Below are 144179 nucleotides of genomic sequence, written 5' to 3' on the forward strand. Positions count from 1 at the left end.
CGGTTTTCATATCATACTCGGTTGGCAATTGCCTATATCCCGGCGATATTAGTAATGGTAGTAATGCATTAAGTATTATTTCTTTCTCCTATTCAAGCCATACCATAAGGCGGTAGTTTCATTAACAGGGATCGTTAATTTTCCAGCAATTTTGGTGCAGCATTGTTGGTTAAAAGCATCTGTATGCCCTACTCTAGGTGGAATAGATAATTAGGGTTAATAACAGTAATATTAGGGTGGATTTCAGCACAAAAAAATTCACCATACAAAAAAATATTTTTTTTTAAATGTTTAATTTAACACGATTCTAGCTGGGTAAAGTAATGGGGGGCTGTATATTGAGGATATGTATGGTATTTATACAATCATTTGTGGCTTATATTTGAAGTTATCGCTTTCGGAAAATAAAAACGCCTGATGGTGATGACAACCATGGTATGGTAATGACTCTTTTATAGACGGTAATGACACTGCATGTACGGTAATGACGATTTGGGAACTAATTTACATATGTATTAAAAATGTATTAAAAAAACAAAAATATTTTAATTGTAAGTATTTAGAACTTTAATAAACATTACAAATAATTTGTTTTTGAACATAACACTACATAAATTATTTTTAGAAAATTATAAAAAATACATTTTATTCATATAAATAAATATATAACAAGTATTTTAATTGTATAATTTTAAATAATTTATGTTCCGAAATAGGCAATTTATGTATTCATTTATTTTTTTGGGTTTTTTCAATGTTAAATCATATTAACAATATTGTACTCTTATTATCAGTTTAAACCCGCATCTTCTTTTATCTACTGCATAACTTATTGGTATTTATGTCATATTATAAAATTACTGGCTTACCAATGAGCTTCATTTTTATGATATATTACTTTTTTTTGATAGTTTGATTCATTGCACAAGTTTGTATTTTTGTTGTTTTATTAATTAACTTTAAAAATAGCTATAATGATTTAAATCCATATATATGTTGTTTAATAGCTAAACATTAATATGTAATCAGTGTTTTATAAGTTGCAAGACCCCTACTTGTAATGCATGTCATAAGTTACAAAATGTTAGGTATTGGGTCCGGTGACTACCCAATGGTATAATTATTAATTGCTGTAATTATATACTTACATCAATTAATATAATATTATCAAAAAACATAAAGCCATCACGATAGTGAGCCAGTAACCGTAGCCTATGGTCGCTTAAAACTTAATATATGTTGCTTGTTTAAATACTTTGTTTAAGCACGACTAACATGCAATTACAGACTCTAAGTTGCACGATTTACATTATTAGATTATAAAAAAAAAACATTTGTATGTTCTTATAAGTTCTAAATGACCTAAATTTTGCCTACTTCAGTCAAAATGTTAATTAAAAACTAAGCATCCTCTAGTGTGAAAGAAATAGTTATATCTTCTTCTACATTTATAAGGTAGACATTATATAGTGTTAGAAGACATAGAGAACGTTTTTCAAACATACAGCTTAATTTCATAATGAATTATAGCAAAATAACTAGAAAAGTTTCTGAGAACCGTCATCACCATACACATGAAATCATCTCCGGTCGTCATTTTTTCCCGGTGATGATGGGTATGGTGTTGACGATTTGAGAGTTTCTTGTTTTTATTTCTAGAATACGAATAATAGTAGTTAATGTCTATGCTACACAATAAACTTCATGTAGTTTGCCATTCATTTCAGTAATTATTTCTAATATATCATTTGTAACTTTTTTAAACCAAAGCATAACGGTGATGATGCTCTGTTGTGACAAACTATGTTTTACAAATTTGTTCGTAATATTTCTCACGATTCAGTGATGTGACTTTATAGTGAAATCATTTTTGGCATTCTATACTAAAGTGAAAAATAGGGCAAGGACCTTTAGCGGTATTTCGTTGTTCATACACCGAGATAAGCTCACATTGACATTACCATGACGGTGTTGACGAATATTCGTGACAAAATTTTAAATATTTTTAAATGTACTTTCTCGGTGAAGGAATTATTGCATATTTTTTCATGTGTTAAACAATAACATGGAAAAGATATAAGTAAAAGAAAAATCGCAATCGTACGATAGGGATGATATAATTTTCACTGCAAACAAAAAGGTTCAGATTTTTCCGGTCGACGGTGATGATTTTAGACACATAAAACATTTTATATAAAAAAAACAATTAAGTTATTGGAGATGGTAATTGAAGGAACATGAAGATAATAGTTCTTAAAAACATATAAAAAAGTTGCAACTCGCACAACCTACTAGTTTTTTTTATAAAGACCGAACCATAAGTTTTCGCTGGATTTTGAAATCCACCCATTAACCTTAACCAATCCTCTCCCTAGAAATAAATGGAAGAAAACCCTTTATTTTTACTATTCTGCACCAAAATTGCTGGAAAATTAACGATCACTGTTCAATAAATACCCACCCGCAAATGTCAGTTTATCGTTTCTAGTTTTGTCTATCACTAAACCGTCCCAGTTCCACACCATTGTGACGTGTCTTGTGTCCAGCAGTACATTATTTACAAGTATCTACTCCGCCTTAGGAATTTTATTGGACGCATTCGGAGTTGATTGGAAAATGATGCTAGAGAACTTGTCAATTTACTCGTAACCTTTCGAATGGGAAGTGTTTTTACAAGTTATAGTGGTAAGCTAAATCAACGAACCAGCAGTATAGTGTATTTACAATGTTCGAGGTTTCGCAGGTTCACTACAGGACGTTACAAATGCGCCTAAACTATTGCATAGAATTCAGATTAAGGGATACAAGAGACTTGAGGAGACTAATAAAACTAAATATTCTAAGTACGAACTTTATTTACAACATATCAGATTGGAAGGGATACATTTTATTTGGATGAAAAATCTGAAAATGATGATTAAGTTCAAAGTTTACATCTATCACGAAAACAAATTCTACTAGTTCAAAGTATTATTTTTGTTGACTCGTAGATAAAGTATTGTATACAATAGTGATATACTTAATGAACATGAACGACGGCACGAGACCTAGTTTGAAAGCTATAGTTTTAAAGCTTATAATTAGTTTTGTAATTATCTTATTATAAAAGCCATATTTATAGCGTAAGTTAATACTACTACAACACTTTAACAATTCTTTATTGTCAATATATATCTATTGTCTAAGGCTAATACTACAGAATACTTCAAAGTTAATTTACTTACATCAAAACTATCTTTGAATCCTAAGTACAGCAAATACTTTGCATCTAAGTATTTAAGGTGTTGCTACGTCTTTTACCCTAATACTCGTATTAATATAGTCTACACCTACAGGGCTACCATATCCTATATTATAGGTACCTACAGTAAAGTATAAAATAGCTACTTCCTACTCATCATACGATTTGTTTAAGTATTAAGAAATTTACTTTAAAAGGAAAAGGTACTTACTTAGGGGCTGTCCATAAATTACGTCATCGGTTTTTGACGATTTTTGACCCCCCCCCCCCCTATAATCATCCAAAAATCATGCTTCAAATGACCCCATTTCCTCCTACTTCATGCTACCGTCATCCGATGTCCAGACCCCCCCCCCCTAATTTGAAATGACGTAATTTATGAATAGCCCCTTAATACGATGTAGGTATAACAAACATACTGAAACATGACTAGCTAACATTTAAAATAAAAATATCGAATTATGTAACTGGGAATTCTTTGGTTTTCAATGCAAACTATTTCACATAAATATATTCAAATTAATAATATCTATTAGTATGATTATTTGCCTGAAGCAACGTTTGACATAGGTAGGTTAGTTAAGTAACGTGAAAATTAACTCGTAGGTATCCTTCTCTAGGTATAGGTTAGGTCAGTGGTGGGCAAACTTTCTTCATGGGGGGCCAGAAAGTTTAGGAAATTTAAGTGGAGGGCCAGAATTGTGGTCAAAATTTATTTTTCACCTCAGCAGCTCGAACAAGGGTACTTTGCTTCTTAAAAACAGTGAGCAAAATGCGATTTTGCTCACTGATTCATTTTGTCTCACTCAGTGAGCAAAATCGCATTTTGCTCACTCTAATCTGAGTGAGACAAAATGACATTCAAGTGACCTTTATAGTCAAATGTCATTTCAACATGCGGGGTCTAATACAAGTTCGATATACTTGGGTTCTATTATCTCTGTCCCTCTAGGTACGTTCTCACTGCTTAGGGTGAAAAATTTTGTGTACTACACGAGATCAAAGTTATTTACATCTCGTGCGCTTTTGAATCCCTTACTACGCTCAAGATTCTAAATTAGATTCACTCGCTACGCTCGTGAATCTATTATAGAATCTTTCGCTTGCACGGGACTCAAAATAAGCACTCGAAGAAATATCAAACTTTGATCTCTTGTTGTACAAATAACTATTGATTTGTGATAATCGTGGGCCAATGCCATACACTAATTATTTCATAGGACCGGCGGCGAGTCGGTTAAAATCCATTTGCGGGCCGGAGATAGCCCGCGGGCCGTACTTTGCCCACCACTAGGTTAGGTTATGTCACGGGTGCGGTGCTGCTGAAGACACGGCACAACATACGTTAGCTGTATGCCCAGCTTGGACAGAACAGCGGGCCACACTGGTGGCTGTAGTGGGGCGCGACCTCTCCCTGCCTGCCGTGGTGAAGACTATGGCAGACAGCGAGAGATCATGGAAAGCGGTGGTCTCTTTCTGCGAAGACGTAATGGCAAGATGAGAGACCGCGGAAAGGGAAGAAAATCCGGTCTCCCAACCGCTGCGCCGCAAGCGCTTAGGGCGGGGCGTTTGGCGTGCGACCGTCGACTTCCCCCTTCACCCGTGGGCGGCAGGCTCGGGGACCTCTGTTGCCTACGCAAGGGTCCCTGGGATGGCCAGTAGGTACGCCAAATAATGGCGCACTCTTAAGTTCTATCCCACGATACCCCACACTATTGAGACAAAGCAAAAAAAAGTTCAAGAAAAAACGTTTTGTATGTGAGGTACCCTAAAAAAAATTTGTTATACTTTTTATTTTACCGTTCTGTCGCAATGCATGATTTTATGTATCCAGCTTTTCCATTGCAGCTTTCTAGCACTAACGATCACGGAGCAAAGCCTCGGACAGACAGACAAACAGACATGGCAAAACTATAAGGGTTTTTAGGTGACTACGAAACCCTAAAAAGGTTAGGTTACGTTTTTTTTTAATCTATAAGCACTATAATCACACTAATCACACTATGTCTAGTAAATATATGCATGCAAGTTTTTATAGTGTGGAGCTGTAGTGTGTAATTGCCGATGCAACTAGATTTAGCTCGAGATTTAGACAAGGACAAATAAATTTAATAAGACTGCTTATGCTACGTCTGCTAAGGGAATGATATTGGGTCTTTAATTGCAATAGTGATCCTCCGAGGTGATGCGGCAGAGCTGGCAGTCGACGCGGCAGCACCAGTGGTACCGGCAGTGGCAGCGCTCGAGTCGGGTGGACCGCACGGCCCGTCGCCCGCGCCCGCAGCACAACCGCCCGCAGCCACCTGCGGCGTTCCCTGCACTGGCGTTGCACCGCCTGTCATGGATTTACAAACTGATTCAGGGCACTCTAAGAACAAATTAAATTATGTACTTTATATGAAAATATGTTTAAGATTCGTGATTTCGTCATTCAGGGCACTCGAGTAGCCATAGTACCTAGTACCTATGTACCTACATATATGCTTAGACAACAGATCGTACAGTTGGTTAAAAGTAGTAATTACTTTGCCGGAACGGAGACAGAAAACGTTGCATCGGAATAATAGAAAATCGGATATACTAGAAAAACTTAGCGTACCTTCCGTGTGTGCCAAGTGAGCCGGCCGCAGGATCGGGCTCGCAGTAGTCCGGGCTGGGTGTGACGTAGCGGAGCCGCGGCTTGGCGCGGCGCGCACGGCGGCGCGGGCGCAGCGGGCCGGCGCGCGCCGCCTCGCCCGCGAGCGCGGCCGCTACGCGCGCCAATGGAGGCAGCGCGCGCCAGCACGTGCGCACCGAGCACGACCCTGACACGCCATGGCACGTGCACTTGGTGCGCATCGCTAATGATACTGCCTGCGTGTACAAGCCATTTGTTACAAAAAATAGTCGACAGTTGGTACCCAGAAGTTAAGAAGTGCACTCTAAGTATTAGTTAGGTACTCATGTACAGTACAACTTGTAAATGGGTGTGGCCCGTTTTAGTAGGTACCTTTCTGCCAAAACGGACGTTGATGAGGTTGGCGGAGGCGATGAACGGGCGCAGGCGCTGCAGTCTCGTGCGCAAGTCCACCTGCGGGTCGAAGCGGGGGTCGTCGGCGGCCATGCGATACTCCAAGTTGCGGTATCTGGAACTCCCATCCTCAAAATCGTATCTGAGAATGACATTAAACATTTGTAAAGTGGTTGATGGCCCATTGGCCCGTTAACTTGTTTGAAAGCTTTCAGTGTTAAAACTACTACATACTACGAGTCGAGTATGCTACGAGTGCTACGCCGTAGCGCCGAGCTTACTATATTTATACATACGAGTATATGTAGCAAAATTTTACAGAGCATAATTATTATTGCTGTGTGTTTTACGCGAAAAAAGTGGGTAGGTAATAAAACTACATATTTGGCTCGTAACAATCAGACGTACTAAAGCGTGCGGTTGTTATATATGCGATAAACGCAGCTATGAAAAATGACAACGTGCTTACCGCTGCGTTTACCCTAATTTTCGCTTTGTCCCAATAGTGTGGGGTATCGTTGGATAGGTCTTTCAAAACGAATAAGGTCTCAAAAAACCGTTTTTTGATATAGTTAATATTTTCGGAAATATGCGCTCCGAAAGAATAATAATATGTGCCGCCCCCCTCTAACTTATGAACCATGGCTCCAAAAAATATGAAAATAATCGTGAAATAAAAGCTTAATAAATACTTTCAATGAAAACTATAGCGAATATGATCGGTCTAGTCGTTTTTGAGTTATTCCAGAAAATCTTCTTTTCTTAGTAAAATGACCTACCTAAGTACAAAGCGCTGCAAAGGTACTCCCTCATGATACTTTACTATAGCTCCCGTTTGGCCTATTTTGACAGAATGGTAACAACGAAACCCTACACTTAGCATGGCCCGACATGCTGTTGGCCGATTATTTTCCTACATTCCGTTGATCGCATGCGTTCAACGCTGTGTTTATCGCATAAATCAACCGCGCGCTTTATAGAAACTGCTTCTAAGCGCAAATAGGAAATGTATGAACTCGCAATTAACACTAATCAAAGTGTAAACAGGCCGTTACTGATAATCGTTAAAACTTGATACACACCTTGGTCTGAACCGTTTCCTCGTGGGCCTGCCTCGACGAGGCGAGCGCGGCAGCCGTTTGCGCCCACGGCGTCCCTTCTTTCGCGGGCGTGCCGTCACGCTGGCGTTGTCGGGCGCCGGCGCCGGCTGGTCGTCCACGAGGATCACCACGGGCGCCGGCGTGGTCGGGTCTAACGTGGTCGGTAGTTCGGTGGTAGTCGTCTCCACTTCGATCAACTCCTCCAATTTACCATCCCGAACGTCAATCTCATGCATGTCTATGAATTGCTTGGCAAATCTATAAAATCAAGATGAATGAAGCTTACCATATATGCCGGAACGCGAATAGACGTTAGTAGATATTGATTTCTATTAGAATTCAAAATCTTCTGCCTGGATCCACGTTACACGAGAGGTTAAATAATGTAAAAAAGTGTGCTTAAAATCGTTAGGTACTTAATAGCGTAAAAATTAAAACTGTCGAACTAAAAGTTTCAAGTTTTTAAATAATTTTAAAACGTGATCTTTATATTTTCCTTGACATACTACAGTGTTTAACACAACAATTTGCTAATATTCTAAGGAAACTACCTCTCAGCCCACTGAAAATTGTCCCCGCAGCCGCCCCACTTGAACCTCGCGTGCGGCTCAGCGGGCGTGACGTGCGCCTGGCGCGGCGGGCGGGGCGGCGCACGCGGCGGCGCGGCGCACGAGCACGCCGGCAGCGCGCCCGCCGCGCAGGCGCGCGCCACAGACCACGCCAACGCCGCTGCGGACATCGCGTACACGTACGCTTGCTCGCGGGTACCTGCACAATCGTCAAATAAATAATAATGCATTTGTATTTGGAAATATATACTTAATACATAAAATGTCTTATTACTTATTATCTATCTACACTATACTAGACCAGCAGATCTATCCTTCCATTCACTTAAATGTTAACTCTACTTTTTTGAGTTTACAGACCGCCAGAGCATCTCTCCAGCAACGCAACCCCTACTAAATTCTAACATAAGCTCCAACTTTTCCAGCAATTAAGAAATTCAAATGTAGTAGGTACCTAGTGCACAAACAAAATATAATAATAAAAGTCTAGTCGTGACGACCGGTCTGGCCTAGTGGGTAGTGACCCTGCCTATGAAGCCGATGGTCCTGGGTTCGAGTCCTGGTAAGGGCATTTATTTGTATGATGAATTGATGATACAGATATTTGTTCCTGAGTCATGGTTGTTTTCTATGTATTTAAGTATTTATATATTATTTATATCATTGTCAGAGTACCCACAACACAAGCTTTCTTGAGCTTACCGTGGGGCTTAGTCAATTTGCGTAAAAATGTCTTATAATATTTATTTATTTATTTTATTTATTATTTATTTTATAAAAGTCTCGTTTGCCGTTTCATTTATGCACATACATAGGTAGGTATTTGAGATAAAATTATAAACTCATGTCAAGCTGTAATCTAGTTGGGCATAGAAAATGGTCATCAACTATTATAAAATCCTTTATTCTTAATTACAAGCAATCTAATCTTGATAGAGCCCGCACGCGCGTCGCCAGGCAGGCTAAACAATGGCAGCCGCCAGGCTTTATCACATGGCACATCAGCAGGATCGCGCGCGACTGCACCGCTCGGCTGGCTTATCGCGACCCGCCCCCCGCCCGCGCCCTTGCGCTTGATTCATGCGTGTAATTAAATCTTTTGTCCGACTCGCTGTACCCCCACCCTCGCCGCTGATCGCTTTGTAAGGCGAACCTTATATCGATAGCCTTCTTAATTCAACAGGCCAAAGATAACTTACAATATCGTTTTCAGCGGATAACTCAATCACTATTGTCCATCAGGCTTTACGGACGGACTGATTGATTTGTCGTACTTTACTGCCCTTGTGTTTCTTTTAAAAGCCACATGTAAGAGAAGCGGCGTTACTTATATGTACATATATTAAATTGAAAATATTTATTGTTATACATAAATAGTTGAATTGGGCATGTGGCATTAGTTTCGTACCCACATATGCAATATCACGCGCCGTTAAAGACAATGTGGCATTTTTTTGACCGCTGGTGAGTTGACGGATTTTTAAATAGGTACAAACAGCTACACTCCTAACTGTATATCGGTGGACCTTATGGAGGTGGATGTACAGTTAACAGTGTGAGCGATGGTACCTACTAATACCTAGGTAAATTGCTTTTTGTATTTGACATTAAACGGACGTTTTCTCCAATATGCTCGGAAATGAACATTTTCGGTGAACGGGTTCTTCTTTATAGTCAATTTCAAATTAAAAAATTCAAACCATTATTATCCTGTTTAGTGGACGGGAAGTTATTATAATATTACTGGCCGCGTAGCCAACATGCCAATCGCTTACGCTCCGTAGCGATCGAAACGTAACTGTCACTGTCGCACTAATATGGAAGAGTGATAGAGAGACACAAAACGTTTCGTTGTCGAAGCGATAGCGATTGTAACCTGGGCTAGGCCGGCAGTAGTTATTGCATTTTACTTTTTTTATATGTATCCACTAAGAAAAATGCAAAGAGCCAAATTATAGCCGTAGGCCGCGTCTACACGACTCGGTCAGCTATCATTTCAATCTATAAGATAGAGTCAGATAGAAAAAAATTCTAGTAAGATAAACGACCTTACAATATCTCGTTCTTACAAGACCGTCGTGCGAATACTGCTTAATAAAATCAAAGACTTATATTATTTCATAAACGGTAGTTTTATTATTTTATTACAGTTTATTATCGCAAATAATGAATCTCAAGCAGTTTTATCTCTTACGATATCGACGTTCTTGAGGGGTGAGTCGTCGTACTAAATGTATGGGAGGGTTTGAAGTTAATGTTTGGGATATTTCTGCATTTATTTAAAAAAAGTTAATAATGTATTTTACTCATTGGCTAAAGCACTTTCGATATCAATTTGAAGTTTTCTGATATCTGCGGGGCTACCGCGAAAACCGCCGAGATCTTTCTCTGTTACTCCAATGAAGGTGTAATTAGAGTGACAGAGAAAAATGCCCGCAATTAGCGAACTTCGATTTTCGCGGTTATAGCACTGTTATATTTACGGAATTATCAGCTGGCTACACTTAACGATTACACCCTGTATTTCACGTATAAATGTTTTTTTAATTACATATGGAATATTTCTGGAATAATATAATTTCATTCATTAATTCAAATGTTTCCTATTCCTAAATTTCCTAAATGTTCTTAAATTTAGTAGTCCATATCAATTAATTTCCTTAAGTGGGCCTGGCCTGGGGAACGGAAGTGGCGACCAAAAACAATGGTCCCTAGCTATTTCGCAGTCGCATCCGGCTATGTCTGCCAACTGCACAATGTCGGCGACCGTGCTCAAACTAGAAAAACTTCGCCATTGTTCGCCTTCTTTCTTTCTATCCCTAAGTTTTAGTTCTCGTTCAGATTGAAACTGATTGATAGTGGCTCGATTCAGAACTAAAGTAAATTATTTGTGTCTATAGGGACTAGGGACGGGAGACTGAGATGAGTTAAAACAGAAATAGGTTGAAACGGATATGTATAGGTAGCAAAATTTCTAATTTCTAATTTCCTAAGTACGAAATACCTAAAGACAAAACATCGAAAAACAAAATGTCTCATCATGATCATCATCATCATCATCCTCGCTCCATCCCATTATTTGGGGTCGGCTCTCCTGATACATTTCCGCCATTCTGGACGTCGTTGTGTTAATTCGGGTGACAGTCCCATCGTCTTTAGGTCGTTTTCAACGGTCTTCATCCAGGTCATAGGTGGGCGTCCGCGCCCTCTTTTTCCTTCGCTGATATTTATGACCTTTCGCGTCATGTGGTCCGGTTCGCGACGCATTATGTGTCCGTACCAGCGCAGACGGTTTTCTTGCACTTTACTTGGGATATCGACAACTTTGAAGGTGCCTCTTATATGCTCGTTCCTCACTTTATCGAAAAACAAAATGTCTAATGTACGAAAATCCTAAAGATGCATGTCCTAATACACTTTTAATTGAACGATCTCATTTTCTAAAATCAATATTCCTTTGTACAAAATGCCTAATGACAATACTTTGAAAGTCAATATGTCTAGTGCTCAAAATAGCTACGTATAAAAATGTGTCGGAAGCCGGTGTTGCTCGAAGAAAAAGCCTAATTGAAACTCAATATTTCCCGGAACATTTCTTTCTTACCCTGAGTTGACAGAACCCCGCTACGCGGGGCTCCTATTTCAGCCGGCCTAGCCAAGGTTACAATCGCTATCGCTTCGACAACGAAAAGCATTATGTCTCTCTATCACTCTTCCATATTAGTGTGACAGTGACAGTTGCGTTTCGATCGTTACGGAGCGTAAGCGATTGGCATCTTGGCTACGCGGCCTGGGCGGATAGCCCTTCGGGCATCTGAAGCTACCTAACGAACCTAACCTACCTACCTACCTACGCTTTTTTCCCCAAAGTCGTGCAATGTAATGTAATGCGAATGTCCCCGATTGTACCTACAGTTTAAAAAAAATGTAAGTACAGTCGACGTCAAAGATTTATTTACATTTTTCGCCTTATTATAAAGGAGAACGATGCAAAAGTGTAAACATGTGTTTGACGTCGATCGTGCATGTTATTTGTACAGTGTAGGGTACATAGTCGACTTTGACGGCAGGGGCTAGTTCCTAAATAATAAATACCTATCATCCTATCAACGTCTACAGTGTACACTGCTAATTGTCAAAATATTCGTATAACTTAGTGTGGTTTGTTGTCATTAGTCATTACTAAAGTCATTAGCATTACTAATCGAGGAAAAACAATTGCTACTTACGAATGCACATTTACTATTCATAAGTACCTAGTAAATAGGTAAGCACAGACACACCACAACATAAGTTACCGTTCAAGAAATTGCTAGTTTCTTCCTTGTATACCTAATACCTATATGTGCCTTGGTACAGTTGGTACATACAGACTTTCTTTAGCGCGTAGCCGATTAATATTAGATTAACATTAACTCTTACTACAGTGTTGATAAATAATTAGTTTAGAACCTTACCTATCCCTACTACTAAGGGCCACTTGCACCATCCCACTAACACGGGGTTAACCGGTTAAACCTGGAGTTACCATGGTTACCTGTACAATTTGACACTGGGTTAACGGTTTAACGGGTTAACCCCGGATTAATGTGATGGTGCAAGTGGCACTAAGTGTAAGGGTAAAGGTTAAGGGGTGTGGAAAAGGTGGGGGGGGGGGGGGGGATGTAGAATTTATTATGGAAGTACCAATGCTACGCAGACGAAGTGGTGGGTAGTACGTATCTTTATACCTACCTAACTTAAAATCACTAAATTCTTATCTAGCTACATATTTGCAAAAAATTAAGACATACAATCATATACCGAGGGCTATTGCTTGACAATGGCGACGGGAAGGTATTTATAGGAATACTGGTACTATTAAAGTACGCCGAGGCGTTTCGTGCCTGTGTGGAGTAAGGAAGCGATCGCGTGACGGGTTCATTTATTCAATAAGGTTCTTCTTTCAGTCCGCAATAACGACGCGGCAACCTCAGCTCTCTCGCAAAAAGGTCGACAGGTAATTTTTACGTTGTTTTGTAATTATTTTACTGGAACACAACAAACTATACGAATCCTTTACCTACTGTATTACGGTATAGCGAGAGAGATGGTTTTAGTGTAGGTACCTATGATATCTATTTCACTTTATAATTTTTATACAGTAGTGGGACTACTTAACGAAAAAACAAAAAAAAATCATAAAAAAATAAGTAGGTAGGTACATTATTAAGAATTCTTGTCTATTCGACTTGAAATCGAAAATCGCTAATAATCAATAAATGTTGCATTGTTTGAAATAGGTATACAAATTACTTCAAAGTTGTTATAGTCATCTCAAAAAAAAAAACCACCTCATCTTAAAAGATTTCCATTTTTATGTTACATTATACGCGTATGTAGTAACATATAATTTTGCTAAGAACATTCTCGAGAATATTATTGGGAGCAAATATAATTTTGCTCTATTAAGTTTAAATTATTGTTTCGAGACCAAGTCGCTAAACTATCAAGAAAACACACATACGAAATTTATTTGAGAAACCAAATATCATTAAGTATCTAAATACATAATATGTTTCCTCCAATAAACGGAAAAAATCTCTATGGATTTCGGGAATGTTCTTGGCGAGATTTATCTCTTCTTTCTTGGCACCTTCTTTTTCTTGAGAGTGAAGAGTATTTTGTCCTTAGAATACCAAGTTTATTCGTTTTCAAATCAAAAATCTGATTTTGTGCACATATTTCGCACTTACTCGGAAATTCCCGTTTCGGAGAACGATAACGAGAATATTCTAGCTAATATGTTCTCTCTTTCGCGAACGTTCCCCAGAACGGCACATCTCTACCTAGTAGTTAATTTTTCCTATCGCTGTTAACATTCTTGGAAAGCATTTCTTAGGTACATCTACAGTGTGTGTCTGACCATGGGGCTTTAAATCCAGGGCTCGATTCTACTCGCTAAACTGAGCAACTTTTATTATAGCACCAACTTCGAAATCCCGATTTTTTTTTAATTTTTCATACTTTTTGGCTGATCAGATGTCGACGTTTTCTATGGAAAAGCCAAAAAAATTTCCCCGATTTGAGGGTTGCTCCCATCGTAAAAGTAGCTTAGTTTAACGAGTAAAATCAAGCCCTGGATTTAAAGCCCCATGGTCAGACACACCATGTATAAAGCGTAAAGCAACTAAACATACTGGAATCAGATGGATACCTAATAAATTAATCCGTTCAACATTTAAACGTCGAGTAAGAGGCGGTTGTCATTATCGAAAGTCATTATTTCATGAATACTTACTGGATTTACTGAGCCGCAACGCACACTTTTGTTAGATTTAAATAAAGAGCATCCGTATTCACGGCATGATAACAAAGAACTTATGATAATTTTAAAACGAAATAAAATACCCGGAGAGTAATTAATAATCATGGTTGTGACACGTAAATAATAAGCGACGCGCGCGGAACGAACGAGCGCTCGCTGAAAGAAACGGGCGCTGCCGTTCCGTTGGCCGCTCCCGTACAATACCGCCACTCATATAAACAACGAGACCAAGTTCCTTTCCCTTATCATTCACATTATTCTTGGGATTTAAAAAGTCTTCAAAATAATCTAAACTACTATCAATGTAGTTACCCTACTTAATCATGGTCGTGTCTGAGTGTTTGTCAAGCAAACGTCTCAGTTTATAAAGAAGATATAAAAAAAACACCTAAGTTTTATTTTTGTCAAAAATGCATTTTTAATAGGTACTGGTACAAGCTTTTATCGTTGACTGTAATTTTTATTTCAACAGGTAACTAATACTCATCGAGACAATTAAGTATAACAAACCCAAATACAATTAAGTTGCGTTGTATTATCAGTATCACAAAGTTCCTATGGCCGTGAGTATGACCACCTCCTTAAAAAATCCTAAAACTCCACAGTACTTCGGGGCTATTCATTTATTACGTATACTGATTTAGGGGGTGAGGGGGGTCGATAAGGTCCTATTTTTTCTTACAAGGTGGTGGTAAGGATTCTTAATAGTTCTTACGTAAAACCACAAAAAATGCGCAGAGCTAAGTACACTTTGAAAAAGCGCGCTATGGTTAACGTTTTCCAAAAATAAAACCAAAGTAATTCCCAAAAAAATATTAATAAAGTACCTTTGTAGCAGGTACAAATAAATGTTCGTAAAGTTTGTTACTTTGAAAAATATCAATTAATGGAAACTAAACGTGTATTCAGTTTTTCCTTTAGATTGATTACGTAATAAATATTTAACAAGGGGAATGGGTCGATATATTTTTATATTTTCTTACATAGGGGGGAGGGGACCAAATCTGGCAAAAAGAGTCTTACGTAATAAATTAATGGCCCCTTCTTAAAAGGTATATAATATATATTTTGGTATTTTTAACCGACTTCCAAATTTCATAAAGAGAAGTTTCTCAATTCAGTCAAAAGGTAGAGTTTCTCAATTCAGTTGTATGTTTTTTTTAATGTGTCTTATTTGAGAACTCCGACATGCACAGCCGATTTTTTAAGTTATTTTTTGATTGTATATTATATATTCACAGATTACCCAATTTTGTCGAAATCTAGTTCATGATGCGATTTATGACGAATTGAGAGATCGAGGGCTAAATATGCTATTTAAACGGAGCTAATTAATGAAACAGAAGTGCTCATGAAGACCAGTATGGAACTACTTCCAACCCTAGTACCTATTTTATGTCGAGGGGCTCATTGTTAATAAGATGTGATTGTAAATAATTTGAATGGCATTTCAAACTGTTTTGTGAAGTCGGCACTAAACTACGGAAAGTAACCCGGCGGGTTTTTTAAAGCTACGACGCGCTACAACAACGCTACGACAGTGCTACGGCACGGCTATGGGATGGGCACAAAGTGGCATCAATGTAGGCCCGAGTTTATTTATGGACATTTTCCATACTCTGTGTGTAAAGCCCCCTCCAGACTATGCGCGTGAATCGCGGGCGAAGCCGCGAACGCGAGTGTGGAGTCGATTTCGCTGTCTGCGAAAATCGACTCCACACTTGCGTTCGCGGCTTCGCCGCGATTCACGCGCATAGTCTGGAGGGGGCTTAATACTTATCGTATAATATTAGACCCGTTATACATAAAATATGTAGGCGCCTACTTACAGGCGAGCGGAAAGTTCTTTAAGCTAGGTACTTACGACTTGCATTGCTACTACTGGCTACTGAAAAATAGGAATGACCTGCGAGTGAGTACGTCATGTTGGGTTCATTCGCTTTCTTCACCACCGGAAATCCGCTAAAGGCAAATTTACAATATTTGAAAATTCGGTGCTAACTTGTAAATCTATTTGCAGCAAGTCTGCAGCGTCTTGACATCGGTTACCTATAGTTTGGCAAGCCATTTCTATCAGTAGAAAAAGGCGGTAAATTTAAAATAAATTAGGCGCTCATGGTTGTCCCCCCCCCCCCCCCCCCCCCCCCCATAGAAAATTGGAATTCGCAGTACAGTGGCTCGTGCTGTATAATTATATGGGGCATTATCTATGAAAAGGGAAACCTAGAAAACCTTATTGTCGAAGGCGCTTACGCCGCACAGCGTCGCGCGGCATTGTGTTTATATCGGAGCATCGTTAATAATGGCGTAAGCGCCATCGACAATAAGGTCCCTTTTCATAGATAACGTCTCATATGAGGAGTTATTAGACACTTACCGGTGAGTAGGTCCGGCGAGTAGTTGGGCGAGCGCTCGATAGAGGAGCAGTTCCAGCGGTCGCCGGCGTGCGCGGCGAGGCAGGCGGCGCGCGTCAGCCGCGCGGCCGCCGCCACGTGCGCCATCGCCCCCGGCTGCCGTCGGCACGCGCGAGCCTAAAACGACATTTTCACCACACCAGCTCGGTAAGGCTTACTTTGCACTTCAAAAACTGATAGCAGGGTCAAAAAGAAAAATGTACAGTTCGCGCGAACACACTAGTTTTCTCTCCTGTGGGCAATAGTTAACAGCTTGTGGGCATGTAAGTAATGATTTTATCATAGTTCTGTAAATAAAAGGAGGACCTTTTCACGTGGATTAGGGTTTAAATAAGAAAATTAACCTTTATAGCCCTTAACTCTTGTGTATGTCTACAGGAAAGACATAACACAGTGATCTTTTTGACCCAGCAAAGTTGCATTTTATTCACATGTGAGGCAAAGTAATCAAATGCCAATTTTGAGTTGTTTTCTTACGTTTGCTAGTAGAATGTAGAATTGACTTTTAAATGATGATTTTTGGATGATATATCTTTAATAACATTCATTTGAATTTGATTTGGTTTGATTTTGTTGATATTTTACATTTAATATTTGCTTCGGGTTGGTATGGTGAAAAATTTTGTGTTTCACTCGGGGGTAAATTTTGTTTAACCCTCGTGCTTTGAACCCTCGCAACGCTCAAGATTCCATTTTTCGAAGAACTCGCTACGCTCGTGCAGTGGCGTAGCTAGGGGGGGGCGGCGGGGGCGGCCCGCCCCGGGTGTCACCCATTTGGGGGGTGACACCCGACCGTGAACATCAGTAGTGCCATCTATAAAAATTCGTAAAACTGTGGCAGATTGCACAACCGCCATTAAGGAAATAATATACAACATGCCCACGAGGAACCCGAGAGATTTTGACAGAATATTCCTGATCATATTTAAAGACTAAAATGTCCTATAAACTGTTTTGGAATTCGCCTAGTTTCATAGTCCAGTAGCACCAGCATAGCAATGTACAAATTGCAGAACATTCCCAAAAAGCGGAAACGTTCTCGAGAATGTTCTCAGAACATGGAAATTATTGTTCCGCCATGTTGGATTTATTCCAAAAAAACTTTTTTTTGACATAGGAATCTAGAGGCCTCTATCTCCCGCCATGCCAAATCTCAGCGCGCTCGCACCAACTTGAAAAAAATTAAAAAAAAAGTCGGCCATTTTTTTTTAATGCAGTTTGTTTTGTCTCGGGGCCCTCTATGACATTTGGTCGAGCCCCCCCCACCTATCACGCACCGTTTAAAAGTTGCCATACAAAATAAAAGTGGCCAGTTTTCCCGCAATTGTAGCATTTTTCCAAAAAAAACAAACTTGAAAAAATTAAAAAAAAAAGTCGGCCATATTGAAAAAAAACATGGCGGCGTCAATATGACATTTGGTCGAGCACCCCCCACCTAGGTCTGACCGTTTGGCCGGGCTGTCATACATTTTTCTGACCGGAAGCGGTAGACCAAAAGTCGGAATTTTCTGGGGGTAAGGATACTACACCTAAATTATCGTGAATATTCATGGTATAAACTACGATAAATAAATAAATTCTCGTTCTCGAGAACATTCTCAGAAGTTACCGAGAAATTCTCATGTGGAAAGTTTCGCAACTTTGGAAAGTTTTTTTTTAATTATGTGATTATTTCTGTAATTGACAAAAAAAAGTTAAAATTATTTTTGGGTGACAGTTTTACAAATTATAGCATTTACATTTTATGTACAAAAAATCGAAAAACGAGAAATTCTCATGTGGAAAGTTTAGCAAATTTGGAAAGTTTTTTTTTAATTGTGATTATTTCTGTAATTGACAAAAAAAAGTAAAAATTATTTTTGGGTGTCAGTTTTACAAATTATAGCATTTACATTTTATGTACAAAAAATCGAAAAACAATTTTATTTTGGCGAAATTGACGTAAACTCTTAGTATTTTTTCCTTATTTTGGCCTCAGAAATGCATGGTTAAAATCTCTCGGGGTTCCTGGTATGTAACAATAATATGTTGGTGCCTCGTAGGTTTTTTTATTCAGAAAGTTTTTTTTAATTATGTGATTATTTCTGTAATCTGGACTATTTGAAATTCATTGTAAAATGGGATTTTACAGAATCTCTTTGAAATCGCGCACTTGGCAAAAAAAGTTTTTAATTTTTTTTTAACGTAAATTATTTGTATATCTTTCACGGGACAATGATGACTCGGACCTTTGGGAGGCGTGCGCGGAGCCCAGGCCAACATGTAGACCCTTATGACACTTATGAAATGTGGGTTACACCGAGCGGATGCTGTCCTTGCCCGTGTCATAGAACGCGCGCAGAGGCAACAACCATGAAAGCGATGGAGTAAATTGTGAGCTATGGAATATTAAACGTAATTTTATAATTGTAAAATAATAAACATATTTTACAATTTTGATTGAATTTTGGGGTGACACCCACAATTTCCGCCCCGGGTGCCACCCATGCTAGCTACGCCACTGCGCTCGTGGTTCAATTTTGGAATCTTTCGCTTGCTCGGGTATCAATATTAGCACGAGCGGTTAAACAATAACTTTGCCCCCTTGTAAAACAAATAACTATTATCTATTTATTTGTTACTACAATTTTACACACTACTTTTTTAAGTATACCTTCACCTGAGGAGACAGGTATTCCTTAATACGCAAAAAATTGCTACGAATTATAATTATGTATCTACACATTTTTGATCAGCATTTATAAAATATTGACTGAGGGTCATACAAGATTATATTTTAACCTCGTGAGACCCAGAAGCAGCTGTTTTGTTTTTAATCGACTTCAAAACCCCACCTCAGAACCCCGTCATTTCTGAACCGATTTGTAAAATTATTATTTGTGTTTGAAAGTAAATTGGTCCCATTTTTGTCAAAATTCAATTCAGGTCTGATGATGGGATCCATGAGGCATTAAGGGAACGATTCAAATCTTATATAAGCATACATATAACGTTTTTGTATTTTCATCAACAAACAATTTGCATTAAAAAAATGTATATGATGAAGTGGAACTGGTGGTGAAGACCACAACGGAACTTTTCAACGACGCATATGTCAAGTATTGGGATTTATTTTGTCTTCTTCGTTAATTCGTTTGTTAACCAAGTATCTAAGATTCGCAAGGTTCAGTTCTGATGATGGGGTACCATTGGGGAATTGAGGGATCTCCTCAAATTTTGATGGATTCAGGTCCACCGTAAAATTAGGGTACCCGAAACGCGACACTCTTTAATGACATGACTGTTTGACCAGACAGGAACTATATTGCAGAATGAAACTAAAAATTGAGAAATAAATCCTTCTTTCTGTAAGAAAACCTTTTTTTAGATAAAATAAAACAACCTTTTGGCAACCTTGACCCCCGCTCCGGGTTTTTCCTGATGCAAAGGTTGTCCATCGCAATCCAACGCGGCAACGCAGCGAGCGTGATGGGCACCTTTGCGTCGTGGGCAGCCCGGGGCGGGCTTCAGTAGGTAATTTATTTTATACTTACTTATTTAGTTTATATTTATATTTAATTAGTTTTATGTTTAGTTTGTGTTACTTACTTTAATTATGAAATAAATTTATTTTTGGTTTTTTAGTAACTAATATATTTGAAGGAGCTGCCAAGCCAACTTATTAGTTGGTTTGGGGGTATTCCCCCAAACAAGTAATGGACATGCAGCTTTCTTTCTTTTTTATCGAACCGCTCCAGGGTTGGGATTTGGTTCGGCAGTGTGTTGACGCTTTTAAGATTTGTTTGTGTCTGTTTTCTTTTTTAGATAAGTTTTCATTTGTTGAATCCTTCGAGCAACACGGAAGGGAGGCGACATTCGCACTATTTCCCCTCTGCCGAGGTACAAGATTAGCGCGTCAATCTAATCTAGCGCGGGTAATAAAACTAGTTGCACTTGGATTTTTCACTAGACCGAGTCCAGACGCGCGCGTGAACACTGCTGCACAAAAATGCCTGTTTGCTCGGTTTTTTGTTATAAAAAGAGGTTGGGGACATCAAATTTACAAAAAGAAAGTGTTACATTTCACATGTAATATTTTTTTTACATATCATACGTTTAATTACATTGAAACACAATTATTATATTTTAGTCTCATGTAATTGTTGGATTTATCGATTTTGCTCGCTCAGTACAAATTGCGGATCGGTCGAGCGACAAATCCGACTTCTCATCTCTCAGAATACAATAACATACTTCAACGAAAATATGTTAGTGTGCGTGTTGTGACACTTGTCACTCGTCCGTACACAAAAGGAGATCGAGGTTTGCAAGATTTGTCTTTGACGTGTGTCATTTTCTATGTATTTGTGTCGTTATTACAGATTGGATTTTGTATGTAAGTGTGTGAGAAGTGCGACTGTGTGCACCTTTCCCCCCGCGAAAAATGGCAGAAAGATTTGTACGGTGAGATATCGCTTGGGCCCCTCCCTTCCGATGTGTCGGAAGCCGGTGTTGCTCGAAGGTTGAATCGGTAATATTAAGTTACTCAAAAAAGTTTATAGGTACGTGGGGTGCAAAGAGTATGGTACTTAAGTAGGTATATGTGAGGACTCAAGAGGATAAACTAGGTAAGTACAAAATGCATAACACCGAAACTTGAGTCTTTCAATTCAACGTGTATTTGAGAAATGTTGACTGCCGTTTACAGTTTAAGTTAAAAGCGAAATGCTTAAATATTTAACTTCGTAATTCGCTGGGTTAAATTACCTGGCCGGCCCACAGCGCTCCATCGCGCCTCGCCGTCGTGCAGTCAACCTCCGTCCAGTTGCCTTCGCTCTCGTGCAGCGCCCTGTGTCAACCAAACAACGTTTTGTTATAATAAGTTATAACGCCCTAGCAACGGCAAGGCACGCTTAAGCAGGAGGGAGACCTATAGGTAGTAGTAGTAGGTGGACTTAGGTAATTAGCGGTAACTATGTACTATCTAATTGATGATGCATCCGAATATCGCGATGCAGTAGAAGTACATAGTAGGTATACAATTCAACATAGGCAGCTCGTGTATCCACGTGAGCCTATGATAGGTAGGTAGGTATATTTGGTATGGGTTTAGTATAAACAGTAGGTACTTTGCAAATGCTTCACACATTTATTACTTGTGTCAATTCAAAACGGAAGGGTGCCAATGCTACCTTGAAAGGAGCATATTAAACTGTACTTAGTTCCAATGCAAGTTTTAATAGTAGATACCTGTTAATTAACTTAGAGGTTTCATCGCACAATCAGGCAGACTTTATTTATAGAAACGATTAAGTTTATGGCAAAATGTTCACTTTTGGTACAAGCTTTTATCGCTGACTGTACTTGTCTTTCCACAGGCAACTAAAATACTCATCGAGACAATTCTAACAACCCTAACACAATTCGTGTGCGTTAAATTGTTTTATCACAGAGTTCCCATGGCCATTGGCCATCTCCTGTCTCCGTCATCAGACCAGTTCTATATCATGATAATATTGCATTGTTATAAGAAGTGAGTGAAATTCAGCTTCCAAGATTTAAACCACACTAACAAAATAAGTAGGTATAACAAACAGGGCAAGATAATAGTTACCTATTAACGAAGGACAAAATAAGCAACGAGAGGTGAAGCACGACCGAAGGGAGTGTTTTAAATCGACACGAGTTGCGAATTACCTATTCGCACGTGTATCGTACAACGTTTTACAATACATATATGATCCTTTAAATTTTTGACGTATTTAGTTACGTATTACAGCACATGGTGTCGTAACGTAGCACCAGATGCTGTACTGTAAAAGCTTGTAAAAATGATTGTTAATACGTAAACTTCGTAATAGGTATTAATTGTAATATAGGTACTCGTAGTAATTAGAATTTTAATAATGGATGAGTAATAACACAATACGTTTTATAATCAATTCTATTTATTGAGCATCATTAATTTCGTTATCTTTAAGTTAAACATAAGCACTATGTGCGTGCTATTAAATAAGTGCACAAATGGATTAGAAGCGATTGTTCGTGACGATAAGTACCGTGGTAAGTAGATACAATGTAAAAAAATGCAGCGTTTTTCTAGGAATGTTTTTCTGTCGAGCTTGTCGCAAGCCCGGCGTCGTGGCGACGCGCCGACTCCGGTCTCTGGCCGCGTTGGAATGCCTCGCACATTTCGTACAAGTAATTCGGAAGGAAGTCTGACGCTTGGCCCTCTCTGCGTCTCAGCATCCTGTAAGCTTCACGTAGCGTCGGCTTCGGGGACAGCCGCAACTCCAGCTCAACGGCTGATGGAAAGTGAGCTGCCAATGAGTACACGATCTCCAGATCGGAGGGCGGTGGATTTAGGTGTCTATAACTAGAAACTTTCTGCAAAAAATATTCCGACATAGGCATATGTTGATTAGTCTCGTCATACTTTCCCAACTTCATATCATACAGGGCAGCCTTTTGTCTGTCAGCCCCCCAAAATTCTTCTTCAAACGCTTTGAAGAAGTTGTCTATGTCTTTGAATTCACTTTTGAAACAGCGAGCCCACATAAGAGGCACACCATCGAAGCATGATATAATAAAAGCAAGTTGTTTTTCTTCAGGCATGTTCAGCTCAGATATGTAATACTTTACATACTCTACAAAGTCCATAGGATGCGTGTCTCCATTATCATCAAAATGTGGTCTCTTATATGTAGAGGTCATAATCCAATCGCTAATATTATCAGACAAGGATTGTATGGTGGCTTTAGCGGAATTTTCGATGTATTTATCATCTAATTCCAGTATTTTAGAGCCACTCTCATGAGCCATGTTAGTTTTATCGAAAACTCCACTTCCTTTACCCAAATTTGGAAGTGACATATGACTACGTAGGCGCGATGAAGGCATATTTTTATAAACATCCTCTTGACTCTGAGAAAAACGAACCCCGAATCCCAACGTAGGCTTGTAGGTCGGGCGTTCGTCGAAGAGCACGGAATCATCGTGAAGTGAGCGAGCGTCCTTGTGTTTTTCCTTGCCGACCGACGTAGATATTTTATCCACCATCTCCGAGAGATTAGATACGGATGTTTGGATTTGGCGCAAATCAACAAACAAGCTCATGATGAGTTCATAGATGTGAATTTGTTATTGTTAGTAGCCTTTTTTCATGATCTGTAACAAAATAAATTGGAAGTTACGAAATGTCACGGCTTAATCCATACTATTACATATACATTATAGTTATTTACGATACAAGGATCGTATAACATTTTACAGTACAGTCAAGTGTGTAAACATGGGTACACTCATCATACTCAAAAATATGTCCCATATGATTGATTAGCTCTTATGTCAGCGAAATGGGACATATTTTTGAGTAAATTGAATGCACCTATATTTTTACACTTGACTGTACATGGTCCTTTAAATTTTCGACGTAGTTACATAATGTGCTTAAGATACTTATATAGCACATGGTGTCGTAATGGAGCACCAGATGTACTGTAAAACTATTAATATCATACATAAATGCGAAAGTAACTCTGTCTGGATGTACGTACTTATACATCAAACGCATAAGCATTCGCGTAACATAAACTTAGGCTAATACCTATACATACTACGCGTTAGTGGTATTTTTACAGAACGAACCAATGATTATACAAATTCTTGGGTATTTATTTTATTAGTTTTAATTTATTATTTAAGTGTATACCTACTTAATTAACTATAAAATTATCTTTCGGAATATTCGATAGCATTTATGCTTAATGCCTAATAACAGTAATAACTAATAACTCAATTAATAACGGTAGATTAATAAATCTACTTTGAGAACCCATAAAAGTTATAATCCTTAATTGATAGGGAAACCGGTTACACAATTATCAAATAAAAAAAAAAAATCTGATTATGTATTTCAATGTGAAAAAAAATTATGGACAAAATAAAACAGTGCAAAAGAGCTGAGTGCGTGCGTAGAAAGTTTTGAAGTAAATCAGGCTTACGTGCGACGATACCGACAGGACCCGCCGTACTACCCGCTACCACCGGGGAGGCCGTACTTGCCGCTTTCTTTACGCTCAACTTACGGTATCTGGGTTATCGTTGCCGGAGTAATAAATTCCATTGATATTTCGTCGAGCTTGCCAAGGACATGCGTTACCGATCCCCATTTCCTATATTCCATACAACGGGAATTTATTTCCAAATTTTCATCACATAGGCAGGTATATTTAAAAACCTAACTGACACATGTGCGTTTGATTACAACGTTGGCCATGTAACTGTAGGAAGGGGTAGATTTTCAAAGTGCGATATTTCGGTGTAACATGCGTGTTATTACATACTTAATTAATTGGTAACAGGTAACAAGCATACTTCGCACAGTTTTTTTATTCATGTAGGTAACACGTAAATACAGCGAGTGTTTAAAACAACACTATGATTATTACCAGATCCTAGAAAAAAAATATTCAAAGTTACTGACGTGAGACGTGTCACCTACCTACATAATCGATGGTTGTGATTAGTCGCCCAAAATCTTCGAGCAACACCGGCTTCCGACACATCGGAAGGGAGGGGCCCAAGCGATATCTCACCGTACAAATCTTTCTGCCATTTTTCGCGGGGGGAAAGGTGCACACAGTCGCACTTCTCACACACTTACATACAAAATCCAATCTGTAATAACGACACAAATACATAGAAAATGACACACGTCAAAGACAAATCTTGCAAACCTCGATCTCCTTTTGTGTACGGACGAGTGACAAGTGTCACAACACGCACACTAACATATTTTCGTTGAAGTATGTTATTGTATTCTGAGAGATGAGAAGTCGGATTTGTCGCTCGACCGATCCGCAATTTGTACTGAGCGAGCAAAATCGATAAATCCAACAATTACATGAGACTAAAATATAATAATTGTGTTTCAATGTAATTAAACGTATGATATGTAAAAAAAATATTACATGTGAAATGTAACACTTTCTTTTTGTAAATTTGATGTCCCCAACCTCTTTTTATAACAAAAAACCGAGCAAACAGGCATTTTTGTGCAGCAGTGTTCACGCGCGCGTCTGGACTCGGTCTAGTGAAAAATCCAAGTGCAACTAGTTTTATTACCCGCGCTAGATTAGATTGACGCGCTAATCTTGTACCTCGGCAGAGGGGAAATAGTGCGAATGCCGCCTCCCTTCCGTGTTGCTCGAAGCCCAAAATGCTTTGTAAGCATGCCTTTGCCTTATGTATAGGGTTGTTGACACATGTTGAATTTTACTTAAGTATATAACTAAATCTAGTTAAATACCTATACTGGGTGTGGCCTGATAGTGTGATAGAAAATGAGCAATTTATCACAATACCTAAATTGGAAACTTAAAAAATATATGGGAATAAGAATAATAATAAAAATACAAGACCGCAAAGATCCTAAAGTTAAGTATTTTTAAAGGGAAAAATGGTGGTACTATTCGATTCCTTACATTTTATCAAAAAAATATTGTATAATAATAAAATATTGTGTTAAGTATTTATACTGCCTAAACTAAAATAAATAAAAACAACAACTATAGAAAACAACAATTGTGATTGTTTTTGGTGTTATTGAAAATGGAATTTACATATATCGGGTATTTACACAAACGGGAAATTGTTTAGGCTATAGGTAGGTACTTACTTTATTTTTCACTTATTAATCAAGTTTCTGAGACACATTTTGTTGAACAGTAGTGCAAAAATCTGTATGTTTCAACCCTAGGAAGTAGCTCCTATAAATGACATGACATGTGTCAATTTAAGGCGCGGTGTGTAGTAAAATGCACTTTTTTGTCACCATATTTACAGACTTTTACAAGGATTTCACGCATTATTTTCTAGTATGTATAACTTCAGTCCTTGAACTACGTTATTGCTTGTCAGAAACACGACGGCTCATTATTTTCTCGATAGAATCTTAAGTTGAAAACATGCCTAACACTGTCTTTATTTCCTTATGTTAGAAGTACTAGGACGAAAATGTATATGAAACTTACTTCAGTCGATAGCTTTTAAGTAAATCTTCATTATTGCTTGTCCTTTTATCGATACGTTAATTTTTTCATTCATCATTTGATGAATTCAACATTTTGCCTACTAAATTACACCCTACGCGGCAATACCTTGCGCCTATTCCTCACGCCAGTACGCCCGTGACCACTGTCAGCGTCGGACCTGTGCTAGTTTAGCGGACGTTACATAAAATGGGTAATCACCGTATAAATATGCAAATATGTTATACACACAATGTTTTTCAACATACTTACGAAGAAAAGCAAAATAATTCTTAAATACGGTGACATTTCAGACATTCGTCCGTCATATTGTCATTTTATATCAAGTTGGGCAGCAAAGGCACACACCCATCTAACCAATCCGGAATTCAGTCACGATTGATAAATTGTGTAAACATATTTTAAAAGGCTATAAAATTAATCAAATTGAATAATTTAGACTGGTCACATTTTTGTAAAAATCGATTTCTACCGGCAAAAAATATTACTTTTTGGCAACCGGGTTTTTTAACCTAATTAGACCCCGCTGAATCCGAATTTGCCGGATGCTTGATCGAATTCTTGACTGGAAGTGAGATATGTGATATTAAAGGTCCCTTTTTTTAGTTTTTCGTAAATAACTCGTAAACGGTGGCCAATATAAAAAAAATGAACTAATAATCTACACAAAATTTTCAATAAAAAAGATTCAGTACATTTTTAGCAGGGATCAATATTTAAAAAGATAATAAAGAGGGAAAGTTAATTATAATAAATTCTAAGGTTCCCTGGTTTTATTTTTTCGTTAATAATTTTAAAAGTATGACATATAGCAAAAACAAATCTTACACATAAATAATAAACATAAAATTTCCTACAAGAAACATGTAGAACACTTTTCGCTAGGATCAATATTTAAAAAGACAAAGCAGCCGGTAAGTTAATTACAATCAATTTTAAAGTCCCTTTTTAGTTTTTTGTAAATAACTCGTAAATGGTGTCCCATAGCAAAATAGGTTTTTATGAATAAATAATCTACATAAAATTTTCTGCATAAAATATCTGAACACTTTTCTCTAGGATCAATATTTAAAACGATATTAAAGGAAGAAAGTTCATTATAATCAATTCACATGTCACTTTTTTTAGTTTTTAGGGTCCCGTACCTCAAAAGGAAAAAACGGAACCCTTATAGGATCACTCGTGCGACTGTCTGTCTGTCTGTCCGTCTGTCACAGCCCATTTTCTTCAAAAGTACTGGACCAATTAAGTTGAAATTTGGTACACACATGTAAATTCGTGACCCAAAGACGGACATCTTACGTAAACAAATGAATTATAAACATGGAGGCCACTTTTTAGCCAAGGGGGGTTAATTAACATTAAGAACCTATTTTGCTATGGGTCACCGTTTACGAGTCATATACGAAAAACTTAAAATAGGGACCTGGAAATTGATTATAATTAACTTACCCCCTTTAATACCTCATTAAATATTGATCGTAGCGAAAAAGTGTACAAAACCTTTTTTGTGGACAATTTTATGTTCAATATTTATGTATAATATTTTTTTGCAACGGGGGCACCGTTTACGAGTTATTTACGAAAAAAAAGCGACCTGTGAACTGATTGTGATTAACTTTCTTCCTTTAATATCGTTTTAAATATTGATCCTAGAGAAAAGTGTTCAGATGTTTTATGAAGATTATTTATTCATAAAAACCTATTTTGCTATGAGACACCGTTTACGAGTTATTTACAAAAAACTAAAAAGGGACTTTAAAATTGATTATAATTGACTTACCGGATGCTTTGTCTTTTTAAATATTGATCCTAGCGAAAAGTGTTCTACATGTTTCTTGTAGGAAATTTTATGTTTATTATTTGTGTGAAATTTGTTTTTGCTATGAGTCATACTTTTCAAATTATTAACGAAAAAATAAAAACAAGGAACCTTAGAATTTATTATAATTAACTTTCCCTCTTTATTGTCTTTTTAAATATTGATCCCTGCTAAAAATGTACTAAATCTTTTTTTATTGAAAATGTTGTGTCGATTATTAACGTTTAACATTTTTTTTTTATATTGGCCACCGTTTACGAGTTATTTACGAAAAACAATAAAAAGAGACCTTCGAAAAGTGATTATAATTAACTTTCCCGCCTTAATATCTCTTTGAATATTGATCCTAGCGAAAAATTGTACGGAATCTTTCTTGTAGGCAATTTTATGCAGATTACTTATGTTTAAGAAAAATTTTGCTATGCGCCACCGTTTAAGAGTTATTTACGAAAAACTAAAACAAGGGACCTTTAATATCAACTATCTCACTTCCAGTCAAGAATTCGATCAAGCAACCGGCAATTTCGGATTCCAAAAAATAATATGTTTTGCCAGTCGAAATCGATTTTTACAACAACATGACCAGTCAAGTATACACTCATATTGTATATAATTAATAATTATTTAGGTACACTCACCGACCTCACCGTCTTACCTACCATTTTTAGGGTTCCCTACCCAAAGGGTAAAACGGAACCCTATTAGTAAGACTCGCGCTTGTCCGGTTTTTAATTTCATTAAGTACTCATCAAAATTCGAATTTACTAATAAATCTTATTCAATATTAATTGCCGAACTAAAAATCCCGGAACTGACAATTCAGAATACCGATGTCGTTAGAATAAGGACGTAGACGTGCTGCGCGGGAATGGTGCGGTGCGCCGCGCGGGGCGCCCGCCTGCCCGATCTACCACGCGTCTGCTTCACCCCCTTGAAAACGTAAAACTCGAGTATAAGAGCGCCTTAAAATGTAAATAACTTTGTAGGGTTGTCACTGATATTTTTAATATTTCATTTTAATGGTTATATTTTAATTTTTTAATCCAGCTTTACGATTATAATATTCGATTACAGATCAATTAGAAAATTAGATAACACTATCCTTCTCTAGAAATACTCCACCCTGATGTATACTTAAAATAAACTTAATAACTAAAGTTTATAAATAAATTTAAATTAACTTTAACTAGTGGCTCTTTGAGCTGTAGACTGTAGACCACTGGTAATCTTAAAAATACTAAATATAAAAGTGCTTCTTTGAATCATTATCACAGCCGACTCAAAATAATCTTTAGTGACAATTTCCATAATTTTGAACATTTTTCAAAGAAATGTAACTTGGAAAGCATTTCTGCCAAAGCTGAAACGGAGACCCTCGTTTTCGCTCGGTCAATAAAAATCCTATGAGGAGATTTAAACTGTTTTGTTTCTGCGCTACATAACTGTAGTGTATGCGACCTCCGGCCGCAGAGCTATTTGGAATGGTTACGTCGTTTTGAATGATATCCCAAGTAACATTTTAGTCCTATAATTTTAGTTTTTATCGCTAAAAGCTTGTATAGACGTCGTATTAAGGTTTCAGAGATGACCACCTGTCGTATAAAAGCGCTTGGCAACACCTTTTTGCTCTATAGGCTTATACAGCTAATATATTCTATAAGCAATTGATGTAAAGGTTTACATCATCATTTTATAGAGCCGTTACAGGCGTGTACTATAACAGGTTCAAATATAATCACTATAGAGCAATATTACTGTATAATAGTATTTGGAATCACTTTTATGCAACTAATTTGCGCTATTAAGGTTCCCTGCCAAGCCGCTATAGTTTTGTGTTTTAATAGTGACAAAAACCCAACTATACAACGATTTTAGGATATAGTGGCTTTAGAGATGACTGCTATAGTACATAATACTTTAGTAGTTTGCGCTATTAAGGTTCCCTGCAAGCCGCTATAGTTTTGTGTTTTAACAGTGAGAAAAACCCAACTATACAACGATTTTAGGATATAGTGGCTTTAGAGATCACTGCTATAGTACATAATACTTTAGTAGTTTGCGCTATTAAGGTTCCCTGCAAGCCGCTATAGTTTTGTGTTTAAACAGTGACAAAAACCCAACTATACAACGATTATAGGATATAGTGGCTTTAGAGATCACTGCTATAGTACATAATACTTTAGTAGTCATATGAACACTATTATAGAACTGTTTTGCTCTATAGTAGCGTTTTTGGGACATATTTATAGCGTTAAAAAGCGCTTTAGTAGTTTTTAAATCCCTATTATATCTCATCGCTGTAAACGTCACAATGACTCTTTTATATCACAAAACTGTTGTATAGTGGTTTTGTTTTTTCTTTTAAAAGACAACAGCGTTATAGCTGAGTTGTTATGTCGTTTATAAACCGAGTTAGATACATAAAGGTAGAAAACGACTACTTGTAAATGATCAATTTGATCTGTAATGGCTACTTATATCTTGCTTATATAAGTTCAGGCCTAAGCCACATAATGTGGTTCCGTACAAAATATTTTTATATTTTAATGAATTGATAAAAAAGACCCCAGTGATATTAGTGATTGTAGGTGAGATTTATCATCAATGATTTAATACAAGCATAAAATCGTGACGGTTTAGATATTTATCGACATCCATTATTAGCACATTTTTTTTACCAATCTCATTGAAAAAGGAAACAACAGTAATGACTACATCTAAATTTAAAAAAATCCTATATCTTTCTAAAGAGTTTGTAGGTGCAACTGGGTCACAGCAAAATTCTTTTGGAACCCTAATTTTAATCATGATGGCGGTGAATATTTCGTCCTAAGTTCTATAGTTAGCCTATAAAAGCGTCGGATTTACTTCTTGGCTGTATAGTAGTAACTATGGTGAATATCATAATATTTTATTAAATTATTTTATTAAAAACATAAATAAATCGAGGGGGCATTTAAAATTCCTCATTAACCTAATACTATTCTAACGGTAAAACTTCCGTCCCATATACTTTTTGCACTAAAGACCGAATTATTCGACATCTAAATGGCGCATATTAATATAACGTCTTTATTTATCACCATTTTACTTAGTACCGTTTTTGTGAAGTAAACACACAACAAGTAGTAAAGGAACTATGAATTCTACAATAGTATAAAAAAGCACTATAATAGAATTTCAAATACTACTATAGTATAAAACAAGCACTATAATGGAATCTCAAATGCTACTATAGTATAAATTAACACTATAATGGCGTTTCTGACAACAAATTAGCACAAGAGTCATGCATTACATCACTTTTATAGACCTAAAACGTCACGGCTGACACTACTACAGGTCTACTATATCACTGAATGGCACTAAAGATGCGCCATTTCGGCTTTATACAACCTTCTTAGGTCTTTTATAGGACCTTAGGTGGTATTTAGGAAACGTTCTATTGACCACTATAGTACCACAAATTGTTACTTGGATCATGTCAGTCAATAAATGGTGAATATCCTGAATGCATCTCGTCTACATTATATCCTTGCTATATCCTATATACCACAGTGGCGACGAGGATGGGATATAATGTAGACGAGATGCATTCAGGATATTCACCATTTATTGACTGACATGACATATCATTCAAAACGACGTAACTACGCAAGGAGGTCGAGTGGATTTGGGATGCCGATTGTGAGCGTTCATTTTCAGAAGTCAAAACGGCTCTGACTAGCACAGATGTTCTAGCTTACTACGACCCTAAAAAGGTTCTGATTGTGACCTGTGATGCTAGCGCTCGCGGCGTGGGCGGCGTGCTAGCGCAGCCTGGGCCGGTCGGGGAGCGCCCCGTGGCATTTGCGTCACGCTCGCTCACATCTGCTGAAAAAAATTACTCGCAAATCCATCGGGAAGCTTTATCGATTATCTACTGCATGAAAAAATTCCATCAGTACCTATATGGCAGGAAATTTGTCTTACGCACTGACCACAAGCCGCTTGTTTCCATTTTTGGGCCTAACGCCGGGATCCCGACAATGACAGCAAGCAGGATGCAGCGCTGGGCAGTAATTTTGTCAGCCTATGACTATGAGATTGAGTACATCAAAACGAACGAAAACTGTGCTGACGGGCTGTCAAGGTTACCACCCGGTGCAGACGCTCAAGCTATAGCGCGGCTGAAGTAGTTCCAGAACAAACTTATCTACATTTTGTGCAAGATGCGCTTTTATTAGACTACAGTCAGCTAAAGCGGCTTACAGCAGAAGACAACATGTTGCAGAGGTTGCTGTCTTTTATCCGCGATGGTTGGCCAGAGACGTGTGAGGTCCTCGCGATGAGGCCATACTTTAACCGGCAATCTGAATTATATGAGGAGTTAGGTTGTGTAATGTGGGGCCATAGATTGGTCGTGCCGGAAGCCTGTCGTAAACAAATTTTAGATCTTATTCACGAGCCACACATGGGTGTAGTAAAGTCGAAAGCTCTAGCGCGGAGTTACGTATGGTGGCCTGGAATCGATGAAGCTTTAGAACGTAAGTGCCTCGCTTGCTCAGTGTGCGCTGTGCACGCGGACGACCCTCCCCGCGCTACACCACGCCCCTGGGGGTGCCCTGCGCAAGCTTGATCTAGGCTTCATTTAGATTTCATGGGCCCTATAGCCGGGAAAACGTATTTAGTAGCCGTAGATGCGACGTCCAAGTGGCTAGAGATCTTTCCGGTCCCCAGTACGGCAGCCAAGTTCACTGTTAATAAACTTAGCGAGCTTTTCAGTAGGTTTGGGAATCCTAGACAAGTCGTAACTGATAACGGCCCTCCGTTTACGAGCACCGAGTTTGATAGATTTATCAAAAACGAGCGTGTTGAGCACATTTTTACACCACCTTACCATCCTGCGTCTAATAGGGCCGCGGAAAATGCAGTAAAGACCTTAAAAAGGGTAATTAAAAAGGCTTTGACGGAATCCAAGGATGTTGATATGGCTTTACATACCTTCCTAAAACACTATAGGAATACTAACCATGCTAGTACTGGTGAAACTCCTGCCGCGGTTTTGCAGAAAAGACACCTTCGTACGAAGTTGGATGCTCTTAAGCCCGACTTAAACTTGGGAGTCCTAAACAATTCGCCTAATAGTGAGAGGTCAGGAGGTAGGACCTTTTCGGTAGGTCAAGATATTTGGTTCCGCCAATACCTTAAGGGGGAGAAGTGGCTACCGGGTAAGGTAAGTAGCTCTACTGGACCAAGCGACTATACGGTATCCGATATTACAACCGGCAAGCACATTCATAGGCACGTCGATCAGCTGAGGAGGCGTGTAGGGACTCAACCCGTAACCCGCCCAGATACCGAGTGTCTCGCGTCGACGAGTAGGTAGCTAGCTATGCCCTTGCCTGACAGTACTCGCACGGGGTCGGATCAGTCCGAGATTCTGACTGATGAAACGGTCCCGCTTAGCCCGGCACCAGCCGCGTACGCCACACCGACGGCAATCACACCATCGCCAGCTGTGCCGTCGCCGTCAACTTCATCCGGTGTCGCCACATCGGCCAACGAGCCACAGACGTATTCCGTATCTGACACCCCCGTACCGCCCGAACCTCGCCCAGTTCGTAAATGTCGACTTGATAAGGTAGTTCGTTATAAGGAGTACTTAGTTTAGTTGTTGTTATCCATTTTGTTGTAGTATCCGTTAGCTTGGCTTTATGGATATGTCCATGTTATGTCTATGATCTATGTTGGAGGAACTGTAGTGTATGCGACCTCCGGCCGCAGAGCTATTTGGAATGGTTACGTCGTTTTGAATGATATGTCATGTCAGTCAATAAATGGTGAATATCCTGAATGCATCTCGTCTACATTATATCCCTGCTATATCCTATATACCACAATAATCATGGGCTATTACTATCGAATATTACATTATTTACATTATTAAGTAGGTAGGTACATAATTTGTTTTGTATTGAATTAAACCATTATTAGGTAGATAGCGTACATAAAATACACAATTGTAATCTTAGTTCATGGGTAACTAATAATTTGTTAATAAACATGATGTTATAAGTACAGCGTGTTGCATTTCAGATGAATAAAGTAGCGTAGTTACAGCGAGTATAGGAATTAGGACGGCAGGGACTTCACGTAATGGACGTAATTGTAACAGGATATTGCTGCAGCTCTATTAATAATTGCTGTGTTTCGCTTCGTAAACCGATATTCGTGTAATGCGAAGGGGTGTAGAGCGGCGGCAGCGCGCACGCGACGTCATGTCATGACGCAAATGACGACCGAAAGAGCTTCCAGTTCGCAGGCTAATTTGGAAACGCGAGCTTTATTTGCCACGGTTGCGTAAGTAGGTACTGTGTGGCACCGGTGCACCCGAGACCCCCGGCGGTACAAATTCGCATTCTATGGGCCACCCGTCATAAAGCACATTTGTTTAGGACGCACCTATCAACCCTTAAAAATGTTTATAGTCGTGAAAGGACGCAATAGCGGTCGGCTCGGGACTTCGAGTCACGGTCTACGAGCACAAAGCTTCCGTAGCCGCGTCCATTATGGATAATTCATGCGGAATGTAATTGTTCCGTTGTCCGATTCGGCACCGGGAACATTATCGCGTTCGTCACGGCGCGCACGTGTACGAGCGATCTAATAAAATAATTCCCGTATCTAATTGTACGCGCCTATCTCGATCTAGGAGACAAAGAGTTTGCCGAGGGGCGAAGCGATACGCTCTGTCATAGCTGTTCGTACAATGCACGCTACACCGATCTTTTCAACATCTGTACCTACTTTACTTTGTGCCTTTGTGTCTGACGAGGTATAACAGTGATTTAAATTTTCAAATGCCAATTTCACTCATCATTAACATTGAATTATACAAACATACATGTCATAAATAGTACCCACACTTTTGTTAGCTACGGCCACCAACTAAGGACGAAGGAATAAAACTCTATAGGTATGTCGTTAAAAAACTCGCTTAAATCTAAATGAAAGTAAAAACAAAGTAAATGGATTTAGAATAGAAGCATTAGCGCTGACGCGGCTGCAGCGGCTGGGCGGCGGTGCTGATTCCTGTTTAATGATGATTAAATGGTGTATGATTGTGTCGGCGACGTGCGTGCCCGTGCCCGTGCCCGCTGCAGCGCGCGCCGCCGCGCCGCCGCGCCGCCCCGCGCCGTCCACTGCCGCCCAGCACACAATTAGTTGTGCCTGGGCGACTGCAGTTTAAAACACTACAGGATTTTCCTTATTCAAAGAAACAATAGTCAGCCTCAATTAGTAGCAGCGAAAGTATCATAGTATTTTTTAAAACTCGTTGGGTATGCTGACAGATATATCATCTCAGTACATTTTTGCGATATGGCGTTTTTAGTTTATAAATTATATGAAGATCACCCTACCCATCGCGTTTGAATAATACTATACACTCACTTTGAAACTATGAATTAAGTATTTCTTGGTAGATATGTGCTGGATGTAAGGAAAGCAAAAGACAGACGGAAGAATATACGAAATCACACCATAAGTAATTTACCTCTTGACCGTCTTATATATGCAACTTTAAAAGCGATAGTTTACCTAAAAGTTGCAAAATACACAGGGCACTAAACTGTTTATTCAATGATGTTGAAAATAAATGCAACGTCACACCGAAGCCCACATCCTCTGGAAGCAGATCACAAGAAGTTAACTAGGTATAATCACATAGAAATTTCAATTTGTTACAATCAGAAGCAACGGACAGGGGGTTTAGTCCCGACGTTAGTGTCGCAGTAAACTACCACGCGTCATTACACACCGAAGAATGATACTGTAATTATGAACCATTCGACACACGCTGCCGGAGTAATGAGTGTAATGACTGTTAAAATCAAGATTCGAGGCTGCAATTTATTAAATCACCGAGGGTTAAGGGAGCTAAGTATTTAAGAATATCTAAACTCAAGTCCTCTAAACTAATCTATATAATCTATATATATATACGTGTATATATATATATACATACATATATATATATATACATACATATATATACACGTATATATATAGATTATATAGATTAGTTTAGAGGACTTGAGTTTAGATATTCTTAAATACTTAGCTCCCTTAACCCTCGGTGATTTAATAAATATATATATACTTACCTACAAGGGTATATCCTCGGTAGCTAACTGTGGTATAAATTTGTGGTGGTATAGAAGGGGCCTAAAGCAGGAAGTTCAAAAAAAAAACAAAAGATAAGGAGCTCCGCCCCAAAATTGAGACGGCGCTATATAATATACTGGATAACGATCGCCTGCTACTTACTACGACTAATAATATTAACCAAGAGATGAAAGGCACTCATTTCTGCCAAGGTAGTTAGGCGCTCGAACGCAGTGAGAGCGCCAATAGTCCGAGGCTGAAATGATGCCTTTCACCCGAGTTAAACACTCGTACTTTTCATTTCGAATACGAGGAAAGTAAAATTCATGTGTTTTTTTAAAAACATGTCTAATAATTTTTATTAAATAGATAGTAATCTTGAGGTTACTTTCAAATAACAATTTAGGCAAAAGTATCGTTATTTATGGAAAGGGGAGTTAAATACTTATCACAATGGAAATTATATAACAAATCCATTTAAACCCAAATTTCAATTGCTTATCGTAAAAATTAAAAAATAATCGTACTTGGAACGTAAAATGCTCTAGTGCATAAACTTATCACTTTATGCACACCTTTTGGAACAACAATGACCCTCTTTCAGAGCATGAGAAATGAAATAGTACATTACGATACAAGTGCGAAATGTAGGAAATTCGCAACGAGTGGCGATAAATTGAAACGAGACCGAATTATGCTTATTATTAATGCCGTAAACTTGTGTTGTGTATATACACAGTGTAACACGGCATTAAGACGCCATTTAATAGGTCATACGCAAAAGACACTCAAAGTCATACTCATACGCACAATATCTATTCTACACATTAAGCTTAATAATGAAGACCATTGTAGCGCACGTACCTAACTACTACCGTGGGGCGGCTCATAAAATATAAACCCTCCAAAATTAAACCAAGCGTGAGTATTGCTCTAATTTGGCACAGCATCATACAAAATGGACGATTGTATATTCTGAACACGCATACACATTAATTTATATAACGGCACGGCAAATCCCGTTCCCAATTTAAATGTAAATAGCTATCAAGTAGGAAGCCCGAATAATTGAAACAAATGCAGGGATTACTTAACAAATTGTTCAATAGACGCCCGATTTATCTATGTCTCCTCTCAACGTGCTCTCAACATATAAAAAAATATTTTATTGCATAAGTTGACCGTGCGGCCAATACCAGTACCATTTATAGGACTACAAACATTATGACATATATGACACGAGATACGAGCTGTTTTTAGTAACTGCTACCAAGCGTTGTAACTGTCGAAAAGCGATGAAACGTAATATGTAAATATAAGAGCCTCGATTTTTTTACCATTTGGCGCTGAAACTCTAGATCCATGGGGTCCCAGCGCGCACAAGTTTTTTTGCAGAAATCGCGAAGCGTCTGGTTGACGCTGGTGACCGAAGAGCTGGCGGCTACCTCGCACAACGTATTCAGCATTGCGATACAACGAGGAAATACCGCCAGCATCCTTGGTAGAATGCCTCAATGGCCTAAGTATTTTAGAGTTAAGCTAGTTATTAATTTAGTTTAGTATTTGTACAGTTATTGTTATACCAGAGGCCCGTTTCTCAAAAGCTTGTAACTTGTAATACAAGGGAGTCCCTTTCTAACAAAAGCTCTCAAAAAGTGACATCCGCTTGTATTACAAGTTACAAGCTTTTGAGAAACGGGTCCCAGGTATCTCTTAGGTATGTATTACGTAAATAAATGAGCTTAACTAAGTAACGTCAAGTAATCGAGTAGGTGGTGTAATTGTAACGGAGAGTGTTGACACTTCGCTGTTACATTTTCAAGATAGATGAAATTCGACTTAATGTCATTATGAGAAAGTTCAAATTTCAGTTCGATAAAAGTGAAACATGGACCCTGTAATATTGGGTCAGTGACTTTTTTGTTCTGATATCTCATCTCTTATCTATCATATTTTTAGACCATGCTAGTATTTTGCCAGGGTGTAGTTACTATCTTAGTAAGGTTGACTGCTTCATATACATATCTAACTTAACCTGACGCGGCATTTTTGGCTATTACAGAGCGTTTATTACTTTCGGTCCACCATCACTTAGGTCCACGCACTCCCTTAATAAAATGTATTTTATGAAACATAGCCCTATGAGACTTAATCGAACGAGCGAGCGAAGCGAACGAAGTTCTTACTTTCAGCTTTGAACACACGGCTGGCTAGCGGCACGTCCCGGCATTTCGATGTTTTTAAGCTGAACTGTCAGAAGATAGGTTGATACTCAATAACTAAAGTAAATTTGTTCTAATTGAAATGAAATTGGGTAAACATGTAGTCGAGGGCATTATATTTTAGTCATTAAATTATGAGCAGGCTCGATCAAGAGGTTATTGAGCTAGAAAAACTTAGAAGGCCAAAAAGCTGTTTGTGAGGGGGCTTGCTATTCTGGTCATTTTATTTGCAAGAAAGTATGGTTGAGTTTGGTATCAAATGAAAGTGCTCGGCTTACACTATTACTAGTAGTTCGCCCCGAACTGAGAACTCGCGCTTTGCGAAAAAATATATAGAGCGATTGACTTTGTTGCACCTACTTACTCGTATAGTGCGACATAAAATAGTAGAAAAAAATGTTCAAGAATAAAAACCGACTTCTATGGGGGCCGGTGAAAGATTATTGTACATAGATGGTGCACTATGTAGAAAAGTAGGTAAAACCACCCACTTTTCTAGTAGGTAGCATTTCGTTTCTGTAAGGGTCGCAGTTTTAGCCTCACGAACCCACTTCTTTGATAGCAGTTCGGTTCTGTGAGGATTGCAGTTCGAACCCAACCAATACCACTTTTCTAGTAGCATTTCGTTTCTGTAAGGCTCGCAGTTCTAACCTAATCTAACCCACTTTTTTTCGGTTCTGTGAGGATCGCAGTTAGGGTTTCTGGTTTCTCGACCTTTTTTATTTCTCGAGGCACGGGAATTCTCGACCACAATTTCTCGAGTTTCTCGAGTATCTCGAGAAATTTTGAAAGTTGCAAAAACACTGTTTTTTGTTTTTTATTTTTGCTTCATTGCCAGTTAGACTCATAGGAGTCGTAAGTTAGATCAAAAATCAAACAAATGGTAATTTTATTGTTACTACAAATGATCAAAAATTCAACAACAAACAAGAAAAACTATAGGTCCAGGCGTGCGCGCCGCGCCGCCGAAATAATTTTATTTAACAAAATGTATACAAACCACAATATAGTATTTTATTAAGCAATTAATTTAACTCGATGTGACAAACTTACAGAAGTTTTACTACGTAATATTAATACTTACTCAACGTAACAATGAAGCTGGCAAAATTGTGCTATTTTGCTAATACGATAATACCTGGTCTATATCGAGATGATTAGATTTATCTAAAGTAATCTAGTTTCGTAATATTTGTTATTAAATGGCCCCATAATTCGTTTTTTTAGCATTATAAAGAAGATAAGCGATCTTGACGTCTCTTTTTATTGAAAAACTTATGAAAAATAAGTCACGGCAAATTATAAAAACAATGATAAATCATATACATTAAGACGAAACAGGAGCTGAGTTTTAAGCGTTTTAGGTAAATATACCCGTCTCGTTAACGGAAGCGGCACCTAAAAGTAGTGCGATAAGGACAAGGCGAAAAAACCTGCGTAAAAATCTCAAAAATCGAGGTTTCGTACTCCTCTGTTTCCTCCTCCAACACTTAACCAATCGTAACCAAATTTGGAAATCTAAATGATTATGAAATTATCTGTGTCGGACCGTTTTGCTTTTTTGGCTAATTGATATCAGTTTTGAATGCCACGCCTCTCATTGCGGCATAGTCAATTAGGCCATTTTGGCCATTTTTGAAGGGCTCTAGCGCTTTAAAAAACAAAAATATAAAAAAAAGCAAAACGGTCCGACACAGATATTGACAATATTAATCTGTGTTGAAAAAAACAATGCTCTAGCTTCAAAAACCACGGAGGAAAACGAGGAGTACGTTTGTATGGAGAAATGACCACTCACGTTGGCTCTTAAGATTTTTTTAATAGCGTTAATAGCGTTTTTCAATAAAAAGCACTTTAAGATTGTTTACCTACCTTTTTTCTAATGTTAAAAAAACGAAGTATAGGTATGAACCTAAAACGAGATGAATTATTTACACATAATAGTAGTTCAAAAGTTTCAAAACATGAAAATCAGCTGAAGCCAGAACGATAGGCGACGGATCAAGCCAGTTTTTTATTTAGTTGGTTAACTAATAAATGTTTGAAGTACCGGAAAATGTAAAAAAAAAACATTGTTTACATTTATTTAACTACCCAAAGAAATACACTATATACACATCAAGTGTTATACGCGTGTTTTCTTTTTACTTATGACAGGAGATTTATTTCTCGAGTTCTCGAGGCATTGAGTCTTTTTTCCCGCCTCGCCGAAAGACGAATTTCTCGAGATTTCTCGCCTCGAGAATTCTCGAGCAGAAACCCTAGTTAGAACTGCGAGCCTTACAGAAACGAAATGCTACTAGAAAAGTGGGTTTGGTTAGGTTTGAACTGCAATCCTCACAGAACCGAACTGCTATCACAGAAGTGGGTTCGTTAGGCTAAAACTGCGACCCTTACAGAAACGAAATGCTACCTACTAGAAAAGTGGGTGGTGTTACCTCCTTAGAAGTCGGTTTGTTTTTCTTAAAAAATATTTTCTACTATTTTACGTCGCACTATACGAGTAAGTAGGTGCAACAAAATCGCTCTATATAATTTTTGCCAAACCGCGAGTTCTCAGTTCGGGGCGAACTACTACCGTAAACCGGGGTTACTTTGATCAATTTTAGAGTTTGGCACCATTTTTTGACGATCCTAATATACGTAAAAATATGAAATAAAAATATAATAATCGGTTTTTTCTCTTCTTTCCGCCTGCCAAATAAAAAAGAATGAGGACTTATATTTTTTTCATAAATAAATAAAAACAACGCGATCAAAGTTATATTGAGAATGGGGTTACTTTGAAACCACTAATTTTTTTGCTGACAATCTAAAGTAGACCCGCTAAAAAGCCCGTAAAAAATAAAAAAATAAAAATCGGTTAAGTATTTTTTAAGTTATTTATATTTTTAAGGTGTGGGGTTACTTTGATAACATACCAAATGATACAAATTAATAACTTGAAGCGCTTATTACATTATCTACTATAAATAACGTAGGATTTTAACTTATTATCTCACTTAGCAACTGATTTTTGAATTGCAAGCTTTAAGGTTTCAGTAAATTTGGTATGTGCACTCGGGTTTTTGATATGTTGCCTTCATACTTATTGTATGTTCTATAAAAAAAATTGTATGCTTTCGACGCGGCACGAATAGATCTTGTGCCCGCCACTAGGTGTGGCGTGCTCATTGAGTTGTTCTTCTTGGTATTTTTTGTAGTCTCGTTACCCGATATTTTTTTGTAATCTCTGGCATTGTTTCTATAAAAAAAAACAATGCATATTTATTAATAGTAGAATTAATTAATACCCTGGTGGGCTGGTGGCCTTACGCACGTATAATAAAACACCTAAAGCAAAGACGCAGTATTAAATATAGCCAATTTCCACCCAGAAAGTTAATACCATACAATAGAAATGGGTAAAAGAATGTTTAAAATCAGATGAGCAGTTCCGGAGATCAACATTTACATACAAATTTATAATTCTACAACCTCTACCTCTTCCACTGACTCAGACGATACATATTTATTATTGAAAAAGATACATAAAAAAATCGTAGGTTGCCAAAACAATTCATGGTGTTACTTTAATATTTTGATCAATTTCACCACGTATAAGTGATCAAAGACACCCCGACTCATGGATTCCCCGGCTATGTGCACATGTGTAGGTTGTCGAATTCAGGTATTTTTTTATAAACTCACGAATAAACACTGATTAACCTAAGACACTATAAAATTACATGTATTTAATTATTGACACAAATACAGTTAAAGTTTTTCAACCAATAAAACCAGAAAGAAATGCGTATCCGCCATTAATATTTTTTTTCAAGACGAAATAATAATATTACACTCACATCCGGTTACTGGGCGATGAAGCAACTATCAGTGTTGCCAATAAAGAAAAAAATACTGCGAAGTTATTTTCCAACTCGTCAAAACAAGCACTTTAGTAGCGGAGGGAAGTCGTTATCAAAGTCGACCCTCAAATCAAAGTAACCCCGGTTTACGGTAGTTAAATAAATTATAAATGTGTAGTTACTACGTTTATCTACGAATATATATCATATAATATAACTAAATAAGGCGCCTGGAACCGACATTGTGCATTCTGTTTATTATGCATACTTATATATGCACTCGTTGATACATAGAACAGATAGTTGACACTTCCGAATGCACTTGCTTGGATTATTCTGAGCTCAATCGACTACAAGTACCTACTTATCATGATTTATTCGAGGATCTATTGTGGTTCGAGCAAACGTTTTGTTTATTCGTAGACCGTTGTCTGCGAGCACTAATGCACCAATAAATCACGTCCGTTAATTCGCGTTACTAACACGCTGACATTTATTTTAGTTGTACCTACAGCTATGGTTTTGAGTACTTTTTTCTTTCCCTGAAGGGCAAGTAGCGAAGGAGGGTCGGGCGAGGGCTTTGGGCGTGCCCTATCTTTTATGCTGGAGTATTTCTTAAGTAGCCGCAATGCAGGTACCTACTTACCTATAGAGATAGTTAATAGAAGTGGATTTCCTAACGAGGCGAGGTGATATTATTATGACAATAATATAAACGCGACAGAAGCAACAATTTATTTAAGGACTACCTACTTTAAACTATTACCTACTCGACACGAACATCCGATAAGAAGGAAAAACGGCGCGAATTGTTTAAAAATATTGCCGATTAGCAGAGGTCAGTCATTTAATCGTTCTAAATCATTAAACCATGAAACCGTTACACTTTACCCCTGACGCTAAATAAATATTTCCACCCATAAATGAAAAGTGAGATTGGAATTGGAGCAAATTTGCAAATAAACATAAATATGTATATTTATATATGTAGGTACCTACATATTATAACATAAATATGTAGGTACATATTATATACATATAGTTGTTTCAATAGATAAGTAAAGTTAAGTTGATAATCACAATAACGAAGAGGAAAATATAAAAAGCACAGGGATCATTTATAAATAGGTTGTAATTAAATAGCTTAGTTGAAACCTTGAGCGAAGGGCGGGCGGGTGGAAAATCCGGGCGTGAGTCAGCCGCCGCGACGCGCCTGCATTCTCGTCGTCTTAATCTAATCTAATCCAAATTTGTTTCAGATTAAAAATTTATTTGAGCATCAGTTGGTCATACTTGCACTTTTTTGGTTTAGATTTAGTTGAAGGGAACATGCACGAGTTCTGTATAAATACGTACACGTTTGCATTTGAAAATCGGCAGCGGCCAGCAGCCGGCGCGCGATGGCCAGACTGCGCGACGCATGGTTTAACCTCGAGTGTTGTTAAGTGTTAACAACACTCGACAACCAACCAATTCTATCCACTTACCATGCGCATTTAATCGTAATACTTACATGGATATGAATGACATGATGAGATTAATATCGATTATAAATTTGAATTAGGTAAAGTTGACGAAATATGAATTGAAACGATCTTGTTCGAGAGATCGGCTCACTTTATTTAAGCTACTAGACTAGGCCAAGTTTGGTATGGTTTTCATATAAATCGGGGATGTCGAATTCATTTATGGTATCATAATTCATATTGACATCAATCCGAAGTAAAAGCATAAAATTAGAAAAAAAAAACTTTTTTTAAATCCCTTTTAACACTTAAACTGCTGAAATTCTTATTTAAATTAAATTTTGGAATAGAGATATGTAGATTCGGGCCCAAAATTTATCCCTTCCAAGTGAAAAGGGAGGTGGAAGTTTGTTTGGGGAATTATATCTAAAAGATGTCACAATGTAATTTCGAATTGGCCTCGAAGTCAATATACAATCGTGTTTCAAAATGTTGTGGCCTACTACCATCATATTTCTGTACCTACTACAAATATACTTAATATACGAGTATGTACCTATAATACTTAGTCGGTGTGAACTTACAGAGCAGATTGAAGCGAGCGGCGATCAGTCAGTCTGTGCTGTTATTAACCGACTTCCAAATCTAAAAGGAGGAGGTTATCAATTCGGTTGTATGTTTTTTTTTTATGTTTGTTACTCCATATCTCCGTCATTACTGGACCGATTTTGAAAATTCTTTTTTTGATTGTATGTATGTATATGCATACAGATTGGTCCCGTTTTTGCCAATACCCAGTTCTGATGATGGGATCCATGAGGAATCGAGGAAACTCCTCAAATCTTAAAGGCATACATATAGTGATTTTTTAGGTTTTTATCAACAAATCAAGCATATACATTCAAAATAGTGACATTTGATGAAGTGGAACTGCTGATGATGATCAGAACGGAACTCTTCAACGACGCATAGTTCACGTTTGGCGATTTGTCCTCTTCGTTATGTTTGTTAAGCAAGTTTTTAAGCCACATTTTTGTCAAGCTCGAGTTCCGATGATGGGATCCATGGGGAATCGAGGGAACTCCTCAAATCTTAAAGGCATGCGTATAGAGATTTTTGTATTTTCGTCAGCAAATCAAGCATTTTCATTAAAAACTGTCGCATTTGATGTAGTGGAACTGCTGATGATGATCAGAACAGAACTCTTCAACGACGCATAGTTCACGTTTGACGATTTATCCTCTTCGTTATGTTTGTTAAGTAAGTTAAGTTTTTAAGCCACATTTTTGTCAAGCTCGAGTTCTGATGATGGGTCCATAAGGAATCGAGGGAACTCCTCAAATCTTAAAGGCATACATATAGTGATTTTTGTGTTTTTATCAACAAATCAAGCATATACATTCAAAAAAGTTACATTTGAGGAAGTGAAACTGCTGATGATGACCAGAACGGAACTCTTTAACGACGCATAGCTCGCGTTTGGCGATTTTTCCTGTTCGTTATGTTTGTTAAGCAAGTTAGGTTTTTAAGCCACATTTCTTCTTCTTCTTTTCTTCTTCTTTTTTTTAGGGGCTATATAAGGCTCCAAAGCCTATGTATCACTGCGACCATTCCTGATCTATTGTGATCGCCACCTACTACAACTCTCGATCCAAACCTGCAACTTCAAACAGCTGCAGGATCCTTTTGGTCTCGAGAGACTTTACCTCCTCCGGGCGCAAAATGTGTCCGCCCAGGATTAGGTCACGAGTATATACTCATTAGGCAAGGGCACTCTGTGAGGATGTGCAAGGGCGTCTCCTCTGCCTCCATACAGAGTCTGCACCGCCCTATGTCACGTTTCCCCATAGTGTGCATGTGCTTATTTAGGCCGCAATGCCCAGTAAGCACCCTTACCAAGTTGCGCAGTTGGTTCCTAGACAGCGCTAAGGCGTTCGACGACGCCTTTTTGCTGAAGGCCTTGATAAGCGTTTGCCACAATTATGTCAAGCTCAAGTTCTGAACATGGGATCCTGGGATCCACGAGGAATCGAGGGAACTCCTCAAATCTTAAAGGCATACGTATAGATTTTTTTGTATTATCATCATAAAATCAAGCATTTACATTAAAAATTGTCGTATTATGAAGTGGAACTGCTGATAATGATCAGAACAGATCTCTTCAACGACGCATAGTACACGTTTGGTGATTTCGAATTTCAATTTTGATTTGAACTGGGACCCGGACTCGGACCCAGACCCGGACTCATACCCGGATCCGGTTCGGACCCGGACCCGGACCTGGACTCGGACCCGGACTCGGACCCGGACTCGTACTCAGACCCGGACCTTGACCCGGAAAACCTACTGTTTAGTTTTTAATACCATTCATCACCTCATTTCATTCTCACCTTTTTTGTTGTCGTTTGGTGAAAAAAAAAGTTAAAAAACAACAGAAGAAGAATGGCTGTCAATGTTTTGGGATTCGGCCGAATATTGTCCCGTGAAAACGGAATTGTTATTTAACATAGAATTAGAAGGATATTGCGGAGGACCTACACCACGGTACTGGGGGTGAGTGTAGGGACCATATTTATTTATTTTATATTTTTGTTTTACCACTCTTCACAAGAAACGGGTGTGATTTATCCGAGGGGCTGACGCTCTTGAACCAGCGCAATCGAATAGGCCCAGTTCTAGCCACGGCGGCGGAAGGTCTATTTAACATCTACCATAAAATGTAGGTATACAGTATGATGATGCCAATCTTACTAGCCCCTCCCGCTCAAATCCCCGTACACCGCACCGTTAAGTGGGTTAGGTTAGGTTTGAACCGCGATCCTCACAGAACCGAACAAAAGTGGGTTAGGTTAGATTAGAACTGCGAGCCTTACAGAAACGAAATGCTAACTAGAAAATTAGGTTGGAACTGCGATCCTCACAGAACCGAACTGCTATTAGAGAAGTGGGTTAAGTTAGGCTAGAACTACGACCCTTACAGAAACGGAATGCTACTAGAAAAGTGGGTGGTTTTACCTCCTTTTCTACATAGTGTACCATCTACCATAATCTTTCACCGGGACCGTGTCCCATAGAAGTCGGTGTTTTTTTCTTAAAAAATATTTTAATACGAGTACTTATTAATATTGATATTGCTTATTGGAGCGCTGGTGGCCTAGCGGTAAGAGCGTGCGACTTTCAATCCGGAGGTCGCGGGTTCAAACCCCGGCTCGTACCAATGAGTTTTTCGGAACTTATGTACGAAATATTATTTGATATTTGCCAGTCGCTTTTCGGTGAAGGAAAACATCGTGAGGAAACCGGACTAATCCCAATAATGCCTAGTTTCCCCTCTGGGTTGGAAGGTCAGATGGCAGTCGATTCCGTAAAAACTAGTGCCTACGTCAAATCATGGGATTAGTTGTCAAGCGGACCCCAGGCTCTCATGAGCCGTGGCAAAATGCCGGGATAACGCGAGGAAGAAGAAGACTTATTAATATTGATCTCACCATATTTTAGAAAATATATATTTATTTTATACGGATTTAGTATAGGTCTATTATGTAAAATTAAGTCTGTCTGAAGATTTGATGGCCATTAAAAGGAGCCATCGATACGGATGAGCAAGTCATCAGCGGCTACAATAAAAAATAAACAGACGTCAGTTCGCGGTGAGGATGTGGGTAATTTATTGAATTTGTCAGGACAAAGTGAATGCAGCCGTAGTGTAAATAAAGAGCCCGCGGTGCGGATAAATTCGTGTCAGATCAAATGAATCGTGCGCCGCTTGTTGCGCTTATTGTGCAAGATGCTCTTTCCCCGAATAAAACATTAAACGCGACCAACTTGTATATGACATATACATTATACGTCTACACTACACCTACGCTACTGCCCTTACCCCACAGAAGAGATATGTAGTTAAGATGGTTCATACCAGAACCGTACCGGTTGCTAGATTTGAATAAAAAAAATTCACCACACCAGCTGGTAAAGCCTTGATATTTCAAAAACTGATGAGAATGTTGCATTTTAGCGGATGGTGCTGGGCCTAAAATACGGCGTTGCGTGAACAAGAGATTTCCTTTGGCAGGAATGGTCCTTAGGACCCAAGGATGGATTTAAGAAGTGGAGCCACCGAGATTTTTGATGTAAAATTTTAGGGGGGGGGGGGGCTCTCAACTTGATCTTGATATCTATATCATTTAAGCTACTAGGCCAAGTTTGGTATCGTTTCCGTATAAATCGGGGATGCCGAATTCATTTCTGATATCATAATGACACCATTCCGAAGTAAAAACACATAAAATATGAAAAAAATACTATTTTTTTAATTCCTCTTCACGCTTAAACCGCTAAACCAATTTAGTTAAAATTTGGTACAGAGATAGTTTGAGTTCCAGTGAATAACATAGCCTACTTTAAATCTCAAAAATCATCCTTTAAGGGTGTGAAAAGAAAGGTGGAAATTTGTATGGGGATTTAATAACCGCTGAACCGATTTAGATAAAATTTGGTATAGAGATATTTTGAGTCCCGGGGAAGAACATAGGATATTTTTTATTCAAAAAAAATCTCAATCTCTTAATAGTGAAAAGGAAGGTGTAAGATTGTATGGGGAATCAATAATGGCTGAACCGATTTAGATGAAATCTATGTCTACATCTTTGATTTACTTGAAAATGATACTAAACTTGACATAGAACCTAAACTTAAACAATTATTAACATCAGATGTCGCCGACGCTTAAAATCCCCCCACCCCCCACCTGCATCAAAAATCTGGGTGGCTCCACTTCTTAAATCCATCCTCGGGTCCTAAGGACCAATCCTGCCAAAGGAAATCTCTTGTTCATGCAACGCCGTGGTTGACCTTTTTATGCTCTGAGCACACTCAACTATTTTATCCACATGTGAGGCAAAGTAATCAAATACAAATTTTGAGTTGTTTCCTTGTTGGCTGGTAGAATTGACTTATAAATAATTTTATTTTTATTTTATTTTATTATATTCATTTTAGGGATAACAAACAGCTATACAATACAATGTTACATTTAGTAGTAGAATTAAAATTAACTTAATGCATAACCAACGACATTATCCACGGATTACAACAAAATTATGCAATGGTTGGCACAAAAAAGGGAACAGTTAATTATTTGATGTAGATTGTAGGTACTTATTTAAACAGGGAAAAATTATATGCTAAGTTACGTCATGCCTTATAAATATAACAAATAGGTAATGAAAATGTTTGCTTAGATCAGATGCAGATAATGATTTTGAATGATAAATATTTAATAACATTCATTTTAAATTAATTTGCTTTGATTTTGTTTCATATTTTACAATTAATATTTTCCTTGTGTTGGTGTGGTGGAAAATTTTGTATCATTCGGTGGCAAAATTGTGCCTAATACCCTAGCAACGCTCAAGATTCAATTTTCAATTTTGGAATCTTTCGCTTGCTCGGGTATCAATATTAGCACGAGAGGTTAAACAACAACTTTGCCCACTTGTAAAATAAATAATTCGCTAATAATTCGTTGATTTCTAGTAACTAAGGGTTAATAAACTTGTCTTGTATATTGACCAATCAGTGTGTAGTATACATTTGTCGCTAATAAGTCAGTCTTACCTGATAGAGTCTGTCCGGAAAGAGAAGAGTCGTAGAATATAAATATGTACATATTGGGCCCCATACATTCCACGACTCTTCTCTTTCCGCGCAGACTCTACAGAAGAGAGAGGATAGAAAACAATTTTGGAATGTCTGTATGTGTCTGTACAGATTAGTACACATATATAGGTATGGTGATTCTGGTGAACTATTAAGTATCACGAGAGATCCGTGATTTATTTATTATATTGAATAGGTGATTTATTGTTACAAACTTATTACAAACATATTAAAAATTATAAATTGGACAGTTGTCAAATGAATGAAGATTTTAAGAAAGAAATAAGATGAGGTGGGGTAAGACAAACATAGTTTATTTTGCTCGGGGCAAGACAAACAGTATGAGGATTCCATACAAGTGTTTGTCATGCCCCGGTGATAGTCTTATCCCACCTTACCTGATTAAAGTAAAAATAGAAAAGTCTAAAGATACCCAACCTATGTAATAATATTTAACCATATGGGTACCTAATATACCTACTTTCTCGTAAGCATAGATGGTCTAACAGTTATTTCTAGAGTAGGTAGAGACATATTTATATTATAAAAATAATTAGAGAAGCATTATAATAAAAAATATAATAAAACATAATCTTTAATATAATATTGTTACCAATAGTAACACAAGTTTTTTACTTACTATGAAATGTCATACCTACCACCGCACTTAAACGTCAGAGAAATCTGTGCCCAAACAACGCCATAAAATAAATCCAGTAAAGTGGCTCGTATTTCACCTTCGCTCGCAGGCATACCGCGAGCACGTAACCCGGATGAAAGAATTCAATAAAAATCACAATCGTAAAACTAAGACGGCATCCATATAAAAATACCTAAGAAAGCATTAAGAGCAGTCCCCTAATAATAGGTCCCGCCAGATGCACGGGACGGTCGCTGGAAAAGTCACGATGGGAACTCGAGCGAGGGAAATCATTTTTTTCGGTCTACCACACACGGCCCTTGCTAACTCGGCGAAACTGAGCCCGCCCGTCTCACGGGAATCACTTACACAAAGGATATTATATTTTATGCTTACTTCGCCAAAAATATTACCTACGCCGGTCCGGCATTTATGGAATCTATACCTAGCACTAAGCCTAAACGAATACGGTTGTACAGTCAGACCATCAGATATATCAGACCGGCCGAGGCATGATTAGATATTTGTGAGCACCTTGGCTGCTCCGATACATCTAATGCTGATGGCGACTGCACCCGACGTTTGATAAAAAGCACATTTACGCGTCTAAGTGAGTAGGTACCCTACAATCTACTAAGCTAATCAATAAATTGTATGGACACATATCAGTCATATCACACCAGTTAGGTAAGTACAAAATATAATTAAAAAAGTGAAATGACCGTTTTTGTTAGCGTTAAGTTAACAAGTACCTTTCCCTCCAAACAGGTAAAAAAATGGCTGATAAAAAATAAATGTGGGCAGTAGGTGAACCGAAATACTCCTATATAAGGTATATGTATAGGTATACATATTACCGAACACAATATAAAAACTAAAAATGAAAAGTAAGATAACTAAGTGCTCGATTTATGTGTTTTATGTACAGTGAGCTGCGAAATTGCATGGAAAAATTATGAATGAATTCATTGATAAATTCGTCATGCACTTTTACGGCTGAAGGTACCTATATACTGAAAACATACTGAAAAGAGTGGAAATCTATAGGTACCTGTAAATCGTTTGTGTTGTTTAGAGCAGTAGGTACCTAATGCCATTGACTGCATATAGTAGCGGCATAGACAGTATAGACACGCTACACTGAACACGTATTATAGTAGAGTAGGTGGTGGAGAAAACTAACGACTCTAAGTTTTGGTACCTGGTTTGGGAACTCATCAAATTAGGTTTATACGATTAAATAACGAGCTACTAGTTTAGACAATAAACGCATGATTTTTATTACAATTTAGTCACTTTCATTACATTAGGTACATTTGTTCTAATCTGAAATAGATCCGCTCGGGGAGCATTATTGATGAATTCCTGGAGTGGGACGGGCTCACATTTCCCGCCGCGTTTCAGGGTGTAATCTCGGGCGAATGATTGCGGGTTGCAACGGAACAACGCCGCTCATTAGTGCAATGTACAATTAGGACGAGCGAGCGGACACGCGGGCGCCCGCCGCGCCGTCGGGGCTCGTGTTACGGCTTATAGACTCACCTCTCTCGTCCGGTAACGACAATTGAGCTTGCGAAATGCGAGAATTACATTGTTACACATACCATTTTGCGGGAACCGAGCGTAAACACAATTGTAACGTGGCACTCTGGGAGTCACCTGCCACTGTAATGTGATTAAAACTGCAGCTTATGTAGGATGAAACTTAAAAATGCTTTGTTTTTTAGCGCTTTTGCAATCAAATTTTGCCTATAAGTAGTAAGTAATAACAACCAACCAACAAACAAATGCGGCGTGCCACAGGGCAGCATAGTATTCTAACGATTTACCTAGAGCCACACATAATGATACGATACTCATTGCAGACGACACAACTATCATAATTAAAGAGATGAATGTACCTAAAAATATGTTACAAAACGGTTAGATGATAATAATCTCAATGTAAACATAAAAAAACACAAATAATCCTATTTCAAACTTACAACAGTAAATCCTTTGAGGTAACTTTCGGCTTTCATCATGGACTTCATAGGCAGTCACTAGTACCCACGAGGCCAGGCAGGGTCGTCAAAAATATTACCGGCTGTATTTTAAATATTTGAAAGGTAATTCAAAATTAAACGCACTATTGTTCTGTGTTATTTTTCAGTAAGAGACTTGAAACCTTGTAAGTAGACAATTTACCAGAGTGCGAAAACTGGTATCGGTCATATACCTCATCATCATCATCATCATCATCTCAGCCATAAGACGTCCACTGCTGAACATAGGCCTCCCCCTTGGACCTCCATACGTGCCGGTTGGAAGCGACCCGCATCCAGCGCCTTCCGGCGACCTTAACAAATTCGTCTGTCCATCTTGTGGGTGGACGTCCTACGCTGCGCTTGCTAGTCCGTGGTCTCCACTCGAGCACTTTTCCACCCCATCGGCCATCTTCTCTGCGTGCAATGTGGCCTGCCCATTGCCACTTCAGCTTGCTAATCCGGTGGGCTATGTCGGTGACTTTAGTTCGTCTACGGATCTCCTCATTTCTGATTCGATCACGTGGAGAAACTCCGAGCATAGCCCTCTCTATAGCTCGTTGAGCGACTTTGAGTTTTGAGATGAGGCCGATAGTGAAAGACCACGTTTCGGAGCCGTAAGTCATCACTGGTAACACACATTGATTAAAGACTTTCGTCTTGAGGCACTGAGGTATGTCGGACGAAAAGACATTACGTAGTTTCCCGAACGCTGCCCAACCGAGTTGGATTCGGCGGTTGACCTCTTTCTCGAAGTTGGACCTACCTAATTGGACTACTTGTCCTAGGTAGATGTACGAGTCAACAACTTCGAGTACCGAGTTCCCAACAGAGACTGGGATGGGCACAACATTGGCATTTGACATAACTCAGTAGTGTACGGACAAGTGGTGGCATTTTGAACAGAGCGGGAAATGGAGTCGTTATTATCTACTAACTTTTTATGATTGAATGAATAAATTCAAATTTTATATGATATTTACTTTACTTATAAAATCTATTTCTCTTGCTCTCTCACATTCAATCAATATACTTTTTAACCATATACAACAACCTTAATTAATTACTGGCCAAAAACTTTATAAGCTGTAGATACGACAAAATAATTTGATGTTGTCGAGTTAGACAACTGTTTGCTATATTTGTTGTTGTAATACGCTAGGCTAATAATTGAAAACAGCACGACAGCAGAAATGTGAATGAAACAATATGAATGACCCACCAGAATCGTCAATTTTGAAGTGGATTGAACCATACGATAATCTTGTATATAACGATAACAATAGCGTGTACTGTATATCATGTGAAATAATTGTTTTAGCACAATTAGGTAAACATCGCAGCAGATACTTGAATAAATAAATAAATACACTTTGGCACTACTTGAATAAGAATTAAAAAGTGTAATAAATATGTTTTCGAAAAATCATTTAATTGTTCATTTTTCTTGTAACTCCTTGTTGTTTTATAGCCTCCTTTGTCATGTATATATTTATTTGTTATTTATATAATGTTTATATAGTAATAAATGTAGTATATTTTTATTTCTTATATTTGTAGTATATGTATTTTATTTTTATTATTTGTTTTATTTTCGCACCACCCGTTAACCTGAATTTGTTTCGCCTTCTCACTATCTGAAGGTTGTCTGGAAGAGATCGCTGTTTAGCGATAAGTCCGCCTGTTGTTACCTACATATTTGTACCTGTTCATACTTTTGTACCATTTCCTTTGTAGTGTGCAATAAAGCATTTTATTATTATTATCTTTATTCAATTAGGGTCTTAGGTTAGGATTTTACAATGTGAGTATAAAAGTAAAATATAAAAACACTTACAAAACATAACAAAAATATATAAACACATTATAAAAAACCTAACCTAGGGTGCCGCCGGCAGCGGGGCTTGGCCCAAGCTGCCGGTGGTCAGGGCCGCAGAGTGAGGAACCGACGTACTATACGCGCCGTGTCCAAAATTACCGCCTTCTGCATCTGACCCTTGATCCAACCACCCAGCGAGAGTCTCTCTAGGTGTTGGTCGAGACTCTTCGCTATGAGACCGTTCGCTGACACAACTATCGGAACAATGATCGTCGAGTCAACATCCCACATGGCGGTAATCTCGTGAGCTAAGTCTAGGTACTTGCTGGACTTGTCCTTCTCGGCCTTCACGAGATTCTCATCATGGGGGATGGTGACGTCGGCGAGCACGGCCCGGCGCTGCGATCGGTCTATCAGCACGATGTCAGGCTTATTGGCGACAATAGTCCTGTCAGTGATGATAGATCGATCCCAATAGAGCGTGGCACGACCATTCTCGAGAACAGGCGCAGGTAAGTACTTGTAGTACGGTACTTCGCGGTCCACAAGGCCGTATAGAAGAGCAAGTTGTTGGTGAATAATCCTGGCTACGAGATTATGTCTGTGCAAGTACTCACCGTTAGCAAGATGAGAACAACCGGAAATTATATGCCTGAGTGACTCTCCGGGACGGCGGCATGCCCGACAGATGTCGACCGTACCGTCCTTCAGGATATATTTCCGATAGTTGTTCGTCATCATCACTTCGTCCGCAATTGCACAGGCAAAACCCTCGGTTTCTCCGAAGAGGTCCCCGAATCGTAACCAATTCACCGACGCGAGCAGGTCCACATCGGGTCCCGTGAGGGCCTTGTAGAACCGCCCGTGTAGCACCTTACTCTCCCATGCCGCCTTGCGATCCGCAGTACTTAGTACCACCTTATTATTATTATTATTATCTCCGTTACAAACTCTCGGGTTTTTAAGCCCGGTCATTTATAAGGCGTGCGTGGGGATATAGATCCAACACGTAGAGGCCGTTTGGAGAGCTTTGATGTCATGTAGAACGCCTGCTGGAACCCATTCACGGGTACATAAATAGATACCCGTAAACCGGTTTCAGCAGGCATTGGGAGCTATTATAGAAAAACCGGGCAAGTGCGAGTCGGACTCGCGCACGAAGGGTTCCGTACCATAATGCAAAAAAAAAACGAAAAAAAAGCAAAAAAAAACGGTCACCCATCCAAGTACTGACCACTCCCGACGTTGCTTAACTTTGGTCAAAAATCACGTTTGTTGTATGGGAGCCCCATTTAAATCTTTATTTTATTCTGTTTTTAGTATTTGTTGTTATAGCGGCAACAGAAATACATCATCTGTGAAAATTTCAACTGTCTAGCTATCACGGTTCGTGAGATACAGCCTGGTGACAGACGGACGGACGGACGGACGGACGGACGGACAGCGAAGTCTTAGTAATAGGGTCCCGTTTTACCCTTTGGGTACGGAACCCTAAAAATGGAAAGAGTCCTGGTCTATGGTTTAAATTTGGGTGGAAAATAAATCTGGGCTATTGCTAAGAGTTCCGGACACCTGCCATAACATTGTGTTATACAGTGTTATCGAGGCAGGCGGTGACTCGCCACTCGTTAGATGGGCACCTGATGCGCCATCGTGAAGACGGCCAGGCGCAACACCGGCATGAGCGGCTCAGGGGTGTAGAGAGGTGGTGCTGCGCTTTCTCCGAAGTTACTCGCGGCGTTATGCCCTTTAACACTTCCACCCCTGGAGCATATGGCTCTAGCGACTCCTCCTTATTATTATTATTATTTGTATCTCCTTGGATATCACGGGCCTATAATCCCGTCTTTTTGATAGGCTTGCGTGGGGACACAGATCCAACACGTAGAGGCCCCTTGGAGAGCTTTTATGTCATGTAGAACGCCTGCTGGAACCCGTTCACAGGTGCTACAATAGACACCCATGAACCGGTCTCAGCAGGCATTGGGACTATTGTAGATATTATTATTATCGTTATTCATCAATCATAAAATGCACCTAGGCGACTCCATTTCCCGCTCTGTTCAAAATGCCACCACTTGTCCGTACACTAGACATAAGTTTCGTCTTGTCCATGTTCATTTTCAAGCCCACCCGTTGTGAAACTCGTTTGAGGTTATCGAGCATCATGCTGAGTTCCTCCATCGACTTTGCCATGACTACGATATCGTCGGCAAACCGAAGGTGAGTGATGTATTCGCCGTTGATGTTGATGCCAAGTCCTTCCCATTCCAGGAGCTTGAAGGCGTCTTCCATTACGGCAGTAAAATTAAAATTTAAGTAAGATTAAATTAAAATAATACAAGTCACTCACTTTGACCGACGCAGACTGATGTGTCTGCGCCGGTCAGCCAACAACGCGTGTGGCTCTAGATGAAGCTCCTCGTTTTGGAGTGAAACATTTCGAGCAATTTTCGACTAAAAAACGTGACCCGTAAAGGGTCTATTCTTCAATGTGCATACTTATTTATAACTCATTATTGCATTATCAGACCATTCCAGTCTCAGGACATTGAGATATAAGTAAGCTTACAACTTAGGGTAGGTACAGAGTGCTCACTCCATATTTTCGTTTTACTTTAATTTCACCTGGGCTGTGTGAAAAGGTCACGGGACCCAGGTATACATTTATTTTTAAACATCCATCTCCTAATACCTACCTACTCGCCGGAGATTATTACCAGATGCTAAAAGGCATCTGAGACCGGTCATCAATAATCACCAAAGGATGCTACAACACGGCTACAATTGGCGCCCGGCTACTCGTCCCAGCAGATCGTTTCGAACGTAGTACAAAATAATAGTATAATATTAGCCTAAATATGAAATAAATAACAAAACCTAGACTGTAGACTACAATTACCGCTTAGAATATTGTGTAAGTATAGGTTTGTTATTATAATTACATATCACAACAGGGAGTTGAATACGAAAACAGGTGCAACCGGAAAACAATCGTTATAAAAAATAGTCGCAAAGGCGATTTAAAATCCCGAGAATTTTCGCTTGGCAGGCAGCATATGGAGTGTGATTTACTGTCGCCCTCAGATATACCGGAGCGGCAGAGGTGTTCAAAAATATCTGAACACGCACTCTAACGCCTTGACAATAAAGGCGAGTTGAGATATCTGTGAACACCTTGGCCGCTCCGATATATCTGATGGCGAGTGTACAGTAAGCTGCAGAGATAGATAACTGACCTCCCCTTGCAGACTAATTTCTATGGGGGTCAGTCTGCAGCTTACTGTACATAAACAAATAGACAGATCAAGCAAAATAAAAAATCGGTACAATAGTGTAGGGAAATAAAACAATTCCTACATGACTTTGTAAAAATATACTTAAGTATCTGAGGAGACGAGCATTAATCGATTTAACTAAACCCGAAAACAGTATTCAAATGTACTAAGTACGTCTTACATGTTTAGGTCGTGTCGTGAGCTACGTGAGCTACCTGTACCTATTAGTTTACTTAAATAATTTATTTAAATGTAACGATTTCTAATCATACGTTATGCTAGTTATAATATAAGTACCTACATAAAAAAACCAGTCAGCAAAATACTTTGGTAAAGCTGGCAAAAAAATAAATCAAGGGAAATCAAAAACTACGGTCAATAAATACGAATAATTAAGTACTTTAGAATAGTTGGTACTTACCTAGTGTCGCTTATTTTATTAAACGTTGACACTATTAAGAATAATGTCCACCAAGTTTCTAACAGTAAGAACACTGACACTAACAATAATTGGTAAGTAATTAACTGTCAGGCTGTCTCTTCGTCTAAGCAGTTTTATAGGTGAGCGTGGCTGTTATTAATTATTATTCTAGGTAAATAGGTATATTGATTCACTTCTTAACCGTTTTTTTGCATTTATATTTAATTCATAAGTGAATACAAAATAACTTGATAAGTATGTAGTTATAATTATAAATTAAGTTATATATTTCAACTACCTATATACTACCCACCTACCTATGTAATAGCTTAGTATATAATATTAGCGATTTAGCGTTAGTACTTACAGCCATCGAATCGCCTCCGTCGACTTCGGTAAAAACATAAACAAAAGAATCAAAAACACATTAAAACAACGCATTACAAAACAAAATAGCGCACTTATGCCATGAAACGCGAAGACGTATTACACGTATATTAAAATATTTGGCGGGAATACGTCGTAAAGTAGCGATAGGACCGAGGCGACAGCAGTCGTGGCCGAGTGTGCCCTAGCTGCGTCCGCGACAGAATGCACTGGGTCGCGAGACCGCGGGAGCACGGGAGCGCAGCCGTCCGGCGGTCAGCCGCGCGCCGCCGCGCCGCCCGCTGTCGCCCGCGACTCGCGCCGCGCGGCCACTGGTCGCCGGATCACCCGTTGTCGCGCTCTACGCCGTGCCGCTTGTTCGCCGGCGAACGGCGACACGACTCTCACAGACTAATGCACCTATACGATACTCTAATAATCGAATCACATGTTGCATCGTAGGTATGCGCATTGAAGTGATTTATTATTTATAACTGATTACCGATTGCAGTTGCATTGCTTGACTTACAAATGCGAAACGGCGGACGGCATTCTCAGCAGTAGAATGATGTCAGTTTTGGATAATTATGATAACAGAAATTTGCCATATTTAACATATAATCGAGCAGTAGGTATCTATGTGATATACAGTATACAGACATCGTAAATTTTACATAGCATTTTCGGCGGTATAAACAATTTCAACCCTAATGATTAATTAGCGTTAATTACGTTAATATTAACCTTAATTTACCGTTTCAATTGGAATTATGTATACCAATTCCGTTAACACCACTCCGCGCTGCACCAAAAATGCTATAAAATTTACGATGTCTGGACTGATATAAATTCAAAGCCCGGACGACGGGAGCAAAAACGCACTTTTCACTAGTGCTTAATTAAAAATCGACTATTCTATCGTCATCCATACGAACAATTTTTGAATCAGAAATTTATTGATTAAACTTATTATCTTACATGTCAGGTTGTTACACAATATTACATCTAAACTTATTATACAGGGTGGCCCATTTAGATCGGTCAGTATGGGAAAATCTGAAACTATAAGACTTACGACGATCTCTTCTTAGGAACCATGTCATCGATTTTAGTAACAAGAGAAACTTCATTTTTTTTTAAATATATGTAGTAGCTGTAATACCTAAATAACCTGACATGTAAGATAATAAGTTTGATCAATAAATTTCTGATTCAAATATTGATCGTAAGGATGTCGATAGAATAGTCGATATTTAATTAAGCACTAGTGAAAAGTGCATTTTTGCTCCCGTCGTCCGGGCTTGATATTACACAAATAAGATTGTCTACATAAGTTAAATAAAAAATATTTTGACTATAAGACTGTTTTATAAAATGGTTATAGTTTAGGTACAACCTGCATGGGCAAGTCGTCCGGACTCTCCTTTACCTAAATATAAAAAAATACCGTAAAATGTACCTACTATGCTCCAAATTAAGGAAATTTATTAATATTCCCTCAATATTTGTTAATTAATTTTTTTCACCACACCAGCTGGTAAAAGGAAAATGGGGAATAGGTTTGTATGGAAAACCGGTTACGAAGCGGTCGCCCCTTTCGTCTTATATCGAATCTGAATATTTAATAATAAATAGTTTTATAGTAGTTAATTTGTTTTATAAGGGGGCAAAGTTGTTGTTTAACCACTCGTGCTAATATTGATACCGAGCAAGCGAAAGATTCCATTTCGAAAAGTGGAATCTAGTGCGCTGCGAGGGTTTCAAGGTACAAGGTATTAAACAAATTTTGCCACCGAGTGAAACACAACATTTTTCAGCACACCAACGTGAGGAAACCTACTGTAAAATAAATTTTTGGCAAAAATTTCGTTTTTGGTACAAGCTTTTATCGGTGACTGTACTTTTCTTACGACAGACAACTAATACGCATTGAGACAATTCTAAAAACCCCTAACACAATTAGGTTGCGTTGTTTCATCACAGAGTTCCTATGGCCACCTCCTGTCTCCATCATCAGATCAGTTCGACAGTACCATATTATTGTATTGTCATCAGAACTATATACCTACAGCTGCCAATTTTCATAACGCTACGATCCTTGGAAGATGGTTAAATTAGTTACCTTAGATTCCATTACATAGTTAGTTACATACAGGTCGACCTAATAAAAGCTTGTTAATATCAAATAAAATCAAACCAAGTCAAATCCAAATGAAACGTTATTAAATTATTTATCATTCAAATTCATCCTTTAAAAGTCAATTCATTCTACCAGGCAACACAAGGAAACAACTCAAAATTTTAATAGTCGAAAATCAGTCGAACACGGCGGATTGCTAATTTTTAAAATACGAGCGATAGAAATTTGGAATCGAGTAGTATTGACCACTCGTTTACAATTCTATTAGTAGAATTTAAATGCCTAGTAGTGGAGATATTATTGAACGACATACACGAAATCGAGCGGTCGAAATTAAAAAAATCGGCCACCAGGTGTGACTTTTATTAGATTTTTTAAGTTGTAAGGCAAATAAAATAAATAAAAATAAAAAGAACCAAAAAGAAAACCAAAATAAAAAAACTTAATATAATTTCTTAAAAAAAAAAAGGGTATCGCCTTCAAAAAACCAACCCACTGAAAAGCACAAAATAATTTTTACATGACACCCCTATACGTGTCCAGGGCTATAACCGCGAAAATCGAAGTTCGCAAATTGCGGGCATTTTTCTCCGTCACTCTAATTACGCCTTCATTGGAGTAAAAGAGAAAGATCCCCACAATTTGCGAATTTCGGTTTTCGCGGTAGCCCCTCAGTCCCTATCCCGTCGTAAATATCGTAAACGTCGTAATGCAAGTAGTTAAGTGCAGCGTTCTTCGTTGTCTAAAATATCGGTTCTCTAAAATTTTGGTTTGGCACCGAATTCAAAAAGTAAGTAATTACCCGGATGATTATTAATTTTCTTATTATTAATTCATTACTTTTTGGCAGAAATTTGTTTACGACGGGATAGGGACTGGACACGTATAGGGGTGCCATAATGTAAAAATTATTTTGTGCTTTTCAGTGGGTTGGTTTTTTGAAGGCGGTTCCCTTTTTTTTTAAAGAAATTATATTAAGTTATTTTATTTTGGTTTTCATTTTGTTTATTTTTATTTATTTTATTCTTTTTTTATTTTATTTTTTATTTTTTAGTGATGTACTTCATTTATTTTAGGTTTTGGGCTAAAATACTAGTTTGTTAGGCTCTTCATTTAGTTTTAGTGTAATTTAGTATTAAGTTATTTTGTTTTAGTTTTCTTTTTATTTATTTTGAATTTTTTTACTTATTACTTTTTAGTGATAGATAAGTACTTCATTTATTTTAGGTTTTGGGCTAAAATACTAGTTTGCTATCTTCTCCATTTTGGGCTAGTAACTACCTACTAATGTTGGTGATGGTCTAACTCGATGATAATCGCGACAAAACATAATACGACGTTTCGGTGCTAAACGATTTGTATGCATATTGCTCCCACTCCCACTTCCAGTCCCAGTCCGAGTCCGACTCCCACTCCCACTCCCACTATTTTATCCAAATCGGTTTCAGCAAATTAAATTTGTTGGTAGGTATACCGATAGCATCGCCACCTACCGGGTCCAATTAGTTTTTCAAACCATCCATGTACTGTACACTAAAACCTTCTCCAGAATGTAACACTTTTCTGAAAATCGCATCAAAATCGGTTCAGCCAAACACGAGATAATCACGAACAAACATACATACATACATACAAACATTACAAACATACGGATCAAACTGAGAACCTTCTTTTTTTAAAAGCGGTTAGAAAAAAGTTAATTGACCCACCTAGTGGAACTCTGCAACATAGGCACACGACGACAAGTCGATTAACCAAAACAAAGTGTGCTTTTATTGCACCAAACCTGAGTTCCACTAGGTACATCCAGGGTTCAGCATCAGCTCTATCTTGGGTACTGCTCTCCCAAGTGCTCATCAAGGTGTGTCGGATGACCAAAACAGCGTGGGCCTATGTTGCACCAAACCTGAGTTCCACTACGTACAGCCAGGGTTCAGCATCAGCTCTATCTTGGGTACTGCTCTTCCAAGTGCTCATCAAGACGCGTCGGATGACCAAAACAGCGTGGGCCTATGTTGCACCAAACCTGAGTTCCACTAGGTACATCCAGGGTTCAGCATCAGCTCTATCTTGGGTACTGCTCTCCCAAGTGCTCATCAAGGTGTGTCGGATGACCAAAACAGCGTGGGCCTATGTTGCACCAAACCTGAGTTCCACTAGGTACATCCAGGGTTCAGCATCAGCTCTATCTTGGGTACTGCTCTCCCAAGTGCTCATCAAGGTGTGTCGGATGACCAAAACAGCGTGGGCCTATGTTGCACCAAACCTGAGTTCCACTACGTACAGCCAGGGTTCAGCATCAGCTCTATCTTGGGTACTGCTCTTCCAAGTGCTCATCAAGACGCGTCGTATGACCAAAACAGCGTGGGCCTATGTTGCACCAAACCTGAGTTCCACTAGGTACATCCAGGGTTCAGCATCAGCTCTATCATGGGTACTGCTCTCCCAAGTGCTCATCAAGGCGTGTCGGATGATCAAAACTGCGTGGGCCTATGTTGCTCCAAACCTGAGTTCCACTAGGTACAGCCAGGGTTCAGCATCAGCTCAGATCTATGTATACTAAAACCTTCTCCAGAATGTAACAAACACTTTTTTGAATACCGCATCAAAATCGGTTCAGCCAAACGTGAGATAATCGCGAACAAATATACATACATACATACGGGTCAAACTGAGAACCTCCTTTTTTTTTGAAGTCGGTTAAATAGTTTTACAAATGGAAATAAACACTCATATGTACATAACAAAAAAAAACCGGTCAAGTGCGAGTCGGCCTCGCACACGAAGGCTTCCGTACCATTACGCAAAAAACAGCAAAAACTCACGTTTGTTTTATGGGAGCCCCACTTAAATATTTATTATAATCTGTTTTTAGTGTTGAAAATTTTAACAGTCTAGTTATCACGGTTCATGAGATACAGCCTGGTGGCTGGCAGACAGACAGATAGACAGACAGACGGACAGCGGAGTCTTAGTATATAGGGTCCCGTTTTTACCCTTTGGGTACGGAACCCTAAAAAAGAACATTACTATTGATACCTACACTTAATTATCTACTTATTGAACTTGTGGAAGTTGTGGACCATTCATTACATAGTTGCAGTACTGGACTATAGTTGAGGGGTTTTACGGTAATGGGCTATCTACTAAGGGCCACTTACACCATTCACTAACCCGGGGTTAACTGATAAACCTGGATTTACCATGGTTAGTCGGATTTGAGGTACGGAACCCTAAAAAGGTACCTATGTCAAGAGATACAAATGAAAAACGACATATCGGATTTAAACATAGTCGTTTATTCAATTTACTAACAGTTATAATTTATAAATATGGAGTAAACTGTAGTAGCACGGTTATATGCAGATACCTAATATTTAGTTTACGCTATTCTGCCCTCCTAAGCTAAAAAGCGGTATTTGCATTAAATTTTCATTGAAAATACGTCCTTTTAGCTTAGGAGGGCATTATTATGCTTAAGTATAAAATAACATTTTTAACTTACTTAAGAGATAGTTAACTTAACGGGTTATCCGCAGATGGTCTAGAGCGCAAAATGACTAGTGTGTTGTTTTGCCTAAATCGCACTTAGTCTACATCGCAAACGGTCTAGAACGCAAAATGCCTACTTTTTATATCACCACATTTTACATAGGTGGTAGGTTAGGTTCGTTAGGTATCTTCAAATGGCCGAAGGCCAAACAGCAAAGAATAGGAGCCAAGCGGGGCTCCGTCGACATCGCTATAATGTTAAGATAAAACGGAAAAAATAATTCGGGCATTTTGCATTCTAAACCGTTTGCGATGTAGACTAATTGCGATATTTGCGATTTAGGCAAAACAACACACTAGTCATTTTGCGTTCTAGACCATCTGCGGATATCCCAACTTAACACTATCATGAAAATCAGAAACATATTATTTTTTAAATAATGCCTGTTATTTTACCTCCTGCCTAACCCGCGTTATGGACAGAATAACACATAATTCATAAACTTGGCTGATCCATTTAACAGAGTACCTATGGATATTGATTCGCGGTCGCCAGCCGATAGCAGAGGCACAGAATAAATAAATAATAGTCTGTCGATTTGTAACTGGCCCCGAGCCACTAATCCTTCGTCTATTGCTAAGTAAAACCGCACGTGCCTCTAAAAAAAGAGTCGTGTAATTCTCTACGGTTACTGAGTGCTGGCGAGTCGAACCAGTCTAAAACGTGTCAACCAGATGCGTAACAAAGGCGCGTTATCGGAGAGCGCACCTACACTGGTTTTTGAACGTTGGACTAGCCCGCGCTCAGGAGCCAATTAGAATAATTAAGACCCTTTTTTGCAGGTAAGTAGCACGTGCGGTTTTACTTAACAATAGACAAAGGATTAGCAGTTCAGGGCCGGCTACGAATCGACAGACTATACAGAGGGTTCACTCTCTAACAAAACGCATCTATTACGACAGATATGACCGCAAGGTGGCGCAAGCGCGAGCAGGCGTCCGTTGCATAGCGGTGCGCGGCAACTAGTATTGCTAGACACCAAAACTGGTGTGGCGACATGTACTTGTAGCGACGCGACGAAATCGCGGTGTGAGCCACGCCTGGCAGAGGCTAGTAAATAGAGAAGACCGTAAACCCCCCATAAAACGCCACTTACGCCACAGCTAAAAACGAAACATCAAAGCAACAAATCATTGTACTCGCACACTATCACAGAGTAGGTACAATGTAGATTTTTTTAATTGTCGATTGTATCTCATTTGTTTATTTCGCTTATAAAATGATTATTATTATTAATTTCTACCGCTACCGCTGTCATTGTCACAAAAATACTCATAAATAGTCATCAAAAGTATCTATTCACTAGCCTGCCTACGTGTGATCCGTACGTAAACTACGTATAGGCGTATGTGATTAGTTGACAATACGGTACGGAGTAAGGTACCTTAGACCCTTTACGCACTGTCGACTGGTCGCTGGCGACTCAGTCGACTACGACTGACTTTCTATAATTTGTATAGGCCTTTACGCACTTAGTCGCCGTAAACGTATAAAAGAAATAAATGTTGGACTGCAAAAACTACCAGGCTAAGAGCCGTAACGCACTGTCGACTAGCCGCCGGCGACTTGGTCTCTCGGCGACCAAAACATAAGCAACTAGGGCCAGGAGACCAAAGCTGAGCGTAAGCATCACTACAACATGTTGTGTTCTTCAAAACAATTTTTAAGAGAGAGACGGATCCAAATTTCTCGTCTCGACAGATGCTCGCAGTGTAAACGCTTCCATTTGAACCAGTGTTCCTAGTGGTCGCCGGCAACCAGCTGTCGCTTGTGCGTCGCCACTACTACGCAGCGAGTCTCCGAGTTGACCGGGCGACCGGCGACTAAGTGCGTAAACGCCTATATAAACTATACAAAGTCACAGTTGCCGTCGACCCAGCCGCCGGCGACCGGTCGACAGTACGTAACGGCTCTAAGGGGAGGCCGAAAAAATCCTGTTGACATATGTCAACAGGTTTAATTTAGCTATTATAATCCGTTTTTTTTTTCATTCTATTTTTCGATGAGGTAAATTGATGTAGCTGTCACGTGGTACCACAAATACGGTCGGACACAGAAACCTGCCAACATAGGATTTCGGAGACCACTTTTTTTTACTGTCCTTAAAGGCAGCTATCCTACTGTACAAGTTTCATTCTGTTTTTCGATGAGGTTTATTTTTAAGATTTTATGTACTTTTTTGCCATTTGCACAAAATTTGCCAAGTTAAGCCGCGGCCGACCAAAAGCAGTTGAAGTGGGTTTCATGCAGCCGCCCACGGGACTATTATACTATTATTTATAGACAATATCTATTCCTACTAGTCCTGGTGGGGCACCGGCACGTGAGACTCTTGATCGTTATAAAAAATACATAAACAATTTAATCCGCCACCTAGACTACCCGGAAATTACATTTGATAAGTTATAAAAGCTCAAAAACCGTTTAAGTATGTACCGTTTTCCTTATCTACATATTTACATTAGTGTTACCTTGATTTTAAACAGATACCTAAGTAAATGCAGTCACTTCATTGATTTATTTGGAATACATTCTGCGTAGTTATGTATGGGTTGTGTACAAAAGTAACTCTTTTAGGCCCACTTGCACCATTCCACTAACCCGGGGTTAGCCGGTTAAACCTAGAGTTGCCATGGTTACTCATACAATTTGACACTAGGTTAACGGTTTAACCGCTTAACCCCGGGTTAGTGGGATGGTGCAAGTGGGCCTTACTTGATTATCCGCAGATGTATTATGTAAACGCGTCAAAGGATCTAGAGGGATGCGTTTCTGTTGTGTCAAGTTGGCATAGTCAATCGATATTTATTATTTAGTAAGTCAAATAGAGCAGCAGGAAAAAAAATAACGAGCACACGATGCAATTTTATCGCCGGGGAAAATTTGTTCGTAAGCTCGCGTGATGTGTTGCTTCAATTAGGACATAAGTAAGATTAGTGTATTTTATCTTGTCGTACTACAAAATCATATCGTTTGCTCGCACGATCGTTAGCCCATTAACTCTTAAGTGGACTCAGATCTTAGAGGATATAACCAACGGAGACGCCATGTCTAAAATTTTCGGTACAAAATAGTCTGTCGTTTTTTGCGGGGGAGGGGCACATCAAATGTATAGGTACGTCATGTCAGATAAACGTCAGTCCATACATATGGTTGACATGTGGTTGACCATTGGCCGCCTATTTTCGACAGAGGGGAACGCCTGTTAATGGCGGCTCCATTGTTAATTACTCCGAGACTCAGATATAACACCTAAATTATCTAAATGTAGAGCTAGAGACCTCTCGTCAAATATTACAAGCTATAATTATCAATGAGAAAATATTAAAGTGCATTCTCGCTGGTAGAGGAAGATTTGGACGCGGCGCGTCAGGAGGATTTCTTGTTGGGTTGCGTGTTGGCGCGGGAGGGCCGTCAGGCGAGGTGCGACAGGTCGTCCAGCTCGGGCGGCGGCGGCTGCGGCGCGCTGCCGCCGCGCGCGAACACCGGCTTCGCCACCACCGACACCGGCGCCTGCCCGACAACACCGAGCGTTCAATCATTATTCTAGCTTAAAGGCCCATTTACATGGCGCGCATCGTACAATCGCACGGTCGAGGTGAGAAACTCGCACCATGTAAAATTGTAAATGGGCCTTAACGCAAGAATCAGAATCAGAATGCTTTATTTGTGAAACATAGGTATACATGGGTCTTAGGTACATTTGAGCGCTATGTTTTGCCGGTTGGCATACAAATGTCAAAGAGAGCGAAAATCTAAATTAATATTGCAAATGTCATAACTTATAAAATAAATTAATTACAGTTGAAATTATTATTAAGTACATTACATTTAAATTTAAATCCTATAAAATATAATTCAAATAAAATTAAAATCTATCATTAGTCATGGTTATAATTAATGTTTATATCATATGTCATAGTCATCTAGATATTCTTTTATGGAGTAATAATATGCTTTATTTACTACAAATTAGAAAAGATATTTTTTGAATATATGTAGGTCCTGTAGTTTTCGTATGCTTTCTGGTAAATTATTATAAATTCGGGGTTCCATTCCGAATATACTTTTTGAGAGAAGAGCTGTTTTATATAGTTTATTTTTTATGTTGTCAATTTTACGTGCACAGTTAAATTTTGCGTATTGACCTATATTACTTTTCACATACAATGCTGTTTCGTATATATAAAGGGATGGAAGAGTTAATATTCTTAATTCAGTAAATAAAGCTTTACATGAATCAGTTATGTTTAAACCACATACGGATCGTATACATCTTTTTTTGGCTTTTAAATACTAATTCTCTGTCTGTTGAGTTGTCTTGTCTTGTCTTGTTGTTTGTCAAGCAACCGTACATTTAACCAACATTCTATGTTTATGCTTCATTGGAAACTGCCTATTATAGGTGTACTATTTATATCCGAGAGCGCCATCTTTTTGTTAGTAATTGGTCAAACAACTATATAAAAAAAAACCCGACAAGTGCGAGTCGGACTCGCCCACCGAGGGTTCCGTACTTTTTAGTACCTATTTGTTGTTATGGCGGCAACAGAAACACATCATTTGTGAAAATTTCAACTGTGTAGCTATCACGCTTCATGAGATACTGCCTGGTGACAGACAGACGGACAGTGGAGTCTTAGTAATAGGGTCCCGTTTTTACCCTTTGGGTACGGAACCCTAAAAAGCATTAACGTATAACCGTATAACATAATTAAAAGTAATAAAACCATGTGGGGTATCAAATAAGAACTTCGTAATTTGTATGTTGCGACAGCCAGATACTAATCCTTAGTGTAAGGCTTGAGTGGACGCTCGAGTTGGGCGTGCAGCGGGGCGGGGCGTGCGGCGTGCATGTTAAACAAATGCAAACGTATAGGAGCGGCCTTAGTGCACGCTGCTCAAATCACTTGTGAGCCCGGCGCTACGCTGCACGCCCCGCCGAACGCTCCGCTCCGAGCGTCCACTCAGGCCTTACACTTAGAGAGTATCTCCTGGCACATATGTAATTCAACTACATAAGTTACAGGTACTGAAAGTTCCTATAATCAGAAAATCTGTAGTAGAAGTTATGTATTCACTTCTTAAATAATTCCGTTTATTAACTGTTTCTGACAATTTGTACATCATTTCTGTTGGGCAGCGAGTCATGTTGTCCTTCTCTACCAATTAAATGTAATATGTGTTGATATTTGGCACCTGACATAAATAAGGTCTGACTGAAATAAGGGCGCAAATAGGAATTTTGACCAAAAATGTTTGCTGGGACAGTCTGCACCCCAATCTGTATGCAGAGGTAAAAAGCGAATAGTTTGCTGACTGCACACGTACAGTCACCCTCAATAATATGTTACATGTTACTCTTCGAAGGCCGCAAAAATATGTGGCACGCTCTTATGAGTCTAGAAATAAGATCGTGTTAAATATTTTTGCGGCCTTCGTTGTGTACCATATTATTGCAGATGACTGTACATGCGGATTTATGTGCTCTGGGTCTTAATTACAACTTGATTTGATATAAGACCATGGACAAAAAAACAATCCAGTTTAAGTACCTAGTAGATTTAGCAATGTTTGCGATTGCGATCGAGATTAATCTCACCGGTTTTCTGAACGTGTCAAGATTGGAATTTTGAAGACACTGGATAGTGAAAATACGGACCTGGCTAACCTGGCTTGAGGAGGCGGCTGCGGAGGAGTGCGCGGGCGGGGGCGCGGTGGATACGGGCGCGGAGGCGGGCGCTGGCGGCAGGCTCACCACCATCACCTTCTGCGGCGGCGGGGCGGCGCCCGCCGGCCCGCTCGTCACCACCACCGACTACGGAAACCACAGTACATGCACAACACACACTAACCACTACGTAACACATTCATCACTAGCTTGGCCGCCAATCATATTGTAATGTAATAAAATAAATAAATAAGTTACGCGCACTTCGAAAATAACGTGCAGGAAAGACGTATGACAGTATTTCTCTCCTATGTCGCGAAAGGCGCGCTTAAGTACCTATTATCTGTTTATTATTTTCAAAGAATATATTTAGTACTAAGTATAATGCCATATAATTATTGACGACTAATAACATACAATCAAATGGAGTTTGACTAAATACAAGCAAGCTCTCAAAAATGAATATAGCCTGTAACTATTTTGTATACTTTGGCTTAACGAGAAGGTCATTCTGATAGAAGTACAGTACAGCACTGCGCGGCGCGGTGACTACAGGAAGCCTAGGCAAGTTGCCAATCATAAATACATTGGCAAACGTCAATCATAAAGTAAAAATGTACCGACTATAGTTGATGGTGCTCAGAGCATAAAAAGGTCAACCACGGCGTTGCATGAACAAGAGATTTCCTTTGGCAGGATTGGTCCTTAGGACCCAAGGATGGATTTAAGAAGTGGAGCCACCGAGATTTTTTATCCAGGTGGGGGGTGGGGGAGTTTTAAGCGTCTGCGACGTCTGAGGTTATAATTCTTTAAGTTTAGGTTCTAAGTCAAGTTTAGTATCATTTTCGACTAAATCAAAGATGTAGACATAGATTTCATCCAAATCGGTTCAGCGTTTATTGATTTCCCATACAATCCTACACCTTACCTTTCATTTTTAAGGGATTATTTTTGGAATAAAAACTATCCTATGTTCTTCCCCGGGACTTGAAACTATCTCTATACCAAATTTTATCTAAATCGGTTCAGCGGTTATTCAATCCCCATACAAATTTCCACCTCCCTTTTTACACCCTTTAGGGATTATTTTTGAGATTAAAAGTATCCTATGTTCTTCCCTGGGACTCAAACCATCTCTATACCAAATTTCAACTAAATTGGTTCAGCAGTTTGAGCGTGAAGAGGAATAAAAAAAAAATATTTTTTTCATATTTTATGTGTTTTTACTTCGGAATGGTGCCGGAATGATATCATAAATGAATTTGGCATCCCCGATTTATACAAAAACGATACCAAACTTGGCCTAGTAACTAAAATGATATAGATATCAAGATAAAGTTGAGAGCCTAAAAATTAACATCAAAAACCTCGGTGGCTCCACTTCTTAAATCCATCCTTGGGTCCTAAGGACCAATCCTGCCAAAGGAAATCTTTTGTTCATGCAACGCCGTCGTTTAGGGCTTCCACCCTCGACCTAGTGAATGATAATTTCTAATTTATTAACTACGTTTGGCGTTTTCTATAAAGTACTATAAACGATCCATTGGACCCCGGCAAAGAAGTGGCTCACTTTGCATTTGTAGTGAGATGTCGTGATCTGAGTTATGTAATTGAACTTAGCCTTAGCCTTAGGATAGGCCAAAGGTATGTTGCCATCTTTTCAAGCGATAGCGCCATACCTTTGGCCTACTCTCGAGTAGATGGCGATTTCACATATCAGTGAAAATATAAGGATCCAAGTTAAATGGCGTTCTAAAAGTGTTAATGTTTTATGTCGAAAGATGACAGTAAATGTACATAATTCACTTTGACAGTATTCCTTTATTTCAAATTCTTTGCTTCTTACTCCAATTAAACATCCTGTATGTATTTGTATATCACGGTTTGCTTTGCATATACATATTTACATATCGGCACTACTTTGAAAAAATCTCGTATCTCGCAGTGCTACTCAAAGTTAAAAGGCGGTAACTCTGTATGCGTCCCATACATAGTTACAACAATTTTCTTGTGATTGACAGAACAAGATAAGAGTTTTTTTCAAAGTAGTGCCGATATATCACAAGATATATCTGGCAAATATCATATTGTTGTAGGCAAGGTGTTAGGTAACTATCTAACACTAGCAAAGTAGGTAGTTAGCATTATGTTGTGGCGTGAGCAAAGGTTACCCATGAATGGGTATTGTATTTTTTTTATGTCAATTATTTGCACGCTACGAGCTATCATTATTTAACTTAGCTTGGTTTGCCACATATTACGAGTACAAGGTCGTATTCATAAGAAACCCGATGGTGTGTATTAGGGTGGTATTTCATCTGCCCAATATCTTGGTCCAATGTCATTGCGTCTCACTCTCTTATAAGCAAAATGTGAGACAAAATATACATTGGACAAAGAAATTGGACAGGTGGAATACCACCCTTAGCAATCATTTGATTTCAAGAGTGGATATTAATTAAAACATTAATTTTAATGATTTGATGATATATCATGTGTAAATTATAATATGCACTGACTTCAAAACATGGCAAAACCTTTTGATGGCGCATTAATAACAAAATAATAGTATATACTATATAGTAAGGATGAAGATGGTAATGTATGAGAGTAGGCGGCCAGCAGGTGCTCGTGCGCATACCTGGACGTTTTGGGGCCGCGAGGGCTGCGGGCTGTGCACTGCCGCGTGCCCTGCGCTACTCGCCGGCTGACTCTAGCGAGTAAACAAAACAATACTTTGGTTGTGCTCTAACTCTACCTACGTTCGACATGCAAAACAAAATGCGGAACTCTTACTATACATTAGAGATATACGTAAGTACATTGTAATTGGAAATGTTCGTTTGGATTCCATAAATGCCTACGATATTTGATTTGATTGGGGATTCATGTAGGTATTTGTACATAAGTATTCGTCAAGTAAACCTTACTTATATTTACCAATATAAAGTGCTAACTCCATCACCACGAACAATATCGTTGTGCATACCACATGTATGTACATATATGTGACGTTCCACGGGAAAAGGTACCTTATGAGGGTTTCTAGTTTCGGAGATATGAAATGTTTTGTAAAGAGGTGAAAAAATGCTCAATTTTTTTTTTATTGTGTGATCTGAAATCTTAATGCGTAACGTTTGTTTACCTGTTTTTATTTTTGTTATAAGTTAGTTATAAGCCTAGTAATGTCGTCTCAGAGTTTAGTAGAAAAGGTACCTTATGAAAAAAAGATTGAAAATTCCCAAAAAAACTAGTCAATACGGGAAAAGAAGTTTGGTAGAGAACTGTATTAGCATTCTGCAAAACTAATTTGATAATTTCAGTTCTGGTTGGGGCGCCTCGCAAATATTATAACCGTACATAGACCGACATCACAAATCCAAGTAGCCTGCTATTATACCAAAGTTACTCTCATCAAGTCTTTCTTAACTAGAATAATCTTCATTTGGTTTGGTCGCATGCAGTAAATCAGCCATTGGTTTGCTGAAAAATGCCAATACCCGACGCATTACCTTATGGAATATCGAGGTCATTGAACCTCAATGCCGCTTATCTTCAATAGCAACCGAAATATATTATTGATAAGAAATAGACGATTTATACCATCTTAACCCCAAAATATTATTAGTTTATCCTAACTGTTCCATCATCATCATGCCTCATCATGTAACTTAATCACAAGGTACCTTTTCATTACATACAAATTATTGGTCTTTTTAAGATTAGTATGACGAAGAACTAATTAAATTTGGGGCAGTTTAATGTAAATTAATATTTTCTATTCATAAAAGATAAACTGTAATATGATTGATATTTTGTAGTGATGTATTATTAGATTTATTTCCATAAGGTACCTTTTCGTAAATGTATGGAGCAAATACTGTTATTGTTATGTAAGTTTAAAGTGGCATAAGGGGTTAAATAGAGTATTTAGTTGGGGTTTTAGGATTTATTTCATTTGAATGACAGAATTTCTTTCATATGTGCTCAGAAAAATTGATTGTGTGTCACATTAAAAGTAAATATATTCAATTTTGTGATTTTATATGAAAAAGTCAGAAAATACATTTTCACCTCTAAATCGGTATTGTTTTTTGCTTAAACTGTCTGTCAGTGTCGTTTTATAATAGATAAAATTTAAATCTTGAGAGCTCATTGCAATCAATCGTGAAAATGAAATAAAACTTTATTTTCAAGAGATTGGTTAGTATACACATAAATCAGTCGATATCAAAAGTTTCTATTTCCATTACAGAACAAGTCGCAATATTTTTTTAATCTCAGATATATAAGGTATTATTATTTGTACTCAACTATGTAACTTATTTCAGGAACATAGTTTTTTAGGCGGCTAAACTTAAAACTTCTCTATCGTAAAGTTGCTCATTTCACAACATTATTTTCAAAAAATCATATCTCTGTAACTACGCAACCTAGAAGGTTGATCTTTTGTGTTGTCGATAGCTTATTTATTGTAGATTACTGGGGTATGCATAACTCCATACCCGCCATAAGGTACCTTTGACCGTGGGACGTCACATATGCTCTAATTTGAATATAAAATTAAACATTAGTGATAGTCATTCAACAGGACGTTCCACTACAAGTCTAGAAGAATATAGAGATTTTTTAATATAATCTATGTAGAATATCTCCAGTTTTTCAATTTAACTGCACCATATATTGACATGCAGGCATGCAACTTATGCTTCAATATATGCTGCCGGACCAAATTGGCAATAGGAACCAGAATAGCAGAAAATTCAAAGTCCCAAAAACTGACCAAATGCATTACGCTTTTTTACAAGCATGAGCGCTACAAAGATCGGAATGATTCCGATGATGCATATGTATCTAGTTGAAATGTACAAATTTTCATTAGAGGCGTCATCGCTCTGGGAACAAGTGTGTTGACGCCAAGCCTCCTCTATTATATTCTGTTATTAATGGAAACAACATTCCAACAAGAGTTACGTGCAAACAACATACACTATATATATATATATATATATATATATAAAAGCTTACCTATGTGTTCAGACCTGCGAAATTATTAGCCCCAGGTCGGGTACGATGAATTTAGTTGAGTTCGCTAGATGGGCGTGTGATGTCGCGCTGATACTAACCTGTGGCGGTTTCGGCTGGGAAACAATGACGAACTTCTGCGGCGGCGGCGTGCCCGGCGACGGCGACTGCGGCCCGGCCCCGGCGCTCATCATCACGTTACGGGTGCCCAGGCTATCTACGGACAGACGTCAACTAAAAATAGAATCATTTGTAATTTGATACAGTTCCGAAAGCCGCTCACCTCAGGCTACTGTGCAATGGGGGGAATGGTCCCTAACTACCTAAATGGTAGCTGTATAGAATGAATGATTCTATACACCGTACACCGCAGTGGGCCTCACAGTGGGATTTGTTTAAGTGTTAACTAAGTTATAAGTTGCAAAAGTTTAAAGTAATAGTTTACCGACGGTCTTGGAGACGAGCCCGGAGTGCGGCAGATGCGGCGTGGGCGGCGCGGGCGGCAGCAGCGGCGGCGTGCACGTGACCACGGCCACGGCGCCGCCCGCCGCGCCGCCCGCCGGCGACGCGCGCAGCTTGCTCACCATCTGCTGCAGGCTCGGGCCCAGGTAGCCGTAGTCGCGCCTGCAAACCACACACACATATATCATTAGGACCATTAATAAAGAGTGTAATACCCGAGTCGCATTTTCATAGTTTTTCTCTGTAAGTTATTGCAAAAGCCCACTTCAATGAATTCAATAGAACATTACCTACTACAGAAGTTGAGAAATTGGGATTAAATTCTCGCGCAAATTTTCACTGGGACGTCATGAACGGTCATTGTTAGGTGACGCGACTACAACATGCTGCACATTTTACGTAATGAATGTTGCGTCAATGCCAGCTACAGGGTGACCACTCTTTACTATAACCAAAATTCCCTGACTTTTCCCGGTTTTCCAGGCGTTTTTTCAAGTTTTTCCCTGACCATAATCTTAAATGTAATAAATATAAAATATGTGATTGGAACACATTTTTGAGTTTTTGCAGAATCTGAATTAGTCCAGTCATTATATCCAAAAAACCGACCCTACCCGTGAATAATCAATTAATCAGTTCTTGGATTTTTTTTTCGTAGGTCCCTCGGGGGGGTCACTGGGAGTGTAAATTCAAAAAGTAGACTGAATCAGGCTCCTGTGTATATTCGAAAAACGGTTTTTCTTGAATAACTCGGCCATTTTTGATTTTACAGTAAAACCGTGAGGACAAAAATTATAGGAAATTTGATTCTCTACAAGTTTGGTCCTCACAATTTTTCTTCTAGGATCGATATTTTGGAAATTAAATTTGAAAAAAGCGACTAATTCAAAATATTTTCATCATCTACGAGATACGAGCGATAGAAATTGGGAATCTAGTGGTATTGACCACTCGATTTCAATTCTATTAGTAGAATTTAAACGCCTAGTAGTGGAGATATCATTTAACGAAATACACGAAATCGAGTGGTTGAATTTTTAAAAATCGGCCCCTGGACTTAAATTTTTTATCTTTTTGTGTAGCTCCTCCGTGTACAAAAAAAAAATGATCCACGTGGCTCGTAATGCTCACTTTACGAGCCGCGTGGATCATGTTTTTTTTTCAATATTTATTTTGTCTATACCGCCGTGGTAGGATATAGTGTTACCTATTATTAACCTATTTAGCGGCAGACGTACGACCCCAATTTCATAGAAAACCGCAAATCGATATACAGGGTTAGCCGTTTGGCACACGCATACTAGAGATCAAAATAATTTTTTTGACCCGCAGTTCCTAAAAAAATTTCCATAGGAGGGGAGTGCTGAGTCATTATTTTTTTTTTATGAGAAAAAAAATTTTTTTTAGAAACCAATCGTGTATGGTAGGGTTAAAGAGGTATTCCCCGTTGGATATATGGATATTACGTATCATTTTATGATTAATATGCACCGTATCTGCAGTACAGTTCCATTAAGTCTCGTAGAATAGATACTGAAGTAGGACTGTATCACTTAGTATTATTGAAAAAAAAAAAATACTAAATGAAATTATTTTCAAAATTGCTTTATTAGGGTTAGATATGATAATATCACGTATCATTTGAGGTATATTGTACAAAAAAAAATCAGCCATATCGTATCTGGAGAAGCCCAAACTTGAAAATTATTTTTGTTTTAATAAAAAAAAAATGGCTGAAATGTAATGATGTGGTATAGTTTTAGAATCGCTACGAAAAGCTTTTCTGAAAAAAAAATTTTCTTTCCCATACAAAAAAAAACAATGACTCAGCACTCCCCTCCTACGGGAAATATTTTTAGGAACTGCGGGTCAAAAATTTTGTTTTGACCTCTAGTATGCGTGTGCCAAACGGCTAATCTGTACATCGTTTGCGGTTTTTTAAAGTGAACAGGTTAGCACATTCACTGCCCCCGACGCAAATGTGCATCCACCGTCATACAAGTTTGTTCCTAGGCCACGCCCCCTGGCAGTGAATGCGTTAGACTAATTATAGTAGATATATAATGTTTGCAGATTATACATAGATTATAGATATATAATGAAGCGATGGTGGCCTAGCGGTAAGAGCGTGCGACTTTCAATCCGGAGGTCGCGGGTTCAAACCCCCGGCTCGTACCAATGAGTTTTTCGGAACTAATGTACCTACGAAATATCATTTGATATTTACCAGTTGCTTTTCGGTGAAGGAAAAACATCGTGAGGAAACCGGACTAATCCCATCAAGGCCTAGTTTCCCCTCTGGGTTGGAAGGTCAGATGGCAGTCGCTTTCGTAAAAACTAGTGCCTACGTCAAATCATGGGATTAGTTGTCAAGCGGACCCCAGGCCTATTACTTATTCTGTGCCCAGGCTCCCATGAGCCGTGGCAAAATGCCGGGATAACGCCAGGAAGAAGAAGATATAATGTTTGCAGATGGTAAAATTAATATATTTATTTTTATTTTATTATGTACATACAGAGACAATTTTTATTCTCTGACCTCCATTAAATTTCCCTGACAATTCCCTGACTTTTCCATGACTAGCGAAATTCCCTGACTTTTCCCGGTTTTCCCGGTTTTCCAGAAAGTGGCCACCCTGCAGCTAGTTCATTATATTGCTTCTGTAAATTCTGAATACTTCATCTGAAGGTTACCATAGAGAAGGGTACAGTATACGGTATGTAACCACGACCACGTATTACATAGGCTCTAAGGTAAGTATTTGGATTATGAAAGTTATAAGCCGAGGCTTAAGAGTCGTGTAGGATGAGGTATGAACGCCATAGCGGTTACTTGTAATCGTCAGGCTGGTCGGGCGGCTGGCGCAGCTGGCGCAGTACGGGCGCCAGCACCTTGAGCAGCTGGTGCTTGAGGTTGCCGGCGGCCAGGCGGTCGGCGCCGCCCGTGCCCGTCAGCGCGCCCTCCACGCGCTCGCCCAGCCACCGTACGCGCGGTAAGATCAACACCTGCACACAAAATATATGCCACTGTTAGACATCAGTTACACGCTAATTCTGGCGTCAGGTCAGTCCATCAGTCCATTCGAGTTTTGACTGATGTCAGAATGATGGAAAATGGACACGGTTACACGATTAGTCCAGACTGACAACAGACTGATAAAATTACGACACAGTCGCCGTTTGGACACAGAACGCAACACAGTCATTTAGTCTTGTCTAATATGGTGACTGACGCGAGAATGACACGAACAGGTTACACTAACTATCAGTCTCCTATCATTTTCTGTCATTCAAAATGGACTGACGAATATTACCTATCTAAAAATTTAAATTTTCATCAGTCCAGACCATCAGTCCATCAGTCCGCGTGTTACACGATAATTCTCCCGTCAGTCTGACCAGACTGATGGACTGAACTGACGCCAGAATTAGCGTGTAACCGATGTCTAAGCACATTGGACTTTCGAGAAATGTGACTCGTCTTCAAATGAATTTTTATAACGTAACTATTTGGGATACATGTAGTTTTTCTCTTATACATATATATTTAGGAATCAAAAAGTCACATATAAATGTGTTTGAACTTATAGATATACAATTAGACCTGTAGTTCTATTAAATGTAAAATAGTAATATTTTTCACAAGTCGAAACATGGTAGAAAGGGGTTAAAAGATTTACACGCTTTATAACAGTCACATATAAATGTGTTTGAACTTATAGATATACAATTAGACCTGGTAGTTCTACTAAATGTAAAATAGTAATATTTTTCACAAGTCGAAACATGATAGAAAGGGGTTAACCTTTTCGACGCCGTGTCAAACACAAAAGCTGTCACTCGGACGCCACGTCACCGAAGTGTCAAAACTGAAATTGAACTTTATGCACATGCACGTAGGTCTATGTTGCTCTGTGGTCTGTGACCGATTAATCGGTCTTTGGCGTTGAACCTGCGGTGCGGATATATCGGTCATTGGCGTCCAAAAGGTTAAAATTGATTTACACGCTTTATAACATTATTGTTTCATTTCATTTAATACTATTAATTTAACAACTTAAAAAAATTAAAATTTTAAAATTTAATCTGTTTATTCCATTAAAAAAGCATGCATATTTACAATCTTAACTACTAATCTTAAATTAAAAAGATTTTTTGAGTTAAGGAGTCTACGTTATAATTAATTATACACTATTACTTATTCATTTTATTATTTTTCTATAAGATAGGGATTCGATTATTCTCTCATTTTAAGCATGTGTTTCTTTATAATGTATCTAGCTTGCCCACATGTTCGATCTTCTAACGAGTTAATTAATTCATTTGGAAATCTATTCAATATACGCGGTACAATGCATTTCCATACTCTTCGACCGTATTCATTGTTTGTTTTTACGATCTCAAACGTTGGAATGTTATCTAGGTTGCGTAACCGTGGGGGTCGCGTTTTTTTGTGTAAGTACTTTATGTTATTGTAGTATTGGGTTACAATGGCTAAGTCTATTTTTTCAAATACAGTTAACACTCTGCAGTAATTGAATAGATTTTCATAATGACTTTTATGTTTATATTTAATTTTCGTAGGTACAATAGTCTTAAGTATACGTAGTTGTAGGTTATAGATATCATTTAGGTAGGTTTTGTATGATCTTCCATAGCTTTCTAGGCCATAGTTTATAACAGAATCCGCCATAGACATGTAAAGGAGTCTTAATGTATTAAAAGGGACTTTGTGTTTTAGTATACATAATTTTGATAGTATAGATCTAAGTTTATTACATACCCGGTGAATATGAGGGCCCCAGTTAAAGTTATGGTCTATAATTAGCCCGAGGTAAGTATGTTCTTTTACAATATCAAGATGATTACATTTACAAGTTGTGCTAGGCATGTGTAGACATTTGTGTTCGTGGGCCACGATCTTTGGAGTGAAGTTGATTTTTTTATACGGCGAGTGAATGTGCATCAGTTTAGTTTTAGCGTAGTTTAGTGACAGACCTAGGTCGTGAGCCCATTTGCACAATATATCGAAGTCATGCTGCATCATGCTCTGGGCAGTTTCCAGATTCTCATGGGCTGTGATTATACATGTATCGTCTGCAAACTGGTATACAGAACCATGCCGGAAAATTTTACACATATCATTTACGTATAGCAAGTATTCCGTCGGAGCTAAAATTGAGCCTTGTGCCGTGCCGCATAAGGTCGGAATTAGGTCACTCTGTTCGCCCGCTATGCTTACGGCGCTGTATCTATTAACGTGGTAATTTTTTATAAGTTCTAGCATAGGTCCCTGTATACCATTTTGTTCTAATTTTTTATAAAGTGTAATGTGGTCCAAAGTATCAAAAGCTTTGCTAAAATCAATCATTACGGCAAGTACGTGGTGTTTTTTTTCTAAGTGTTCGTTAATTTCGTCTGTAAACAATGACAAGAGTTGTGATGTACTTTTATTTTTTTGAAAACCAAACTGTTTTTCGTGAATTATGCCATTACTTGATAAGAATGAATTTATTGAGTTCCCAATATATTTTTCTATAATTTTATCTATACAGGATAAAATTGTTATCGGTCTATAGTTGTTTGTATCTGCATGGCTACCTTTTTTATATATGGGTCTTACCAGCCCTATCTTAAGTTTGTCAGGATAAATAGAACGCGATATACATAAGTTTATAAGGTGTGTTATGACAGGGGTCATATGTTCGGATATGTATTTTATATCTTTTGCCCTTATTTTATCGTATCCTGGGCTTTTTTTGTCGTCTATTTGTGAAATTATTTTATGTACTATTTTTTCGTTAATTTTTTTTAGACGAAATGTTAAGTTTGGTGTATTAATATAGTTTGTCTCGTCAAGTAATGGCACATTACAATTATTTTTTACACTATTGACATTATCATTAAACTCAGTTGCAAATTTATTGGATAACTGTTTCGCTTTTAACCTAAATGACTTAATTAATACATCATCAATTGCTTTAACAATTCTCCCTGTCAATTTATTTATAATTTCCCACATTTTTTTAGGATTTCTATAGTTTTGACAAATTTGCTTCTTTGTAAAATTATTTCTAGCCTGACAAATTTTTCTATTGGTTCTATTCCTATATTTTTTGTATATAAGCTCATTTTCTTTGTTACATGGGTCCTCTAGAAATATTTTTAAAAGTTCTTTCTTTTTGCTACACATATTTATTAAATGGTCAGTTATCCATGTATTTTCCTGCGTTTTGTTTACAAATATTTTAGATTTGTAATTACATTTATTATAGACTGATTGGTATTCATTAATTATGAGATCGACTAATTCGTTCGGGTCGTCGCATCGCAGGGCCGGGCTCCAGTCAATTTGATTTAGTTCTAGTTTGACCTGGTCGTTATTCAACTTGTTTACTAATTTAAAGGTACTTACGCTCGCAGCGCTGATAAGAGCTAATCCAGTTATGTAATGATCGGCCGGCGCATCTCGCACAACAGCTGATCGCACGGAACGCGCGGGCGCACCTGGCTTGCAGATGTCACGAACGAATAAGTGATCTATGCAGGATTTGGATATTCCATTTTTATTTGATTCTACTCTCGTAAAGTGTGAGATACAACATTCAAAACCTAATTCGTTTAAGCTATTTAGGTACGATCTTACAATAGTATTTGTGCACGAAATATCAATGTTAACATCGCCTACTATTATACAATCTGATTGGATAGGATATTTCGATAGTAACTGCGATAGTTCACTAATAAAATTAGTCTTATTTAAGTTAGGTGGTCTATATATTGAACATAAATTTATTTTACCGCCTTTAAAGATTTCCACTTCACCACAAATACACTCGAAATTCACTGTATTCACTGGAGTCTTAATGAATGATATACTTTTATGTGCGTAGATAATAATACCGCCTCCTTTTCTTTGGGTTCGTAGCTCTGTGTACATAACATAATCCTGAATATCGAACAAGCTCGCTATGTTTTCTGTGATGTTGGCTTCTGTGATTATAATTAAATGTATTATTCTTGGGCTGCTAGTAACGATGTATTCTAATTGAGAGTGGTTTTTTATTGTTGACCGGATGTTGACATGTAGTAAAATTAAATTGTTTTGGGCATCTGGTAAACTAAACATAAAGTCTGTCCAGGAGTCGTGGAATGTCTCGATGCTGGTGGAATCGGGTATATCCATTATTTGTGTTTTATATGTGTTTTAACTGAGCTGCTACATTTTGAACAGTAGGTTAACGAATCCCATAGTAATGAAATGATGAAAAATTACCTTCACAACTTCTGGGCCAAGTTCTGCTAACCCCTGTATTGCTCCATAGAGAGAAGCGAGTGGAGTCTTTTCCGATTCTTTCATATTAGCCATTGATGGTCCAGCACCAGGTTCATTGTCCGTTTGAGAAGGACATTGGAGAGCTTTTGCAAATAATCTGTTGGAAATAAATTGATTATTCATTTTGTGAGTTGTCCTTTATGTAAATAATATATCGTACCTACTAGCTGTGCCCGCGGCATAGTACTTACCGCGTGACTCTTGTCTGTAAATTATTTGTAGAGGTATTGAAAGTCTTGCAGATTTGAGACATAAGGCGTGCAGCAAAATCCCTCAAAGCCCAATGATTGTCCATTTCAGGCCTTAGGCAAAGTTGTCGAGAAACTATGCAAGTTGATACCGACGGAATTAGTTCATGCAGCTGTAATTCACAAATAAAAAAACAGTTAATTACTAACATAGTTAGAGGTACATATATTAAGACGGGTTAGTATTTGAGTACTATTTAATTACTTACATATTTCTCCAGATAAAGTGATTGATTATCCAGCAACGCTTTGACCATCCGCATCAAATAGATCAGCAATGCTAGGTTGTTTTGCACAACATTGACTTTGACACCCTCAGAAATGAAAGTACACATCCGCGGCAACATTTCGTGCAGCCCCGGGTCGCACGCCAGAGACTGCAAGGCTTCCTGCACAAAACCAAATAATACTATATTAATATATGTAAATAACAAAAAAGAAACATAATAGTCTACTCTCAGCCTACAGATAAAATCTGTGTTTTGATTGGAACATTTTATGAACACTATCATCTTCATTATCTTGCTCACGTTTGTCCCGGCTTTTCGCCACGGCTCATTTGAGCCTAGAGTCCGCTTGGTAACTAATGCCAAAAATTGGCATATGAACTAGTTTTTACGAAAGCTACTGCCATCTGACCTCCCAACCCAGAGGGGAAACTAGGCCTTATTGGGATTAGCTTCACTCGCACCGACTCGGAAGCCTTCAACCGAGATATGATTGTATGTGGTACATACCGCGCGGCGCCCCTCGTCGCTGCCGACGCACGCCTCAGTTATCTCCTTGTAGTAGAGCTGCTGCTCCACGCTCAGCTCGTGCGTGGCCAGCTGCTTCACATGCACTGACTCGGAAGCCTTCAACCGAGATATGATTGTATGTGGTACATACCGCGCGGCGCCCCTCGTCGCTGCCGACGCACGCCTCAGTTATCTCCTTGTAGTAGAGCTGCTGCTCCACGCTCAGCTCGTGCGTGGCCAGCTGCTTCACATGCACTGACTCGGAAGCCTTCAACCGAGATATGATTGTATGTGGTACATACCGCGCGGCGCCCCTCGTCGCTGCCGACGCACGCCTCAGTTATCTCCTTGTAGTAGAGCTGCTGCTCCACGCTCAGCTCGTGCGTGGCCAGCTGCTTCACATGCACTGACTCGGAAGCCTTCAACCGAGATATGATTGTATGTGGTACATACCGCGCGGCGCCCCTCGTCGCTGCCGACGCACGCCTCAGTTATCTCCTTGTAGTAGAGCTGCTGCTCCACGCTCAGCTCGTGCGTGGCCAGCTGCTTCACATGCACTGACTCGGAAGCCTTCAACCGTGCTGCCTTCCCGCATATTGGTTTACCTGACAAAAAAAATGTTTAGATCCTATTAACTAAACTAAGGCGTAACATTAGTGAATTAATGAATGAATGATTAATGATTAACAATTTACAACTGATTTACTCTTGATGTGGACGGTTAAAATACATATTATAAAATACAGTCAAATGTACAGCCAAATGTGTCATTCACATATCCAGTGAACTTCATATGTGCACAAATAGGCCAATCAAATTAGATCCAAAAATAACGTTTTGAGGAATTAATTCCCAGCAAGCTGGAAATCGTTTTAATACTTTGCACAGGAGGTGTGCATAAATTTTGTGAGCCTTAGGAGAGAAATTTATCCTTGGATTGCCAAACCACTCAATGTAGAAGGAACCCACCATCAATTACAATGGCACTACCAGCGAGGTTATTGTCAACCAGAGTGGAGGAACGGAAGCTGACATTGAAACATGAATAAACAGAAAAACTTGATAGAGCCATATGACTGGCAGGGAATGTATGTCGGCAGCCATTTGTAAAATTCACAAGATCATAAACTTCCTAGGCATCGTGTATGTTTCTCTCATCAATATGTTGTATTATTTATAAGGCACATCATTATAGGTATGCTTGAGCAAAACTTAGTCAAATCATGAAATGGTGGTATAACTACAATTCGCACAATAATAAAAAAAGGTAGTAAGGTAGGTTGCTGGAAGATCAGCACTGACTTTTGGGTTATTATTATGCCGAGGTGAAACCATTTCGTGGTAAACTATGTATTTATTTTATGTTTAAATTTCTTTGTTGTTTTATACTTGTATATGTTATAGTGGACGTGGTTAAGCAAAACTGTGTCAACCCACATATTCGCCATTTTGAGATAATCGTGTTTAAAGATGTAACTATTTCTTTTGTCAAGCTTGTACACAATTATTGAATTTTTGTAACTATGATGTGTTCATTCATCATTGGTGTTGTTGAGGATGCTATTTTACTAACATATAACATCATAAATTCTTTTGATGACCATTAAATAGACAAATATTGTTATTGCGAAATGTCAAAACAACAATTTTCTAACGCAAAATGAGTCAAGTGTCATAACCCATTATTGCTAAACGTTAAACGGAATGTTACTAAAAATCTACTTAGCGTCAAAACTCATAACACAATATTGTAAATCAGATAATGAGACATACTTAAAATAGAAAATAATGTCAAGAATAAAACGAAGATACAAGGAGCCTGCGACAAAAAACTATGATCAAGCGATTAAATAAACTTAAACTACGCGCGTTAGGTCCCCACGGCCCCAGGGTTTCCACCCCAAACGCCGCAAATATGTACTACTACCTAGTGTCGCATATTTGTGACGTTTGAGGCTTTCGGCTGATGATACGGCCGCACCAGCGCCAACTTTGGTGCTTGGAATATGGGGTGCCAGGGAATCTACGCAGGTAGCGTCCCAGACAAGTGGCCGACCTATACTCCAAGGCACCAGCGTCATTCCGTCAGGCCTCTTGCCATCGACCCTGGCCAGACCGTTGGGCTCTAGGACCGACGGTATCTTGGCACTGACAAAGGGCCCTTCGGATGACGTCTTTGAGGCTGGCGTGGCGGGGGATTCTACCAGCGCTCCGGAGACAAGAGAGGCCATGGTGGCCCAGTATGTCCACCATGGCGCCGCATTGACAGTGATATGGCTGGTTTGTTGATGCCCCCAAACGTAAGCTAGCTGCTAGGCGGAAGGTGGTGTTATCTAGAAAAGTACCTATGTTTGGGGAGGGTAACCCTGCAATCACAGACCCGACTCCCACTCCGCAGACGCAAGGAGACGAGCTCGGTCCGCCGAAATAGTTGACGTATGTAAAAGGTTTTTCCGTACTAGTTGACAGAGCGGCTCGTCCCATTGCCTCTGCGAGCAGGGATTGGCAGGCGGGTCTGTGTTGGGACAGGTTATAGACCAAACGTTCTTGGCCTCAGAGCAGTGTGCGGCCTCCATAAATCCAATGGAAGGATCTAATATTTTCCCTATATGGCATTGAGCACCATGCACCGAGGACAAGAACGCAGGTAGAGCAACACAAGAAATTTTGCGGATACCCAGGTCACCGAATCTAATGGGTAGGCTACTAATGTATCTAATTTTGAGACCAGCTCTAAGTTAATTGACTTGTCCTCAAAGGGTTTTCCCTGGACTGAAGTATGGTTTTCAAGTTTTTTTTTTTGCTTTTATGAGGCTTACAAGCACTCAATCTCTTGTTTTCGGCAACAGCATCCAAAAAATATCATGTTGATTTTATTTTAAATTATTTACTTATTTTTAAATTTTTTATTGGTGTTACCGGCATGAAATATCTTTTTATTTAATAATTAAAAAGTAAAGCTATGTATTCATTACATAAAATATGAGTAATTACTACTTAATCACCAATTTTTACTTATCAAATCGGAATTACCGAATAAATCCACGCAAACAGACGGTTTGAAAAAACTGACGATGTGTTTTTAAAAATTCGCAATAATGTTTCAAGGCTTATAACACAAAGTAGAGTCACTTATGGAGTATTAATAACAATTAGGTGTGTTTGCAATAACCAATCAAGTGACATAACTCTACTATGATCGCCACCAGAAGACCAATATAATAATTTTGCAATAATGAGTTATGTATATTTCTTTAATTTATTCTATGGCAGCACTAAAGGAAAATACTTTGATGCATAATTTACATACAATCAACTCAGTACTAATTACAGCACTATTTTCTATGCAAATAAGTAGGACATCATCAACTTATATTTCGAAAATACAAGGCGTGTAACACCTCAAAATATGAAGTAACGAAAATCAGCTGAAAAACTGTTGATTTTTAACTTACCTTAATATATCTTGCACCCAATTCCTGTGCCGTTCGTTCTTTTTTTTTATTTAAGCCCAATTCGTAATAAAAACGATTTAAAATGAATTTCTTAGTCGTCTTACTATGTTAACACGTGTGAGAATACACTAGCACTGGTTATTTTGAATTAAGCAATAATGAGTTAAGCCTCATAACTTATTATTTCTTAAAGTAAACGGGAGATAGTCCAACAAATATGTGTGTTAAGAAACATAACACACTATTGAAAAATATGCTAAATGCAATGGCAGTTATGTTAAAACCGTATTCGTGAAATTTCAGGAGAAATATATTTTTTGAATATATGATTTCTTTAAAAAAATATAGATTATTGTCTAAGGCTGCGGTCGGCAACCTGCGGCCCGCGGGACGCATGCGGCTCGCGAAACTGTCACTTGCGGCCCGAGAGGCGCCTTGGCTATTTTGTATGAAATAACAAAACAACAATGTCTCATAAAGTCATAAATATTAACAAAGTACGCCCCGCGTCACCTCCATCAGCTACTATAGGCCCTTGGCTGCTAAAAGGTTGCCGACCGCTGGTCTAAGGAATCGTTTGGTATACATAACTCAAAATTTGTCATTTTGTCGGTTGACACAGTTTTGCTTAACCACGTCCAGTTAAGCCATTCTCAAAGCATGCTCTGCGGACCCCTAGGGCTGAGCAAAGACTCTATTAGGGCTCCGCGAGAATACTTGTAATAATAAGAAAAAAACAGCTCTGCTATTGGCATATCTGGTCCAAAGTGACAAACGAAAAATTTTAATTTGGGGCTCCGTCAAATATTTTGCATTCCAAAAGGGTTCTGTTACCAAAAAAGTTTGAGAACCGCTGTTATAGTTTATCATGAATAAATGCGTTGATTTCTAGATTGTTCAAAAATCACTCCTACTAGCAATTCTTTTAATCTACCTGCTGAATCCTTGTTGACAGGTTTACTGAGTTTGCTGATGGGGTCAACTGACTCCAGTTTTTGGGATTCCTTGGAAAGTGGGGGCGGGTTCTCAGGCACAGTTGGCTGCACACCATCCACACTTAACCAATGAGCTCGCAGAGAAACATCTAATGGAATCTTTGGTGGAGGTGCTGACAAAATTTCATTTAAATCAATTTCTTTCTCTTCTATAAAATGTAATTCCCTCCCACCCCCAGATGCAAATCTGAAGGGTAATGAATCTGGCTGAACAAATCCATATTGAGGCTGTAACATAAAAAAACACTCATCAAACTATCTAAACTAAACACTTCATCAAAGTACAAATATTGTTCTTTTCGTTAATAAAGTTAAAAAAATATTTACCTTTGAACATTAATTATCAACTTCAGACTTAATTAAACTACCAAGTAATTGATTGTAGAAAAACAAGAAAAATATATATCACTATAACTGAAAAATAACTACAGCTAGAAAGTTATAATTGCTGAACACTAGAGTAACCTTAATTGAAAATATTTTAGATACCAATGAATATACCTCAAAATTTTTAGCCTTAAGCACATGGTCAATATCAGTGATGGATAGTTTTTGTCTTTTGGAGTGATGCATAAACTTCATGGCATCCTGCACGATCACTTTGAGTCGATATGATACGTCGTCACTGAGATCTTTAGCAGCGTCGTCGCCGAGGGTCGCGATACCTACACTTTCAGCAATCACCTTCATTGACTCTGCCGACATAGTCGACCCATAAGTAATGTCTGAGTCTCCCATCTTCAATATTTACTTTTATCCTCTTTCAAAATGCAAGTAACTTTGACTTGCTGATCACATAGCGACTTCTTCACTTGTGATGTGTTTCTTCTATTCTATCAGATTGTTTGCCTCGAGCAAGTCCAAACAATTAGTACGTTTCCAGAGTCCGTTCATACATCTGATGAAAGAAAATATTAATTTTATACAAGTATAACTATTAAATGTAGTAAAAACCTTGAAAATAATTACTATTATAGCAATACAACTATCCGCTGTACAGTCCCTTCAGAGGGGCTACCGCGAAAACCGAAATTCGCAAATTGCGGGGATCTTACTCTTTTACTCCAATGAAGGCGTAATTAGAGTGACAGAGAAAAATGCCCGCAATTGACGATTTTCGGTATTGGCGGTAGCCCTACAGTTCTCCTAAACCATTCCTAAACTAAACCACAGACAAAGCCAAAAGCCAGTTAAGTAAAGTCATGTCACAGGGTGTCAATGTCATCCTTAGAGCATTTAGTAACTGGAGACATCATGGCTGTCATTTTCTGTACGAAACAGTCTGCCGCAAAGGTCTGCCGATTTTTGCGGGGGAGGGGACGTCAAATGTATTGCTATTTCTACATGATTTGTACGTAACGTACAAACAGAGGGGCTACCGCGAAAACCGAAATTCGCAAATTGTGGGGATCGTTCTCTTTAACTCGATTGAAGGCGCAATTAGAGTGACAGAGAAAAATGCCCGCAATTTGCGCACTTCGATTTTCGTGGTTATATAGCCCTGCCATGTCAGCCCATACAAAAGTTTGCACAGACGGGTAAGCTCTTAAAGGCGACTCCAGTTATTAAATGCTCTAAGATATCATCCCATCAAAATTGTAAAGGTACTAATAGACGTACGGACGCGCCAAGGTTGTATATATATAGTTCGGAAAGTACCATTCTACTATTTATTTACTTATTCGAACCTTTATTGCACAATACTGATATTGAAAAAATGGCAGACTTAATGCATTATGTACAATCTCTACCAGTCAACAGTTGGATCAAATAGAAACTTGTAAAACTGTACGTTGCACCCATTATACATCACACACCATATATTATGTTGGTTATGATAATTATGAGCATAAATTCTAGGTAGAAACTAAAAATGAATCCCTATACAGTTTTTACTCAAGCTAAAAATAAATCTGTAATCGTGTAGCACTAGCTTTAAGTAGCATAACGTATTTTATTCAAAATGCACAAGCGAAATTATTATTGCAAACATTCCAGAAAAAGTCAAACATTGCCAGTTTAAAATTAAGATGATGTAAAGGGTAAATCCAATCATAGTGATTATATTTTCTTTGAATCCAATTAACATTTTTATCTGCATATGATTTTGTCACTGGGTGTTCCAGATACTCAATTACAATTTATGAATCATTAATATTTAACGCCTAATAGTTGCCTTGGGAAAATCCTTAGTTACTTTTATGTTTAAACTACGGTAAATGGTAAATATAGTTCATAATCTCCTCAGATTGTATGGGGTTTTCAAAAAGTATGTTACTTTCATTTGCGGGAATTTCTTTATGGCTTTTTCAGATGTTTTGTTCATTTGTTTCCTTAAATCTTGGAATTGAAGGACGTAACTGTGGCCCTTCTATCGGTTACACAGATGAATGAATATATAAATTAAATTTATTCCAATTAACATTAATATTCTTGATCAAATGAATTAATTCTAGTCGAATAAAGTTCCTAGATATTATATTCCGATATTTTTCTTTAGCATGCCTATAGTCATGCCTCAATGGTAAATTGAATTATGTTCTGGCTACCCTGAACACATTACCCTTTTCACTTGAGATACCGGAATGACGAAGACCTTTACCGCATCTTTGCTCCATGCGCTTTCTTTCGTCTATGTCTAATTCGCGGTTTCAGAATATAAATAACTCTGTGTTTGGTCGTGGAAATGTATAGAACGAAAAAGGATATTGATGCCCACGTGGAGAGTTTAATATCAAAATTACCATTAAAAGAGGTAAGAGCGGTTCCATCAACGGACGGGATTATGATGTTTCAAGTGACGTGTATTACACTAGGATTTTTATTGTATTTCAGTTCACTTCTCGGGGCTATTCAATTGGGCGGCTGTATTTTGAAGTGGGGGATTATGCTAACTGCTGCAGATATGTGGAACAATATCTACATGTACACAGCTCGAACGCAGCAGCACATGCCCTCCTCGGACAAGCATTGCAGAAGTTAGGAAAGATGAAAAAGGCATTGGAGGAGTTTAAAACATCATATGAACTATGCCCTACGCAGAACAGTTTAGTCTTGAACAGTAAGTATTTATTATTTATAATTATTTTACATCATGCTCACCTGCAATGGCAAATTAAAAGCTTTGGCAATATTTATGAAGCATTCGTTTTTGGCCTTGGTTGTTGATATTTTATTTACATCTTTCCTTTGAATCATTAAGTCTCACATGACACGTAGAGTCAAAACAGTTTCTACATTGTTATATTTGTGTGTTGTGCAGATTTTTGAAATAAGATAGCATTATCCTATTGAAATTTTAAGTACCCAACTAGTACTACCTTAATGTTACAGACTACCACTTATCTGAGGTGGTTGGTAAAAAGATATTGTTTAACAAGTGAGCCATAATATTTTTTACTAACCAGCCTTTTTCAGGCTTTAATTAGAGCTGTTTGGGAGTGATTATTATGTTAAGTAATTATTAATTAAATATTTAAATTTAATTTGATCCCACAATTTAGCTAATTTCTATCAGAAAACACCATGCAATCTTAAGTTATGTGGGAGACTTATTATGCTGTACCTTTGTTGGGTTTAATAAGTCGTTATATCAATTTATCATTATATCTAAATCTAGATATACCTAATGAGAAAAATAACTAAATCTAGATTAAGAAAATTCTTAAGGCTATCCAAAATACATGTTATAAACAGTTGCAGAGACTGGCATATTATGTGGGAAATCATATTGGACATTAATCGAATTTAAACTGTAGTGAGACATAGTAACATTGAATAATTTTACAGTTTAGACTCACTTGTTTTTAGTCACTCGCGCGACATGTTTCGGAGAGCCTAGGTCTCCTTTCTCAAGCACTAACAGTGCGAGCAGCGTTCACGACACATGTCGCGCGAGTGACTAAAAAAAAGTGAGCCTAAACCGTAAAATTATTCAATATTGGACATTATTGTATTAGGTGAGTTTTATCATAGTTATCTTTTCATTCTTTATATTATAAGACATAATCAGACCGAGGCTTTATCTCGGAGTCTATTAAATGTACAGAGACAATTCTAGTCTCGTACTGTAGCCAATTTCTTCTTCTCAGCATATTTGCGTCCACTGCTGAACATATGCCTCTTTCATGGATTTCCATGTTGTTCTGTATGCGGCGGTTCTATGCCAGGTCGGCCCTGCCGTCTTTCTAATGTCGTCCGACCATCTGGCTCGTGGTTTTCCGTCCCTCCGGCTTCCCAGTTTCCCAGTCGCTGGCCCCATCGGTCGTCATCCATGCGGCAGATATGGCCGGCCCATTCCCACTTCAGTTGCGCAATTCTTTTGGCGATGTCGGTAACTCTCGTGCGTTGGCGAATGCTAGCCAATCTAGTCCTAACTGTAGCCAATCTAGTCCACTTTAAAAACGCCCTGAGAAGGCACTATCAAAAACTAGTCTTAGGGTTATAATCGCCCAAATCTAAAAGAAAACCGAAATTTTCGCGGGTATTTTGATATTTGACAAAGTTGCGTTCGGCGCTCGAAGTCACAAACTTGTATTATTCATTGGGCCAACATCATAAATAAGTCTGCAAAAAATCAGAACTACCGGATTTGATGCAAAAGAGCCACATTACAAAATTCGACAAAGTTATTGGATTATATAGCAAATTATACGCAATTTTGTAGCAACTACACCAAGTGGACGGAAACATTCACTGGACGGTAAACTGATGCACTGACACACTGACCCTATATCAGGGGTGTGAAACTCCTGACTCTCGGCTCTGCTCGGCTCAGCATTGCTCCGAGCAATTATTAATAAATAAAATAACAAAAATAAAATAAAATAGCCTTTATTTACAGAACAAAGAACAGTTGCACATTATCTCTCTATTATCTCCCATCGTTTGTATTCTTTGTCTGCTTGCCCTTCGGCAAAGGCCTCCTCCAACCTTCTCCACTCTCTCCGATCTATTGCCACTCTACTCCAGGTACAGCCAGCTACCTGCGCGATGTCATCGTCCCATCTCATTAGAGGTTTCTTCGCCTTTCTTTTTCCCTCGCTTGGGTACCATTGGGTGACTTGCTTGCTCCATTTGTCTGTGCCTCGGATGATATGGCCAGCCCACTTCCATTTGAGTCTTTTAATTTTTGTGGCAATGTCTTGGACTTTTGTCCTATTCCTAATTAGGGTGTTTCGTAGCCGGTCAGTCTTACGTACACCTATCATGCTCCTTTCCCGAGCAATTATTAGGGTTGACATAACATGACGTCCCTTTGCGTGCACGACCACAGATAAGATAATGGCTTGAATTCTGACAACCCTAAATAGCCGAAATATCGAATAATATCGTCTAAGTATACTTTTAGTTTTAAAAGTAAATTAATGGCTATGCTATGCGAATGCAAATACTAATGTTTTGAACTTTAGTCATGTTATATAGGTACTATAATATAACACTCATTGTCAGGGTTATTTTCTGAGTCACTCTTTAAACCCTGGTTTGATGGCAAATTAAAATGCTTTTTGTGGTACTTAATCATAATTTTAATATCATATGTGTATGCAATGCAAACTGGGGTAGGTCTTAGAAATTCAGTGTGTCCTGCATTAATAGCCACATCCTAATTTGACGGGTGCAATTGGGGTTTATGTTTAAAAACGGTGAATACAATGAAACTTAGTCTGTGCGGAAAGAGAAGAGTCATGGAATGTAAGGGAGCTCATACGTTTCACGACTCATCTCTTTCCGCACAGACTATAAGTTTATGTTCTTAAAATTAACACATACTGAATTATTATTGGATGTAATTTTAATTAATGTTAGAATGACGAGTCGGGATATGGGGTATATGTCGCTATATTACGCGCATAGCTCACGTCTCGCTCAAACATCGGAGCGACGTGCGAATCGTATGCAGTGTGCCATGCGCGCCATTGTCAGGTGTCGAACTTAGTTTCAATAAGAATAAATCAAAGAGGTTTGCAATTAGATAATAAAGGTTAATTAATATTATTTATATAAGATGAAAATTTGTATGGAAATCTGTTGAAGGACAAAATAGTTTCGTTTTTAACCCACTCACCCACCCAAAAAAGGACGAGGTTATCAATTTGCTCATTTTTTTTTCAAAAGTATATAGTTAGTTCCTACTATAAATTTATTTATTAAAACTACATGACATAAACAAAAAACAACATAATAAAACTTAATCATATCTTATCTTATCTTATTGTTTACGGGGGCCCTTGCGGATACACTTCGACCCATAGGGATCTTTTGTGAAATTACCCCCTAGAGAAGATCAACTACTCAAGAGCTTTTCCCACCATATCCATGTGTCGGATGATGGAGCTCATGGGTAGCGTTTTAAAGTCCTTTGGTTCCAGATATCCTGCTCCAAAGTCCTTCATTCTTTGTCTGGCGAGGGTGTGACATTCACACATTAAGTGTTTTACTGTCTCTTCCTCTTCGCCACACATACGACAGTCGGTGTTGTCAGAGTGTCCCATCTTGGCCAGAATTCCTTTGACCCCGTGATGGCCAGTAAACACCCCCATTATGATTTGGAGTTGTCTTTTGCTAAGCTTCCAAAGCTTTTTGCTCCAGCCGGAGTCCTTGCATAAAGAGCTTTGCATGCTTTAGACCCGTCATACTGTCCCATTCTTCCTGATGTTTGGTCTTGATATGGTCTTTAATAGCCATTGTGATGGTTCTCTGTAAGAGCCCCACGAATGGTTCCGGACCTATCAGGTTACGTACAGATCCGGCTCTGGCAAGTTCATCTGCATTTTCATTGCCTATGAATCCCTCGTGCCCTGGGATCCATACCAGTTGCACTCTGTTTCGCCTTCCAAGCTGGTTCAGAGCTTGGACGCCATTATATACCAGTCTAAGACCACTCTGGGCGCTTCAAGCGCTTTGAGTGCAGCATGACTGTCGCTGAGTATATAGATATTCTTCCCTTGGGTTTGCCTAACTATATTCTCATGCACACAGGCAATTATAGCGAATGTCTCAGCTTGGAAGACAGTGGCGTAAATGCCCATGCTTATACTACTACTAAAGTCATTTGCATAAATGCCTGCCCCCGTACCAGATTCTGTCTTAGACCCGTCTGTGTAGCATACGATGTCGTTTTCATCAGAGATTTTTGCTTCAAGACCTTCGGTCCATTCAGCCCTTGTTGGAATTTTAACGTTAAAATTCTTATGGAACACAAACTTGGGTTGCATCTTGTCGCAGCCCATATTCGTAATCCTTTTCATGAAATTGTCACATTCCATGTTTGTGTGTTTGGTCTTTGGCTTGCTATCGCTCCAGAGGCCTGTTAGGGCCAACCTGTGTAACGATTTCCGCGCCTCAGATTGTATCACTAGGTGTAGCGGCGGGAGGTCTAGCAGTAAGACCTCCATCGCCGCTGTTGGCGTCGTTCTAAACGCGCCAGTAATAGCCATGCATGCCGTTCTTTGTATTTTCATAAGGGCATCCCTGCATGTGCTCTTTAGTGTCCTTGGCCACCATGCCAGGCATCCGTACAAGATGATTGGTCTTACCATCATGGTATAGATCCATCTTAGTACCTTTGGGTTTAGACCCCACGTTTTGCCATAAGCCGATCTACACATTCATAATAAAACTTAATACTAGGGTTAAGAAAAGTCTGCAACGATTTTAATAGCCCATGGAGTGCAAGTGTTATTTTAAACGACAAACATCTATGAAATTATGACGCATAAATAACACTTGCACTGCGTGGGCTATCAAAATCTCTGCAGACTTTTCTAGGTCTGACCAAAGAGAATTAAATCACTACGTTCTGACTTTAAATACTTAACCTACCTACAGGCAAAGACATATGTAATCATATATATAAAATTGAAAAACCAGAACGGGATAAAAAACGAGGGAAGAAGCGAGATGGCGCCTTACAAATTTCTAAAAAAGTTTTTGACACGTTTCTCGAATACGACGCACGTATGATAAGAAAAACCTGTTCAAATCAATTATCTACATATGGGAATAGAACTAGACCATAAAAACTATCGCTTCCGATGCGTATTTAATTTACAATAAGGAAAAGAAATTTTCATAACAATCTTCATCGGCTATTTCTCGGCAACTCTCGGTTGCTTTCGTTTGGCGGTGCTACAGATTAAACCAAATAATCCGTAAGTTAAAGTAAACTAAATTATTTTTGTCATATAACCCTTTAAACTCTCGCGTTTTGTACACATATTTAATTATACAAACGGGTCTACCGCGATATAATTTCATTGTTTTCGCTTGTTTCCGCTTCTTGCGGATAAGACTGTGTACAAACCAGTCAGCTACAATCCTACCGCTAGGGTCACCACACGTCTGAGGAAGCTCATTAAAGATCACGAGGAGTTGTTTACTGAGGACGATTTTACCAATCTTCACAGACCAAAAGCTGTCCAACCACCTAAATTGTATGGACTACCGAAGGTGCACAAATCGAACATACCCTTACGGCCGATTGTTAGTCAGATTGGTTCGCCCTCATACCACTTATAGTTAGGGAGGCGAGGTAGCTAAATGGCGTAATTCAACGGCGCCGTCGAGACCTATCAAAATCGAAAGATAAAATAATTTCGAAAAGAAAAGCTCGTATGGCAAAAACCATTTTAGCGGTGGGTTTGGCGTGTACGGTTTTTCAAAAATGTTAAAAAAAACAGTTACTTGGGCATTCTCGAGCGCGTCAGATATTCATACTACGTATGCCCCGAGTGCCTCTGATAACAACGGTATACTAATCTGCCGGTTTGCGTGGTGGGGGTAGGCATATAAAGTAGTCAAAAATACAAAAAAAAAAAATTTACTCGAGCGCGTCAGATTTTCGGAAGGGGTGTTAAGTAGGCCCCAAGGAAGCTTCCTTTAAAAAAACTGACGATTTCGGCGTGACGATAAGTTACGATGAATTTTTGAAAATGCAAAAAAAAAAAGTTTTTTTGAAATACTCGAGCGCGTCAGATTTTCATAGGGGAGGTTTATCTCGGTATCCTGAAAGCATATTTTTTTAATCTGACAAAAATGTTGGTGGGTTCTCTTAATCTGACCGAATTTTATGATGCTTCAAGTCAAAAAGTTTTAACTTTGGACAAAAATGTAAAGAGACCTTTTTTGTGTAAAATAAAATTACCTTTTTTGTTTATTTAAACTTTTTTTTTGTTAAATGTATAGGTAAACCAGAACTTTGGGAGTATTGTCAAGAGGGCGCTCGTTTTGAATTTTATATAGCAACAATTTGTATAGTGGGGACAATGGAAATTGGCAGATGATTTTTGTTTTATTCCGACAACTTTAATAAGTGCGAAGTTTGATGTTTGGATATGTCTTCGGTTTTTACGCTATAAAATTCGTGAATTTTACGACGTATGACACATAAATCAAAATCATCCAAATCTATTTTCTTTTTTTTTGTTTTCTTTTTTTTAGGTTTGGTCGTTTAATTCCGCCCTTACGCCCTTCGCTAGCAATGTGTGATACCGATGCATGCGATACACCTAATACACAAATCAAATTATTACAAGACATCAACCAAATCGTGACGACCTGACTATAGTGACATTTGTCCATAAGTTTGAAACTTACCCGTCAATTCAGGTGGTAATTTCGTTGTTTTCTAATGGAAGAAATTTCTCTCCCGCACGTTTTTTTTCCAATAAATAACTATATACACTATTTACAACTTTTTCTCTGTAAAATCTAAAACTTTCGGCATGATTATTGCAGTCTAATAATAATTCACACGAAACTAGACAAAGCAATGTTTACATTGTCAATATTGACAACTATCATAGAGGGTAGATGTTGTCTATTATTAAAATTGTTGCCATTGCTAGAAATTAGTACCAACAAATTTCCGTAACATGGCGCACCCTCAATAGATCCTGGTTCACCTATATCGTTCGCGACTTATATGCCGCAACGCGTTCTTAGGAAGACGAAATGGCTCCTCCACACTTCCGGTCATGCGGAAACCGGCAGATTTTGTATTTTTAGTAAGTTTTAGATTATATTCTTCAAAATAAAAAATAAAAAAATCGCGCTCGAGAATGCCGGATTAACGTTTTTTTTTTACAAGTTCGCGACCCTATAACTCGGCGGCGTCAAGGACTTATCGTCAGATTAGTTAAATTTAGTCTTTAAACACTAAAATCAACCCCCAATATCTTAATCTGAGGCGCTCGAGTATTTCACTCTATCCATTTTTTTTTACTAATCTGATCCTCTATCCTAGGCGCGCGTCACTACATATAGAGCTAAATACTTTACAAGGTTGTTCTATTAGGTCTAAGGTATCTCTCATATCTTAAGCTGCCACGCTCGAGTATTGCCGAAAATTCCCCTATTCGCCTCCCTAACTATTAGCGAAACATGTTGCGGGTGTACTGCAAAAGCTAGTGGGGAAGACTTCGTCCTACGTAAAGGACTCTCGTCATTTTGTTGACATTGTTAAGACCAGGAAATTGGAACCGGATGAGATAATGGTGAGCTTCGATGTGGAGTCGTTGTTCACCAATGTTCCATTAAAAGAGTGTCTGGGCATTGTCAAAACGAAGCTTATAGATAACGAACTTCCAGAAGAGTATGTCACTTTGTTGGAGCACTGTCTAGAGGGAAACTATTTCCTCTACCAAGGGCAGTTTTATCTGCAAGTGGATGGAGTGGCGATGGGGAGTCCAGTTGCCCCCGTAATTGCCAACATATGGATGGAACACTTTGAAGAGTTGGCATTACGTTCCGGACCGTCTGTAATTACAATGTGGAAGAGATATGTAGATGACGTGTTCTGCATTTTAAAGGGCAACGCCGACACAGTGGAGCATTTCGTCGGCCATTTAAACTCCATCCACCCAAAGGTAAAGTTTACATTTGAGATGGAGTGCGATTGATCTAAGGATGTAAAGTCCCTTTCTGGATGTAAAGTTAAGAGTGAAACCAGATGGAACCCTGGCACACTCCGTGTACAGGAAGCCCTCACACACTGACAGGTACCTACAAGCCCACCATCATCCGAGGCATCTACAATCCGTGGTCACATCTCTGGTTAACAGAGCACGAGACTTATGTGACGCGGAACACATAGATAATGAGTTAGCCCATGTTCAGGAAGTGCTAAAGAAAAATGGGTACTTGCAGAAAATCCCACGCACGACTAGGAAAAAAGAAAGACATCCGGAGGTTAGTAGGCAACCAGCCTTTTTGCCGTATGTGAAAGGGATAACGGACAAAGTTGGATCAGTACTGAAGAAATTCTCCATTAAGACTGTATACACGCCGTTATCTAAAGTAGCAAGTCTTTTACGCAGCCCAAAGGATGTCATTCCGTACCAGAATCCCGGTGTCTACAAGATAGAATGCAGTTGTGGAAGTGCGTACATTGGCCAAACTAAGCGCAGCGTTCAAGAGAGGGTGAAGGAACACATAGCAGCTGTTAAAAATCGCCATGTAAACAAATCCGCAATAGCTGAGCACTTGCTGACAACAGGAACGAATCACTGGATTGAGCTACATAAACCCAAAGTCCTCTCCAACGAGCGACACTATTATCCGCGGATCGTGAGAGAGGCGATTGAAATTAAAAAACACCCTAAAAATTTCAATCGTGAGGACGGGTACAAATTATCGTCTACTTGGGGACCAGTGATTCAAATGTTGAAACCAGTGGATATATCTTCGGACCAGTGTACGGATACTGTGAGTGTTGCGTGTCGTGCCGTGGACAATAAACATTAAACTTTAACGGGTAGCTGCAATTTCTTTGTCTACCCCGAACATTTTTATAAAGTAATTTCGGGTAGTTTAGTGGTGTTTTATTAATATCTCCGTTGACATTTGTTGGGACGTCAGTCTTTCCGTGACCACAGCTGGTGCAACTCAGCTGAAACGTCGGAATTAAAGGTAAAAACAATGAAATTATATCGCGGTAGACCCGTTTGTATAATTAAATATATTTTTGTCATGTTGGTATACAGGTATTTCTGAGTTTTTTTACACGACGAAAATAAAAAGTGCTGCCAACCTCAACCTTAGTCTTTAGAGCCCATACGAGTGATTTATGTCATATATGACTGATCATTCTTATCAATCAAAGTAATTACTATATTATTATTATCAATTTGTATTTTGTTGTTTTAAATTTATTTTTGAGTTATATTATTCAGATTGACTTTCACGGCTTCGGCAAACATTGCCATTCGTCCGGGGAACGGGCTGCCGAGATGGGCCAGAGAACCCATCAGTTTAAGGGATGGTGCCCGTAATAATGTGGGTGTGATAATTATACTTTAATGACTTTACAGATATAACCAATTCGGGAACTGTTTTCTCGCGTAATACGATGCGACTCGACCAGGTAGGATTTTTTCTTCTTGCTGAACAGTCACCATCAGATATATCGGAACGGCTGAGGTATTCACAAATATCTGAACAATGTAAATTATAATGTAGTTAAAGTGCATGCTCAGATATTTTGGAGCTCAAGGGTTGCTCAAGATCTGATCAACCTCGGCCATGGCGACTGGCGAGAGCTATCGCAAGACCGGGAAACATGGTGTGATCTGGTGTCGGAAGCCAGGACTCATTTTCGGTCGTTGCGTCGCCGTAGCCGTCGTAAGTAATGTCAATATCCAGACAGGGAAATGGGGACTATTTACATTTGTATGAAAATGCGATTTATGGGCGGTGGTCGTACATATTCGTCTTAAGGCGGAAATTATTCTAATGAACGTGTTTGCAATTGGGCTTATAAAAATAAATAATAATTTTGGGTTAGCATTTGAATCACGCATTATAGGGAGGGGCGGGGGGAAGGGTGGCATTTTATAGGGGTTGGTCACCCCTTTCAAATGACACCCGATTTGTGTCTAGGAGACGCGTAGTTTTTTTATACGTGTTTGAAGTTGCGTTCACAACACACCTGACTCGCTGTCAAAAACGAAATACAGTGCCAGAGTCACCGTTAGGTACGACGACGAGCGAAGCGAGGAGGAGTGTTATGTATCTTGCGTTCACAACACACCCGACTCGCTGTCAAAAAAGAAATACAGTGGTCAAAAACATGTATACGGACAAAGTGCTCACAAACATATATACGGACAAAGTGCTCAAAAATATGTATACAAAATTCCAAATTGGTTACCCTTTCGTACGCTTTGGTTGTATTATTGTACATAACCTCAAAAAATAAAAAAAATATTGTCGTGGTAATAACTATTGATTTCCTAACTTTGGGGATGGGTTCGGGGGGGGGGGGGGTGTCCTACTCCCTCCCCCCCTCCCTATAATGCGTAATTCAAATCAACCCCATAATTTTATGTTGAAACAAATTTTAAATAAATACCTACGTAGATGAAAAAATACAATCTTGCCTTTTATCAAATCACATAATTTTTTGAGAAATTTGCGAAGTAAGTTATCCAAATATCGGTTACAAATAAGAAGTCCCTATCACAGTTATAAACCCTGGCAGGGTTATACATAATAATATCGGTATTTAACTAAACATAACACAAACTCTTTATTTCATTTACGCGAGCGGAGCTGCGGGTCCGTCTAGTTTCGTATAAGATGAATAAAGTCTAAGGAAAAAACGTGCCTCGGAAATCAAGAAAAAGTCATTCTCGGATAGATGGCGCACACACCTTTGGCCTATGGTCGGCTAGATGGCGTGACGACACCGTTTCATATTTAACAATTTTAACACATAGATATCAGTGAATGAACATGGGTCAAAATGATATAAAAATAATAAAATCATTTATCCATATACAGGGTGGAAAGGCACGACGATCCTTCCCGGAAGTATTAGGTCGTTTAAGTGATACAGAGACTATTGGTAATGGTAAGAATCGTTAATTGAGTAAAAAATAAAAATTGCAAAAATACTACTTTTTAACTGTGGTGATAACCCTATAGCATGTGCACATGACGGCTAGATTAAGGATCTCCGTCGGGAAAGCTCGGGACTTTACACTTTTTTCCGATCGTTGACAGTATCGCAATGATGTATGAATGACGCATAAATGTCAAATAAATCAAATGCATGCAAAAATATTACAAACAATTTTATTACTTTCTTAGATAATTACTTTTTTCCAATATTTAATACTATCTTCTTTTCACATACGGTGTTCAAATGTACCTCCGTGTATTACAACGCCGCCGCAGCCCGTACCCGAGTATGTCGATGCACATGCGATATAGTGTATGCTCTTCGTCATTTATCCTCCGCAGAAAGCACCAATTAGCCTTTGTCTCATTTCGTCCGCAGTTTCACATTCCGTTTGGTTTGGTACACCATATCTTTTACACAGCCCCACAAATTTAAATAGCCACGAGCATCTAACATTTTTATTTGAAGAATATGACATTCAATAAGTATAGTTCAATGAAAATTTAATTTCAAACATCAGACGTCTTGTCTATTTCCTACCACGCAAGAAGGTTTGTTAGTTTGGTATTGAAAAAGTATTTATTCTTGATTTATTCTTAGTATTTCATTTTTGCAAGTTCATTTGGTGCAACTAACACAACCTACATGTAATTTTTAATTATTTTAGATAGTTTCCAATTATTCGAAAATAATTTTGTGAAACGTGTTAAGAAACTAAAACCTTTTTATCAGTCAAGGAAACCAGAGATATTTATAAGACGATTGCGTACTTTTGAGTGTTTGTCAATGTCACCATTTGAACTGTCGTTGTAAACAATGTTGTGGTTAGTATTATTAATATTAAGGAATAACATAACTATTTCATTCAAGTATTGAACAAGTGGAACCACTAAGAAAGCGAAAATCCTGCAATGATTCTTACCGTGCTGTAAGCAGACCTAAAAATGGTTAGATGGCAACAAATTAGCATAATTTCCTGTCGAATACTGATTGTTTACAAGTAAGTTCATTGACCCTGTCACCTGTTAGGGTTAGAACAAAGTAGTTTTTTGCGTGGATGTTTAAAAGGTCATAATTTAGAAACGGTTGCCCATATTAACATAGTTTCTATGGAGAAAATATAGAGCTTAGGCTAAACTATCTCCCATTTCCGGAAAGGATCGTCGTGCCTTTCCACCCTGTATATACATTCTTTTGATCATTTTATACGTTTTCATTTTGAGTTTTAGTCGTGTGTCGATAGATGGCAGTAAATTTACTGTGACTACAAAACTTACTATGACAGGACCCCTCTATACTATCTATTCTCTTTGCTACAGGTAAGAAATTAGGCAGGGTGCCCAGAAAGCTGACCACATTTCCTCGCTGTATAGACATGCTAATGTGCTGTGCGAATACTGGCCAGCCCTCTGGTCGCCCAAGGCCTCTATTAGGCTCTTTTCTGTCAAATCCACGTCTGATTATGGGATTCATGAGGAAATGAAGGAACTCTTCAAATCTTATATAGCGATTTGTAATTATAATTTTGAGTGTTTTGAGGTTTCATTCAAGTGTCATTTGCATTTGGGGATTCCTGGCAATTTAAAGAGTCCTAGTGGAATCTACTTATGTGTAAAAATGTGAAGCAGTACCACGGAACAAGAATATTCACATTTGTTTCGCAATTCAAGAGTTTAACATTGTTTGATGCCTTAAATTGTTTCTATTATTTTTTAAAGTAATAAAAAAACGTGATGATTCATATTATTTGACTTTAAATTAAGTACAGTAAATTAAAAATAAAGTTTTTGATATTATTTGTTGATTCCATTTTGGTGATAGATCCATTATTTTAATAACTTAATTAATAAGAAATATAAGAATGGTCACTTTGTTATACAACAATGCAATGACGTACATTTGTTCGAGCTATCAGAGCGATTATTTCCGAAAATAGCTAATTTATAAAAAAACAGTTTCTTAGACCCACCCAACTACATACGAATCATCACCACTTTACTTGTACGAACTTAGTACAGCAGCTGCAGCACCCTCCAGGCAGTCAGACAAACATTATTGACTTATTATTGAATATTAATTGCATTCTTATTGTTTTAGTTTGTGAAATTTTGGCTGATGATCAAGAAAGCACTGATCCTGGTCGTGCTAAATACTGGTGTGAAAAGGCAGAAAAAATGTTTCCAAAGCATCCAGTTACCTTTCAACTACGTGAAAAGTTATTGTCTATGGCCAATCCAGACCCACAAGCACTGGTTGATCTGCTGTTAGAAGAATTGGCTGTAAGGCCCAAGGATGTTCTGCTACACATTCGTCTACTGAAATTTTATTTGAAAAATAATAATATTGAAGCAGCATTTACCCATAGTTGCAATGTAGAGTTTGGGGAGAACAACTTCAATAATAATTATGATTGGTATGAGACAGTTGTACAGATTCTTAAATGTAATCCCCGGAACAACAATGATTGGCTTTTTCAGGTGCTTTTATTGACAGTCACTGAACGAATGTGTGTTTTGAGTATAACCCAGACCTTAGGCCACAAAGACAGAAGTATTTTTGAATCTACAGAGCTACTTCATGTTTACGATCAAGCTATAGAGAGAGTTGCTAAAGCTGGGAGCAATCCTGGTCATGGCGAATTTCATGCTGGTCTTCTAAAACATCACCGGAGCCAATTTGCCTTCATAGCAGCAACATTATTGCTCAAGCGTGGAGCGACACACAGCTGGCGAGATGCGGCTAGAGATGCTGAGCCTTTGATGTTAATGGCCTGGCATTCCTCAGTTGCAGATGTCTCAGCTAGCTGGGTTACATCTGCTCCAGAAATGCAACAGAAAGCTGTACGGCGCTGGTATTCTGAAGGGACATACAGATGTTCACAATCTGGACATTATCTGCTATCTAATTTCAATGATAAAAGTCAATCTTTTCTAGATCGCATTTCACAAAATTGCTCTGGCATACATTGGAGAGACAAGTTATACGGAAAGATATTCTCGAGCAGATATCATTTAGAAAAAATAAATACTTCACATTTGGTCTCGACATCTTTTGACGCGCCTGCCCTGACTTTACCTAAACGAAGTGAAGTCGAAATCCATGATGAAGAAGCTCAGAGAGCATATGGAAATTCTCTTCATCATTTTGTGTGGCTTTTGTCAAAATACAAAGAATTTTCACAGTTTAAATTAACAATTTTTGACATGCTTCCCCTGGCAGTTCAAAATGACGCAAATTGTGGCCCAGAAAGTTTATGTCAAATGGATGTCTATGCATTTCTTTACTGTGCAGCTTTGACGTCTCGCCAACAGCGAGATTCTGGCGTTCCATCAGATAAGCCAAAAACGCTACCGGCTAATATTACAGATTTACTGTGTCCTTTGTCTCAAATGAAGTGGTGGGACTGTGCTTATAAGTTTAGTCAAAATGAATTGGGGGCAGAAATGACAGATATTCGCGTGACTCTCAGTCGCGGCATAGAAATTGTGCGATGTGTCGACAATCACGGGATAGAGCCAGAACTTCTGTGTGATCTAGGTCGCATATTCAGTAACCGAGCTAAACTTATAACAGATATTGATGATAAACACAGTTGGGAGTTGCGAGCAGTTCTTTACTATACATCAGCTATAAATCTATTGGAGAAAAAGAGCACTGATGCCGTTACAAGATCTGAAAAACGAATGTTTGAAAAGTTGAGTCTGCTGCCAAAAGATACTAACTCTTTACTTGAAGAATGTAAATTATACGTGGCACTCTATGAGTTAAATAACGACGAATATGAAAAGGCAATAGAGTTATTGTCACCATTGAAAAGTGCACAGGGTCTGTATCATCTCAGTGTTGCTTATAAAAAAATGGCATTGAACGAAAACAAATATTCACAAAGCAATGCTAATGATGAATCTAACTCAAAGTATCAGTCATTGTTATCAAAGGCCCAAAAATACGCTTATGAAGCCCATTATAAACTGAAAGATCCAGAGAATAAATCGAACCATATGCTTCTCATAGAAACCGAAGAATTAATAAATGAATTAGACCTTCATCTAAATGAATGGTCCGCTGGAGCAGCTGATAAACATGTCAAGAATTCTTCTGATGAGTATTTCTCTATACATGTCGACAAATCTCTATACAACGAAGATGTCCCTCTTAAAAGTCAATCACACTTTTCGCGCAATTTTAGCTCTACCCCAAAACGGATATCACACTTGAGTATGGGCCCTACATCAATTCCCAATGTTCATTGTGATCAACAGTTTCTAGAACCAAATGATAAACTGAAATCCAGTTTGTCAAAACGAGACACTGCAGCCATCAATGACTTAATTGACTTCGCACGGAGTGTTCTTGAAGAAAATCGAACTGTAGGAAATCAAATTATAAGCACAATAAATTCAAATATGCAAAACACCATCGATCAATTTGCTTTGCTGAAAATTTCTGTTGATCAAGTGAAAGATCAAATTAATGAGTGCAGAAAGGAGTGTAAAGAAGTTACTGAGTTGAAAAACCAAATAACGGAGCTAAAGAAGGACATAAGTAAAATTAAGAAAGTTTCTGAACAGACAATCAATGAAAACCAATTGTTTAATCTCGATGAGGGATACGCTACAAATGAAACCGCGTCCACTTTTGCAGCACAGTTGCCCTTCACTGCTCAGCAAGTTATGCCTCCATTTAATCAGCGCTTAATACCGCCATTCACTGTGCCACCAAATCCCTTCCAATTGTATGGTCAGAATTTATTCAATTTATATTCGCAATTTTCTCAACCGTCATCAGTGCCTGGAGCACCTCCAATATTTGATGCAGCCAGACCGCAAGTTAACTATCCAGGCGTTTTCACAAACCCCGACCAAATGTATTTAGATGTAGCGCATCTTGCTCAACAGACAGCAGTACCAGTCATTCCTGTACAGGCTTCAGTGACAGCCACAGTTGCAGCTTCCACTATACCAGTACCTCATTCAACGGCCCCAGTCACATCAATTATGACGCAAAATGTCATACCCAAGGATAGTCCACGTTCGTTACCAGCTAATGTTGCAATAACATCTTCAGATCCATTGCCGACGTCCACAACTACTCCAGTGCCAGTACTTAGTGTAATAGTGCCACCAAAGCACATCAAAGGTATTCCTCATAATTATCAAATACAAATGCCTGCAACAGAACCTACTACAGCTTTTGGCTTTCCATCACTTGGAAATAAAATAAGTCCCAACACGGAATCTTCAAATTGGACTCAAAACACGGTATTCAAAGATTCCACCCCAACCACCAACTCTCATTCTACGGCTTCTATATCTTTTTCGCCAAAACTCGGCAACACTAGCTTAAATGAAGAAGTTTCGATTGGTGCAGCCAATGACAGTCATAACAAATCTAGAACATTATCTGAAAAAAGTAACACGTCGATCGATAATTACGATCCGTGTCCGGATTTCAAGCCTATCATACCTCTACCAGCAGAAGTAAAAGTTACAACTGGAGAAGAAGACGAAACTGTTATATTTTCGGCTAGGGCAAAACTATATCGGTTCATCGACAATCAGTGGAAAGAAAGAGGACTTGGCGACATTAAATTACTTAAACATAAAACCACTGGAAAGGTTCGAGTGCTCATGAGGAGAGAACAAATTCATAAGATTTGCGCTAATCATGCTATAACATCCTACATGGAAATCAAACCTATGAAGAATGAAACAAAAGCGTACTTTTGGGTAGCAAATGATTTTGCGGATGAAACCCTTGTGCTAGAAAAGTTCTGTGTCAGATTCAAAACAGCTGACATAGCGCGACGATTTTACGAAACCTTCGAAAAAGCTAGATCAGAGGCTACTACGACAGAGGCATTGAGTGCAGGATCAGAAACTCCGGTAAACCTAACTGCAAGCAAATCTGATAAAACAGGTACAAAAACTGATGGTGCTAAAACAATAGATTTCAAATCAACTGCAGCCAATAATTCACAACCTGCTAAGACAGTGTTCGGTGGTTTCACTTTCAGTAGTACACCGGCATTTAAAACAATTGAAGATACAAAGCCCTCCGGAAAAAATGTAGAAATTACGCCAACAAACAAAGTTAATGTGTTTAGTGGCTTGAATTTCAAAACTGGACCTGCTTCTTCACCATTTAGCAATTTGTTCAGTTCTTCCAGTGCGCAAACTAACAGTTCTAATACATCAGTGCAAAATGTTGAGGTAACGGATAAATTGAATACTTCGGATACAGTAGAAGAATACGAGCCGACAGGTGAGTTCACACCTGTTGTGCCGTTGCCAGCATTAGTAGACACAAAGACTGGCGAAGAAGATGAAATTGTTCTATTTGAACACAGAGCCAAGTTGTTACGCTTCGTTGCTAAAGAATGGAAGGAACGCGGTCTCGGTAATATAAAAATCCTCGTAAATAAGGACAACCCGCAAAAATTGCGCCTTTTGATGAGAAGAGAGCAAGTAATGAAAGTTTGCTGCAACCATGCTGTTACAAAAGCAATGACATTCCAGAAAATGCCCAATGTTGACAAAGCAGTCACATGGTGTGCTCAAGACTTTTCCGAGGGTGAGCTCACACCTGAAACCTTTTGTCTCCGTTTTAAAACAGTACAAGCTTGCAATGATTTTATTGAAGTCGTAAAAACTGCTCAATCTAAATTAAGAGACGACTCCAAGGCAGCTAAAGAAGAACTTAATGCGGCCAAACAAAATTACCAAACTGGAATTGCTATTGTAAACAAACCAGCAAATTCTAATTGGGGCGATAAATTCAAACCCAAGCAAGGTTCTTGGGAATGTAAGGAATGTTTAGTTCGGAATGAAGCCAGTGTCGAAATCTGTGCCGCGTGTAACAGCCCGAAGAATCCTGGCAGTGCTACAGCAAACACAAAGACGACAGAGATCAAAGCACCTAACAACGAAGTTAAATTTAAATTTGGTATTCCCCAACAATCCAATCCAATTCAGGTCTCAGAACAAAAAGTATCTAATGCACAAGTTAAATCATCATGGGGAGACAAGTTTAAACCTGCAGCTGGAACATGGGAATGCAAACAATGTTTTGTTAGAAATGAAGGTGGAGCTGATACCTGCTGTGCATGCAATAGCCCGAAAGACCCCAATGCAGCGAGTAAACCCATCGCCGCCAGCACTATGTTCTCAACTCACAAATTTAACTTTGGCATTCCACCAACAAGCAATAGCAATGAACAGAAGGCAAATACTACTTCTATTTTCGACGGTACTGGTGCTCATAAATTCAATTTTGGCATCCCCGCAAACCTTCAAGTGAAATCCACTGATAATTTACCTAAGAATGACACAAGTTCTGCAAGTAATGTGTTAACAGTAGGGACATACAAAACTAGTGATGCCGTTCAGACACCAACATTAACACCAAAAGAAAAACCAGCCTTATTGCTAACACCCCAAAAACCAAATGAAACAGCAACTTTCGACTTTGTGTTTAAGCCAAAAACTCAAATTAAAGCTAAGAGCCCTGCTAAGTCACCTAAAAAAGACAACGGAGAAGAGAGCGACGGCAACGAGTATGCCTCCGAAGATGAAGGACACCACATACATATAACTCCTATCATACCTTTGCCTGATAAGGTAAGCAATATTAAAATTATAATTTAATCACTTAACTACTTTATGTAAATCTTTCATATGTTTAAACAGAATAGGGTAATTCGCCAGTAACTAACTGGCCACCCCAAACCAACAATGAATTCTATTCACCTATAAATAGAATTCATTTTAGTAAAAGGTGGCCAGTTATTGAAACCTTATACTAAAATTAATTCTGTTTATAGGTGAATATAATTCATTTTTAGTTTAGGACGACCAGTTTATGGCGAATTACCCAATTCTGTTCTTCATATTTAGCACTCAGTTTTCACTCGAGAATTTGAAATAAATTTGTCTTACACTGTTTTAACGCTTTCTTACATGTCAACTTATTGATTTGCATCCATATGAATAATCCAGCAATGAATTTTTGTGCACCTAAACATATTTCCTTATGGCTACAAATATAATGACCACCAAAAAATACATTGGTACCCTAAATAAAAAAATCATGCTTGCCAAAAAAAATTACTGAACACCAAAAAAATAAGACCTAAAAATACAAAAGTACCACCATTTTAATTACGACTGCACTTCAAATTGTATTCAAATACCAAATATATTGAATGATCACCAAAAATCATTAATGATCACCAAATCTTGAAGACCAAATTAATGCGATATTTTCACCTAAATAAACCACTATGATTACCAAAAAATGTATACATATTACCAAATAAAGTAAACTGATGCCAAAATTACTAGCCCCTCCCGCTCAACCCCCCGTACCCCGCACCGCATACCTACCTTACCTACTCTACTTTTCTAGTAGCATTTCGTTATGCTACTAGAAAAGTAAGTCAAACTGCTATCAGTTAAGTGGGTTAGGTTAGCACTGCGACCCTTACAGAAACGAAATGGTACTAGAAAAGTAGGTTAGGTTAGGTTTGAACTGCGACCTTTACAGAAACGAAATGCTACTATAAAAGTAGGTTAGGTTAGAACTGCGATCCTCACAGAACCGAAATGCTACTAAAAAAGTGGGCTAGGTTAAGTTTCAACTGCTACCCATACAGATACGAAATGCTACTAGAAAAGTGGGTTAGGTTAGGTTTGAACTGCGACCCATACAGAAACGAAATGCTACTAGAAAAGTGGGTTAGGTTTTCTATCCTATTAAAGCAAATGACTCCAAAATAATAATTCTTCTAGAAACGAAATGCTACTAGAAAAGTGGTTTAGGTTAGGTTTGAACTGCGCCCCATACAGAACCAAACTGCTATCAGAAAAGTGGGTTAGGTTAGGTTTGAACTGCGACCCTTACAGAAACCAAATGCTACTAGAAAAATGGGTTAGGTTAGGTTTGAACTGCGACCCTTACAGAAAAGAAATGCTACTAGAAAAGTGGGTTAGGTTAGGTTTGAACTGCGACCCTTACAGAAAAGAAATGCTACTAGAAAAGTCGGATAGGTTAGGTTTGAACTGCGACCCTTACAGAAAAGAAATGCTACTAGAAAAGTGGGTTATGTTAGGTTTAAACTGCGACCCTTACAGAAAAGAAATGCTACTAGAAAAGTGGGTTAGGTTAGGTTTGAACTATGACCCTTACAGAAAAAAAATGCTACTAGAAAAGTGGGTTAGGTTAGGTTTGAACTGCGACCCATACAGAAACGAAATGCTACTAGAAAAGTGGGTTAGGTTAGGTTTGAACTGCGAACCTTGCAGAAAAGAAATGCTACTAGAAAAGTGGGTTAGGTTAGGTTTGAACTGCGACCCTTACTATTTTTGGGTTTACAGTGATTATTTTGGTGTCATTTTCTTTAATAGGATAGCAAAATGTAAAAATTTGGTTATCATTTCACATTAAAATGGGGTTTGAAATTTGGTAATCATTTAGTATTTTTGGGTTAGTAATGATTAGTTTGGTGTCATTTCCTTTAAAAGGATAGTAAAGTGTAATAAAATTGGTAATCATTTCACATTAAAATGGTGTTATAATTTTGGTGATCATTCATTATTTTAGGGTGGTAAAATAGATTTTTTTGGTATTAAATTTTACTAAATCTGGTGATCAGTTAAATAGCAGCCTTTCCTTATTATTAGATTTTTGTAATCTATGACTAAAATTCTATCTTTTTCTACCATTATCTCGTAACCTGTAGATATTAATAAACGCGGCTCGTAACGAATGTCATTTCTGTTATTACTTATTTGTCATAACATAATACATAATCTTTTAGTACTGTCAAATCGTAATTGCTCCCGCGATAGAGTCTGGCTAGCCAAAAATTGTTGACAGATATTTTGTTGTTGTATCACCAATTGTCTATGATTTAAAAAAAAGCTAAAAGTCGGTTGTCAGTTTATGTCATTCATTCAAATTGTTTGCGGTTTATAAGGGGTTTATTTTAAATAATATTAATAATGTCTATACTGAGTGAGGTTCGCAAACTATTATTGAAGCTCGTAAATAATTACGACATGTGCGAAGTCGACGTGTAGCGGTGTATAACGAAAAACTGCAATGTTTACAACTCCTAAACAAATGTAAACAAATTAGGAGGTTGGTGCTCTATAAATATTTTGATACTTAGCATTTAGCATATTTGGCATAGTACTTATGTATTTTTTTTGGTGATGGATTAATATTACGGTATTATCGAGCTAGGTCTTATTTACACTACATTTCATTTTTCGCCATGTTACAATGGTATATGGCGAGAAAGTGTTAACATATGTGTTTATCGTTGACTGTACTCTACATAGTGGTAGAAATTATGTGAGTTGACTATGAGTGCACGTCAACGTATATTGAACTTATATCCTTAGGTACCTTACGTGTGCACAGAAAATCAAAAATATTTTCTAGTATCAAAACTATAATTCCTACTACACAAAGTGTCACCAGCCCAAGATTTTTTGAATTTTCCGCCAAACATTTGTGTAATATTTCAGTAGCCAGACTCTAACGATGCATGTATCGTATCACAGTTGGGCTGCTCAAGTTCGCGCTAAATGACAATTCAACTTTGCATTCCGACTTCAGGTACATTTATGGTAGACTAAACGCAGTGTCCTAAAATAGGTGGGCGAGATCTATTGGCCTGTTTACACATTGATAAGTGTTTAGTAGGTTCAAACATTTGCTACTATTAAACGCAAGGTACGAACGAATGTACGAAGTCGCACTAATCAATGTGTATACAGACCCTTAGGTATTTAACTCTCGCATCCATGTTGGACATTCAATTCTGATGTATAGAATTTATATTAAAAGTTTTTTTTATATGTACAGGTGAAAGTTGTAACAGGTGAAGAAGATGAAGATGAGCTTTTTGCACACAGAGCAAAACTGTTGATATTTGTTTCTGGTGAATGGAAAGAAAGAGGACTTGGTATAGTTAAAATCCTAAAGCACAAACATACATCCAAATTGAGGTAATATTACGTTCTATGAATAATATTTTCATTTACAATCAATATGAATGTCAATAAATACTCGGTAAATGAATCATATACTAACCATAAGTGTTTTTCAGGGTCGTTATGAGGCGTGAGCAAGTCTTCAAGATATGTTTAAATCATGCACTGACTCCAGATATAACTTACAACCTTAAAGACGAAAAAAATTGGATATTTGCTGCTAATGATTTCAGCGAAGGAGAATTAACTGTACAACGTTTTTGCCTGAAGTTCAAAACGAAAGAAATTGCCATGCAGTTTAAAGACGCTGTGGACAAAGCAAGACTCGGGAATAGTAATGAAATACAACAAAATCTAAATATTTCTGTTAAAAGTGATAATGACAATGATGATGTGGAATTTATTACTGAAACACAGTCGAACTCGGAGGAAAAGAAAAAAGCATTGGAACTAATGTTACCAGAGAATTTCTTCTTATATAAAAATAAGGACCCTTGTCGTGGTTGCCGTGGTTGCGACGACAGCAAAGATTCGACACCCCAAGCCCCGAAGAGTAACATTATCCTAAGTGCTTTTACTGCTCCGACAACGTTCTCTAGTCCCCTTAAGATACCCACGGAAAATAATACTGTCTTTACTCCAGATAAAGTAAATGCATCTAAAACTGCTAACTCTGTTGAACAGCCTGTTTTTTCACAATCAACCAATTCTAGTAATGAAATTATTCAGAAACCGAAATTCGTTTCTGCAGACAACTCCAGTTCAATATTCAGACCACCAATGCTCAACTCTTCTACTCTCCCTGGGTCGCTAACTAGCACTACTAGTGGAACGGAATCGGATCCTAAATCAATATTTGCTACTGCAAATTCAAACTTGACGTCAAACAATTCAACATTGTTCGGGTTTAAACCAAATAATAACGGCAATATTGAAGTGAAGTCAGTATTTGGGGGAGCCGGTAATGTCAAAGTAAATGACGGCCATAAGCCAGATGGAAAATCAATATTTGGGTTTTCGAGTGGTATGACGAATCAAAAACCTTTTAATTTGTTTAATCAAAATGACGGCAACATATTTGTCAGGGCAAACGACGCGGTTAAATCTGATCAAACATCAGCATTCGCCTCGGTAGATGCACCTAATTATTTTGGAAACGGCAAGAGTACTTGGAGCTTTGATCCTAAAACTGACTCTAAAGAGTCAGAAGACAGTAAGAGTGAGCTTATCAAACTATTAAATACACCAAAAGAAGACAAAAACACAACTAATCCTGCCCCGAAAATATTAGGCACAGATAGTTTATTGTCTTTTGGTGCTTTACAAAGCCAACCTGAACTAAAGTTCCAAAGTAAGTATTAGCTGTTTAAGTTTAAATATATTTAGCGATTAGACACGCCTGTTTAACTTCTACTTACATAGAATCTGTCTGTTATATTATCCAAATTTTCTTGTGTATATTTATAATCAATGTATTCCTCGCGCAACCCCGGGAAAGGAGACGGCATTCGTACTAAATCCCCTCTGCCAAAGCATAGGTACAACTGTACCTATGGCGGTGCGTGTTGTGAAGGGAAGCCGGTGTTGCTCGTAGAATGTATTGTATCGCTCGTTGCAAATTTAACGATATATTATATATTGTTATCTAAAATGAACTACAAACACGTTAACACGGGGCCTTTTCGAGCCACTTCGGTCTGTTTTTGTTTTCATTCACTATACGACGATATTGTTTTCAGAAAACCCTGATTTCAAATGGGAAGGTGCTGGTCAGCAGTTGTTCGTACAGGCGCCGAAAACAAAGAGTACCCGCGATGCAGATAACGAGGTGGATACCGGCAACGGCGCGGAGGAAGAGTACGACCCGCATTACGAGCCCATTGTCCCCCTGCCCGACAAAATAACTGTGACCACGGGCGAGGAGGACGAGGTATGACCAACTTTTGTTTCCCTATGTCATGTACACGTTCATTGTAAATTTTATCTTAATGCGATGCATACTGTTGTTAGTAACACATTATCTGTACCAAATAATACCAATGTATTCTGTCATACCAGGAAAAGTTATTTGGAATGCGTTGTAAGCTGTTCAGATATAATGACGCCACCCGCGAATGGAAGGAACGAGGCGTTGGAGAGCTAAAAATATTGTATCACCCTGTGAAAAATACTTACCGGCTGCTTTTTAGACGTGAACAGGTATGTGTACTTTTAAATGTTTACTTGGTTTACATAAAATATGTACACATAATTTAAAATTAAATAAGATACAGTCTTAAATGGATTAAATACAAAAATGTATGCAAATCTAACATGGAGGTGTAACATGTATGTATTATAATTTGCCTATATTTTAATTTGTTTTGGTGGTCAGGTACACAAGGCTGTGCTGAACATGCTTATCTTCATGGACCTGGAGTTGCTGCCGATGAGCAAGAGCGATCGCGCGTGGACGTGGGCCGGGCGCAACTACGCGGAGAACCCCGCCGGGGAACAGGAGACGCTTGCGGTGCGGTTTAAGAATCTGGATATGGCCACTGAATTCTTCGATAAAGTCAAGGAATGCGTACGGGTATGCGTGCTATGCCGTATTTTAAGGCATATCTATAATTTGTATTTTTAAGGCATATCTATAATTTTGTAACATAGTTTATCCTATCCATTTAATTCAATTATTGGTACTATCGATTGCTGTGAGTACTTTACTGTAAACTTTACTTTAAACGACCTCCTAGCCTAGTCAGCAGTGACCCGGCCTACAAAGCAGGAGGTCTCAGGTTCGAATCCTGGTAAGGGCATTTATTTTTGTGTTTATCATAAATATTTGTTCCCGAGTTACGGATGTTTGCTATGTATATACTAAGTATTAATATATAACTAATATCATATATATATCGTCGTCTAGTACCCACAACACAAGCCGTATTGAGCTACCTGTGGGAAGAGGTCGACCGGTGTAAAATTGTCCTATACCCTAATATTTGTCCTAATATTTATTCATTTAAGTGCGGCTTTTTTTTAGAAAATACAAGCTGCAGCAGCGCAGGCCGTAAGAGAAGAAAAGGAGGTGGAAGAGAAGCCGAAAGGCATGGCTTTATTGAGGTTACCTAAACATCTACAAGACAGCGCACGCGCTGATAATGCTTTGGCAATGAAAACTGACAGTCATACTGTTGATGCGACTGAACAGCGTAAAACGGAGTCCGCTGAACGAGAAGTGACGAAACGTGTTCTCTTCCACGATGTGGAGCAACATCAAGAGGCGAACGACGAAGAAGCGGAAGATTACGAACACGAGCAAGTTTATTACCAAGGCGATGACTACGATAACTACTATAATGAGGTAAATGTTTGTATACATATATGAAGGAAGATACAAAGGGAGGGTGGGGTGATTGGCCCATTTGACCAATAAGGGCAAGCCTTATGTCACTGGATAGGTTATTCTAAGTTGTAAAACTTTTACTATGGCAGGTAGTCCCAAATCTTTGTGTGAAAAATAGTGTAGTAAATGAAGCAAGTTGTTGTATGGAGCCCCATGCATTAATTTCTCAGTCAATGAAATTTTGCTTGGGTATTGTATATTATGAGCCGAAACTAACATGTAAATATCCAAAAAAAAAACGCTCCTAAGTTAGGTATTTATACGTAAAAATACAAATCTGTTTATATATTGAACTGAGTAATTCCTCCGTCCAAAATTATTTTACTAAATAAGTTATATGTATCAGTATGTAATACTAGAAAAAAATCTAAAACTTTTGTCAAACATGAGAATATTTTTTTATGATAAGTAATTCCTTTTTTTATCGCTCATTTTCATCGGAAAATTGCTCTGTCATTTTTTTCTTATATGATCTTAGAATATAATTTGGCGTAGTGGGTAAGAAAATCAAAAAAAAAATCATACTCAATTTTATGTATTTTAGAACTATTAGACTGAGAGTGGAAAATTTCTCAGCCTGATTTCTTTTTAAATATGTACTAAGTAGTCACGTATACACTTAAATCCAAAATATCCAAAAGAAATATCATCCCTTGTACACCCCGCTCCCTACACACTGCTCCCGATATGGTTAGTTTTTAAATTTTTTAATACTCTCGTTATTTTTTGGATGTTTTTTATAGTTGAATAGAAAGACAACCGTGAACTTAATTCAGTAAATAAAATGGATAGAGAAATTTTCCACAGCGAGTAAAAAGGCAATTTCTGAAAATAGTACAGTTACATGGTATTTTTTTTAGATATTCATTTTGTAGGTATAAAACTGCAATAAAATGGCATTCCAGTGAAAAAATTAGACGGAGCAATTTTCCGGTCCAAGACACCCCAAAAAATTATATTTTATTAATATTGGTATTTCTGCTGGGATATTTTTTTTGATATTTCATATATTGTTGCAATACGTTACATGAATATGTCCGGTGAAAAAAGTTTGAACGGAGCATTTTCCCGTAAAAAGATATTAACGATTTAAGACTTTCGGTATTTACTTTAATTCTATTATTATTATTCTTTGGAAATTTATACAATACTTTTTATTTATTGATACTTTATCATACTGTAAAGTTTTTTTCTGACTGAGGAATTACTGCGGGGTCCACTACTTTTATTTACTACACTAAAAGTTATCGCCGCAAAAAGTAGTGTGAGTTGAAACGTGACTACATATACATATAGTTTTTTTTATACTAAGTTCCCATGTCGCAGATCATGAAGGTTTTGTTATTGTCTTATTGCAGATAATTTTGTGTTACGATTTTTTTTATTCGTTTTCCTATGTTTTTTTGTGTAATTTTTTTAAAACAGATTTGACAAGTCTCGCTATACAAATAGTGGGGTATATAAAAAAACCTTTCCGATATTATGTCGCTTATTCTTATTGGTTCATGGGCCAGTGTCCATACAAATCTGCCCATTTTCCTTTACATTTGGCGTGCTCATATGACATTCAACCTTTTGGACTTCATTAACACGTTGGCAAAATGCCGACCTCTGCGTCTGCAGATTATCGATATATATTTGGAATTATAGACAATACCAGCAGCCAATACATTGTTTCCTTATCGTTGTTTGTGTTTGATGCTATGGAACTTGCTAACTATGTTAACCATGTAAACAAAAGTCACTAGTAAATTCATGATTCAGAGACAACTTCAATATGGCGGTTTGTTTACATAGTTAGCAAGTTCCATAGAATGACACTTTAATTATATTTTTGTGACCGTTTATTGGATTGTTGACTTCGAGCAACACCGGCTTCCGACACATCGGAAGGGAGGGGCCCAAGCGATATCTCACCGTACAAATCTTTCTGCCATTTTTCGCGGGGGGAAAGGTGCACACAGTCGCACTTCTCACACACTTAGATACAAAATCAAATCTGTAATGACGACACAAATACATAGAAAATGACACACGTCAAAGACAAATCTTGCAAACCTCGATCTCTTTTTGTGTACGGACGAGTGACAAGTGTCACAACACGCACACTAACACATTTTCGTTGAAGTATGTTATTGTATTCTGAGAGATGAGAAGTCGGATTTGTCGCTCGACCGATCCGCAATTTGTACTGAGCGAGCAAAATCGATAAATCCAACAATTACATGAGACTGAAATATAATAATTGTGTTTGAATGTAATTAAACGTATGATATGTAAAAAAAATATTACATGTGAAATGTAACACTTTCTTTTTGTAAATTTCATGTCCCCGACCTCTTTTTATAACAAAAAATCGAGCAAACAGGCATTTTTGTGCAGCAGTGTTCACGCGCGCGTCTGGACTCGGTCTAGTGAAAAATCCAAGTGCAACTAGTTTTATTACCCGCGCTAGATTAGATTGACGCGCTAATCTTGTACCTCGGCAGAGGGGAAATAGTGCGAATGCCGCCTCCCTTCCGTGTTGCTCGAAGATTGTTGACGTTGTACGGTGGGGTTTAAAGGAGCTTATTAATGTGACAGGATGAGGAATCCGGCACGTACTTCTCATGCGACTGCGAGGCGGAGGTGGCGCAGGGCAGCGCGGTGACGTCGTGTGCGCAGGCGCACGTGCAGGTGCTGTTCGACCACGCCACGTACGCGCCCAAGATCCAGCTCACCAACATGGCCACGGGCGAGCTGCTGGCCGATATGCTCATACATGACGAGACTGACTTTCAGGTAACTCTAATACACTAGCAAACACTGCTGTTCATTTATATAGGGTAAGTGCTAATATTGTCCATGATGCTGGCTGTCGAGTTGAACCATATCATAGAACCCAACGGTTGCCACCTTCAATCGTAAGTAAGGTGCAAGCTTTTTCATAGTTCAAAATAAGCTAACTATACTCCGTCAGTAGAAAAGAGCGGCAAATTTAAAAAATGTAGGCGCGAAGAGTTATCGTCCCATATAAAATTTGAATTTCGCGCCTTTTCCTACCGACAAACTTATTTGACCGGCTATACGTCGGTTACCTTAGGCAGAGAAACTGAAACGCAACTTTAGGCAGATAATATGGAGTCATACGTACACACGTCGGGTATCCCCACCGACGCAATAAGGAATATTATTCAAAACTCTGCGTAAGGGGCGCCACTAGCACAAACAGAGGGCCTTGATGCATCAATATCATATTTATTCGCAGCAAATTATTAGTGCAAACTTATCAAAAAAATCTTTAAGGCATAGTATGTTTATACATAGCTCACTAAGTCTATGATTTACGGTAAGTGCTAGTGCTGCACTCTGCACTTGTTCGCGATAAACTCAAACACTACTGAATGGATTTTCATGCGGTTTTCACCTATCAATAGAGGGATTCGTGAGGAAGGTTCAGGTGTATAATTTGTTAACCCGTGCGAAGCCGGGACGGGTCGCTAGTGTTTATTCCAAAAAACAAAACAAATCGTTTAGACATGAAATTGTCGACGCTATGTTAACTTCAATATTTATCTTCATACTATTTTTACCACAAATTTGTAACATTTCATTCATCAGTGAAAATATTATCTAGAACGGCATAATAGTTAATACTAGCTAGCCATTGCAATAGTATAGTTCTGTTTATAATGTTTGGCGTGTATATCGGCAGGTGTCGGACGCCACGTGCAGCTGGACCGGCACCGACTACACCAGCAACGACCCGCTCGACACCACCGTCACGCTCGCCTTCCCCGACAGTGAAACAGCGATGCAGTTCTACGAGAGTTGCGAGGTGAGCTACTCCCCCTTTTATCTCAATTCAATGTGCCATTCCGCCAGAATATCGTTTATGCAACGTAAATATTCAGATTTTCTTTTAGCTTACATCGGTTTCCTAGCATTTTCAGCCGTATTTATTTATAATCTTAAATGCATGCCATGTCTGTTTAAATATGTGTTGAGAGTTATAACTTACGTAATTAGTCTCATTGTGTTGTTTTTCAGTCGAGCAAAGAACACAATTCCGCTGAAGATGCTGACACAGAAGCGTAAAATAGATTCTTGATAATTGTAACGTAAAACGAATAGTATTATTGTATAGCCAATTTGAGTTTATATTGATTTGACGATGTGAGTTCCTAATCGGAGCCGAGTTTCTTAGTTTTATGATGTACTTAGATTATAAGCGTTTCTCAATCATTTTATTTAACTACGACAATTTTGTTGAATCCATCTAACTGTCACAATAAATGTTTACAGTACATATGGTCCTACTCCCTAAGAGCACTTTCCGTGCCTATGTCAAAAGTTTAAAAGGCCATATGTACGTTATGCGATACACGTGCGAATAGGAAATTCGTGTCAACTTAAAACACTCCCTTCCGTCGTGTTTTAATTTATCGCCACTAGTTTCGAATTTCCTCTTTTCCGCACTTGTATCGTAAATAACTATTGTTATAGGTAGTCTCTAGCTTTCCCGCGACATACAATAACAATGTGGCGTTGACTAACTGATGTGTGTTAAATTTAATCTGTGTGTAAAATCTAGATTACTTAAACCAAGTGTTAACACGAAAAAAACTTGTATTAGTTCTTCTATCATAGATCATAGGATTGCTTTGAAGTTAATTTGTTTTTATTTGTTACGGGTTTTCCTGTTTGGCGAACAGCAACACAAACTTTGTTTAAATATGTATAGAATTATGTTATTTAACTGAAACAATATCCTTTTGTTGATGTCGAATGCTATGCCATACATGTACTATGGCGTACTTGATCTTAGAAAAACGGACAGACTGTACCAGTTGTAATCGTGACGCCACGAAGGTATGCCATAATGCATCTTCCCAGTTGAATATGATAATGTGTATAGTGTAGGATTTGTAGGTGGAAATCAGGAAATTGCGAAAGTCAAAATGTTAGAAGCCCTATGCAAAAGATAAGTAAAATTTGGCAAAGGATAAGTGAAATTCCAAGTTTAATTTCTTTATCGCTTGTTTCACAAACATGTTTCATCTAATTCGTCGGAAAATTAATAGGGTCATTGCGTCAGTTCACCGTCCAGTGTCTGTTTCCGTCCACTTGGCGTAGTTGCCACAAAGAATTGTATATAATTTGAATATATAATTCTTTGTGGCAACTACGCCAAGTGGACGGAAACAGGCACTGGACGGTGAACTGACGCAATTACCCTATGTACTTTAAATTATTCTTTTAATTTTTAACAAAATTGCAAGCTACCGTTGCAATATTTTTAATACCCTTAAGTAGTTATTGAATAATATAGAACCGACAAATTTTACTATTATATTCACTGATAACCTAAAAAGCTAAAGAAAAACCAGCCATTTGTTATAACAAAATAAAACTGAGCTCTAAACAGCTCAGTTTTAGCTCGGACATTACCAATCGAGTGTATTGATTTTTCCATAAAAAAAACGAGAAAATACATAATCGAAGGAACGACCATACCGATTCCTTAAATACGCAATATAAGCACTTTTATGCATCATAAGTCATAACATTATTTATCGCGAAACACAGCTCAATAGACGAGCTGAACCGTATTCGCTACACCAAGGTCGATCCTTAGGTACTACGCGTGTTGGAAACGTTTAAAGGACTTCGTTTGAGAATCATAACAACATGAAGTATTTATATTTATGTATATGGGTGATATTATTACGGCAAATAACGCGCCACGAAGGTTCCTTTCCGTCTTACCATATTTACCAATCAAACTAAGAGTTGTATTTATAAGAAGCTTATTATTTTGCGGGCTGGTTTTCCGTTATATACATACAATTAAATTCCTGGGTGCAGTCACGGCAGCTAGTTAATCCGAACTTATACCCGGGTAAGACCGGACTATTTTTCGGCGAGCAGTCAGGACGTCCCAAAAAAAATATTCCTTATTTCTCACTAATTTTTACATCCGAATGTTTATTGCAAATGATAAAATAGGTAACAAAGTTTTGTTATTTATTCACTTAATGCCCCTTAATAAAAGAGTTTAGGAGTAATCTACACTCAAAATTGAATTACATTTTCAAGACACCATACCGAAAAACTCTTGGCCTAAGATCGGACTAACTGCTAATTTGAACTCTAAAGCAAGGAGAATAAGTTGTATACGTTGAAAAACTCCGGTCTTTTACATTCAATTGTAATTTTTCCGCACTTTTTTTTAAACGTTCGTAACACATGACTGACACGACTGAGCGGTTACTACAATGTGGCAAGAGGGACGGGATGCAATGGCGTCACACATTGTATAGCTAGTGATGTAAATTAACTACTATTTTAGTAATAATTTTGGAAGCAATTGCGATCATATGATCTTATCCTCCATCCGATCTTACCCGGGTGTACCTTACTTGTCTAGCTGAATTCTACTGTCTTATCGCAATTTCCATAGTATTTGAATATTTTGAGTGGGTAATAAAGCGGAGGTACCCTAGAGACCATGTATCCAAAAGGATGATGATATACATTTTATAATATTTTAAAATATTCGACTTGCGGGGTTATATCGGGCAGCGTTTTATAAGTGTTGTGTCTCCTGTCAACATTTACCGGAGAAGTAATGACTATAAATTATGTACGGCTTATTTTATTCCATGTTTTAGATAATAAGTCTAGTTTGAAATGTAAACAAATCAAATCTGATATCACGTTTCCAAATCTTCAAGTAAATAATGTATTCGCCTTAGGTTGGTATTCTACCTGTCCAATTTCTTGGTCCAATGTGCATTGCGTCTCACTCTCTCACTAAGCAAAGTGTAAGACGCAAATACACAATATCATTAAATATAACAATAACAATATATACAAATAAATTGGACAGGTGGAATACCACCCTTATACCTAATACTTCTTAGTACTTATAAAAGTGTATTATGATGATAGTAGATATAAATGGCAACATCTTTTAGTGTTTAACGTTAAAACGGTATCGTCTTGGTCGTCTCATTCGTTTTTCGTCAAGTTCTTAAATTAGTCCTATTCTGCTTTCGTCACTCATTCTACATTCGTCACAATCGTCGGTGGCTTTCAATGTAGAATGAGTGACGAAAGCAGAATAGGACTAATTTAAGAACTTGACGAAAAACGAATGGGACGACCCAAGACGATACCGTTAAAACTGTATCATTGTCTTCTTTACCAATATTGATGTTATAAGTGTTATAACGGTGTCAAACATGTGAGAACAGTAATCTATGTATGTAAGAAAAGTTAAAAAAAAAACCTTTAAAATCTTAAAAGAAAATAAATGATTTCTGATTGCAAATTGTATCGACTTATTTTCTCGCTGCATTAACTATAGGGGGCAGCACAGGAGCCGTCTGATTTTTGGCGAGAGGCATAAATGTGAAGTTTATGCTTCCGAAGTAGCCCACAAGATGGCAGAACCTACTATGCACAAGAACACGTAGTGATTTAATTCTCTTTGGAACCTACTGCACAAGAAAACGTACGAGAACGGTAGATAGCAGCACTTGCTTCGGCAAAGTACATGTTTGTTTCCGATTCAGGCCACAAGATGGCAATACAACAAACCATAGGGCGTAATTTACATGTTAACCTTAGGGCTCAAAATATTGCCAGCATAAAAAAAAAAGACTGATCTATTTATAGACTAATTATCGTGACGCTGGCAGAAATATTTAAAATCTGAAGAAGAATTATTAGTGTTATTAACGTCACAATTGACTTACTAAGTATGACATTAATACTATATTAATACTAAACAAGTTTAAAATGTCATGTGGCTGTTTAAAATATGGTAAGATACATTTTAATTTAACGCCTTTAGATAGCCGGTCCAACGCGCTACCAATGCTATTCAACCATTCTTATAAATCTTCCATTTGTATTACAGGGTTGACTTTATGTCTCCTATGCGTCGTTACAAGTAATAACCCGAAGAATTTAATGGAATGCGTGCAACCAGCGGATTCTCCCGTTAAAGTAACGGCGGTTTTCATCAACTGTGAAATAGATGTAAGTCAGCTATTTATTTTTCGTTAAAAAACCGACCAAGTGCGAGTCGGACTCGCGTTCCAAGGGTTACGTACATTACCCAATTTTTAACAACGTATTTTTTATATGTGAAACGCGAGTGAATTGCCTTTAAAAAACCCTTAGGGGTCGGATCAAAAACTAAGTAATTAGTCCGACTCACGCTTGACTGCATAATTATTTCTAATAGGTTTTCCTGTCATCTAGATGTCGTAGGCCGATCGTAAGATCAGGCATATCGTAATGTTCCTGTGTAATGTTTTGACGATAGTCACATTAAACCAATACATAGGTAGGATAGGTTCGTTAGGTTGCTTCAGATGCCCGAAGGGCAAACTGCCCAGAAATAGGAGCCCCGCGCAGCGGGGCTCTGTCGACTCAGGGAACGAGTCAAAGATTTTCACGTTTCACGATATGCCTAGGAATTTCACGATATGCCTGATCTTACGATCGGCCGCCGACATATAGATAAAGAACTATTTTGTATATTTTTTTCTAAATTTTAGACCCAGTAGTTGCGGAGATAGAGGGGAGGGGATGGTAATTTTATGGCTCTTTTCTTAAATAACTTCTGAACTATTTATTTTAACATTACAATAAAATATATTTGATATTCTCAAAATGAGCTCTTTCATTTGATATGTAACAGGATATAGTTTAAAAAACATTATTTTTTAACTTTCTCATTTACCCCCCAAAAGTGGCCTCCATGTTTAAAATTCATTTGTTTACGTAAGATGTCCGTCTTTGGGTCACGAATTTACATACGTGTACAGTCGACGTCAAAGATATGTTTACACTTTTGCACCTTACTCCTTTGTAATTTTTACCAAATTTCAACTTAATTGGTTCAGTACTTTTGGAGAAAATGGGCTGTGACAGACGGACAGACAGACAGACGCACGAGTGATCCTATAAGGGTTCCGTTTTTTCCTTTTGAGGAGTTACGGAACCCTAAAAATTGATTCATGTTGACCGAATCTCGTGTAGGTATCTCATTGTTAAGCTTAGTCGTTTTGCTTAATTTATAGGATATACAAAAAGAATCGAATGAAGAAGATAATAGATTTGAACGTGAAGAATTATTCAAACATAACGCTTTGCGTAATTGTGACAAGAAATTAGCGCTTACTATCAAGCTTACCACCAAATCCGCCGTGAGTATTTTAACCCGCACATTGACAAACTTGTATTTGTACGAAGATCCGGATCCGGGCCCGGATCTATTGCTAATATTGCTATTGCTGGCCCTTGTAGCAGTACCTAGTATTAACCATAGTCTAATAAAACATTGTCTTCTCTTCCCAGAGTGACCCAAGCCTACGTCACAATAACATTGCGGCTTTATATAGCGCTATTGCATATTATTATTAGTGTCCGACCGAAGGTTCGGTTTCGGTTTCGGCCAGTTTCGGCCAAAAAATCAAGTTTCGGCTGTAGTTTCGGTTTCGGCCAAAAAACGGCCGAACCTTTCGGCCGGGCCGAAACTTACGAAATGGCACTTCGGAAAAAGACCAAAAGTTGGGGAATAAGTAGGACAACAATAGTAATAACCTACATTTACTGATTCATGTATAGGTATATTATAAAACACAATTCCACCAATGAGGGCGCCACTGGACGGTCGACGCAGTCTTATGAGGCTGTCAATACCTATAACGCGCACACTGTCTATTGCACACATTGTATCGGAGTGAATGAGATAGCACTATCGCACGTAGCCGTTGGCCGAGTATCAGCTCGGCCCGAGTCGAACGATGTATTTTTCGCTCTTATTCAGTCACTTTCCTATCTACCTCTAATGGCAAATTTTAAGCGAGGCTAAAGGCTACGCTCAAGTAGTGCTGCAAAGATGATTTTCTGACTATTGATTAAAACGAAGATAAAACCCTTAAAAGTGTCCCCAGTACAGTTTTTCATACGAATGCTCGACCTTAGCCTCACTTTTTACCTCAATTTACCATTTGGTTTGTGTTCCACATGTCCTCTACTTCAACTTAGCCGTTCGCCTCGCTGCGCCATGCTCGGCCTGCGCGTCTCGCTTTTTAATACAATGGACATTGGTTGGAGTCTGTGCTCAACTACTTATCCTGAAGCCTGAAGCACGGCTTTTACTTCGCATGAAAGTTCGCCTCACTGGGGCACTTCGGACTTTTAGGCCCAGGTGAAGATCGGTACCCGGCCTTGCGATTATCATCATTCACTTGCCCTTATCCCATTTATTTGGGGTCGGCGCAGCATGTCTTTTTCTTCCATACCTCTCTCTCGCCCGTCATCTCATCAGTCACTTACGTTCGTTTCATATCATCTCTCACACTGACAGTCCATCCACCTTTTTCTCGGTTTTCCACTCCCGTTACTTCCCTTGCGATATTGTTAACAAAAAATTTCGCGCTCGCTGCGCTCGCGTGTTCGGTTGGTTTTTTGGTTGACCCTGTATCTGATCTACATGTTAGCTTGACTGGTGAATGAATTAGGTTAATGAGTTAGACCAAGAAAATTCTGCAATGATTTTGATAGCATACGCAGTGCTACTAGTGCAAATGTTATTTATACGTCATAAATTCATAGAAATTTTGACGTTTAAAATAACACTCGCACTGCGTGTGTTATCAAAATCGTTGCAGAATTATCTTGGTCTAACTCTAGTAATTTTCTTAAAAAACTGCTTAAGTAACATCAATTTCAAGGACATTGGGTGTTGACAGCCATAATATTTGTGTAAAAGCGGTTTTATGACATTTTTTAACGATTTTATCAAGTCTACAAAAGGTTCGGTTTCGGTTTCGGTTTCGGCCGAAACTAGAGCCAAAGCCGAACATTCGGTTTCGGTTTCGGTTTCGGCAAAAAAACATGTTTCGGTCGGACACTAATTATTATATAGCGCTGTCGCATGATGACGTAGGCTTGTGTCAGTCACGTGGTTCGCGAGTCTCGGAAGAGAGTACCAGGTGGAGTATATTATTATACCATGGTATTAACACATTCACTACCTAGTATGGGCGCTCGTAACTTTTGCTCACTATACCGCAGTATAATAAAGAGTACTATGACTATACTGTACAACGTAGGTAATTCAAGACCAAAAAAAGTAAGAAAATGATGCCACTTTTTACTACCGCGTCTTGTATTTATGTAAAAATAAGTAAATAAAAGTACTTTTTTAAATCGTAGTAGTAAAATTACTAATAATTTAATTATCTTAGCGTGATTATTTATCAAAAGGAATTTACTATTTTACAAACAAATCATTGCAGTGGCAACATTGTCTTACTTTTTAAGGTTGCGTACCCAAAGGGTAAAACGGGACCCTATTACTAAGACTCCGCTGTCAGTCCGTCCGTCCGTCCGTCCGTCTGTCAGTTCAGCTAGACAGTTGAAATTTTCACAGATGATGTATTTCTGTTGCCGCTATAACAACAAATACTAAAAAGTACGGAACCCTCGGTGGGCGAGTCCGACTCGCACTTGTCCGGTTTTTTTAGTCATGAATTACGTTTTGCAGTTTAGACGGGTTGTTGTATGACTAGATAGGTAGTCATCTTAGCGGGCACCTACTCGTATAGATGATGCATGGGTTTAGAGTAGGTACTGTTTAATTTTTCATCTGGCAGTGAAAAGTGAGATTTGTTAGACCTGTACCCCAAAAGCATAAAATTGTTGTAGTCATTCACCAAATCGCATTTCACCTCGATCTCATATTTAATTTTCGCATTGTGTCTCAATAGTTTTTTTTTTCTAGTGGCTATAAGTTTTAGTCGCATTTCACCTCGATTGTACATTTAAATATCGCGTTGTGTCTCAATCGTTTATTATTTTAGTCGTTATTAGTTTTAGTCGCATTTCACCTCGATCGTGCATTTAACTTTCGCGTTATGACTCAATCGTTTATTACTTTAGTCGCATTTCACCTCGATCGTGTATTGTATTGGCGACGTGATTCAACGCAGCAGTATGAAGATTGAGTAGATTGATGATTCTGTAGACTTGGGTGTAATTCTTAATTTCGGATACTTGGCGTTAAAGAAAGCCAAACAAATGATCTAAGACACAAAGCTGCTTTATTACTTACTCCTTAAAAGAAACCTAATTATCTTCTTAAACTAACACAAATTAGAGTCCCAAACAAACGTCGATCGCGGCGAAATGCGTCTACGATAAAATACTACACAAAAAATGTAATAGGTACTACAATTTAATTATACTAATGTCAAAAGCTACGCGAAAAAGTCGATCACAGCGAAATGCGTCTACGGTAACATACTACACAAAAATTTTTATACTACAATTTAATTATACTAATGTGAAAAGCTACGCCAAAAAGTATGTCAAGTAAAAAAATCTAGTGATTTTTTTTTTAATTCAAGGTGAAATGCGATTCGGTGAATTACTACAACAATTTTATGCTTTTGGGGTACAGGTCTAACAAATCAACATGAATGCGTTAATTTCGGACCTTAAGTGGTTGTAATTAAGTAAGTTTACGAATTGACAGTTAACAATGTGCACGATGATAAGTACCTACTATTAAGTAATAAGTATGTTTTCACCACACCAGCTGGTAAAGGCTCTCTTGATTGTTCAAAAACAAACAAATTTTTGTTTATCACTGTTGTAAAATTTGTTTAACCCTCGTGCCTTGAAACCCTCGCAAGGCTCAAGATTCGATTTTTCGAACCACTCGCTACGCTCGCCGTTCCATTTTGGAATCTTTCGCTTGCTCGGGTATCAATATTAGCACGAAACAACAACAACAACTTTGCCCCCTTGTAAAACAAATAACTATTCTGTTTTTACTACTTATTCATTGTTATAGCGGCAACAGAAATACATCGTGAAAATGTTTACTGCCTAGCTATCACGGTTCATGAGATACAGCCTGGTGACAGACAGACAGACGAACAGCGGAGTCTTAGTAATAGGGTCCCGTTTTTAACCTTTGGGTACGGAACCCTAAAAAGTAAGGGACTGCAACGGCGATCTGTGTTACGGTGCGAGTTTGTCACGTAACAGTAGATCACCGTAGCAGTAATTATAACTTACTTCACTCTGCTATAAAGTTTGTAACAACCTACTTGGAACAGAATTCAGCAGATGAGTATGTGCCTATTGATCACGTGGTGGACGGGCGCAGCAAGAGGCGCGTGCGGCTGCTGAACCCCTACGTGCTGCGCCTGCGACGAGACGCGCCGCTCGAAGCGTACAAGTTGAAGTTCATTGAAGTTAATACCACCTTAATATATCGTCAGGTGACAAGCAAAACTCATTATTAGTAGGTTGAGTAAGGTCACTTAGCATGCACTTTAGTCTCAGGCGATGCCGCTTGGCACGATTGTTCCTTAGGTCAAACAAAGTTGATCTGGCCCGGTAGCCGGGAGATTGTACCATGCAGACCCCCCCAAAAGAAAGGGGGGGGGGGGGGGGTTGAAATGGTCGGCTCCCCAGGTCCAATCTATGCTACATTCCTTCCTAGTCTTAGCAACTAGGGCAAGTTATATATCATTTTCGTATAATTTAGGGACGGGGAATTCATTTTCGAAATAATTATTATACCTTTCCATACAAAAAAAAATATTTTTGTACAAAAAATGAAAATGTTATGTTATCTTTTGTGACAATTTTGGATGTTACAATCACAGTGTGGCGATTTGCACTACATAAAAAATGGGACGATGTAGCCCATGTATTCTATATTCTGAATAATATCACTTTATAGTAGGCATTCATAGATTTTTTCGTAATAAAAAAATAATTTATAGCGCGCCACGGTAACGATTTCCATACAAATGAAACTATGCCCAAAGTCAAAGATTGAAAATGTTTACTAAAACACTGAATTTGGCATTTTAAAAGTTTTAATATAATGTTTTAATGATTTTTCCATGCGTTTATTTGTTGTTTTTATTTTTCTTCCATATAAACTTTCTCCCCCCCTATTTCCCCCCTTAAAGGTAGATATTTTTAAATTTGTTTTTATAACTAACTTACACCTTTTGTAATTAATCGATGTTCCAACTTTCAGGTTAAAATGTTCAGTAGTTTAGGATCTACACGTGTTTGAGCTAAAGACATTTTATTTCATAATACCCCATACATTATAATATCTAACAAAACTCTGCTTACTTCCAGACATCATACAATCTAAACCCCTTTATGATATGAAGCTGAAATTTTCAACTTATTAAATGCGACAGGTTTAAGTTTAAGATAGAATAAAATTTTATAAAATCAACCCTGAAGGAGGGTGGAATGGGGGGGGGGGGGGGGGGTGAAAGTTTGTATGGAAGAAAAATAAAAATAACAAATGTGTACCAAAAAAGGGCAAAAACGCGTAGAAAAATAATTGAACATTATATTTAAACTTTTAAAATGCCAAATTCAGTGTTTTAGTAAACATTTTTAATCTTTGACTTTGGGCATAGTTCCATTTGTATGGAAATCGTTACCGCCACGCGCTATAAATTATTTTTTTTATTACGAAAAAATGTATGAATGCCTACTATAAAGTGATATTTTTCAGAATGTAGAATACATGGGCTACATCGTCCCATTTTTTATTTAGTGCAAATCGCCACACTGTGATTGTAACGTCCAAAATTGTCACAAAAAATTACATAACATTTTCATTATTAGTACGAAATTTTTTTTTTATGGTAAGGTGTAATAATTATTTCGAAAAAGAATTCCCCGTCCCTAAATTATACGAAAATGATATATAACTTGCCCTAGTTGCTAAGACTAGGAAGGAATATAGCATAGATTGGACCTGGGGAGCCGACCCTTTCACCCCCCCTTTTTGGGGGGTCTGTCTGTATGGTACGATCTCCCGGCTACCGGGCCAGATCAACTTTGTTTGACCTAAGGAACAATCGTGCCAAGTGGCATCGCCTGAGACTAAAGTGCATGCTGTTCCATACATTTGTGTTCCTTACTAAACCTACTATTAAATTACTAAATAAATATGAAAATGAAAAAAATGTTTATTTTTGGATTACAACATTTCACAATTCACAATTAGTTATGCTTGGAATCTCCTAGTAAGTATTGTAAAATACTTGTGACAGAAGACCCCGCTACTAAATATTAAACAAAAATCAACCTTATTCAAGTATTAATATGGTTCACTATGGCTATTAACTTGTGGTAGTAATTAGTGAGTTTTGCTTGTCACCTAACGATATTATTCTCTTACCTGCATTATAGACTGGAAATTATCATTACCAGCAAAAACCAACGAAACCAAAAACCACATTTTAATTATGTATAAATCATTTACAGACTGTAAGCGGATTGTTGGCGACCTCAAAAGAACAGAATCATAAAACTCATAAATATGCTAACGAACAGTCGAGAAGGGTAAATGTGTACTTCGTTTTTTTTTTAGCATTAGAAATAACTACAGAAACAAGCGTGCATTTTTTATCAGACTCTTTAATTGTTAACAATAATGGAATTATCTAATGTAGCATGGTCATTGGTCAATACCTACTTCCCAAGTAACAAAATTTGGTACTATAAAAGTCCTAAGAACGTTTTGGAGTGTGCTAATTAGTGTTCATGATTAGCACTATAATGGTGTTGTAAACGTTTACAAAACCCAAAATAGGCCCTAGTTTTATCACTGATTTATTCTATAAACATAAAGGCTCTCACGGTGATAAATCAGCTCTATGGTTGAAATGTAAAAGTGACGAGAAACGCTTTTTAATACTAAAATAGTGCTGTCTGCAACGTTTGTCGCAATTTGCAATTGTAAAAGTAACCAAAACATGTTTATAGTGCTATTTTGCACCGTAAATGATTCCAATGATCTTTTTTATCACACTTGCGTCGTGGGTGCCTAAAATATTAAATAAGTTCATTCACCATTGTTTCTTAAAGTGACATTTGTATGTAGGTAATAATAAATATGTACTAAAAAGCATTTGTGGACCGTTACTATGCGGTAACGGTCCACAAATGCGGTACATTGTACAATTGTACATGCGAAAATAATTGTATCGATAAAATCATTCTGCTGATTTTAAATTTGACAATGCGCTCTCATAATTTTCATGTTTTAATTTAAATTAATAAAATAAGGACTTGTCCCAACTGTGGCTGCTATAGTACACATAGGCTCTAGCCGTGCTGCTAATGTGCTACGAGTATTATGGCAGAAAACCGCAGCAATTTTTTAAGTTACGATTTAAGTTATTTAGCAACGTACCAGGTAACTTTTATGGTACTATATAGCACTATAGAAAAATTTTCATGACTTTTAAGAGAACTCTAGCTTTATCCTTATAGCGATGTTGAGAGAGCTTTTAAAAAGCTAAAACGTTACGTAATGGTCGTGCAAAGTCCTTTTATAGTGCAGATTGATCCTCTAATAGTGTTTACGATACTGCTACAATACTAGTACTATAAAAGTTACTTTGACGCATTATTAGTGCAGAATAGGTACATAAAAGCGTCAGTAAAGTCGTCTATACTCTATAGTATTAAATAGTACCATAATCGCTTTTTGCATATCTATTACAGTGCAGCACTTTAAAGATTCTTTTGCATGATCCTATAAGCGTTCTAAGAGCTCAATTATAGTACTTAAATGCTCTTTAATCTTATATAACCAAAACGCTCTGTTAAAAACCTTTATAGTACAGTCACAATGGTTACCATTATAGGCCTACTATATCACTGTTTGGTGATAAAATGCCTTAGTTATAGAACCTTTTGTTACTTGGGTTATAGTTTACTTCCAAATTTTACCGCAAAAAGTGCCCTAATTGGAACCACAAGTTCACTTTTGCGAAGTTCTTTCTAATGCTAAAAAAATAAAGTCAGTACACCTTATAAAACCAAGTCCCCCGCCGCGTCTGTCTGTGTGTATGTTTGTTGGCGATAAACTCAAAAACTATTGAACGGATAATCAAGCGGTTTTCACCTATCGATTCTAGAGTAATTCTTGAAGAAGGTTTAAAGTGTATAATTTGCTAACCCGTGCGAAGCCGGGGCGGGTCGCTGGTATAGGTAGTTATAAATCTAACTTATGTGGTTCTAATTTGTAATATTCTTACTATTAATTACCCACAATGATTTTATCACACTTGCAAAGAAGATAAGGAGAACAGCAAAAATGATTCGGCCATTGTGTTCTTTTTTGCCGTGAGGAGTAACAATTCCCATTTAAGGTCCATACGGGTACCTAAGTGTAGCTGGCCTTCACATTGGGGCCTGTTTACATTTTAATATGTGTTTATAGCGAGTTCATACATTTGCAACTAAACTCAAGTAGCAAGGAGCAAATGTAAAAACTTGCAATCTTCGAGCAACACCGGCTTCCGACACGTCGGAAGGGAGGTGCCCAAGCGATATCTTACCGTGCAAATCTTTCTGCCATTTTTTGCGGGGGGAAACGTGCACACAGTCGCACTTCTCACACACTTACATACAAAATCCAAACTGTAATGACGACACAAATACATAGAAATTGACACACTACATATAAAACTACACAGACAAATATTGCACACCTCGATCTATTTTTGTGCACGGACTAGTCACAAGTGTCACAACACGCACACTGACACATTTTCGTCAAAGAATTTTATTGTTTTCTGAGAGATGAGAAGTCAGATTTGTCGCTCGACCGATCCGCAATTTGTACTGGGCGAGCAAAATCGATAAATCCAACAAATACATGAGACTAAAATATAATAATTGTGTTTAAATGTAATTAAACGTATGATGTAGGTATGTAAAAAATACTTACATGTGAAATGTAACACCATCTTTTTGTAAATATGATGTCCCCGACCTCATTTTACAACAAAAAACCGAGCAATTAGGCATTTTTTCTGCTGCAGTGTTCACTCGCGCGACTGTACTCGGTCTAGTTTAAAATCCGAGAGCAACTAGTTTTATTACCCGCGCTAGATCAGTTGATCTTGTACCTTGGCAGAGGGGAAATAGTGCGAATGCCGCCTCCCTTCCGTGTTGGTCGAAGCTTGCAATAAACTAAACACTAAATAAATGTGTAAACGGCCCCAATGTGAAGACCAGCCACACTTACCCGTATGCCACACTTATCAGTATTGACCATCCTCCTTTATATGTCCCTATAGGTACTAGCGTCCTGCCCCGGCTTCGCACGGGTTACACAAAACCTTAACAAATTATACACCTAAACCTTCCTCAAGAATCACTATTGATCTCGGAGTAAATATCTATGGAGTAGAGACGCGCACTAATTTCTATCTGAAAAATTCTGTCGTTTTTGGCGCGGGGGACGAGGTAACGCACACAAATAATGTTAACACTAATGCATTTTTAGCATGCGTCGCTACACACGCACACGACAAAATTATCAAACACTAGCAAAAACTATATTCACACAAGTACAAGAACAAACACAGACAACCCTGTCCGTGAACGAGATGACGTCAGTTCTAAGTAAACCTAGATAGTGCGAGGGACGCGCCGATAATATTTTATTGACAATGAATTTTAATTTCTGCTTTTATCAATTATAATAATATTACAATATCAAGTCTTTCTACCAGCATTTTACTAACTTTCAATTTTTGTATTGTTTTTAGATGTTGTTCTAATAGTTTGTCAATTTGTTTAGAGCGAATCTTGCAAGCTGATATAGAATGATTTTTTATTATCAGTTCATTAGTTAATATTTTACATGGTGGTTTACTTCTGAAAGCAATGCAATATACTATTGAGCATGCAGATCTGATGACAGAGATGGAACGCGGCCATAGGATGTCATTTAAGGGATATTGAGTAGGGGATAATTAGTATATATATCGGCGGTAGATCGTAAAATCGGGCATATCGAGATATTCCTAGGCATATCATGAAACTCCGCCATTTAATAATCTGCCTTTTGCATTTTTTGCCACTGCTAGTGCTGCATTCTATGTGGCATTTGGAGCAGAATGCGTAGGTGCTAGGTAGGTACTAAAATCATACGCTACCCAAACACGTACTATAAGTAGGCTGTCAAGCCATTTCAATGGTTATCATTTGCTAAAATGTAGGACATCCTACTTATTCGATATGCCTAAATGTTGAGGTTTGCACGGTATGGCTAGTGATCACTAGTCAGAACATGACATGCCGGCGTTTCACGATCTGCTTAGGAATATCACACCTTGAAGTTAGCACGATATGGCTGGTGATTAATAATTAGATTCTGTCTGTCTGTCTGATTCTGTGTTGTGTGATATATGTATGTATATATGTATTTATTTATTTATTTATTTATATATTTATTTATTTATATATCTCTTTAATGTATGTATTCATATTGTTATATATTTAGTTGTGCTGTTTTTTTTTTCCTGATCTTGCATTTCATTTATTTTTGCTACCCTTATACTTATTTCTTCCCTTCGATAATTTCTACTACCTGAAGGTTGTCTGGAAGAGATCGCTCTTTAGCGATAAGACCGCCTGTTGTTGCTTAGTTTTTTATTTATGTTAATTTGCTGTATTTAATCATGTTTTCATTGTGCACAATAAAGAATATTATTATTATTTGTATGTCTTTCCCATCACGGAACAATGGTGTTCCGGACCTTTGGGAGGCGTGCGCGGAGCCGAAGCCAACACGTAGAGGCCCTTTTGACACTTTAATGAAATGTAAGGGGTACACCGAGCGGAGGCTGCCCTTGCCCGTGTCATGGGACGCACGCAGAGGCAGCACCCGCTAGGGTGTAAGGACTATTGAGAGTTGATGGAATCTAAAATGAACTAGGTTATTGGGTGAAAGCGATGGACTAAGAACTGAGCTATGGGGTAAAAAACCGGACGCCTGCCTAATAAAACGGTATGCAATTTTATTTCCGGCAGACGGTGACTCGCCCTCACAAGATGGGCCCCCACAAAAAGCGACATCTAGGATGGCTCAAGGGCAACACCGGTGTGAGCGGCTCAGGGGTGTCGAGAGGTGTGCGCCGCTTTCTACCCAGTGGCTGTTATTATTATTATTATTATTTGTATGTCTGTTCCATATCTCGGGACCATGGGGTCCCGGACCTTTGGGAGGCGTACGTGGGGCCGAAGCCAACAGTTATTATTACTAGGCAGATCATAATCTGCCTAGGAATATCACTCCTTGAGGTTTGTACGATATGGCTGGTGTTCGCTAGGCATCATGACCATCTGTATATTATTCATTATGTTTATATCGATTTTACCGATATTGGTGTTTATAGTGTCCCATCACTAATATTGGTACGGTGATACCAGAGTAATAAATTAAAAGTGCCTATTTATGGAAAGTGACAGCCGTAAATACCTTAAATTAATAAAATATTTGACATGTTAAATAAAAATATACAGCTGGTCAAGCAAATCTTGTCAGTAAAAAAGGCGCGAAATTCAAATTTTCTATGGGACGATATCCCTTCCCGCCTACATTTTTCAAATTTGCCGCCTTTTTCTACTGACAAGATCTGCTTGACCAGCTATATGTAGAAACTAAAGGAAAAATTTATTATCAAAAAATAGTCTATCGGTAATTTTACGTTATTTAGGGGTTGTGCACAAATCACGCTAGATGTTTTCGACTACTTTTTGATCCCCCGTCCCCCTTTTCTTTATTCTTATAGATCTATTTATTTGATTAAATAGATTAGGTTGATATGAAACTAAGGTGTTATATAAAAATAATGTGTTACATAAACTAGCAAAAAGCAGAGCTTTGTAAGGGCTCGCGGAATTTTTCTACCTATATAGTTATATTTAATTACTAAGGTAGTTTTTAATAAGAGATTCATCTTAAAAAACCGGACAAGTGCGAGTCGGACTCGCCCGCCGAGGGTCCCGTACAAATTTAACGTATTTATTAATTTATTTACAAAAAAAATAGTTTTCAAATATTTTCCCAGTACTTGTAGTGACGATATTACTTGCCAAATTTCATAGTTCTAGAAATTCTAGATCAACGGGAATTAGTGGAATTACCATACTTAAGGGGGCCCACAGATTACCAGTTCGCCGGACGATATCAACCTGTCAGTTGTTCGGAGCTGTCAAATTATGCGTTTAACTGACCGGCTGATATCATCCGGCGAAGTCCGTCAGTGGGCCCCTTAATAAGGTACATTTTGATTCCTTTGAGAGTTTCGAAATATAATTTTTTTGCGGCATAAACGGCCGTATCTTTTTTTCCGATCACTTACAACTCTTAGAAGTTTACATTTTTCACAGCTTTTAGGACCTAAGTTATTTTAATTTCAACTCGATACATCCACGCGTTCCCGAGATAAAAGGTCTTAGTAGACAGACGGACGGACAACAAAAGTGATCCTATAAGGGTTCCGTATTTTTCCTTTTAAGGTATGGAACTCTATAAATGATATGATATGATATAAGGGCTTCTATAAATAATTAATACCCCAAATCATTTTGTATTATATTATATCAAGAGTGTTTGTATTATATTATATCAAGAGGTACTTATATTTAATAGTTTAACTCCGAGCAAGCCTTATAAATGTCCGGAGCACCTATAGCTTCTTGACCGGTAGACATGAATATGGGAGTAGCGATGTGACAACCCCATCGCTTGCTGATGGACCAGTACAATCAGTCAACGCAGGGCAGCTTGTGGAGAGCTGTTGGGAAGAAACATTCCCACGGCTCCTGGGAAGTGGGAAGTTCTGCCACCCGATAGAAGGGTGGATAAAAAGGGCCCTCTGCCTCTGTCTTGCTTTAGCCGGTCGTCCAGAGTGGAAAGCGACATCGATTTTGACATTTGAAACGATAAGGCAGTAATATCGCGCTGCAATACTGCTGCCGACTGCGATATTAGTGCCGACTATATTACTGCAAATGTCAATAATACTGGCAGCGACATAAATTTTGACATTTGCAACAGTAAGGTAGTAATGTCGCGCTGCAATACTGCTGCCGATTGCAATATTACTGCAGACTACATTACTGTCGCAAATGTCATAAACCCTGGCAGTGACATTGATTTTGTCTTTTGAAACAGTAAGGCAGTAATATCGCGCTGCAATACTGCTGCCGACTGCGACATTACTGCCGACTGCATTACTACCGCAAATGTCAAAAACCCTGGCAGCGACATCGATTTTGGCATTTGAAACAGTAAGGCAGTACTATCGCCCTGCAATACTGCTGCCAACAGCGATATTACTGCCGACTGCATTACTACCGCAAATGTCAAAAACCCTGGCAGCGACATCAATTTTGGCAGTAGAAACATTATATAAGGCAGTACTATCGCGCTGCAATACTGCTGCCAACAGCAATATTACTGCCGACTGCATTACTACCGCAGATATCAAAAATCCTGGCAGCGATATCGATTTCGACAATACTGCTGCTGACTGCAATATTACTGCCGACTACATTATTGCCTCGAATGTCAAAAACCCTGGCAGCGATTTTGGCATTTGAAACAGTAAGACAGTAATATCGCGCTGCAATACTGCTGCCGACTGCGATATTACTGCCAACTGTATTACTGCCGCAATTTCGAAATCAATCACGTGTGATTTTAACCGCCATAGTAGTAAAAACGATTATCGATTCAATCAAAAAATATATAGTCACGTATTAAATTACACCCATAATTAATTATGATTACCTACTAATAGGGTATTTGACTGTACTTAAGATAAATTACTTTACACCATGCAAGAAATAAAGCACCAGAAGATTAATAGAGAAAGGTTGATAGCAGTTATTTTTAGTCACAATTTCTATTTTAAAACCCGATAACAACTATAAAGAGTAGGTCATTTGCTTGTGGCGTCACATGCTAGTGTTTCATATAAATTCCATAGTAGCAAATCGTTTTGACAGTTCGAAAAAAGAAACTCATTTGACTAGTATAGGTAGTCAAATACCCAATTATATTGAGCCACAAAAACCCAGCGCATTTTAACGGAACAACCTTTTACCTTGTCACTACTAACGCCATCTGCTAGAAAAAGAAATAACTAACATTAGTCCAACAGATGGCGTTATTAGTAATACACATTATTTACCCATTTATTTATTTTTTGTTTATATAATGATATTTTTATGTTTGATAACACATCTAGACATGAATATAAATTACTATGTTAAGTCTCAATCCTAACAGTGCGATAGTTTTTCCGTAAAGTGTACCACAAGAATGCATAGATTGTCGAATAGTGATAGGGCTCGCTTCGCTCGCCCTAATTATATAACAAAAAGCAACGCAAATAGGGCGTATTACTGCAATGTTCTGCCGCCAGAGTGTAGCACTAAGCTAGCTAGTAAATTTTCTCTTTTCTCTTTATCGCTCAAATATGCAATAGTGATAGAGAGGTTAGATAACGAAATTTAATATTTCTTGTTCCGTGGCGGACCCCCAGATTGTGATGGATTGTGGTAGTCGCGCCCCCTACGCAGAGTTTCGCATAACATTTCCTATTAGAAATTCTACTCGTACCTAAATAATATTTAGAAAGTCTTCTTTAGAATTACCCTAAATTAGATCTAATACCATATCACTGGTATCACTGTCAGATTGACAATGTTTTTTAGTTATTTGCAAAGTTAATGCACTATTTGATAATATTTAGATGTAATAGTACCTACATATGATAAGAAACGTGTTCTTTTTGTAGACTAGACGTTTTCGATCTCATTTTGAACGAGAAAACGCTGCAATTCGGCATTTTCGGCTCCTATCATTCCGCTTAGACTGACGTTTGCTGAATGGCGTATGACGTGTGGCAACTAGTTTTATATAACCTCCTTGACCGGCGGCCGCGGACTTTTTGCAGAGGGGAACGCCTGTTAATGGCCGCTCCATAGATATTTACTCCGAGCTATTGATAGGTGAAAAGAAAACCGAATGGAATCCGTTCAGTACTTTTTGAGTTTATCACGAACGACGCGAACATACATAGGTACACACAAACAGACAGACGCGGCGGGGAGCCTTTGTTTTTATAAGGTGTAGTGATTAATTAAATAACCACTAAGTACGTTGCTTGCCACAAAACAGACTCGTCGCGACACTAATGGCGGTCTAAATATAATGGATGACTGGCATTCAAAGTCGGTTATGCCTGAGCTTAGGCACGTGTTCCCCGCCAAGGTGAGCTACGCGGTTCGGCTTGCGGGAGCAGCGGCGGCATTCTCCGCCGGATCCATCCTTGCGTCTTCTCAGGCCCGTGGCGATAATGGTAAATAAACTCTAAAAGATCTGCGACAAAGTGTACAAAAATACATATTCATCACTAATCAATTTTATTTGTAAATACAGAACAAAGGCAGGGCGATAAGATCGCTGAAGATTTAGTGACCGCGTCGCTTTTATCAGCGAGACCACGATTCACGCTGAATATGGCGCACCGCCCCTCGCACGTCACAATCCGCCCTCGGAATGCTAACCGAAATGCAAAGAGCGCGCCAAAAACTAACCCAGGTATACCTTCCTCCTAATTGCTTCAGTAATCGTCAGTGATTACTTCACACTTAATCTTGTTTTCCCTCGGAAGATCTTCGCAGCTTTGGTCGGGCGATCCTGTCTGACGAGACGATAGCTGTTCCTCCGCGTCTATTATTACTGCAAATATATTCTTCTTTACTTGGGTTTGCATCCAAGGTGGCATTTCTCTTGTACTCTTGAGAATACAGTTGAAGAAGGATTCTAAAGCATCGGGATCTTTTCGATAACTGGGTGCGGGGTCTGAGTCTATGGCGCGGTCGGGGCACCGCCGTTTGGCAGGCGGCGCTGCCGTGCTGAGCTCCGTACTAGGAGAGGGCGCGCTCACATCTCGCTGTCGCTTCGATCCACTGTCACTTATAGGTTCCATGTCAATATGCTCCGTAATACGATACTTCATATGTGGTTCGAGGAATTGCATGTGTTTAGCGTACTTCCAAGTGGTTATCTGAGCCGGAAGTAATTTATTCTTTCCTAGCTTGGCCCGTTTTAAAGCGTCTCGGTGGTTATCTCGCAGTTTCTTCCATTCTGATTTTGCAATTGTTACTGAAACAAACCATAAAAAATAATTTATTTAGCCTTATTCATCAAAAGCACAGAATAAATAATAGTACTACCGTACAGAAAGGAAACTTCCTACAAAACCGAAGTTTGATAGCGGTTCAGGGTCGAATCATACTATCCCTTTCTAATATATGGCACTATCCCTTTCGGCTATTTAGGGTTGTCAAAATTCAAGTGATTATCTTATCTGTGGTCGTGCACGCAAAAGGAAGTCAAGTGGTGCCAACCCTAATAATTGCTCGGAGCAATGCTGAGCCGAGCGGAGCCGAGTTTGGCCGAAGTCAGGAGTTTCGCACCCCTGTCAAAAGGCCCCAGTACTACACAGTGGTCAAGGATGGTCCATGACAAGCCATCGCTATTAAAATGTACATACATGGTTAAAATACAATGGCGAACGACTGGCTATCAGTTGTCTATCATGGTGCGCAAACGGCAAGTGGTCGTCAGTGATTTCGGTCGGTTTTTTGACACTTACTAACGCCATGCCAACCGAAACAAAAGAAAAATCTGAAATTGCTTTTGAATAGTTACTTTAATTGACTGTAATGATGATTTTACGTGTAGTTATCTAAATAAGTTTAGACAAACATTTTAGAATTCCGATTTAGGGCCGATACAGGATACATGCGTACTGCAACCACAGAGTGCAGGCTTTTCCAGGCATAGCACGATTTAACTAATACCAGATACGCGCCAATATTATTTCAATTTTAGAATTCCGATTTAGGGCCGATACAGACGTACTGCAACCCGTCTGCAATTTGTATGGAAACTGCGACGTCGGAGTGCAGTTCCCATACAAGTTGCAGTCCGTCCGTCTGTACCGGCCCTTAAAATAAGGTTCAAATTACTCTCGGGAATGTGACTTGTCTTTAAAGTAAGTAATCATTAAAACTGGATTAAATGGAATATATAGGATTAAAAAAAAAAACCTTGTAAGTAGACTGGCGCGGCCTGGAAAAGAGACAATAACTTGCCAAAAAATAATAATTAGAGGGACGAATGACTACCCGCGATTTTTTGAGCGACGTGACGTTCGACGACGTTCTGACAAATGCCGCAATGTAACGCAAATCGCATGCAATTATCGGTGAGGTGAGTAGAGGCCCCAAACATGCAGACAAATTGACCAAATTGACAACAATGTCACGCGTACAGACAGATCCTACATTTACTTTAGTACATTAGTCATATATAGTGCTTTTCTCAAAAATGGTGCAAGAAATATAAATATCATAGAAATATTTTACAAAAGCAACGTTCTTACGTATATATTTTCACAGAAAAAAGTAGAAACAATTGAAAAAATTAGCTTTGCCGCCTTTTTATTTTTTTAATAAATAAATAGAAGTGTATATTTCTGCCGAAAATACGTCAACCTATTTGAGACAGCTAAATAGTCGCGGTACTAATCATCTGTTTGGCTGTTTAATGGGCCTGTGCCTTCATTTGATATGGCCATTTCAAGTTTTAAAAAGTTTGGAACTCGACAAATAATGGAATTTGTATGCAACATTGCAGTCCCAAAATCGTGACTGCAATGTTTTTAACTTTTTAATTTTTGACTGACCATAAACTACGCGCTTCGCGACCTATTTTCTAAACGGAAAAGTCGACTTTGCCGTCCATTTTTGAGAAAAATACTTTACCATCGTATGTTTTCGGAAACGTTCGTATTTGTCATGCTACTTCAGTCAACCTTAGTACTTTTAGTACTGAGACCGACTGAAATAGCAAGACATGTTCGTACGTTACCGTGAAAATACGATGGTACGGAATTATGCACAACATTTGTAGGTATACCTACGTAAATTTTCCGGTAATTTAAAAAAATATGCCTGAGGCTAGTTCCCGCTTCTCTTATATAAATATGTACCTCCAGGGGTTTACATTGGACATTTCATACGATAGTAATTGACAACCAAATGAATTAGCTTGAACTTGAACCCTAAATGGCTCAACAATTAAAATCCGAGACTGTATCTACGAAAGAGTAAGTAGTGACAATAAGATGCAACTGCAGACATTTATAGACAATAGTTTCATGCTCGCTCGCAAAGACTCATTTTATGAACTCACTGTTAGGGATAGAAGAATCGTTGTTTTGGTCTACGACGCATTGCCAGGCTTCGTCTTTCATATGTATTTCTCTGTAGTCAGGGTGCAGTGGGTTCCAAAGACAGGGTTGAGCGCGGACGCTTTCTATGAAGGCTTCCATGTCTGTTTATTGTCTGAAACGTGTAAGTACGTCGTCAACGAGACGCTAGCGGGCCCAGACTGGCCCGGCCGGACGCGCGCCGCCGGCGCGGCCTCGCGCCGCCTCGCGCGGGACCGTTCCCCGCCCCGCCGACCAGTTCTCACCACCCATGTTCTTTCAATTGTACTTGTTGAGTGTAAACCGGTTTCTACACAATAAACTACAAGCAGGTTATGGCTCCTTAGTAGTCCCTGTGAATCTTATTTTAAAATGTCGCTATACAAGCTCCGTTTGTGATTCCTGGTAGGGTTCAGTAGGTTGAGGTACTTAAGGTGGGATCAGACGGTTCACTCGGATGAATGTTTACTCGAGTGAATGTTTCATTTTCCTTTCATTTCACGTTCACACGGCTGCTGGAAAGATTATAATTTTTTTCTTTTCTTTCACTATGGCGTCGAATGAAGTTGTGCGTCTTGGTATAAATTTAATCTGTGATCATGTAATAAATATTTTAACAAACGAGATGCAAAGAAAGCGTCGTCGGTAGTGGCTGCGACCGTGGATCGCAAGAAGAAATTTATTTGGAGCCTCGAAAACATTGCTGAGGGAAATAGCCGATGAAGAT

At 38.4% G+C, this 144179-nt stretch overlaps 5 protein-coding genes and 1 long non-coding RNA gene across 6 annotated transcripts; 1 reads left to right on the plus strand and 5 right to left on the minus strand.

Moving 5' to 3' along the window:
- Positions 1-4125: 4125 nt before the first annotated feature.
- On the minus strand, positions 4126-58729 carry LOC134804571 (uncharacterized). The gene is made up of 8 exons (XM_063777680.1): positions 58386-58729; positions 21388-21469; positions 16605-16758; positions 7903-8119; positions 7334-7609; positions 6231-6393; positions 5841-6094; positions 4126-5576 (listed from the first exon to the last, which is right to left on the minus strand). Exons 1-8 carry the CDS (start codon positions 58457-58459, stop codon positions 5399-5401), a joined length of 1398 nt encoding a protein of 465 aa, XP_063633750.1. The 5' UTR covers positions 58460-58729; the 3' UTR covers positions 4126-5398.
- On the minus strand, positions 22699-24649 carry LOC134804572 (uncharacterized). Its single transcript, XM_063777681.1, has 2 exons — positions 24624-24649; positions 22699-23787 (listed from the first exon to the last, which is right to left on the minus strand). The coding sequence occupies exon 2, from the start codon at positions 23734-23736 to the stop codon at positions 22720-22722; it is 1017 nt and encodes a 338-aa protein (XP_063633751.1). The 5' UTR covers positions 23737-23787; positions 24624-24649; the 3' UTR covers positions 22699-22719.
- An 8000-nt stretch (positions 58730-66729) lies between the features above and the next one.
- On the minus strand, positions 66730-88984 carry LOC134804585 (transcription initiation factor TFIID subunit 6). Its single transcript, XM_063777694.1, has 12 exons — positions 88508-88984; positions 87946-88234; positions 84010-84161; positions 83029-83208; positions 82763-82932; positions 82512-82668; positions 78069-78241; positions 75219-75397; positions 74875-74990; positions 72390-72461; positions 69740-69895; positions 66730-67590 (listed from the first exon to the last, which is right to left on the minus strand). Exons 1-12 carry the CDS (start codon positions 88742-88744, stop codon positions 67492-67494), a joined length of 1980 nt encoding a protein of 659 aa, XP_063633764.1. The 5' UTR covers positions 88745-88984; the 3' UTR covers positions 66730-67491.
- A 17052-nt stretch (positions 88985-106036) lies between these two features.
- On the plus strand, positions 106037-121355 carry LOC134804561 (E3 SUMO-protein ligase RanBP2-like). Its single transcript, XM_063777661.1, has 10 exons — positions 106037-109528; positions 112782-112924; positions 113026-114260; positions 114649-114839; positions 114968-115108; positions 115284-115481; positions 115932-116252; positions 118878-119075; positions 119989-120111; positions 120324-121355. Exons 1-10 carry the CDS (start codon positions 106130-106132, stop codon positions 120369-120371), a joined length of 5997 nt encoding a protein of 1998 aa, XP_063633731.1. The 5' UTR covers positions 106037-106129; the 3' UTR covers positions 120372-121355.
- A 6599-nt stretch (positions 121356-127954) lies between these two features.
- LOC134804576 (uncharacterized) lies at positions 127955-128522 on the minus strand. The gene is made up of 3 exons (XR_010146143.1): positions 128445-128522; positions 128189-128411; positions 127955-128109 (listed from the first exon to the last, which is right to left on the minus strand). It is a non-coding gene; the product is annotated as an uncharacterized LOC134804576 (long non-coding RNA).
- Positions 128523-140783: 12261 nt separating this feature from the next.
- LOC134804573 (uncharacterized) lies at positions 140784-143703 on the minus strand. The gene is made up of 2 exons (XM_063777682.1): positions 143437-143703; positions 140784-141339 (listed from the first exon to the last, which is right to left on the minus strand). The coding sequence occupies exons 1-2, from the start codon at positions 143573-143575 to the stop codon at positions 140795-140797; spliced, it is 684 nt and encodes a 227-aa protein (XP_063633752.1). The 5' UTR covers positions 143576-143703; the 3' UTR covers positions 140784-140794.
- Between the last annotated feature and the right edge of the window lie 476 nt (positions 143704-144179).

The sequence above is a fragment of the Cydia splendana genome, chromosome Z (assembly GCF_910591565.1).
Source record: "Cydia splendana chromosome Z, ilCydSple1.2, whole genome shotgun sequence".
Lineage (NCBI taxonomy): Eukaryota > Metazoa > Arthropoda > Insecta > Lepidoptera > Tortricidae > Cydia > Cydia splendana.

What these genes read in the sequence shown, in the direction of transcription:
- LOC134804571 (XM_063777680.1), bottom strand. Translation starts at nt 58,459, where the DNA reads ATGCGTTGTTTTAATGTGTTTTTGATTCTTTTGTTTATGTTTTTACCG. An exon ending in GAGCGCTGTGGGCCGGCCAG is followed by an intron (nt 16,759 to 21,387) that starts GTAATTTAACCC and finishes ATGTCGTTTTAG; the next exon opens with GCTCGCGCGTGCCGACGGCA. An exon ending in ACGTCCGTTTTGGCAGAAAG is followed by an intron (nt 6,095 to 6,230) that starts GTACCTACTAAA and finishes TTGTACACGCAG; the next exon opens with GCAGTATCATTAGCGATGCG.
- LOC134804573 (XM_063777682.1), bottom strand. Translation starts at nt 143,575, where the DNA reads ATGGAAGCCTTCATAGAAAGCGTCCGCGCTCAACCCTGTCTTTGGAAC. An exon ending in CGATTCTTCTATCCCTAACA is followed by an intron (nt 141,340 to 143,436) that starts GTGAGTTCATAA and finishes GGTTTGTTTCAG; the next exon opens with TAACAATTGCAAAATCAGAA.
- LOC134804572 (XM_063777681.1), bottom strand. Translation starts at nt 23,736, where the DNA reads ATGAGCTTGTTTGTTGATTTGCGCCAAATCCAAACATCCGTATCTAAT.
- LOC134804561 (XM_063777661.1), top strand. Translation starts at nt 106,130, where the DNA reads ATGGGCCCTACATCAATTCCCAATGTTCATTGTGATCAACAGTTTCTA. An exon ending in TCATACCTTTGCCTGATAAG is followed by an intron (nt 109,529 to 112,781) that starts GTAAGCAATATT and finishes TTATATGTACAG; the next exon opens with GTGAAAGTTGTAACAGGTGA. An exon ending in ATGACGAGACTGACTTTCAG is followed by an intron (nt 119,076 to 119,988) that starts GTAACTCTAATA and finishes GTATATCGGCAG; the next exon opens with GTGTCGGACGCCACGTGCAG.
- LOC134804585 (XM_063777694.1), bottom strand. Translation starts at nt 88,744, where the DNA reads ATGGGAGACTCAGACATTACTTATGGGTCGACTATGTCGGCAGAGTCA. An exon ending in TGTCAACAAGGATTCAGCAG is followed by an intron (nt 84,162 to 87,945) that starts GTAGATTAAAAG and finishes TTTTTTTGTCAG; the next exon opens with GTAAACCAATATGCGGGAAG. An exon ending in TTGGCCCAGAAGTTGTGAAG is followed by an intron (nt 78,242 to 82,511) that starts GTAATTTTTCAT and finishes TTTTGTGTGCAG; the next exon opens with GTGTTGATCTTACCGCGCGT.